The 144,179-nt window shown below is 38.7% G+C and overlaps 2 protein-coding genes, 4 non-coding genes and 1 pseudogene across 6 annotated transcripts; 5 read left to right on the forward strand and 2 right to left on the reverse strand.

Moving 5' to 3' along the window:
• Positions 1 to 32,338: 32,338 nt before the first annotated feature.
• On the reverse strand, positions 32,339 to 32,806 carry LOC109489173 (annotated as a pseudogene).
• A 3,513-nt stretch (positions 32,807 to 36,319) lies between these two features.
• Positions 36,320 to 114,383, forward strand: DNAJC5B (DnaJ heat shock protein family (Hsp40) member C5 beta). The gene is made up of 6 exons (XM_011221201.3): positions 36,320 to 36,380; positions 55,723 to 55,842; positions 62,832 to 62,959; positions 94,479 to 94,692; positions 98,554 to 98,725; positions 113,978 to 114,383. Exons 3-6 carry the CDS (start codon positions 62,841 to 62,843, stop codon positions 114,070 to 114,072), a joined length of 600 nt encoding a protein of 199 aa, XP_011219503.1. The 5' UTR covers positions 36,320 to 36,380; positions 55,723 to 55,842; positions 62,832 to 62,840; the 3' UTR covers positions 114,073 to 114,383.
• Positions 114,384 to 128,674: 14,291 nt separating this feature from the next.
• On the reverse strand, positions 128,675 to 128,747 carry TRNAR-ACG. Its single transcript has one exon. It is a non-coding gene; the product is annotated as a tRNA-Arg (tRNA).
• A 359-nt stretch (positions 128,748 to 129,106) lies between these two features.
• TRNAY-GUA lies at positions 129,107 to 129,199 on the forward strand. The gene is made up of 2 exons: positions 129,107 to 129,143; positions 129,164 to 129,199. It is a non-coding gene; the product is annotated as a tRNA-Tyr (tRNA).
• A 507-nt stretch (positions 129,200 to 129,706) lies between these two features.
• TRNAY-GUA lies at positions 129,707 to 129,796 on the forward strand. The gene is given in 2 exon segments: positions 129,707 to 129,743; positions 129,761 to 129,796. It is a non-coding gene; the product is annotated as a tRNA-Tyr (tRNA).
• A 122-nt stretch (positions 129,797 to 129,918) lies between these two features.
• Positions 129,919 to 129,991, forward strand: TRNAA-AGC. Its single transcript has one exon. It is a non-coding gene; the product is annotated as a tRNA-Ala (tRNA).
• A 3,232-nt stretch (positions 129,992 to 133,223) lies between these two features.
• Positions 133,224 to 140,851, forward strand: LOC117803753 (tripartite motif-containing protein 55-like). Its single transcript, XM_034668135.1, has 5 exons — positions 133,224 to 133,965; positions 138,448 to 138,611; positions 139,628 to 139,860; positions 140,407 to 140,579; positions 140,683 to 140,851. The coding sequence occupies exons 3-5, from the start codon at positions 139,693 to 139,695 to the stop codon at positions 140,786 to 140,788; spliced, it is 447 nt and encodes a 148-aa protein (XP_034524026.1). The 5' UTR covers positions 133,224 to 133,965; positions 138,448 to 138,611; positions 139,628 to 139,692; the 3' UTR covers positions 140,789 to 140,851.
• Positions 140,852 to 144,179: the final 3,328 nt, after the last annotated feature.

Genomic DNA, 144,179 nt, shown 5'->3' on the forward strand with positions numbered 1-144,179 from the left:
GAAATTCAGGTAAATAAGAAGTCTTCAGTTTTATGTCTACTAGTCAATAGCCCATCTGTGCCAGGCCATAGTAACCAATTAAATAAAATGTAGCCTCTAGTTATTAAAGTTGCCATTTAAGAAAATAATCAAAGGAGGTAAGGGAGAGGACTTAAACTTTTTTGTTACTTGTAGGACATCAAAGAAACAATCCCATCTTCCTCCTCTTTTCTCCATCAAACTAAAGAAGGAGAAAGGAAGGAAGGAAGGGGGGGAGGGAGGAAGAGAGAGAGGAAGGAAAGAAAAAAAATGCAAACATTTTCAACAATCAAACCAGGAAAAATTTAACAATGTCTCAAGAATAGGTACTACGTTTCTTAGATGAAAATCTTTAATTTAGCTGAGTATACTAGAAACTAACACTACTCCTCTTTTGGCTCTAAACCCCAATCATGGCATTCTATTGAATCTATATTTCTACACTAATTACTACAATTTTCCTAGAGTAAAACAGTAGTACAACAGTTGTGATGACATTGAAAGCATTCAACTGTGACACACGAATGACCCACATCGTAAGGGAAGTTGGGAAAGAGGATATTTAATGTTTCCAGCTTCTATAGTAGAAGATGACATGAGAAAAAAGAAAGTTGGGAATGGCAACTGGATTAGCCAACCAGGTGAAAGACATAGCTTGTGGGTAGAATGTATAAGACATGTCGGAGGAAGGGCAAGTAGATGACATCCACTGGAGCTGAGTGTAGGTGAGTATTAAGAGATAAGATTAGAGATGATAGCTTGGCACCAGGACTCTGCTTGTCAAATGAAGGAGTTTGGAATTTATCCTTTTAGCAACAGGGACCCACTGGAAATTTGAGTAGAAGAGTGATACGCTTAACAGTGTTTGAGCACCAAAAATCTGGCCAGAGCATTGAATGTATTGAAGGAGGAGGCAAAGAGACCATTGCAGTGGTCCCTCCATGAAGTGGACATGAATGGGAATGGTGGCAGTAGTATGGAATAAAAAGTATGACCATGGAAGAGATCATAAAGTATGGATGGTCAGGACTTGTTGACTAATAGAGGACCAAGAAGAGGAAGCATCAAAGATGATGTTGTAATTTAAGCTTGGATAACTGGGAAGATATGTAATAGAAGTAGGACATTAAGAAGGGAGCTGGTCTTAGGACGAAGATTAGTTCAAGATTAGATGTTGAGTTTGAGGCAGAGACAGCAGACTGTGCAATGGAAACATATACCAGGCAGATAACACACAGCCCACAAGATATTGGACATTAAGAATAATGTCATCTCTGGTGCTGCTCCCCAGGATACATTTGGCATGGGAAGTGTAATGGTATTTCCTCGAGGAGAGTTTGCAGAGTGTTTCAGAGAAAGGCAAATAATTCTCTATATTCTGTACTCAGTACAAGTGAAGCCTGAAAACTTTTTAAGATTAGTAATAATGGCCCTCAAAACAAGAAGTGGACATTTCATGGCAGCAGGATGAAATATTCAGAAGTGTATTCTAAAACCTGGCAGAGGAGAATCCAGGCTGTATAATAGCTGAGACAACTCCCACAGCCACACTAATTGTCATCAACAATTTCTGAGTGAGAAAGAACTAGAGTATTCAGAATCACCTATATTTTTATATCTAAGCTACTTGTTTAGTAAACGTTAGTTCTCTTTCTAAAAGGTGCTGTCATTCCAACAAGACCCTTTGTCAGATCCCTAAGTTAACAAACCACTGCATTAAATTGTCACCAATAGATAACTAATCTGGGTAGAAGGGAACTAACGAATACAGTCAAGATGTTGTGCCAGGGTGGACACACCCAGGACAGACACCTCAGAATGCTTTCTCTGCAAGGCCCCTATTTTGGTCTGCCTGTGCCTCTTGTTGCAGAGCTGATGCTGTCTGAAGCTTGAGTTGAGCTAAAGGTGATCTCCCTGCATGCAGTCATGTGGCTTGAGGTTGAGAGGATTCAGTTAACAGGCAGAGGAGGGGGGCCTGGGTGGCTCAGTCAGTTAAGCGTCTGCCTTCAGCTCCGGTCATGATCCCAGGCTCCTGCAATCGAGACCCACGTTGGGCTCCTTGCTCAGTGGGGAGTCTGCTTCTCCCTCTGCTCTTCCCCCTGTTCATGTTCTCTCTCTCTCTCTCTAATAAATAAATAAAATCTTTTAAAAAAGGTAGAGAAAATAGATGTGTTCATCAAATTTTCTACGTGAAGTAGGATTACCTTTTTACTTAGAAAAAAGTTATTAATAAAAACTTCTGAGTTCCCCAAATTAGAATATTCTTAAAACGTTTTTTTGAAGGAGATAGAACAAGGTGAATGCAATCATCCTTATAATAGTGTAGTTCTGTTAAGTCAGTGTGAGGATCTCAAAATTTCTTCCAGAGTTTTCATCTTCTTAGAGTTTATCTGTACACTGGGTTGCCAAGGCAACCAAGAAACATCCAGTAGGACTCAAACACCTAAACTAATTTTTATGAATGCCTGTTCCAGACTTCTTTTGCTTCATGTTATATAAAGCCAGAGCCCAGCATTCACATTCTACTTCAGTTCATATTTTGAACCCTGTTTTCATTTCATAGATAAGGATGGTTATGAATGTGTATAAGATAATTGTATGTGGATTTACATGATACACTGTTTATATAAAAGATGTAACATATATATATATATATATATATATATATATATATGGGGAAGAAAGTATGTGTGCCTATTTTAAAAATGTAAATGGGGTAAAAGTTACCAAAAAAAAAAAGACCCCAAAGAACAAACAATAACAACAAAAAGTCTTGATTATCCATATATGAATTAAAATTAAAGGCTAAGTTTCCTGGCTTTTTTTTTTTCCTAGAAAAAACAGACTTAAAAAAAGTAAAATTGACCTCAGAGATTTCTTGAAAATGCCATTATTTCGTGCTCTGGCATTTTCTACAGTGAGAGTCCTTGTTAGTCAAGGGCATGGGAGAGGACAGAGAGCTGGGAAAGAAGACACAGACTACTGACAGTGGTGGGCCAAGAGACCTTGAGGGTCCAGAGGACACCAGTGCTAGAAACCAGTTGGGTCCACTGCAGGGAATGAGTCAGGAACTAGGCAATTCAACTTAGCAAACATGCATCAACTCAAACTGTGATAAAAAAAAAATACAATCAAAACCCTGCTTTCATTTTTTCAACTTGTGGTCTAAGCTCAACAGGAAAATTAAGATCTTGGGCTTTGGACCTAACAAAAATGTTTGAAAACTCCTCATGCCAAACCTTGAGTCCTATTAGCAAACAGGCTGTTTCAGCTCCTTTCTTGTGGGTGCCTTTGGCCTTTTTGTTGTTGTTAAGATTTTATTTATTTATTTGACAGAGAGAGAGGAAGAGAGGGAACACAAGCAGGGTGAGTAGGAGAGGGAGAAGTAGGCTTCCTGCTGAGCAGGGAGCCCGATGTGGGGCTCTATTCCAGAATGCTGGGATCATGACCTGAGCTAAAGGTAGGCGCTTAACAACTGAGCCACCCAGGGGCCTCTGCCTTTGGCCTTTTATGTAGTTCTTTTGTAGCTGATTGAAGTACTTGGCTAAGACTCCTGCCTCTTGATACCCAAACCTTTTGTCTGGTGGGTCACTTGACTTTCTGGCCACTACATTTCCTCATCTGATTCTTCCTCTTTCTCCTCTGAGTCTGGAAGTTGTCTGCCCACAGACCTTCCATGATCCTCTCTATTGCTGACTTCTCAGCACTCCCCCATTCCTCTTCCTAGTTGAATCCCCAATCCTGGCTCCTAAGCCTTTCCATATTGTATCATGAAAATTGAGATCTCAAGGAATACAAGCTCTTCAACTCTGCACTTAGCCAAAGCTGGAACATATCTGTGATGGTCACTTCTGCTTGCCCAGCACCTAATATTGCCTACATACGCTTGGCATACAATAGACACAAAAGAAAGAATAAAAATTAAAATAAGTTGGTACTGTAGTATTGACCCCGAATAGGAAAAATTAATATTTTTAATAAGGTTGAAACAAAAAGATGTTCTGTTTAATCAGCAGTTTATTAGAAAAATTTTAAAAGATGAAAAAGTTTATATGCTTATAGTTCATTGAGATTTAAATGCTAGTAAGTATTTCTCCCTGGCCTCCTCACTGCCCCTTAAACACACCAAGTAGCATCCTGTTTTAGGGCTATTGTATTTGATATTCCTTCTGCCAGAAATGTTCTTGCCTTAGTTACTGCATGGCTCATGTGTCCTGCAACGTGTTTTTTCTCAGTTTCTTGAATGGCTCGTATGTTCACTTCCTCCATGTCTCTGCTCAAATGGCACCACAGCAAAGAGGCCTTTCCCTGACTCCCCATCTAAAATAGTAACACCCTATCACTTTCTGGATCTTTTACTTTGCTTCATTTTCTCCCACCTGCCACATCATATGTTCATGGGTCCAATTCTCTCTCCTCCCACTAGAATTTTTAAGCTTCATGCGCGAATACATTTGTTTTCTTCACTACTGTATCCTCACTCACTGGAATGGTGCCTCATATAAGGCAGGTGCATATAACTAACTATTTCTTTGAATGAGTAATTCAAGGTAGGAACATAAATACACACTTTTTAATCTGGTGCTTAAAACTACATTCTTAATCAGTACTGCAGTTCAACTGAGTAATCATTACTGTTGGAACATATAAGAAATCATGAAAGAAAATAGCCTATTGTGTTTAATTCTATTGCATTTAACGACAGACTATGCTTTTATTTATAAACACTGTGACTTGAGGTACATTTCCCTCATTTTTATTTACCCTTTTGAGCCTCATTAACCTATTCTAAAATATGTTACTGCTAACTCAACAATATTTAATCTTCAGGGTAAGACAGAACATCTGTCTCCAAGATTACATATAATAAGTCATAAAAGGACAAATAGTACAGACCCATGTTAGGACTAGCAAAAGCAGACCTCTTTAAAAAACACTCATGTTTAATCTTTAAATGGATTTTCTGTGGGGCTTTTGACAATCTGATAGCCAGCCGTGCATTTATGAACTAACGCTTTTAAAGTCACCCACTACTCATTTGTGGGTAATTCTATTGAAAAAAATTTTTTGTCACATCTAACGGTAAGTCCCAAGCCCACGCCATGGGACAGGATAATTCAAATGTGGGCATTTGTCATGCTATCATATATTAGAGACCAGAACCTAACCTCTGGCTTCCCTGCTACGTCAGAGCACCCTGAAAAGTATACATACCCTTGTCATTCCTAGGAAGTTAATGATCAAAATGGTTGTAAAAGGATTATAAACAAAAATCAGGATAATCGCAGTGCAGAGGGGGCAGGAAGGGGAGGTTACAGCGGTGATTCTGAATGTCCAGAAAATATTGTGTGGGTGATTGAACAGTGGTCAGGTTCGTAGATATTTTTTAAGCCTCCCAAGGGAGATTAAAACTTTATTCATTAGTTATTGAAGCATAAGGCAGAATCGCTTGCCACTCTTTTTCAAGTACAAACTCAGTAAAGTACAAACTATAGGGAACTATTTCTATAGGGAAGCCTTGAGGCCTCTCCCTCCCTTCCAAAAGCTAGATTTAACAAATAAGAAGCCTGGTCTGGAATCAGAAAAACACTTTCCTGGCATTAGGAAAGTTACTTAACTTCTCTGAGCCTCTCCATCTCTTTAGCAGATATAACAATAATGTATATTAGAGGTCACTGTAAATATTAAATGAGATAATATACAGATGTGCTAAACTGGAGACTTGTGATTTAGTAAGCACTCAATAAATTAATATTAATGATTATTTCTTCCACATTCTTTCTATACCCTCACTTTTTCTCTCTGCTCCATTTTCTTTCCCTTTGTTTTTTCCCTCACCACAGAGCCCAACTGTAATTATTATTTGTAAATATTTATTGAGCATCAATTAATTACCACTCAACAATAGTTCAGAAGAGTCAATATGTATGTGAGGATTTACTAAGCAATTACCAGAAGCAACAGGTTGGGAGAGCCTGTGTGTGTGGTCTCTGCCCAGTTAGGTACACAATCACAGCAATGCAATGCTAGCTGTTACTCAGCTTGGGGCAACATTGCTGTTGAATTGATGATGGTGGCTGGCCTGACAGACTGAGAATAAAGACCTGAAATGCTTGGATTTTTAGGAAGCCCGTTCCCATTTGGGAACAAGAAGTTTCTGCATAAGTGCTTCCTGGGGTGGAGAGTGAGAGGGGCTCATTTCCCTGCCTCCTAGTGTCCCTGAGCTCAGAACAGGCTCTGTGAACTCTGGGGCATAACTCTCTCAGGATGTTTCTGAGAGGTAGGCCTATCTAGAAAAAGGCTGTGTCCCATCAGAAACATTTTGCTGAACCATAGCTGGATAGGGAGCTGTGAAAGTTGTTTCATAGAACCCCTCTCTGTGCTTTCCTTGCTCAGACTTTTGTCTTACCTAATCTCTGCTCCTTACTCCTTACTATGCCCTTCACAGAACTATTGCTCCCAGCTTCCAAATTTCTATATCAGCCATTCTGAAATTTTTACAATTTCCTGAAGGAGCTTTGTCTTTTCTCCTTTGTTTATTAAAGAGCTGCTTCCTCTGCCTTTAATGTGCTTCTTGGCCTGTCTCTTACGGTCAAGATCTAGTCCAAGTACACTTCTTTTTTTTTTTTTTAAGATTTTATTTATTTATTTGACAGAGATAGAGACAGCCAGCAAGAGAGGGAACACAAGCAGGGGGAGTGGGAGAGGAAGAAGCAGGCTCATAGCGGAGGAGCCTGATGTGGGGCTCGATCCCATAACGCCGGGATCACGCCCTGAGCCGAAGGCAGATGCCCAACTGCTGTGCCACCCAGGCGCCCCCCAAGTACACTTCTGGGCAGTCTTCCTTCATCCCCGTCTTATAACAAGGTGTCCCTCAATGGGTTCCCATGGTTTCAGTGTTTGTAGCCATGGTGGCTCTCATCGGTCAGTCAGTATGTCACTGTCATGACTATTCATTCTTCTGGAAGTGCCTTCATAGTACAGACCATATTTATTTGTTTAATCTCTGGGTCCTTAGTACATAGTACATACTATGTGTACATAGTACAGTTCCTGATGCTTAGAAAGCGCTTAGTAAATGCTGGTGGAACAAATTAATAAGAATCTGAATTACATTCCTCTACATACTCCAACTAAGTGAGCTGCTGACTGCTAAATAGTTCCAAAAAAATAGTGTTGAAAAAGTGTACATTTTCATCTGTCTCCTCTGGTGTTAACAAGATTAATACCTATTTGGCAACAAAAGTTTAGTGAGGAGCCTTAAGTTCCTTGGAGGAAAGGGGCCCTGCATATTTTAAAATTCAGTAAAAACTCCTATCCATGGTTATTGCTACATTTCTCCTTGTCCTCTGCTTATAGAGAATTCAGGTGCCCCAAACTACTTAAGAAAGTGGTACAATTTTTTAGAAGACTAAAAATGACGATTTATTAGCCCACATTCTTGTGAGATGAAATAAAAGAGATTTTTTTTTAAAGATTTTATTTATTTATTTGACAGAGATAGAGACAGCCAGTGAGAGAGGGAACACAGCAGGGGAGTGGGAGAGGAAGAAGCAGGCTCCTAGCCGAGGAGCCCGATGTGGGACTCGATCCCAGAACGCCAGGATCACGCCCTGAGCTGAAGGCAGTCGCTTTAATGACTGCGCTACCCAGGCGCCCCTAAAAGAGATATTTTAAATGAGCAAACAACAACAACAACGACGACGACGAGGACAACAACAACAACAAAACCCCCAAACAACCATTGATTTCATTCACATACTCTCCACCCTCCCACTGGGGAAAACCAACTGAGGAAGAGTTTGGACTGCCAACTGTTTCTGTTTTCTTTCCTGAGATAATATGTCCAGACATCACATGTCACATTGCCATAGGCAGCAATTAAAGAAGATGGGTAGGACACGGATTCAGAAATGAATTCAGGAAAAATATTCACTGGGCATTGGTGGCTGCTCTACTTGGCTTCTGAGAAATCCCCAGAGATACCCTTGCTGAGCAATAGTGAGGGTTTATTGAACACAAAACCCTGCCCTCCCAAGCATCTAGCTCCACTGTGTCCCTTAACGTCTTTCAAATTAACTCTTCTACCTACCTTTGCTTCAGGGTGTCCTTGGCATTGATGACTGGACTTCCATAAATGATAATGGGTAGAGCTAGGGGATTCCAGCTCTGGTCTACTTTCCAACAATGTCATCACCTAGGGTTTGTAAAATAAATGTACAAGAAAAGGCATTCAAATCGTGAATCTTCTGGGAAAACTTCAAAGATGAGCCTAAAAATATGTAGTGAAAACAGAATGGTTGAAATGCTTCTTGCATCCCTGAGACACCTCCAAAACAATGTCCTAAAAATATCACCATAAAGAGAGACAACATTATCACTATTAGTGAAGAAAGTAAATGTATAAACTTCTAAAGTGTAAGAATAACTTTGACCAGCTAGGCGGTAATGCAGCTGTTGTTAAAAAAAAAAAAAAAGGGCATGGACTTTGTAGTAACAGACGAGGTTCAAACTCTGCTTTCTCAGTCGCTATGTAACACTGGCAAATTACTTAATTTCATGAAATCTACCTTTCTTATTTTTAATTTGGATTCCTAACTATTTTACAAATTTATCGCTCATTCACTCAAGTAACTGATAAATGTTTGATTTTTGAGCAATTACTAGAAACCAGATACCATGCTGGGTGCTAGAGATTCAACAATAGGAGATGAGGTTTCCCTCATGGATTTCATTGTCTAGGAGCAGAGATAGTTGAATAAATAAAATAATTACAATACATTGTGACAACTGTCTTAGTACTTGTAAATTCAAGGTAGTAAAAAAGTGAAAGTGGTTGGGTCCCCTTAGGACAATCAAGGAAGGCTTCAAAGAAGAGATGGAGTTTAAGTATCAGCTAATATTTAACAGATGAGCAGAGATAGGGAATGGAAAGACTTTCAGTGCAAAAACAGCAGATAGCCAGTGGCATGATGTGAAAACTTTAGAAATTTCAAGAATTCAGGAAACATCGAATGGCTCAACTTGTCAATATATTTAAGAAGTAGGAGAGGATTGGTGACCATCTGAATAAAAAGGCTTAGCAAAGAGAAGGATGATACCTAGGTTTCTTTAGTAAGAGACTCAGTTTGAGGTTGATGTCCTTTACTGAGGGACACAGAGGAGGGGTATTAAGAAGAAGGGATGACAGAGATAAAAAGGCAATGTGGGGACAAGTTGACTGTGTGAGGGTTCTATGAAACATCTAAATGAAATGTCTCGTAGGCAGTCCAATGTACTGGTCTGGAGCTTAGGAGAGAGAGCTGACCTGGAGATTCAGGTTCAGAACCCAGCGCATTATATGTAAGACCAGATGAGTACTTGGATCTTTCCTCCACATAGGTTGGCCTCAAGGCAAATGAGGAAGTCTGGGTTGTGGGGGTGGTGTCCAAGGGGAAATCCGCACTTTGGTTCAGAGTCTTTGTGGGGAAGAGTGGTATGCTTGGGAAACCCTGTGGTTGATACTTACACTAGAACTGCCATAAAGGAAAACCTACCATAAGTTAAAAAGTACTGTCAAAATTATATGTTATTTTATTTGCTTACATTTTTAAAAAATTCTGAATGAATACAAAGACCACAGCAATACTTCTTATAAGCCCTGTCTCTTTCTCATTTGCTTCCCTCTCATCACAAACTGCTCCTTCAACCCTCCTACATGTCCTGAAAAGCCTTCCCCCACTCCTAGCCCCCACATCTCCTACTCCCACTTTTGCCTTATCCTACATTACTAAAATCCCCAAAGATGAGTCTGATAAGGCAGGAAGAGGCTTCTTTGGAGTGTGAGGGAGGAGAAGAAATGAAACCTGCAAAGTCAGCATCCTTTTAGAAGCCAGGAAGAGGAGAAAGGTTGGAAGGACTCATGTATTAATAATTGTGTTCTTGTTACAGTAGACTCAAAAGCCAGGCTGATCATCTAAATAAGTCATGCATGCAAAGAAGCCTAGCAGAGAGCAAGGATCCTTGTTCCAGGGAATGGATGGAAACCAAAAAAGAGCAGAAGGTTCTAAGTCATGGGTGAAAGGTGTTTCCTAGAGAAATTCCCTGGGCTTAGGGCAACTGCTGCAGCAAATTGTATATGTTCTAGTGATTTCTGGTACAGGAGAAAGAAGCTATTAAAGTTTCTGCTAAGGCCTGGATATCACTGGAAGAAGATATAGAGTGAGAAGAAAACAAGAGTCAGGACAGAAGCTGAGGAAGCAGGTTGATGGAGAAAGTCAGTGAAGGATTCTGATGAGAATTTGTCAGGAGGTGGAAGAGAACCAGGAATATGTGGTGTCTTGGAAATTAGGGTTCATTTTTGTTCAAGGAGACAGTGTCAAATGTCCCATAATTATCAAATTTGATACAGAATGGAAAGTAATCATTGGATTTGGCAATTGGGAGGTCACTGATAACCTTAGCAAACGCATCTTCAGTGAAATGGTAGAGGCAAAAGGCAAATTATAGTGTGTTCATTATGAAAAATGAAAGACTGGAGACATGAGGACAACCATCCTGAGAAGCCTGTCTGAGCACAGGAGACAACACATTAACTAGAGGAGTTTGTCCCCTGCCTTTCTCCCTATCCCCTCTCTCTTTTTCCTCTCTCCCTTTCTTCCTTCCTGATGGGCAAGACTTGAATCTCTTTAAAGGCTGTTGGGTAGGATCTTGTGAAAAAGAGTCCAGAAAGATTATAGAGAAGGGGGTGGGAAGTACTGGGTTAGGTTGAAGGATTCACTTGGAATAACAGAAGAAGAAATATGCTTTCCTCTGAGAGTAGAGGGAAGGAAAGTTTTAGTAGGAAAGCAGGAGGTCATCAGTCAGGAAGTTGAAAGAGTTTGTGTCTGCTAGCCTTGAGTCCTCTGCCAGGGAGTTGGCAAAGTCATACACTGAGAGTAAGGTATAAGGAGGGAGGAGCTGGGTAGGGAGACACAGGGAGAGGTTTGGAATAGTGACAGTATAGAATGGGAAGGGGGACAAGGTAAATGGCACAAAGGGTTCATATTTTTGAGACCACACGTTGGAAACATCTAGTATATTTGAGGCTCAGGATATTTTTCCCAGCTGCAGCTGCATGAGGTGCAGAGATGCTATCATTGGATATATTCAGGGATGGCCGTTTGAGGCAGGTGAGGCATTCAATAAATACCTGCTTCCCAAGTAAAGAAGTACAGGTTAGTGGTATAGAAAACATGCAGTTGTGACTTTCTAGCAGGAAGAAATGTTTTCATTTAGTGAAGTTTAGTCAAGTGAAGTCTAATTGCGGCATTTAGTCACAGCCATGAAGGTCTTCTAAAATTGTTAGTTTTAACTTTGGGCAGATAAACTGCAAAATATCAGGTGGTGCCACTTGATTACTGGAGCTCAGGTTGTGACTGCTATTATCTTGAGGACACAACAGGAGTAATCAATTCCCTTTTTGCCCTACCCAAGTCAATGGAGACAAAAGAATTCCAACAGGTCTAATTCTCTTGCCCTTGCAGACAACCTGTAACGTACCAGGAAGTAGCCGAACAGTGACTTTGAGGAACACGCTCACAAAGTGTCCACACATATGAGATCATTTCTTACAATCATTGCATAAAGGCAGAAATATTTCTTTCTCAGAAAAGAGATCTGAATTCAGATAAGGCAGAAGCAAATGCAAAAGAGCAAGAACCAGACTCAACCAATTTGTCCTTTTTTATACTGTTAAGAAAGCAAACTTACTCTTCCAGCAGATAGGAGTCAAAGCAGGCAAGAGAGATGGCATGAATCAGAAGGAATTCCCAAGGATTCATGGAGGTCATAGTTATGCTCCCTGAAATTTCAAATGTTTGTGTAATATTTTAGAAAGAAACCTGCACCTGAGTCAGAGCCCATTTTGTGGCATTAATTTTGATATGAACTGGGAACACAGTTCACGTGTGTATGTGTGAATGTGTATAGAACAAAGTTGAAGGAAACTAACATTTGTTGGATCCTTACTATGTGCTAGCAGCTCACTTTTTCTCATTTAATTCACATATCAACCCCGTGCCATAGATATTATTTTCTTTATTTCACAGAGGAAAGAATCTGGGGCTCAGAGTGGTATGAGAACTTGCTCAAATTTGCCTTTAGAGACTGCACACTGCATGGCTCAGACATGAGTCATGGAGACAGTCAGAAAGGGCCTGAGGACTTGGCTTTACCACTAACCACCCCCTGTGACTTGGGAAACTAGTTAAACAAAATAGTACCTGTGATGATCAGTTTTTTGTGTAAACTTGCCTAGGTTACAGTCTCCAATTACTCATTCACTATTCTAGGTGTTGCTAAAGGTGTTTTGCAGGTGTCATTAAAGTCCATAATCAGTTGACTTTAAGTAAGAGAGATTCTCCTGAATAATCTTCGTGGGCCTGAAAGAATTTCAAAGTAGTGCTGGGGCTTCCTTGAAGAAGAAGAAATTCTAGCTGTGGACAGTAGCTTAACTCTGCCCCAAATCCCAGACTACTCTTCTCTACAGATTTTTAGACTTTCCTAATCAGCCCCCACAATCACATAAACCAATTGCAACAAATCTCTTAAAATGTGCCTCCTACTGATTCTGTTTTTTCGAGAGGAATCTTGGCTGATACAGCACCTCCCTCTGGTGGGTTGTGCAGATTAAATGACGTAATCTATGACTGTATGGGAAGTACCTGACATGGTGCCAGAAACACTAAAAAGGGTTGAAAAATGGTAGTTACTATTATGATGACTTTGCAAACACAGTTTGAGTCTTCATCTAGTTGACTTCCAACCTGACTCTTTACCCAACAATTTGGTCAAGAATTGTAGTTACTGGTCTGGGTTTTCTACCTAATTCAACGTGACCTTGAGCAAGCCACAACCACTAAGGGCCTTGGTTTCCTTTCTGTAAAATAAAGAGCTGTACACCAAACGATTTTGGTACAAACTATTCCAGCTCTGATGTTCTCTGGGTCAGTTTTGACCTAATTTATTAGATTTTTATTAGGTCTGGTCTATTTCATCTAGCTACCAGACAAGATCTATTCTATTACAGTTACATTGAGGGCTGTTCCTACACGATAACCCTGTAATTACTGGGTGGTTTATGGCCAGAGAATACAAACTAAGTTTAATATTAACCTGAGCAAAGCATTCTTGTTCATTTAGCCAGTAGTTATAGAGCTCCTGCTCTACCCCAGACTATAGGCTATAGGGAATAATAAAAGAGCATTAAATCTGGTTCCTGCCCTCAAGGAACATAACAAGACATCTAAAAATCAGATACCACTAGGAGGGACTATATATTTAAGTCTAAGCACTATTGGAGTTGAGAAAAAGGGAGAGAATAAGATCATTCTGAGCTGGAATGGTCAGAAAGGCTTAATAGAAGAGGCGAGGATTCAGATAGATGGGATGTCTATGTAAGAGATGAGAAAGAAGTTAAAACTTTCACTCTTACTATGTATCATTTATTCCACAATGGTGGAGTAAACAGGTGAGGTCTGGGCAGGTCTTTACATTGCTTCTTGCCTTTGTTGGCATAGATAATATAAAAGTGGATGCTTCATAACTTCAGGTTTACTCTCCTATTCTACCTGGCATGTTCTGTGCAAGGATGAATAGACAGCAGTTGTACTACCTTGCACACATTTACACATGGATACCTTCAAACACTATGACAACTGCCACCATCCATGCATTAGGGCATTCCCCCCCCCATAGGAGATTAAGTTCCATTAAGATGGGGTCTATGCTTCTCTTTCCTACTATATAAATACTCATGGACTGAATCAATGAAATCATTGCTCACCAGATATGGGAAACATAAAGGGGAAGTTTCCCTAACTGAAACTTTCAATGTGATTAAACCCTTAAAAACAGTGATTCTTATATACTTTGGAAATTCTTTGACTTTCAACGTCAGCCCATTCTGACTCCCTGCTCCCACTCCCTGCATAATGTTGCTTAAGCCGTACTGGCAGGGCTTCTTATCCAAAGAGCCATTGACAGAACTTCTGCCAAAAATTTGCTGGAGCTGAACAAAAAAACTAGTTGCTGTGTGTAGAAGAAAAGTTATGCTTGAATAACAAGCAAACACCAGAAGGATTAATTTTATAAGCTTACCTTTAAGATCAGATAAAGGCAGTTTGACTTTTTAAAGACTATTCATTTTTATCAGTTTAATAAACATCTCTTAGCAATATTGATAGTCATCTTAAATGGGCAGGAAAAAAGAAACCTTATTAAAAGTTAAACTTAAATTGTTCACTAATCTTACTTCAGTTTATTGCCTCTTTCATGATGATCTTTTGCTAAATGAGTCTAAAAAAATATTTCGTGATGTGTGTAAACAAGCCAGAAATTCTCAAGACTCTGGTCTAATGAAAGCAAATAAACAGGGTTTACAAAATAATTCAGAACACTGAAAGAGTGTTCCAGGTATAAATATAGATTTCTAGAAATAAGAAGTGAATAATCATAAGTCAATATCCATAAGGATAACTACAAAGATTGGAAGGGGAAAAATATCCTCTGTATTCAGAAACAGTTCCTAGTCAATTGCAAAATAATTCTGCCCATGGATTATTAACATTTATATTCCAACAAATTTTTGCAAATATTTATTCAGCCCAACTATGTACAATGAATAGTTCTCAAAATATATTGTATCCAATCAATGCAACTTACCAAGGACTGGACTATGAGTAGTCTGGGTAATGTAGTGTACATATGCTATTTTTGTCTGTCAGCCTCTATGTATACCCCTTCTTCTGTTAACAACACCTGAATTATTCCTTTGGGGAGCCACTCTCTCCCATTTCATACTATGTGATTCTATGGGATTGACCTCACCCTGCTAGCTCTAAGGATATGCACGTAATCATGACCTGCTCAGTTGTCCTTTGACCACAGTGACTGTTAGAGATGGGCATAAATATAGATTAAAGTAGAGGTGAGTTTGGTGATAAAACCCAGGCCAATGAGACCTGTGGGGTTTTATTAGAAAAACTTGGACAAGAAAAGCTCTCTTCCCACAGATTGAAAGCTGTAAGACCAACGAGCTGAGACCCTGTTAGAAAGACACCAACACAGAAGATGGAGAGCAAGACCAAGTTTTAATGGTGGTCCTGGCCATTTTCCACTTGCCCCCACATCTCTCTCCTCCTCTCTATTGGCTGACTAAATGGATTCTATCAATTTCTCTTCCCCTCTAGCTTCCAGGTGGGAGTGCTGGGAGGAGATCAGAGACAATAGATTATTTCCCAATCCCTTTCTGTTGGGTTTCTTTAGGCTGGCTGTCTCTCTACTGGAGGCTACAGCTCCTGTTAGGAAACCCTCTCCATATAATCCTCTGTCTTCAGGTTCCAGTAACCACTCTTGCTTTGCTCCTTTAGGTCTAGAGATGACAACAATGTCCCACTATTACTTACTTTGGTACATCAACAACCCTTATAATTTTCCTAAACCCTGTCCCTATCTTTGTAATTAGTCCTCTTTTAAAAACCAATTGAATGGAGCCGCCTATTTCCTGCTAGGACCATGACAGATAAGATGACATTATTGTAGTTCTTAATCCAGACATGCCCAAAGATAGTGATACTCCTAACTTTTCAATTACTTGAGCCAATAAATTCCCTTTTTCCTAAAGGCTATTTGAATTAGATTTTCTGCATCTTACAACAGAGAATCCTAATACAGTTTGTCAGGTTGTTTTGATTGCATAGACTCACATAAAGCACTTAAATAAGAGGGAGAGGACACTGTTACAGACTGAATTGAGCCCCTCAAATTCATATGTTGAAGTCCTAACCACCAATACCTCAGAATGTGATTCTGATTAGGAGATGGGTTCTTTAAAGAGGTAATTAAGTTAAATAAGATCAATAGCTTGGGCCCTAATCCAATCTGACTTGTATCCTTATGAAAAGAGGAGATTAGGACATAGACATGCACAGAAGGAAGATACTATGAAGACATAGGGAGAAGACAGCCATCTATGAGCCAAGGAGAAACCAACCCTGCCAATATCTTGATATCAGACTCTACCCTCCAGAATTGTGGGAAAATAAATTTTTGTTGCTTAAGCCACTTAGACTTTCATACTTTGTTATAGCAGTCCCAGCAAACTGATACAGACACCTATAAACTATAACTGGGAAAGATACTTCTAGAGGCCAACAACTCTCTCCAGATCTCTGAGTCAAAACAGTCTCTTAGCTCATCTGTGTCTCTCTCTAAATTGGTTCTATTTACATGTTTAACTCTCTGGCTAATCCTTCTGTATTTCCCAATCCAAAAGATCCTAAACTAATTGACTTGGCTAACTACCATTGATACTATTGGGGTGAGACTTTGCACTGACCCACCTCATGAGTTTCTAGCCAGCAATGGGTAAGCGCATTTGGATCATTTGCCTTTGTCTGGTTCCACCAGGGGCTACCATGTGTAGTGAACAATTATATGGTGGTTCTCTGCATAGGAAGTGGTGGGAGGGTCAGTTTCAGGGAGAAGAGAGGATGGATACAGCTGGCATTCGGTAAGTCCAGCATTTGGTCTCCTGGGCTAGTGGCATTAATAATTTTATGAAAACATCAACACCAAAACATATTGCTCAGATCTGGCTTTAATTTTTACTGTAGTAGCCAATTCCTCATTTCAGTTACTCAAAAGCCCACTGTCTTGACCTTGAGTCTTACGAGATACCTTAAAATCTTTACAATAACCACACTGCTGTGCTTGACTTAGTTTGATGTGTTTGTTACTTGAAAACAAAAAGGCTTTGATTAAAATAGTTTCAAAAGAGAAAAGCAATTTTTTTCCAGAGAAACGGGATCTGTTTAGGAGTAAATGTGACTTTTATTGATTATTCCTGACAGTGCTATCAACTGTGTGACTATGCTGGTATCCCCTCACCTCTTCATTTATAAGAAATGGAAAGAATACTGAAGAATGTCTTCCAGTTCCTAGTAATGCTTCCAGAAAATCTTTTTTTTAAATATTTTGTTCATTTATTTGATAGAGAGAGAGTATAAAAGTAGGTGGAACAGCAGGGAGAGGGAGAAGCAGGCTTCCTGCTGAGTGGATAGCCCAATGTGGGGCTCGATCCCAGGACCCCGGGATCATGACCTAAGCTGAAGGCAGACACTTAAACAACAGAGCCACCTAGGTGCCCCCACTTCTAGAAAATCTTAAGATGATACTTCAGGAGGTCATATACTCTTATCTCAGGCAGACATTTTTTTCTTTTAGGTTCTGAAACCCCAAAGAAGAGAATTATTTCAAATTTCCTGAAATGTTAATTTTTTTTTCCTGGTCCATGAACTTCTTCCCAGCTCTTTACTTACTACTGCCTGATACCACAGAGACAGGATCAAGTGTGTGTAGTGGGTGAAACTCTTAAGTTTCACCATTTGTGAAACTGACATCATGTGTCCAGCAGTATGATTACATTTCTGTATGCAGTTATCTCTCCCTTTGGGGAGGTCAGGGGTGGCACATAGAGGTACTAGGCTGGGGTAAGCGCAACATTGTGGGGAACTTCAGCTTTCAGGCCTACTCTGCTGTCCACTAGTCCCCTCCAGCAGAATGGCCAGGGCCACTTCACTTGTATCCAAAAGCCTAGAAGTGTGAGTGTTTGAGTGTGTGGGAGAAGCTTGATATTTTAGCAAGACTGAATATTTTGGGACAAGGTGGGGTATACTTGGAAAGCTACTTTTTAGAGGCAAAATGTAAAAACACTGAAAGATTTAAGACAAGAGAACCAGAAGATCAAATTTTCATCCCAGAAAGACCACTCTGAATCACTTTGAATGGAAAGTGGTTTGGAGGTAGGCAGGCTGGAAGTAGAGCCAGGCTCAAAGGGAGGAAGCCAAGCTAGAGGTGATGATTGCCCAAATGAGTTGGAGCCCGTGGGGATATAAAGAGGAAGGCACTGAGAAAAATGGAGGGGTTACAAGTGTGTCTAGAGCCTGCTGTCCAATACCCAGGAGGAGCAGGTGTAAAGGTACGTCTGTCGTGCTAGGATCCTTGGCTTTGGCGTTCAAGAAAGGATGGGATGATCAGGACCACGCCTGAGCAACTCTGCTGTCAGTTCTCTCTGCCTGAAGCCATGAAAGAACTTGGAGACCCATCAGGACATTGTAAATTCCTCAAAAAGACAAAAGGATTAGCTCTGCCATCTGCAGCAGAGGTAGTAGGGTTGGAAACAGAAATCTCTAGATCATTTGGAGCTGGATATAACTGGTGAAGAGCAAAACAGTAGCCCTTGGGGAACACTGAGGAGCATCCAGCCATGGAACTGGAGTCAGATTACTATCTGGGCTGTATCGATGCAGCCCAGCTCTAGCTGGTGTTTTAGGGAAATGAGCTGTTTAAGGGGGAGGAAAAGAGGCTTTGAATTTTAAGTGGCTGCATATTAAACATTTTTTCCCTAACCATATTTGCATCCCTCCTCTTCCTGCTCCCCATACATTTCAGTGACCACCGGAATGATGAACAGCAGAGGCCAGGCCTTTGTCGGGTGAAGAAGACTGTATTATTGTCATATAAGTAATTGCATTTTGTCTCTTCCCTCCATTGACATTAGGTCTGGCTATGTGACTTGATTTGGCCAATAAAATATGAGCAGACACTTAAAATATGCTCCTGTGATTTGGCTTGGACTTCTGTATTCCTGCCCTCTGTCATAGAAAGAGCCCTCTCCTTTAGCCTGGGTCCCAGAGCGAGTACAGAAAAGCATACCTGAACCACCTACAGGCTGGTGCAGAGCCACTGCTGGCAAATCTCAGACCCATGAGCAAGATACCTTTGTTTAATAGCTCATAAAAATGTGTTTTTTTAATTACACAGCATTATCACAACAAAAGCTAACTAATATAGAAATTAGTTCCTAAAAATATGGTGCTGATGTGATAAGAACTTAAAATACTTGTCCTTCCCTTGGGACTGAACAGCAGGCAGCAAGAAAATACTGAAGACTAGAAAGATGATGATTTTGTAGAGCGAGATTATGTAGTAGCAAATATTTGGTAAAACCTGCAATAACTTGAAGACAGAAAATATACCTCATGAATGGGTGGTTTTGGGTGATGAGATTTCAAGAAAAACTGTTATTAGCATGAGTTGGTTGCTGCCTTTGATTAAGGTCTTTCAAGAAAGAACTGATCTGCTTCTAAGCAGGGATTAAAGAGTAAAGAGTGACTCCAGAAATTCCAGGACTTGCAAATATGAAAAAGAGAACTGTTTCTCATCTTCAAAGAGAAAAAGGAAAAACTGAAAAACACTGAAAACCACAAACTGTGATAAGACTAAGTCTCAAGACAAAGATCAAATAAATGGCACTGTCATGCTCTTTGTCAAATGTGTTAATGGTTAGGGTGGTGCCCAGTGAATTCTCTTATCTGGACAAAATGGCTCATAGAAAAGAGATAAGAACTAGGTTCCACTAACTTAATAAGCTCAAACTCTGTAATTAAGCCTAGAGAGAAAGACAGGCATGACTTGAAAATTATTGCAGATATAATTGTCTCATGGATCTAACTTAAATCACACACAAAAAATTAAAAATAGTTTTGGGGGAGAAATAGAACTCCCAAAGCACTATTGCCTGGGTTAAAAGAGATTGTGAAATAAGCAGAGAATGACAATTATCATATGGTTTCACTCATTTGTGGAACATAAGGAATAGCAGGGAGATCAGTAGGAGAAGGAAGGGAAAAATGAAGGGGGGGTAAACAGAGAGGGAAATGAACCACGAGAGACTATGGACTCTGGGAAACAAACTGAGGGTTTTAGAGGGGAGGGGGTGGGGGGAATGGGCTAGCCCAGTGATGGGTATTAAGGAGGGCACGTATTGCGTGGAGCACTAGGTGTTATATGCAAACAATGAATCATGGAACGCTACATCAAAAACTATTGATGTACTGTATGGTGACTAACATATCATAATAATAATAATAAAAAGAGATTGTGACTCCTTGAGCCATGAAAGACCTTAGGATAATAATGTATCAAAATTGGTTCATTAATTTTAACAACTACGCCATACTAACGTAAAATTTTAATAATAGTAAGAGCTAGGTGTTGGGTACATGGAACTCTCTGTACTACCTTAAAATTATTTTCAATTAAAATTTTATGTAAAAAACTGAAAGACTGAAAGTTTTTCCTCTAAGATCAAGAGCAAGACAAGGATGTTGGGTCTTGCCACTTTTATTCAACGTTGTACTGGAAGTCTTAGCAGCAGCAACCAGACAAGAAAAAGAAATAAAGGCATTCAGATTGCTAAGGAAAAAGTAAAACTCGCTATTTACAGATGCCCTGATACTATACAAAGAAAATCCTAAAGACTCCAACAAAAACCCATTAGAACTAACAAATTAATTCAGCAAATTTGCAGGATATGAAATTAATATACAGAAATCCGTTGTGGTTTTATACACTAATAACAAAGTGCAGAAAGAGAAATTAAGAAAACAATCCCATTTACAATTGCATCAAAAAGAAGAAAATATCTAGGAACAAATTTAACCAAGGAAGTGAAAGACCTGTACTCTGAAAACTTTAAGATATTGATGAAAGAATTGAACATGACACAAACAAATGGAAATATACCATGCTCGTGGATTGGAAAAATTATTGTTAAAATATGCATACTACCCAAAGCAATCTACAAATTTAATGCAATTGCTATCAAAATACCAATATTTTCAGAAAAACTAGAAAAAAGAATCCTAAATTCATAGAATCACAAAAGACCCCCCAAATGGCCAAAGCAATCTTGAGAAAGAACAAAGCTGGAGGTATTACACTCCAGAATTGCAAACTATGCTACAAAGTTGTAATCAAAACAGTATGGTATTGGCACAAAAACAAACATATAGATCAATGGACAGGACAGAACAGAGAGCCCATGAATAAATCCTTGCTTATATGGTCAATTAATCTATGACAAAGGAAGCAAGAATATACAATGAGAGAAGGACAGTCTCTTCAATAAATTGTGTTGGGAAAACCAGATAGCTACATGCTATCCAAAACTGGACTGCTTTCTTACATCATATGCAAAAAATACATTCCAATGGATTAAAGACCTAAATGTGATACCTGAAACCATAAAAATTCTAAAAGAAAACATAGGCAGTCATGTCTTGAACATCAGCCTTAGCAACATTTTTCTGGATATGTCTCCTCAGGCAAGGATAACAAAAGTAAAAATAAGTAATGTGACTACACCAAAATAAAAAGCTTTTGTACAGTGAAGGAAACCATCAACAAAATGAAAAGGCAACCTACTGAATGGGAGAGGATATTTGCAAATAATATATCTGATAAGAAGTTAATATGCAAAATATATAAAGAATTATACAACTCCGCAGCAAAAAAAAAACCAGTTGGATTAAAAAATGGCCAGCGGACCTCAAACAGATATTTTTTCAAAGAAGACATACAGATGGCCAACAGATACATGAAAAGATACTCAACATCACTAACCATCAGGGAAACGTAGGTGAAAACTATGATGAGATATTACCTCATACCAGTAAGAATGGCTAGGATAAAAAAGACAAGAAATAATAAGTGTTGGTGAAGATTTGAAGAAAAAAGAACCCTTGTACACTGTTGTTGGGAATGAAAATTGGTGCAGCAACTGTGGGAGAGTAGGGAGGTTCCTTGAAACATGAAAATTGATATACTCTATAATCTAATAATTCCACGACTGGGTATTTATGCAAAGAAAATGAAAATACTAATATGAAAAAATATATGCAATCCTTTGTTTACTGCGTTATTTACAATAGCCAAGATAGGGAAGAAACCCAAGTGCCTATTGATAGATGAATGGGTAAAGAAGATGTGATACACACACACACACACACACACACACACACACACACACACACACAGGGATATTAACTCCAACATAAAAATGAAAGAGATCTTGCCATATGTGACAACATGGATGGACCTAGAGGGTATTTATGCTTGGTGAATAAGTCAGACAGAGAAAAACAAATACCATATGATTTCACTTACAAGTGGAATCTAAAAATCAAAACAAATGAATAAACAAATAAAGAACAACAGAAACAGTTTCATAAATACAGAGAACAAACCATGGTTGCGAGACGGGAGGGGGTTTGGGGGATGGGCGAAATAGGTGAATGAGATTGAGGCTCAAACTTCCAGTTATAAAATAAATAAGTTACAGAGTTGAAAAGCATAGAACTGGGAATACAGTCAATAATGTTGCAATACTGTGCATGGTGACAGATGGTAACTACTCTTATCATGGAGAACATTGTGTCAAGTATAGAATTGTTGAATCATCAGTGTGCTGCACACCTGAAACTAATAAAACACTGTATGTGAACTATACTTCAATAAGAAAAATGAACCATGAAAAATTAAAGACCTTAGGGTCCCCAACATTCTGCAGGTGGGTAGCAGGATGAGACAGCTGCTCGGCTGCCAGGGGGCACATATTTTCCTTCAGAAGTGGCCAAGAAGGATAATGGAAAATTACCTCTGGGAAGGTGGAGCCAAGAGTCATGAGAACAATGAAAAGAAAAGCTATTCCCAGGGAACAGAACTGGAGCCTAATCAAAGAACATTTCCTACCTTCAGGTTGGAGACTTGGCAACATTTGCCCAGTGGGATTTCAGAATTGTTACAAATCGGTGATTGCTTCCTCTTCTGCAATGGGCTATTTATTTTTGCTCTCCTGCCTCTGTCCTGTATGGTATGTTGAGGGGGATACTATTCAGCAAATTATCATTTATGTCTCCCCTTTCTCACTTATATGAAGAATATCCTACCCTCTCTGTTCATGTTGAGCACATGAGCTTTTTTTGGCCAATGAATGTGAGCAGAAGCTCTGAATGTGCTTGCACTGTTTGATTTGACCTCTCTGCCTTTTATGTTCCTACCCTCTACATTAAGAAGAGTTTGCCTAGCAGCCATGGTTCCTTTAACCTCGGTCCTAGAATGAAAGACTCATGGAACATACCTGAACCTGACCTGCAGCTCAGAGCAGGACTGCTGTAGCTGCCCAGTCAACCTGTAAGCAAGATAGAAATGTTTTGTTATTGGAAATCACTGAGAATTTTTGGTACGCAATAAAAGCTGATTAATACATACAGCAAAGGTTCCCAAGGAACTGAGGAATGGCTCTAAATGGGATTTGCACATAATAAAGGTAAGGGAGTAGGTGGAAGAGAAAGTTGTAGGGCGTTTCCAGATAATGATTCGCTCTATCTCCAAAATCAGGGTAGAGTATTCCAAACATAATATTCACAGGAGACACTAGAAGTTACTCAAATGACTAGAGTCCAGCATTTTATATCAAACCTTAATAATTAGTGATACCATTAAAATCCAGATAATAACTATAGTCCCAAACAAGGTCCTATTATATAGAAACTCCTTGGGAATGAGATTGAGAATATAGAATGCTAATGAATATTAGAACCTCTTAGATCATTTTAATGTAGAATACACAAATCTTAATGACACAACCTCAATTGTGTTTTTCTGATAAATGGCTTCAAAGTGATTATTACAATAGACATGTAATGGGAAACTTAGCTGCCATATTTACAGAACAAAATTTAAGAAGTACTTATTCATCTTCTGAGCCATTAGTTTGCACCTGCTAAGATGAACATAGGTAGATTTAAAACTTTTTTTACTGCAAAATTATTTGCCAAAAATGGCTTCATTAATAATAACACTGATATTTATTTTGCTCCGATACAAACTTTATATGTTTAATTTCATGCTAAGCAATATTTGATACAACAAAATACCAACACAACAAAGTAATTCAGACTTACCCATGAAGTTTGTTTTAATGGGACTTGACCTACGTTCACTGACTGCAAACCACTTTAACAGGTTTTACTTGTTTATATAAGAGACATTTTTAAAAAGACATTTATTTTCCATTTTTCCTGGCATTAACTAGGGACAATCTTGCCACAATTCTACTTTACAAAACTACAAGGAAGGAACACTCAATTTGATGTTCATGTGAAATATAATTACCCACTTTTCTTCCTTTACAACATGTACTCCACAGTCAGGATGACAAGCCAAAAAGTACATAATACACTGCCTGTCATTAATAACAAGTATGCTCTTTTGAAATTATTTCACAATAACACTTATTCAAAATATCCTTTACTTGCTTTTTTGGCTATTATACTACAGCACCTCAACAAGTATTGCCTGTTTCAAATCAAAGAGAGAAATGAGAATTTACTGAATAAATGAGTTGACTAGGTGTAATTATAAATAAGTATTGTAAATTTTAACATGTACAAAGTTTCCATCTCTGCCCATGTCTCTTAAGGAGGTTATACTGGTAGGGTGAGGGTCTGTGTGCCAGGATTGTAGAAGATGCAATTCCTACATCTTTCCCTAAATAAGTATCATGCATCCTTCAAGGCTCTTCACAAAGCCCACATACTGAATAAAGTCTTTCTTCAGTCTCGCAAGCATATCTCATCTGTTTTTCCTCTAAGTCCACAGTGTGTAGATTGCCTCTCTATAATAATAACAACAAATCTAGTAAGAGTCAAAATCGTACTGCCTTATCATTGAGAACTTCCAATGTGCTTTGACCGTGTTAAGTATATTATTCACCATCTCATTTCTTCTTTTTTATTTCTTCTTTATTTATTTTTAAATATTATGTATTTTATTTGACAGAGAGAGACAGCGAGAGAGGGAACACAAGCAAGGGGAGTGTGAGAGGGAGAAGCAGGCTTCCCGCCGAGCAGGGAGCCCGATGCGGGCCGATGCGGGGCTCGATGCAGGGCTCGATCCCAGGACCCTGGCCTCATGACCTGAGCCGAAGGTAGATGCTTACTGGCTGAGCCACCCAGGGACCCCTCATTTCTCCTTTGTAGCACTTCTGCAAAGCATGTATCATTATTTCCACTTTATAGATGAGGAAATGGAAAGAATTTGAATTCAGGATTTAACTCCAAAAATGATAGTCTTAATAACTCTGCTGGAAATATAAGTATTTTTTTTATTTCCTAAAATGTTTGTTATTGGCCCTCTATATAACTTTCTGTTCTTCAGAGAGGAGCCACACAGCAAAGGTAGTCCAGTAGGGATGACTTTACAGGATCTGAACTGACAAGTCCCTGAGACTTGAGTTACAATGCAGAATAAACTGTATCTGGTAATAACTTTAGCATGGTATTTTTTGGATCTGTGATTCACTTATTATTTTAACCTTCCAAAGCCAAAAATTTTAAAGCACTCAACTCAAACTATTTTTATTGGGCTGGAAATGTTTTATTGCAGTTTGGCTGACATTTTCTTTCACGAATGTCATTAGCACTGCTTAAAAATGAATTATGTTAGGGTGTACAGTAGTACCTTTGTTTGAAAAAAAATATGATTTTACGAGTACATGAGGTGGGTCTCATGGGAACAAACATTAGCAATATATAGCTTTCTGATTTTCCAGGCATGCTTACACTTCTATTTAGCATAAGGAGCTTGGCTTGGAAAAAGGCATAGATTTAGATTTCTTTTTCTGGGATTATGTTGAATTCTCATAATATCCTTTAAAGGACAGTCCACTAAGACTTAATTAAAATCTTGCACATAGGCTGTTCATATCCCTTCCCTATTTTGTAGCTTTAGCTCTGGTAATTGTTGTTATGCTAACACTGGTGTTCAGAGGGTCACTGAAATCAAATTAATGCATGCATCTGAAAAATCAAGCATCAATTGCGTTCATTTATCAACATTCTCAAATATAAAAGGTACAAAATGAAGGAAAAGTGATGCTATTTATTATTAACCTTGGAGAATCCTGAATAGATGGACATAGATTGCAAGCATTTTAGTGGAAAAATAAAAATTATTTGTGGAAAAAAATCGTAATTAAAGAAAATAAAAACCAAAGTAAGGACAAACTACTTCAACAAATTCTTTTATGAGTCTTTAATAAAAATATGCAAGTTTCAAAATGCATTTCCTAGGTCTCTGGGAATGCCTGTAGACTCTCCCTAGTTTCCTGGCCGAGCACAGGGGTTCTCAAAAGTGTGGTCCCAACCATTTGCTCCATCATCACCTGGGAACTTGTTAAAAATATAAAGTCTTGGGCCTCTCCTAGGCCTCCAGAACCAGAAAGCTGAAGGTGGAGTAAACAACCTGTGTTTTAACAAATCCTCCAGACACTCTGACGTTCTGCTCTGAAGTTTGGGAACCTCTGGCCTATAGCAATTGTTCTCAAACATTTCTGCACAGTAGAATCCCCTGGAGGGTTTGCTTAGCCATGGGCCCCTAATCCAGCCGTTAAGATTCAGTGACAGTAAACCCAGGGACTTACATGGGAATCTGCATTATTTTTTTTTAAATAAAGCAGGTGGTTCTGATTGAGGTGATCTGTAGTCCACAATTTGAAAAATTCTGGCTTGAAGTGGAATTTAAGTGTTGACAAAAGGAGTATTTTTTTCCCCACAAAATCCCCTCCGCAACTGAGCAAAAACCTTTGAACTCTGACTTCCATCTATAATTTATTTAGGCCGAAGAATGCTGCTTACAGAGGTATTCCCTCATTCCCCCACTGTTTGAGGGACCTGAAACCATCGTGGGCTCCATCTCTGAGGCTTTGCTCCCACCTCCCCAGGTGTGGAATGTGTTTTATTACAGAAGCTGACACAGAAGAAGTGGTGTACTCTGTACTTTTAAAGAAGGTAACGTATTAAGTATATGTTCAGACAAGATAAAACACAAGTGAGGATCTAAATTTTTTTCCCTAAGATAACTGGAAGGAGATCAGTTCAAAAAAAGGGAGCTCAATCCTTACATATCCTGCCATGAGAATACTTTGTTCTAAGAAAGGTGACTTTTACACTAAGTTTTGGAAATTATTCATTTAATCCATAGACACTACTAAAAATACTAATGAAAGTAGGGAAATTGTTGGTTCACTTTATGATTCTTCTAATGAATCTCTGTTTGCTCTATAGGTCTTTCCCCCTTGTGTGATAAGAGGAATATGGTGATGTAAAATTTTGGATAATAAATAAATAAATAATAAAAAGAAAGATCTATGCTGTATACTGGTTTCACTACAGAAGCAACACTACAGAGATGTATATATGAATATAAATGTTCCATAGCTCCCTCCAATTTTATCTACTAAATATATATATATATATTTCAAATAGCTTTTTTTCTTAATTTAAGAATATATGACCATTCTAAAATATTTAGAAAAGGTAGACAAGTAAGAAAATTGAATCACAAGTCATCTCCCATTCTGAGGTAACCACTGTTGATATTTTGGTATAGAGCTTTCAAATTTCCCCCAAGATGTTTATTTATTAAAAATGATAACTACTTGGGGCACCTAGGTGGCTTAGTCAGTTAGGTGTCTGTCTTCAGCTCAGAGTGATCCCAGGGTCCTGGGATCAAGCCCTGCATCGAGCCCCACATCCGAGCCTGCTTCTCCCGCCCCCTCTGCTGCTCCCCCTGCTTGTGCTCTCTCTCTCTCTGTCTCCCAAATAAGTAAATAAAATATTTTTAAAAATTGGTACCAACTTTTTTGTCCACTAATATCTGTGGGCATTCTTCCATATCATTAGAATGGAAAATCCTGCATTTCCTAAAGCATGGTATGTAATGTGCCACAATTCATGTATGAGATTTTTTGGTATTGCATGAATACATTTTAAACATTTTCAGTGATTACATTTTTTTGTGAGTAATTGAAAAATACAGGCTATTGAGCCTGTAATTTTGCAGATACTGTTGCTTCTGCAGATATTGTAACAAGGCTAAGGAAGGGAAACACAGTGATAATCAACCTGAAGAAAAATGTGTGGATTATAGTGTGATCCTCAGTTATGCCCATGAATATCTCAGATGACTTCTTGGAATTGAGTGGTGCTCAACCCTGTCAGGCCCAGTGTTTCCTTTTAATGACAATGTTTTATCTCATGTCAAATTCTGAAATGATAGTCATAGATAGCCTGCCTTTGTATATAATTTAATAAATGTCAATATAATGTCCTACCCTGGATAAAAGGAGAAACTAAAGAAAATAATTCGTATAAATGAATACACATTTTAGTAGTTAAATGCTTGAGCTTGATTACGGTGGGAATATAATGGGAGATTTGCTGAGAATATGAAGCTGCCAGTGTAGACAGATACAGGTGAGTTTCAGGGTGACTTTAGGGCACCATGGCTATTGGGTAGGCTGATTTTTCCAAAATTGTGAACAATGATTGGTGAAGTGGTAAAGAAAATAGAGTATGGTCTTGCCTGATACACAAAGCTGCTGCATTTCTGGAAAAAAAAAATCAGTGTATATTAAAACTGTGCAAAAATTTTGCATTTGCATGTTAGAAAGATTAAGGTCTAGCTTAGGTAATTAAAAATTATGAATAATATTTAGGTCTGGCTTGCTAGTTTTTTCACTGACTTGGATATTCTGTGAGACATAAAGTCACTTGGAATTATCAATCAATTCTTGTTCACATGGGAACATGCCTTGCATTGCAGGCTAACATCTCTGGCCCCTGCCTAACACAGCCAGGAGTGCTTCCAACCCCTAATGATTGCAAAAACCAAAAACACAAATTTCTGAAATGCTTTCTAGGCTGTTGCACAGTTCCTGAGGGCGATTAGTGAAAATCACACAGAGGGCTAGTGTGGATTCTTGTATACTGACTGTCCATGCAACAGCTATGCTCTTTTCTGAAGTACATCAAAGGATCACTTCTGGAAGTTAAAAATCATTTAGTATGCCAGGTATGTAGAAATATACATAACCGCCATTCAGAATCAGATATGCACTTCATTTCTTTCCTTCACTGAGCCTATTGTACATTGGTGGTGCAAAAAGATTTCTAATGCAGAAAGATGAAGTTTATGACAGGGTATTAATTGTGATCCGATTAAATTAGTCACATTTTTTTGCTAGGTAGAGGCACCAAAATCAATGCATTAATAGCATTACTTTGTATTCTTTTTTTAAATTGGAGAATAATTTACATACAATATTAAATTAGTTTCAAGTGTACAATATAGTGATTTGGTAGATAAATACATTACGAAATGGTCACAATAGTCTAGTTACCTTCCAACACTATACAAAGTTGTTAACGATATTATTCACTACATTCCCTTTGCTGTACAATAGATCCCTATCTGGAAGACTGTACCTCTTAATTATCCATCCCCTGTCCACCTCCCCACTGGCAACCATCAGCTTGTTCTCTGTGTCTATGATTTTCTGTTTTGTTTGTTCATTTGTTTTCCTTTTTGTATTGTATGTATAAGTGAAATCATACAGTATTTGTCTTTCTCTGACTTATTTCACTTTGTGTAATACCATCTAGGTCTATCCATGTTATCATGAGTAGAAAGATTTAATTCTTTTTTATGGATGAGTAATATTCATATATATATGAATATAATTATATATATTATTTATATATGTTAATATTAAAATAAACAAATTTTATAAGCAATATAAATACATTAACTCTTTCACTCCATGAGCATGGAATGTCTTTCCATTAATTCGTATCGTCTTTAAGTTTTTTCATCAGTGTCTCACAGTCTTTCATCTCCTTGGTTAAACTTATTCCTAGATATTTTCTTCTTTTTGATGCAACTATAAATGGGATTGCTTTCTTAATTTTTCTTTTTGATAGTTCATTATTAGTGTATTAGAAATGCAATGTATTTTTGTGTATTGATTTCATATCCTGCAACTTTACTAAATTCATTTATTAGTTCTAATAGTTTTTTTTCATGGAGTCTTTAGGGTTTTCTACATATAGTATCATGTTATTGCAAATAGTTTTCCTTCTTCCTTTCCAATTTGAATGACTTTTCTTTTCCTTGACAAATTGCTGTGGTTAAGACTTCCAATACTATGTTGAATAAAAGTGGAGGAGTGAGCATCCTTGTCTTGTTCCTGATCTTTGAGGAAAAGCTTTCAGTTTTTCACCACTGAGTATGATGCTAGCTGTGGGTTTTTCATATATGGCCTTTATTGTGTTAAGGTATGTTCCCCCATACCCACTTTGTTGAGAATTTTTATCATTAATGGATGGTTAGTTCTGTCAAATGCACTTTCTGCTTCTATTGAGATGATCATATGATTTTTATCCTTTGTTTTGTAATGTGGAATATCACACTGATTGATTTGCAGATGTTCAACCATCCTTGCATCACTGGAAAAAATCCCACTTGATCACAGTGTATGATCCTTCTAATATATTTTGTGTATCTTTTGTTGAGAATTTTTGCATCTATGTGCATCAGGGATATTGGCTTATAGTTTTCTTATAGTGTCTTTGTCCAGTTTAGGTATCAGGGTAATGCTGGTCTTGTATAATGGGTTTGGAAGCATTCCTTTTTCTTCAATTCTTTGGAATAGTTTGGGAAAGATAGCTATTAACTTTTCTTTAAATATTAGGTAGCTTTCACCAGTGAAGCTATCTGATCCTGGACTTTTGTTTGTCAGGAGGTTTTTAATAACTGATTCAATTTCATTAAGAGTGACTGGTCTGTTTATATTTTCTATTTCTTCCTGATTCAGTCTCAGAAGATTCTGTTTCCTGTGAATATATCCATTTCCTCTAGGCTGTCCAATTTGTTGGCATATAATTGTTTTAGTAGTCTCATGATTTTTCACATATCTGTGGTATCAGTTTAAGTTCTCTGCTTGCATTTCTGAATTCATTTATTTGAGTCCTTTCTCTTTTTCTGTTGACGAATTTGGCTAAACGTTCCTCAAATTTTATTTTTCAAAAACCAGTTTTTAATTTCATTGATCTTATCTATTTTCTTTTCATCTCTACTTCATTTATTTCCACTCTGATCTTTATTATTTCCTTCCTTCTACCAATTTTGGGCTTTGTTTGTTCTTCTTTTTCTAGTTCTTTTTAGGTTTAAGGTTAGATTGTTTATTTGAGACTTTTCTTGTTCTTGAGGTCAGCCTGTATCACTATAAACTTTCCTCTTAGAACTGCTTTTGCATCCCACAGATTTTGGAATGTTGTGTTTTTATTTTCATTAGTCACAGGATTTTTTTTTATTTCCTGATTTCATCATTGATCCATTGTTTTTTTTAGAATAATTTTTTATTATGTTATGTTAGTCACCATACAGATATCCTTAGTTTTTGATGTAATGTTCCATAATTCATTATTTGCGTATAACACCCAGTGCACCATGCAATATGTGCCCTCCTTAATACCCATTACCAGCCTATCCCAATGACCCATTGATTGTTTAGATTGTTGTTTAGTCTCCATGTTTGTTTTCCCAGTTTTCTTCCTGTAATTGATTTCTAATTTCATACTATTGTGATCAGAAAAGATGCTTGATATGATTTCAATCTTGAATCTAATGAGACTTGTTTTATGGCCTGAAATGTAATCTATACTGAAGAATGTTTCATGTGCACCTGAGCAGAATGTGTATTCTTCTGTCTTCGATGGAATGTTCTGTATATATCTAATAAGTCCACCTAGTCTAATATGTCATTTAAGGTCAATGTTTCTTAATTTCCATCTGGATGATCTATCCATTGATGTAAGTGGAGCGTTAAAGTCCCCTATTATTATTGTATTATTGTCAATTTCTTCCTCTGTGTCTGTTAATATTTGCTTTATATATTTAGCTGCTTTTATGTTAGGTGCATAAATATTTATAATTATTATATCTACTTGTTGTATTTCTCCTTTTGTCTCTTCTTACAGCTTTTGTTTTAAAGTCTATTTTGGGGCACCTGGGTAGCTCAGTCTGTTGGTCATTCTGCCTTCTGGCTCGGGTCATAATCCCTGGGTCCTGGGTTGGAGACCTGCCTTGGCCTCCCTGCTCAGCAGGGAGTCTGCTTCTCCCTTTCCCTTTGCTCCTCCCTCTGCTCCTCCCCCTGCTCGTGCATGCGCTCTCTCCCAAATACATAAATAAAATCTTTAAAGATAATAAAAATAAAGTCTATTTTGTCTGATATACATATTGCTACCCCAGCTTTCTTTTTGTTTCTATTTGCATGGAATACCTTCTTCCATCCCTTCACTTTCAGTCTGTGTGTCTTTAGATCTGAAGTAAGATCGAGTCTCTTGTAGGCCTCATATAGATGGGTCATATTTTCTTTTTTTTAATCCATTCACCCACCCTTTCTTTTGATAGAGCATTTAATCCATTTACATTTAAAATAATTATTGGTAGGTATGTATTTATTTCCATTTTATTAATTGTTTTCTGATTGTTTTGTAGTTCTTTTTTTTTGGTATATGAATATTTAATATTGTCATGTTTTCACCATCAAAACTTATGATTTTGGTCTGTCCTTCTTACCTTTGTAAAAGGCCAAAAGAGAGACATTGGCTATTTTGACAACCTTAAAGCAAGTGCCAGGAATGTCACAGACAGTATGACCTTTGTGACCAAATCCAGCAACCAGAGCCTCATCATTTTCCTCAATAAAATTCAAACAACTATGTTGGGTTTCAAAGGCTGTGATTTTTTTTTTTTTTTTTTTTTTTTTTTTTTTTTTTTTTTTTGCTGTTCTTGATCAGCTGGACCTGACATACTCTCTGATGGCAGAATTTGGCTGTTTGGCTTCAATCCCTATTTTTTCCAGCACAACCCCTTTTGCATGGGAATTGCTTCTTCGAAAAGGATTGGCCTTCAGAGCTATGCTCAAATGGGCTTTCTTGTCCTATTTATCATGCCACTTCTCATCTCGTTGGCGGCTATTGAGCTTCCTGGAAGTATGAAGACCATGACACTTGCCCATCCTGCCAGCACCATGGGCCTGATCAAAAGAGCTGTAGTTCTTTCCTTTCCTCTTGTCTCTTCCCTTGTGATTTGACAATTTTCTTAGTGTTATGTTTGGAGTTCTTTCTCTTTATTTTTCTGTGTATCTATTATAGGTTTTTGGCTTATGGTTTTCATGAGGTTCATATATAACCACCTATGTATTTAGTACTCTTTTAAGTTGGTGGTCACTTAAGTTGGAACACATTATAAAAGCACTATTTTTTTATTTCCTTTCCACCATGTTTTATGTTTTTGATGCCACATTTTACATCTTTTTATTTTGTGTATCATTATCGTAAACTTTTTACTACTTTTGTTTTTTAACCTTTACACTAGCTTTGTAAGTAGCTGATCCACTACCTTTACTATATATTCGCCTTATTGGTGAGATTTTTTTCTTTCATATATTTTCTTTCTTAGTTCTAGTTTTGGCTTTTTCTTTTCCAATTAAAGAAGTCCTTTGATTTTTTTTTTTTTTTTATTTTTTGAGAGAGAGAGTGGGGGCAGGGAGAGGTAGGAGAGAAAGAGAATCTTAAGCAGGCTCCACCTTCAGCATGGAGCCCAACACGGGGCTCCATCTCACAACCCTGAGATCATGACCTGAGCTGAAATCAAGAGTCAGATGCTTGACTGAGACACCCAGGCACCCCATCCTTTGATATTTCTTATAATAAAGCCTATTTAGTGGTAATGAACTCCTTTAGGTTTTGCTTAGCTGAGAAACTTTTTATCTCCCTTTCAATTTTGAATGATAACCTTGCCCAGTATTCCTGGTGGTAGGTTTTTCCCCTTTCAGCACTTTGGAAATATCATGTCACTGTTTTTCAGCCTGCAAAGTTTCCACTTGAAAAACCAGCTGTTAGTCTTACAGCAGTTCCCTATACATAACTAATCACTCTTCTCTTGCTGCTTTCAAGATTCTCTGTTTGTCTTTAATTTTTGACATCCTAATTACAATGTATCTTGGTGTTCATCTTGTTTGGGACTCTCTGTGATTCCTGGACCTGGATATCTGTTTCCTTTGTCAAGTTAGGGAAGTTTTCAGCTACTATTTCTTCAAATAAGTCTTCTGCCCCCCCCTTCTCTCTGGGACCCCTAAAATATGAATGTTAGTATGCTTGATGTTGTCCAACAGGTCCCTTTAACTACCTTCATTTTTTTAAAGTTCTTTTTTCTCTTCTATTTGGGTGATTTCTACTACCCTGTCTTCCAGATTGCAGATCCATTATTCTGTATCACTTAATCTGCTGTTTATTCCCTCTAGTGTACTGTTGATTTCTGTTATTATATCCCATAGGTCTGATCGGTACTTTCTTACATTCAGAGTCTTAATTGAAGTTCTCACTGTGCTCATTCAATCTTCTCCTGAGTTCATAAAGTAAATGTCTTTGTGACAATTACTTTGAACTCTATTGGGTTGATTGCTTATCTCTGCTTTGTTCAGTTCTTTTCCTGAGGTTTTGTTTTGTTCTTTCATTTGAAACATACTCCTCACTCTCCTCATTTTGCCTAACTCTGTTTCTATATATTAGATAATTCTACATCTCCCAGTCTTAAAGGAGTGGCCTTATGTGGGGATGTCCTGTGGGGGCCTAGAAGCGCAGTCCCCCTGGTCACCGGAACCAGGTGTTCCAGGGGTGTCCTGTGTGTGGGCTGCATGCACCCTCCTGTTGTGGCAGGGTCGTGACTGCTGCAGGTGTAGTGGTGGGTGGGACTGGCTCAGGGCCTGACTTTGTTATATCTGTTTTTATGGTTATCTGACACTTAAGGTAATTACACTACACTTTTACTTATGTAATGATTTAAAAAAATCACCTTTAAATTCTCTTATTTCAGTAAAGTGTGAGAGAATTTAAAGAAGGTATTAAGTAGATATTAGTGCAGGTGGTGCTATTCCAAAGATAGCACATGAATGATTAAAGTTCTAGAAAACTTCACCTACAACATTATTTGCATGAGTTAAACATAATCCATTTTACCACTTTTCTAATATGGAGCTTCTAATTTGTTTTCTATTATGAACAATGCTTCAAAGAATGAACCTCTTAGAGCTAAATATTATTCATATCCATGATAATTCCCTTAGGAGAATTCACAGACGTGGAATTGTCAGGTGGAAGGGCAATGATTATATTATTTTAAAGTTTGAAATTAGTGTTCACTAACCATTTCTCTAAGTTTTTATTGAGACATGTAGGAGGTTGGTAAAGCAGTATTTATGACCCAGAGGAATACTTTCTTCTTTGTTAATCAAAAGGTTGCCTAATGCAATTGCCTTCAAGTGTGTTCCAGGACCACATGACAATTCCTTCCACCATGGGGAAGCTTGTGGTGGGGAAAATGCTTGGTTGGAAGATCTGGTTTGTAGCTGATGTTACCCTTTCCACTTAATTAGCTTTGTGATATTGTGCAAGTCACAACCTCTCTAAGTTATAATTTTCTCACTCATAAAATTGTACTAAAAATAATATGCTGTTTACCTCACTGAGCTGTGAAGATTAAATGAAATGATATGTGCGAAAATGGCTTGTAAATGCTAAAACATGATGTAAAATGTTAGTTGTTAGTGTTATAAAAGTGTAATATATGTTCCCCTCTTGAGAGATTTTGCAAGTACAAGTCTCTGGCTTCACAGATAACAAGTCATCTCATGAAATGCAGATAATTTTTTAATGTCATATGGGGACAGTATCTAGAAAAAGTGAACGGTATGAAAGAGAGTTAAATTCCAGTGAAAATCTATTTCTTTACTGATAATTCTTTCCCATTCTCTCCTCTGCAAACACTAAAACTTAGTATGGCATTGCAGCCAACACTAATCCTGGGTTGGGCATTCTTCCTTATCATTAAATCTCAGTGAAGACATCAGTTACTCAGAAGTCCCACTACTTGTTAATCTAGAATTGGTCTGGTGGCTCAGAATTTCTGAGTTTGGGGCAGTTAGCTATTTCTGGTACAAGTAGATTGTCAGAAAAACTAATGATCTTCCCCAAGACTCTGTTCTCTTCCCATGATGCATATTATCTGAATGGTTTCTTGTCATGGGTGGGTGGATTCAGGTAAAAATCATCCAATGAGCTGTCTATCAGAGAACAATGATGTTGACAAAATCCAGAGAGTAGAGCCCAGCATGAATGCAGCGTGTTCAGAAGGGCAGGGGGCTAATACTGAGGGCACCTGGGTTTAGATTTAGCTCTGCCACTTAACTACCTGGAATCTGAATTTCTTCATCTGTAAAATAAGGGAGTTAGATTAAAATTAGTCACTAGGTCTCCAAGGTCTCTGCTCATAGTAAGATTCTATGATTCTAAGGCTCAGTTAAGAAATAAAGGGATTAACCTTCCCAACCTCCCACCATGGGCAAGAGAGAAAATGCTGTAGCCAGAGGGTCTCAGCTGGGCCTTTGGGAGTAGCAAGGATTCTATTTTGTGACATCATAATATCCAGCCCAGGCTCAGCCGTGGCTACTGAACATCAGCTATTGATGTATTAGAGGTGGGACGCTACCTGACAGAGCTAGAAGGAATCAGCCAGCCATGACTCCAGTTCAGGTATGTAACAATTGCTAAGCTTAGAACAGAAATTGCTGGTATCTAAAAAAACAGGTGGAGAAGACCATAAGATGAGTGTATCTTCAGGCTTAGGAATAATAGTATAAGCACAGAGACTATGAACTAGATACTTTACAATAAAGTGATCAGAAAAAAGGCCAAAGGTAGTCTCACCAGAAAGAGAGTTGAGGTACATCCTCCCAACTGCCAGACTTCTTTATTGTCATGAAGCCAGATGAGGACATTTCCAAGACAGTTAGCCCCTCACTGTTCTCTCCCCAGCTACCGCAAAAATGAAAAAGAAACAGTTGCCTCAAGAAGTCAGTGTAAAATTACTTTGTAAAGTAGTTTACATTTATTGCCTGATAATGTTTATTCTTTTGATAGCTTCTCCCCACAATGACAGGGAAAAATAAACTAAACAAAAAATTTAACCGAAAGAAGTATTTTAATAGAAGACAGTGTAAAAATAGGAATAAAAGTAATAAAAAGAGGAGAAATAAATTTATTATGGGTTAGCCACCAAGATTAATTCTAAAGTCTGGTTTTGAGATTTCAAGGTTTAAAAGGCAAAAGGTCATCATCTTCTATAAACAGTGAAAGAGAAGGGCCTTATGGTTGAGAAGTAGGTAAAATAGTTCAGCTGGAACCATTTACAGCTCCTCGCCCTCTAAAGAACTCACGCCAGTGAAATCATCGCTGGGGATGCGGACATTTCTGTTTTCTTTACCTTGCCTTGGGGTTTTTGGCTTCTAAAGTATTTGTTTCTTCCTGGAGTCTTGGGGCCCTGAGAGGCCCGAGTGACTGGCAAATAGCTGTTCTGTTTACCAGTAGGGCGGAGCATGGGGTGGGTGCCAGGTCCTGACTCATCTCCATTGGCCTCCCTCCGTGTCTCAGCACACTGCGACCCCAAAGCCGAGCACAGGACTGTTCAGGCAGGCACGCTGAGATTTGCCTGCAAGAGCTAAGTTTATTGCCACATTCCGTCAGTAGAAGCAGTAGTCTAATGTTCTGACAGGTAGATTAGTTGCCCACAGGAGACCCCACCAGCAATAGACAAGGAGAGGGGAGACCCAATCTCTAACCACAGGACACAATTTTAACACTCTCTGGTCTCCAATACATCAGGAATAAATATATCTCAGCAGTAAGACAAACACTGTATACACTATAAAAGTAATAACCTAAAGCATGTCAATAAATACAGAGGTCCACATAAAAAGAAATTAACTCTAATATAGACCCAACTTCCCTCTAGAGAAGCCACTATAATTTCTACAATTATATTATGATCCAACCTTTTAAGTCCTTGAAAATTAAAACTTCATCAGTCCAATTTTTAGAATTCATTCACAGTCAGTGACAACTAAATTGAGGTCTAACCTAAAATAATATCCAAAAAACATAGAATGTCCTAACTTGTCTACACATATTTATTGTCTATAATGTTCTCTGACCATTGTGTTAGTCTCATACCACAGAATTTTAGAGCTGGAAGGGAACTAAGAATCATCCATTCCAATGTCCTCATTTCCAGAAGAAGAAACCAGCATAGAGTGGTTGTGTCTTGACTTAGGTCATTAAGTTAGTGAGTGCTAGCTTGGGGACCATAGCTTAAAGCCTCTTATTTTCAGCCTGGTGGCTTCTTCAATACTCCCTGACCCTAGTCATGCTGAATGAATTTATTGGTTCATATTTCAGCTGTTTTAGAATACCCTAAGAGAGGAAATCCCATTTTACTCCCTTGATGTGGTTATTGGTAAATTCAAGTACTCTATGTAGGTGACACTAATCACCAAAGCTCTCCTAGCCTTTACAACTCCAAATAAAATAAGCTTTGGTCAAGGTCAAGAAAAGGCGCCTAAGACCCCGTTGAACAGGCTAAGATAACAATGAAAATATATCCAGGGAAATCAACACATTACTCTGCCTTGAGGCCTGATTAGAAGTAGCTTGCTGGGGAAAAAAACAAAAACAAAAACAAAAACAACCAAAAAGGCATGTATACCATTAACAGCATTTTTTGCTTTATAATAAATACACAAACTTTCTGTGGCCTTGTCTTTTCCAGTTTAGGCAGATCACTTTGTTCACGTGTATGTGTGTGGATACTCTGTGTGCACTCCATAAATGTATGTATGAGTGGGCACTTCATCTGGCAGGCGTGGCTATTATACCCTCTGTGGTAACTGGCCTATTCTGATTACCTAATATGTCTCCTTTATGAGCCTTTTCTAACTTACCCTGCAAATTAATACTTTATTTGGAGTTACTTTGATAACTTAGGAGTTGCCTTAGATTCATTTGTTTTATGTAGAGCTGTATACGTCTTGCATCTCTAATTAATCTGTAAGTTGAGCCCAGGCACTCCCTGGATACAGATACTCAGAGCTTTTCCCAATTTAATTCATTGCAAATATATTAATATCTGTCTAAAGTCCCCAAATCTGAAAGAAAATGAAATGAAGAATTGCTAAATATAAATATAGATCTCATTTTCATAGTCATCAGTTCCAGAGGTCTGATGAATATTTTCTAGGTCACTGGATTGTTTTCTAACCAACTGAAAAGTATGTGTCCTATAAGGATCTTCCATATATTTCTAGCTATCCACATAGATTATCTTTAAAAAAAGAATTATTAAATGATCACTAATAGAAAAGAACATTCCATCATGGCATAGGGTTTAAACAGGGTTGTGGTAGTATCTCTCAGCTTCCATATTGATTTCAAAGGTTGGGTAATATATTGAGTAATTTCACACATACTATAGCATAAAACTACAGGAGAAAGTTGATTATGAAAAATGGAGGGATAAAAAGAGCTTTAGTTTCAGATTCTTCATTGTGAGTTTTGAATTCTCAAATCTCTCCAGTAAACCGAAACACAGGTGTGCCAAATGAACTTCTGAAATGTTTTCCATCAAATTATCCAAAAAGATGCATCCTGATAAGTCTTATTTAACAGCCTTGGGAGGAAAAAAAAAAAAAGTAAAGAAAGCTACCTCACTAGAGATCAAGACATTTGATTCTTTCTCTTGCTGCCACCACCTGGGGTGCCTTGGCATCTGGCCACACCTGGATCTCTGACATATACAGGACTTTCCTTTATCCCAGCCCAGCCTCCATGCCTATTCTCCTAAGAATTGTGCAATGAGACCTTTGTAACCTGAGGCCTGTGAAGTCTGGAAAGGAATGTGACACAGAGCCAACAGACGTTGCTGCCACCGGGGCAAAGAAGGAGCTTTCCTGCTGTTCACATGGTGCCTGGGGGAATCTCAGAAAGGGAAACGTATGCTCTAAAAGGAGTGGGAATGGAGCCCTGGGCAAGACTGTGAAGCAATCACTCCAGTGTCTTTTTCCCCTTGTCTTTGCCCACCTCCAGAGTCATGTTTCATGCTGTTCCCAAGAGTAATCTCAGATCCATTTTTGAACCACTTCCATTCCTACTCCTAACTGCACCCCTGTTGAAAGCTGTGAGTTGTAAGTCTCATTCTTCCAGCGCCCCTGTACATGCTAAAGGATGATCCTAATGGGGCATTCCATATTAAATAGTGATGTTGATGGTAGACTGACAGGCGCTTCTGGCAAGACAGCTAGAGAGATCTTTGTGATCCGAAGCCTATTGGTACTTATCAGCTAGCAACAAAATCTCTTCTCCCCACTGCCCCCACATATCTTCCTCCTCCATGACAAGTGCACAATCTGACCACTGGCAATATTGAGCTTGTCCCACCTTCATTCCTCTGCCCGGGGAATTATGTAATGAGCTGAGTCATGAGGACCCTTCTTTTAAGTTGCCCAAACATGACAATGACCACACAAGTGGATCTCTAACTAAAAGGAAGAACTAAAAGGAAGTGAAAGACTTAACCCTCAGTCTTGCACTGTTTAGTACAACTAAATATAACTAACTGTAAAGGACAAGTCCTGTATTTTATCAATATTGCTTGTAAGCCAAAGGTGGTGCCTAAAAAACAGACTTTTTAGCCAGTTGAGAAGACAACTTACTTGACAATTAGAATAGCAGTATTCCTCTCCTCCTTTTAACCATGTTTAGAATGCAAAGTCATTATTATTAGAAGAGGGGGAAAGCATTTCTTTTATGTTAGAATAGGTTCTTTTCTATGTTAGGAACTGATACTATCTCACACCTCTAACCAACATATCATCTCTTGATGTACTCTGTCCTTTCAAGGTGGTTACTGTCCTTTCTCCTTTCTTCTCCAAATGAATTCAGTGTCAGTTTCAATCCACTTTGTGTTTTTTGAAAACTTAATGTATGACAATTTAAAAAAACCTACATGTTGGGCATAAATTGGGCTCTTAAGGAATTAGTTAGGGAAACAATATACACACCCATGAAGAGTTCAAAAGCAAAAAAGGAACGGCATAACTATGTGGAAAATGTTTGCATTGTGGACTTCAAAGTGCCCCAGGAGCTGAGTGCAGAGTAGAGGTGAATGTCCTGAGAGTTCAGGTTGCTCCTCACAGCACAGTTGGGACTTGAAGAGAAACAGTAGTGATTGACCCAAGCTTGGAGAGAAAAACAATTTTCTAGTGCAAATTTCAGCCCTGGCACAACAGGTCTTCTCCCACTCACAGACCTTATCTCCACTTTCCCTGTACTTTTACAAATCCTTCTCTGCACGCAAGGCAAACAATTCACATGACTTCGTTGGGGTATGGAAAACAGGAGTCATGGAAACGTGCCACACCAGAAAAGATGAAACCAGCCCTAATAGGTGGTTTCTGTGAAAGGCCTCGCATGTGGTACCCTGGGTTGTGTCTGGTTTTAATAATGGACATGGGCTTCCTGACCTTATACCCAAAAGTCGACACATTCCATACTTACTTCATTATCTTCCTCCAAATGTGCTCTCCTTTTGTGATTCCCATCTCAGCCAATGACCTCACTATATTCCCAGTTACTCTGGCTAGCATTGTGAGTCCTCTCTGATACCTGGGTCTCTCCTCCCCTTCACTTGGTCATCAAGCTCAGGAGGTTATCTCCACATCTCTTTCAAATCCATCACTTCCTGCTAGTTCTGCTTGCTGCTGCCCTGGGGCATGCTCTCATCCTCTTTCCCTAAGATCACCCATCTCCTCAACTTCATTTCTCTGTACTCTGCTGTTCACATTTTTCTAAAGTAAGTACTGGAGGTTATCATTTGCCAGATTAAAAACAGCCGAAGTTTTCCCACTGTTTAAAAAATGAAGATCAGGGGCGCCTGGGTGGCACAGCGGTTAAGCGTCTGCCTTCGGCTCAGGGCATGATCCCGGCGTTATGGGATCGAGCCCCACATCAGGCTCCTCCGCTATGAGCCTGCTTCTTCCTCTCCCACTCCCCCTGCTTGTGTTCCCTCTCTCACTGGCTGTCTCTATCTCTGTCGAATAAATAAATAAAATCTTTAAAAAAAAAAAATGAAGATCAAACTCTATCACGGCTTTCAAGGTCTTTCACCTTCTCTAGCCACTCCCGTCTGCCACCCATTCATTCAGTCCTCCCCACCTTATTCACCAGAGGGACCTCTCTTCTTTGCATTCTCCAGCCTGCCCACTCCTTTCTAGCATCAGTGGTCTTACTCATACAGTTGTTCTCCTCCTCCTCCTCTTCCTCTTCTTCTTTTCTTTTCTTTTTTTTTTAAAGATTTATTTGGGGGTGGGGAGGGGCAGAGGGAGAGGGAGATAGTCTCTTAAGCGGACTCTGCACTGAGCACGGAGTCGGACGCAGGGCTTGACCTCACAACCCTGAGATCACAACCTGAGCCAAAACCAAGAGTCAGATGCTTAACCAACTCACCACCCAGGTGCTCCATACAGATCCCTTCTGATAGCTGAACTCCTACGGGATTCCTCCTCAAATGGGTGACTTTTTCTTCCCCAATTATTTATGGTTTTCTTATGACATTCTTATTTTTATGACCCTTTATGCAAAGGAGTGAGCCAGGTGGGGTTGGAAGACCAGGGAGAAGAGAATAGAAGAGTTTCTTAAGATAGGAAATAGCATGTGCAAAGACTCAGAGGAGAGAATGGTGTCTTCAAGGAACTGAACAGTGGACACTAGTTAGTGGAAATTGAATCTGAGGACGGAGCAAGGAATTGGGGAGAGATGGTACTGGAGAAAGAGGCAGAGGTTAGCCGTGCTAACAAGTTGGGATTTTAGCTTAAGATCAGTGGACAGTTTTTTTTTTTTTAATAAACTTTATTTATTTGTTTTTTAGCAATCTCTACATCCAACATGGGGTTGGAACTCATAATCCCAACATTAACAGTTGTATGCTCTTCCAACTGAGCCAGCCAGCCTCCCCCAGTGGGCAGGTTTAAAAGGTTTAAGCAGGGGAGCTTTAGGATACCATTTGCATTTTAAAACCATGTAGTGTATGGAGAACAGATGGAAGTGGAGAAAAACTGGAGAAAGGACAGTCAGGAGGGCACGGTAAACCAGGAAGATGATGAGTTTGTTTTAGGGTAATGACAGTGGGAAAGAAGAAGACAGTGGACTTGTGGAAGGCCCAGAATGATACCAGTAGTACTAGGTGCAGTATCACTTCCCACTAATGCCCTACGAAGCAGATTAGACATTATCTTGAAGGAAACAAGAGGCAACAAGGATTTCTTGGCTTAGGTAAATTGATATTTTTGAAAGAGAACATTGGAGATGGTGTAGAAGATGGCTGGAAGGGGAAGACTGGTTGCAGTAGGATAGGAAGGCAATGCTGTTGAGGTGGGGTGTTAAATATTGACAGTGCACAGCTGTTCAGAGCAAGTGGGCCCCCCTCAGTACTGGTGATCCTGCCCCAAGCACAGTTTAATGAAAATAGAGTTTTAACTGAAAAGTTATATGTGCATGTAGTAAAATTTAAACAATATAAAACTTTATGCTATGAAAAACAATTCTCCCTCTCATCCCAGTCCCCAGTCCTTTCCCTCCATGAAACTTGAGACAAATTTCACATACTCTCCAGAAATGTTCTATGCATATATGAACACGTCTAAGTATGTATTATGCATATGCTCTCTATGTATACACACATATGGATCCACTTTTTTTATGAAATTACTATACACATACTTTTATGCCTTGTGTTTGTTTTTTTTTTTTAACTGTGAAACTGCATTTTTAACCTGTTAAAGTTCCCAGGTCACCTAGGTATTCAATAAACCTTGGTGAATAGACGTCTGTACTTCTAAGTATTGTTCCTGATAGTCTCTGTACTATTTTTTCCTAAGAATTATTGGGCATTTTATCCTCTATTACTCTTCACAGTATAAATTTTAATTTGATGCTTTCCTTCTCCCCAGCTAAGATTTTAGTTGAAAGTCTTGATTAGAAGACAAGTTTCCTACTTGCCAGGTCACTGATGATCTTCAAAGGCTTCATGGTGTCCCCTTCAGGGAGTCTACCATCTGGTAGCCGAGGTCATCACCAGAAAACCAAATTGTATCTTTTGACACCATCCTGAGATAGCTGTCTGCTTCCTCATTTTTCTTTCTCAAAGTCATGGCCTATACCAGGAAAGATAAAATATCTCCAGGAACCTTATGTACATTATAATATATAATGTATATATATCTTGATACATAGCCACATACATATTGTAATAAGTGCTTGTTTTAGAAGATCAAATACATCTTCTGAATAGCACACAAATAGTGGTATTTAGGCCATTATTGGCATTTCCCCCATCTCTCAAACAAAATTTCAGTTTTACATATAGACAACATTTCTTGCCAAGTTCTGAAATAACAGAAATAGCAATCATAAAAACAACTTTTTGTATTTAGCACCTACTGTATTAGGATATTCCAGAGAAACAGGACAAATAGGATATATCTAGCTATATTTATATCTGTATCCATATCTCTATCAATGACTTATTGTAAGGAATTGGCTCACACAATCATAGAGGCTGACAAGTCCCAAGATCTTCAGTTGGCATGCTAGAGACCCATGACAGTCAATGGTGTAGTTCTAGTCCAAATGTCAGCAGGATAGAGACCCAGGAAATGCCAATGTTCAGTTACAGTCTGAAGGCAGGAAAGAACCAGTGTCCCAGCCCAAGGCTATCTGGCAGGAGGGAATTTCCTCTTACTTGCAGGAGGGTCAGCCTTTTTCTTTTATTCAAGCCTTCAACTGATTGAATGGGGCCCACCCACTTAGGGAGAGTAATCTGCTTTCCTCAGTCTACAGATTCAGATGGTAATCTCATCCAAAAACACCCTCACAGACACACTCAGAATAATGTTTGACCAGATACTAGACACTCCATGGCCCAGTCTAGTTGACACATAAAATCAGCCATCACATCTTTAATGTCACCAGCAGGTTTAGTAATTATCTCATTTAATTGCCACAAAGACCCATGTGGAAAGTAGTGTTATTTCCATTTGCTCAAAAGACATTTATTTAATAAATGTTTGCACATTTTAGAGATGAGGAAACGAGGTTCAGAGAGTTGAAGTAAGTTGTCTGAGGTGGCAGAGCCATGATTCTAACCTAGGTCTAAATGATTTCATCTGGTATTCTTAACCTGTGTGGTAGCTGCCTCCCCACACTGTTGCTACATTCCCCACATGTCCTCAGGTGCCCCCTTTGTAGTGGGACATGTCTGAAGGCATTGGCTGTTGGTCCAAGCTCAGGGGCAGCAGTGGAAAGGGGGGGCTCATTTTTTTTTCCACGTGTCTGAATATATCAAACTTGAGTGCAACTTGGAGCTACTGGGAGGGCTCCACATTCCTCTGCCTTTGAGGTAACCCACAGAACATTAACAGTTGCTACCCTTTATTGAAAGCTACGTGCTTGTGCTTTCCGTGAATAATTTAATGTTTGCAATGACCCCGTGTTCTTCTCACTACTCCACTCTCCCATGGAAGGGAGAGGATGACATGGTCACTGTGGACTGCCAAGTGCAGGGTCTGTGAGATATCCCTCTTAAACCACAGTCTTCAGAGCCACTAAGAGTACCTACATTGCCTTCAAGGTCCCCATGGGCCAGCAAATCCTGTAACACTCCCCAAAATCCGCCCATAAAAACAGCTTACAACATGCATGAATCAATAATTCTACGGGTGTGCGCTGTCTGCTAACTCACCCATGGAACAGGCCTGGGCTTTCCCTTCATTTGGTTTGCTCCTCATGGCCTGCCATGTTGCTGCTCCTGACTTTCCATCTCCTCTAGCACTTTTAGGAAACTGTCCTGTGACAAACTTACTGTAAGTCCCTAAATCAATCTCATTTAAAGGAGACTCCTCTGTCCTCTCTTCCTTCAGTACTTTCTGGGTAGCTCTCCAGAAGGTCTCTTTGCGGTGACAGGCGTACTGTACTGCTGAGTTAACTTCAGCCACAAGCAAACCCCTTGTCTGAGAGAGAAGAATGGAGATCAGGAAGGCATGTGTCTTACCCAAGTTCACAGTTAGAAGCCAAGTCATCCATCTCCCAGTTCAGTGTTTCTGGTGTACCTCATAGATATCAGTTCTGATGGGAGTGGGGTTCAGTCCAATACGGTGGAGGCAGCTGAAGAGTAGCATATCTCCAAGGCAACATGTGAGGGGGAGCCATGAAGGCTGTACCAGATGACAAGGGGGGTCAGCACTTCTTTTGCATGTCTGCCGCTACATACAACAGTGCACAATGACGTAGGTGCAGCATGAACAAAGCACGGTATTGGCAGAAAAACTAGGACAAGTTCGTCCTTTTTTATCAACAGAAGCAAATTCCCTTTGGTTTTCATGCTTCACTGGAAAGCCCAGGAAAGAGCTGAGATTCTTATCTGTCTGGAATTGCAGTAAGTGACTCACTATGGCCCCCATTCCCAATGGAAGTGGCTTTGGCTTGTATCATGTGTTTACAGAAAATCAGCCTGTAAGTCTGCATGGATCCACCCATGATCCACCTTTGTAGGCCAACAGGCAAGCATCTGGGCTCCATGGGATGACATTTCTAGATCAGAGCCCTGGCCTGGCTCTCTCCATCTCATCACTGGTGTTTCCAGAGCTTGTGAACCACATGACAAAAGCTGAGTGTAAACAGACTTGTTTCACCAAAGACTCTGAGAACTCTCTACCAGAAAAACACTAACACAAGGAAATGATCATTGGTGGTAACAACTCACAAAAGAAAGAAAAATAAAACTGTTTTATTTTATTCAAGATCAACCTACTTTTTATTTTTAAACAAAGAGTAAATGAATTTTAGGTGCTTTGAGAGCAATAAAGCGACTGAGAAGGCAGCACGTTCTAGAGGTGGGTAAAGACTGTAGAAGGTACCCAGAGATGAGGGTGCTCGTCCTGGCTGCCAAGGACTCATTGGTGCCCTTGGACAAATCATCTATTTTACTGCTTGATCTGGGATTCTTGGAATTGGGAGACCTGTATTTCCACCCAGGTTCTATTCGTAATTATCTGATGTTGACATGAACATTCTTTGAGCCTCAGTTTCTTGATTTATAAAATGGAAATATAACATATACCCCACCTACCTGTCCAGTTGTTGTGTAGGTTAAATGAACCTATGTAAAAATACGTTGTTAACAACAGAGTGGTCTCTATGTTTTTTCCTGTGATGCAGACATAATGTCTTTTGCTGAAAGTGAAGCAGGAGATTGGAGGAGAGTGGTGGAGCATAGAAAAAAGACTAGGGCACTCTAGGACACAGAGAAGCACGTGGGACCCCAGGATTGCAGCTGGGTTTGGAGACCATGGGCCTATGGTGGCAACATTTGCCTCACCAGTGAATGTACAATTGAATATTGGCTGTAGTGGTGGAATAAATTAGGGGTATTGACAAGAGAATAGTTCCAATGATGATGCCAGGGTCTAAGCTGAACAGGGAGAGGGTTGAAGAAAGGGACACGGCTGATAGATTTGGGGAGTTGGAGGTATTAGTGAAATGTAAATGTGTGCACAGAGGAGTTAGCTGGTGAGGTAGGCAATGACAGGCTTGGAGTGTGAGGTTGGAATTCAAGGTTTGAGAGCTGGAGGATATCCAGGTATCCTGGTAGGGCAAGGATCCATGAGGGAAAGGGTGCTGGTTGGGAAAACCACGTGGGAACTAAAGGGCTCCAAGTCGGTGACAGGGCTTGGGGTGGAGAGAGAGCTGAGTGTCAGAGTCCTGACAGAATATGTGAGGTGTCAGATCTGGGAACGGGTATGGGGAGGACAGGGAACCTATGGATGGTAGACACACCAAAGGTAGGGGGCAGAGTGTGTGGAAGGGCTGGGAGGAGAATGCTGAAGCTATTTCAGGGTGAGGCTCAAGAACAGAATGACCCAGAGGCATGCTTGATTTAAAATTTGATATGATTTATATATAAATCAATCATTTTACATTTTGATAATCAAAAGTTGTAGAGGCATCTTGGCTTCAATATGCAAATATTTAAAGCAAATTATAATGGATAACTCCTTTTAACCAGTGCCATTTTTTATTTTTTTTAAATGATTTTTTATTATATTATGTTAGTCACCATACAGTACATCCCCGGATTCCGATGTAAAGTTCAATGCCATTAGTTGCGTATAACACCCAGTGCACCATGCAATACGTGCCCTCCTTACCACCCATCACCAGTCTATCCCATTCCCCCACCCCCTCCCCTCTGAAGTCCTCAGTTTGTTTCTCATAGTCCATAGTCTCTCATGTTTCATTCCCCCTTCTGATTACCCCCCTTTTCTTTATCCCTTTCTTCCCCTACCGATCCTCCTAGTTCTTATGTTCCATAGATGAGAGAAATCATATGATAATTGTCTTTCTCTGCTTGACTTATTTCACTTAGCATTATCTCCTCCAGTGCCGTCCATGTTGCAGCAAATGTTGAGAATTCGTTCTTTCTGATAGCTGAGTAATATTCCATTGTATATATGGACCACAGCTTCTTAATCCAGTCATCTGTTGAAGGGCATCTCGGCTCCTTCCACGATTTAGCTATTGTGGACAATGCTGCTATGAACATTGGGGTGCATATGGCCCTTCTCTTTACTACGTCTGTATTCTTTGGGGTAAACACCCAGTAGTGCGATGGCTGGGTCATAGGGTAGCTCAATTTTTAACTTTTTAAGGGACCTCCACCCAGTGCCATTTTTTAATATAATAGGACCAGTGGCAAGCTGGAGCCAGTTAGTACCAGTGGATGAGAGCCACACATTGTTAAATTCTCTGGAATTTTGCAAGCCAGATGTCATGTTGGTAGCTTGCAATAGGTCTGGAGGGAATAGTTACATCATGAAAATCTACGAACACTATGAACTAGGGCTTTTCTCCTCTGAAAATCTGGTTGTTAAACACTCCCTAAGACACCACTGAAGAGGCCTAAATACAAACCCCAAATCTGCCCAACTTCATAGTCCTGTTACTGTGGATTTAATTACATCACTAACAGAGATATGTCTATACCCCTGGTACCTGCGATCGTGATTTTATTTGGAAGTAGGTTCTTTGCAGATGTAATTAAGATATAAGTGAAGATGAGGTCTACTGGAGTAGGGTGGGCCCTTAATCCAATTTGACTGATGTCTTTATAAGAAGAGGAGACACAGAGACTGACACACAGAGAGAACATCACGTTAAGATGAAGACACGGAAGAATGCCCTGGCTATGGAAACAGAGACTGAGGTACCTCAAGGATTACCTGCAACTCCAGAAGCTAAGAGGAAGTTGTGACCCAGATTCTCCCTCAGAGCTGCCAAAGGGAACCACACCTGCACCTATTTCAGACTTCTAGTCTCCAGAACTGTGAGAGAATACACTTTGTTGTTCTAAGTCACCCAGTTGATGCTACCCTGTTACAGCAGCGCTTGGAAACTGATATATCTGTTATGCTATCAAGTTTGGGCACAAAGCAAGTAGAAGTTCTCCAGTGTGAACCACAAAGGGAAGATCCCTGGTCCTGGCTCTGGCTCCCAGGGGGATCCTCCCCTCCTACCTCTTCCAGCATGTATTTTCTGTACCATCATCTGGTCCTTCTTGTTAGCTGCCTTGTATCGTGGATTATGCTTTTAAGGGTAGACATGTTGCCTCCTCCTCTTCTAGGTGGTAACCAGAGGTTGTAAACTCATGCCTTGTGGATCAAAGTTGCTAAATGTGATGCTGGGGGAACCATTTCTGGAATGTGTGTCTGCCTTTAAATGAAAACAGCCCATCCTGTTGGCCAAGGAAAACCTGACTAAGATCTGTCATCTGGAGACTTCCACAATGTGCCCAACGGAGAGGGAACGTCTCTTGGCCTTTGCCTTCCCCCAATAGCAGCTAGCAGGCATTTATTCACTGTGAATTTGCTGCCTGGATCTCTTACATCGTCGGTCCTGGTCCAGCCAATGAGTACATGGGTCTGAGACATCAGAAGTTCAACTGCCCTGAAGTTTCTGCCTTCAGACAGAAGCTTCAACACAAATTTTTGTAAGGTTATAATTTAAATCCCCCAACTGACTGCTTGGCATTATTGTAAAACTTCAGCTTCAGAAGAACGCAATAAAAGGGTGATGCCTCTCTAGACATGGCTTGCCCCACCCTGATGCTTCCATGAGTGTTTTTTCATCATTCTTGGAATCTCAGGTGGCTGAGGGAGAGGCATCAGGGATACTGAAAATCAAGGGTGATTTGGGGTGAGGAATATTTCAAAGTTGAAACTCTTGTTTACAGTCCATTTCTTTTTGAACACCAGAGGGCGATACATGTACACAGAACAGCCAGTCTGCCTTGCTTCAGGACTGAAATCCTGGGAACCATTGATTTTTTTTTTTTTTAACGTGAGAACAAATGCTGAATTGAATATTTGTTCATTTGACTATTTTGCTTAGACCTCTGATATCGTTAAGAAGGCTTTTGAGCCACTTACTGGATGTCCAAGCCCTGGGATCTGGGGCAGGGAGACCCCCAGATGGTTGCTGGGCAGGGTTGGGACTTCCCTTGTGGGCAAGCACTTGTCACTCACACCCTCATTCCATCCTTGTCTAGTTCTGGTTAGTTTTATGGGAGGGTCTAGACTGTGTGCCAGGTAAGAGCTACCTTGTATAAAGACCCAGCTTGTCATTTCCAGGGCTAGTCATTTTAAACTGGTTCCATAGGATTGCTCTACTTCGTATCTGGAGGTGAGGTCTGGCCCTGAGACAACGGAGAAGACAGAGAGCAGATGCTATGAGGAGGATCAAGGGAATGCAGAGATCCTAACAGTTATTACCCAGACACTAGTAGGGCTCTGGTGATGGTGGCTAGTGACCAGTTTGTGTCTGTGGTCTTGCACCAGCTCCTTCCAATGCCCTCTGATAGTGAGCACACCCAGCAGAATGTTCGTGGTTTCTGAAGCAACACAGAAAACTGTACAGTTCATTGAAGAGTCTGGAAGGAGCAGGAGTAGAGCAGTTGGGGAGGATGCGAGGCTTGCCTATGGGAGTGGTGGTGAGAGCCCTGGGAAAGGGTGACTGAATCGACATCTAGATAAGGGCTTGGCTTTGGAGCTCTGAGGCCTGAAAGGAGAACTCAATTTGGACAGGTGCCCGCCTAGGTGGCAGGAGGGAGGAGACACGACCAGCATCGTGCTCATCTAACCTTGCATGTCCGGAAGCCATGGATGTGTGTGCAATTGTAGAAAAATCCGCACCCAACTATCTGACTCATTCAGAAAGGGATTTGTTCACTTTCACCCCCTGGGAGAGGCAGCTAAGCTTTAGTCATTCATTTCTGAGCACTTTCCAATGGCACTCAGAAGAGATCAAGACCGTTCTTAGCAATGGCATGTTTTGTCTGGTATGTCATCAGTAGCAAAGCACCATTTACTATATAATACACAAGAAAGTCTTGTAGACCAAAAGTTGTGATAATGGGTTGGTTGCAATTTAGTGAAGAATGTATACCTAAAATAGAAGTCACAAGGTAATTGTCGTTATTCAGATGAATACTGAAATGTACCAATGAGAAGATCCACTTGGGACACTAAAAATTGGTACAAAAGTCTTGGTGCAGTAGACCCAGAAGGCACAGAGAACTGCTCTGCTTCCCATACCTGTGACCACCACGGGGGCTGTCTGGCCATGTACACCAGTAAGAAAAGATTCTTTTTTGTCATTTACAATTACATTGTTCAATACAGCCTTTTAACTTAAGGATATAAAACAACAGAATTTGGAAGCAGGGCACTTAGATTTCACTTCAGTTCCAGCTTTTTGCCCCTCATCACTGACGTTCATGCTTGGGGAAGTCACATGACCACACTTAGCCTGTTGTATCTTTCTAAAAATGACAATTGGGAAAATACTTCGGAAATTACCAAGTGGGATATAAGTGCAGTTACTGGCCTCTAGAGGGCGTCCCTTAGCAACTCCTTCTCTTTCAAATGTAAGTCTGTTCCCTGGGCTGGGTGAGGCTTCACTTGAAACGGAGCGTCATTAGAGTTAAGATAAAGATACGCCTGAAGGTCAGTACTATTATTAAACCACCGCTTAAATGCTAAACAAATAGGAATGAAAACTATCTTGCTTTCCAAGTACGGTTTTCATAGGCTGTTTAGCTACATTCAGACGACAATTTGCAGAACAATCACTTTGTATTGGAAACCCCGTTGAAAAGGACTCTTGCCTTGAGCAAAAGTTTTTGCCTCCTACCTTTTTCTAGCTAGTTAACATTAGAAACATCTTGGGCTACTGTGAACAGGAAGCAACTATTGGTAAAAACAAGGATCAAGGGTCTGCTCACAGACATTTTGTCAAAGAAACACTCTGAAGCCCCTTGGTTATTACAGCCATGGCTTACTGCAAGTAAGTGACAAGGTGTTTAAATTTCACACCTGTAAAATACATATTGCATTTCCTGATCAGGGGACAAGACTTGATCAATTTTTTTTTTATAGTAACACAGTTGTCGGATTCAGAGCTTTAACCAGATACTGTCTTTGACACCGAACTACAAGGTAGAGCTCATTAATAAATGTGCTCATGGTAGTTCCTTGTTTGTCATTACTCCAACAATTTTTTTTTTTCTTGAGCTTTAACAAATACACCATCTGGCTCAGTCACAGATTGATAAGCAAGGGAATATCGCAGGCAGCAGTCCCCTGCAATTAGACTGTAAGCTTCCGAAGCAAAACTCTAAAGTGAGTTAAGAACTTAGACTATGGAACAGCCAGCTGGTTTCAAAGCCTGGGTCTACTGCTTATTGGTTGGCAACCTTGGGCAATTCATTTAACCTCTCCTCTCTAAAATAATTTTACACTCCTCCTCTGTAAAATAAGGATATAAAAGCACCACCTTATACTTTTGAAGGATTTCAGCGAGATAATCTAGTTACAGTGTTAGTTACTATCATCATCACCACCACCACCACCTCTGAACCTCACAACCTCCACTATAGTGCTCTGCACTGTGTGACAACAGGCTAGCAATTTCCCTTTGTTGTACAGCTGACTCCACCTACTGATGAATTACAGATTTCAGATGAAATCTACCAGGATTGCCCGTTCAAATTCTTAAAGCACTTCCAGTGTACTCTGTTCTTATTTTAGGGGGCAGGAAGAGAGTACCTTCTTTTTTTTTTAAGATTTTATTTATTTATTTGACAGATTGAGAGACAGGCAGCGAGAGAGGGAACACAAGCAGAGGGAGTGGGAGAGGAAGAAGCAGGCTCCCAGCAGAGAAGCCTGATGGGGGGCTCGATCCCAGGACCCTGGGATCACGCCCTGAGCCGAAGGCAGACACTTAACGACTGAGCCACCCAGGCGCCCCAACAATTTGTTCTTCCAAAACATAAACACTTGATTTTACAAAAAATGCCAGGACTGTTCTGTAGTTATCTCTGAGATACCACTGGTGTGGTACCCAATGGCCTCTTCATTTTACACAATCAAGCAATCACCTTTTTCCTTTCTAAATCTGCTTAACAGAATGGATGAGGGAACAGAAGGCAAGCTGAGGACAAAGCAGAAACTGACGCCCTGCAAACCGCACCCCCCCACCATGGGATGTGTGTGACATTCCTCAGGCACTCCTGGCTGCCCTAAAGGACAAAGAAATAGTTAACCTATAGATACCACAATCCTGCAAGACTTAAGTCTCCTTCAGTTTACAAATGTCTTAGCAGTTTACAAGAACAAAGCATTTCTATCACTAACCTAGCTTCCCCAAGGGAATGTAGATACAATTAAATGTCCTTATAATCTGCAGGCTCCAGGAAATTCCCAGCCATCTTAATGTTAATGCCTTGCTAGAGGGAAAAACAACCTTAATTTGACAAAGGCAAGGCCTCGGGTATCTTGTGAATCTTCTTTAACATATGAAAGTATTTTCTCAACCTCCCTTTTTCCTTACCTCCCCCAACCCCATGTTATATAATCAGCCACCCCTCACAACCCCGGTGCAGCAGCTCTTTCTGCCCACGGGTCCTGTCCCCGTGCTTTAATAAACCACCAATTTTGCACCAAAGACGCCGCAAGAATTCTTTCTTGGTTGTCGGCTCCGGACTCCACCCCACTGAACCTCACAAGTATTCCGTGTCCTCATCAGAATGAAGCCTGCCCAAAAGACTCTTCCCTTTGAAATTTACAGAATGATCCCTGAATTCCAAACATTGTAAGAACACACCGTAGAGAGGTAATAAAAAAGTAACAACTATTTGTTGGTGCTACATGCCCTTGCACATTGAATGTTCAAAAGTGAATGCTAGCTGCACCTGCCAAGATATGAAATTTAAATGAGACTGTTTACTCTAATTTTCATGACTGATTATTTTGGTTGAATATCAGAATTCATCTGGTACGTGCTGCAGATTCTGTGCTGATGTACTAGTTGTTTCTTATAATAACCCTAAACCTATGCAGTAACAGAGAGAGGTACCTAAAAGGTCTCTAGGAGTACCTAAAGGAATGGTGAAGACCTCATAAATAGAATACACAGGGTAAACTGGCATGTAAACTACTCCCTCCTCACCACACATGATTCTCCAATTTTCTACCTCCCAGAAAGGTCACTTTTGTTCAATCTTGGAATCTCTTCTAAATTCTCTTTAAACTTGAATGATTGAATTGGCAATGCTTTTACAATACACTTAGTGCATTTTGTATCAAGGAATTATTTGTGTGCCTGCCATTACTGATTTCCTTTTACAAACATCACTTTAAATAACTGCTTCTAGAAAGTCTCACCTGGTTAAGTGGCATATGATCCCATTAATCTCTGGCTATATCTTTAGATTATAGATCAGAAGCCATATACGTATAGACATGTGCTGATATCCTATGTATGAGCACTCATCTGCATATTTATTTTATTTCTCCAATTTAAGCACCCAGGGATAGTTATGTTCAATGGAACATACTCTTCCAAATGCTCAGAATATATTTTGCTTTTACCAACAACCCCTTCATCTTGTTCTTTTTAGATCTCTGATTGGTTATTTTTGTTCAGGGAAGCTTTCTCTGATCTGTTACACTGATTTACATGGTCTTGTAACATCTCTCCGAAGTCTCATTTATATACTTATTTGAGTGAGATTTGATTAATACCTGCCTTTCTTAGTAGGCTGCAACTCTGTCATCACAAACCCAGAGTTTACATTTGATTTTGTTTACCAGTATATTTCTAGCATTTAGTCCAGTGCTGGGACCTAGTAGGTGACTAACTGCTCAATGACTAGATGAATAAGAAACTGTGTTTTCTCTTTGAGACACAGGTACAGTTCTACTTCACATATGAGTTTTGCAATACTTAAACAATTTTCGAACTCATGGCTTATGTAGTACTTTAAAAGATTAAAAAGTAATAAGATTTAAGTGGTTGTCTTTCTCTGACTTACTTCACTCAACATAATACTCTATAGGTCCACCTATGTTGTCATGAATGGCTAGATTTCATAATTTTCTATGGCTGAGTAATACTCCATTCATATCTTCCTTATCCATTCATCTACTGATGAACACATAGGTTGCTTCTGTATCTTGGTTATTGTAAATAATGCTGCAGTAAACATGGGGTGTATCTTTTTGAACTAGTGTTTTCATTTTCTTTGAGTAAATACCCAAAAGTAGAATAACAGGATTGTATTTCTGTTTTTAATTTTTTGAGGAAACTCTGTACTGTTTTCCATAGTGACTGCACCAATTTGCATTCCCACCAACAGTGTACAAGGGTTCCCTTCTTTCTATATCCTCATCAACACTTTTTATTTCTGCGTATTTTCTTATTTGGCAGTTCTGATGGACACCTGGAGGCAGTTCCACAGTAGCATTTGGTTGATTCAAGCACCAGTTGACTAATGATCAACAGTAAATGCAGCATGTAGTTTGGTATCACCTGGTGCCTTGTAATGGCAACCTTTACTATCATGCATCTTTCATTTTCTCTTTGTTATGTTTTCCAGAGGGATAACGAATTCGCTGATAGAATAACAAATGAAAAGTAATCTGACACCGCTGACCTGCTTAACCGTGGATGAGAACAATGGAAAGGAGTAGCCTTTTGCTTTGAAACAGTGGAACAGGTAAGAATTGCTCCTTTCATTGTTGCCTTGCTTTATTTCTTTTGCACATCTATTTCCAGACCAGTTAAAAACAGCAAGTTGCTCCTGTTTTGAGAACCCTGAATCGGAGTTAAAGGAACAGGTACTTTGGGGTTATTTGTAACATTTCCAAGTTTTCCCATCTTCAAGTTGCTATTTATATAAGTACCAATGCAATTAAAAGATAATTATTTTTCTATGAGTAATTATGCTCGGGGGAACTATTACTTTTAAACATAGGATTAGCATTTTGGATGTGTGCTAAGTTTTAAGATACAATGCTATTTGAATAAGGAAATTTTGCTTCACTAAATAGATTTCAATGGAGGAATCACAGAAGTAATAATAAAATGGTAAATCATGTTGGTTTTCCCCATGAGAGCCATTGAAAGTGTTTTTTGCTGTGTTTAATGATCTATTTTCCGTTGCCCACATTCATTTTCTGAGTCTTGAAGAAACCCTTTCAAGAAAGGTATAGTTTGATTTTTTTTTCATTTTTGAGAATTCACATAATAGTTATAAGTGAAACTTTTTTTTTTTGCTTTGAAAGGAACACTTTATGTCAACATGAAAAATTTAAAACAGTGTTTGTAAGAGTCCTGGAATTAGAATCTTTAAAATAAGTGTTTATTTTGGGGGGCACCTGGGTAGCGCAATCGTTAGGCATCTGCCTTCGGCTCAGGGTGTGATCCTGGGCGTTGTGGGATCGAGCCCTACATCAGGCTCCTCTGCTATGAGCCTGCTTCTTCCTCTCCCACTCCCCCTGCTTGTGTTCCCTCTCTCGCTGGATGTCTCTCTCTGACAAATAAATAAATAAATAAATAAATCTTTAAAAAAAAATAAAAATAAAATAAGTGTTTATTTTGAATTGGATGCCCATCATCATAGGACTACTGAACCTTCTTTCAATTATATCTATTATCAAAAGGCAGGTGAGCTATAGGTGTTTTAGTAGTGACTGTATAGTTGTCAGTGTTGTAAGGAATTATGATATTAATGGCATGGTAATGTACCAACAAGTAATTTAAGTTCAGAAGATTAAGTATGTACTGGATGATCAAAATTAAATTACTTCATAATTTTACACGACAACATTTTTTTTCTCCATTGGATGGCTTCTAGATGAGGTACTATGAATAAATAATAAAGACTTAAATTTTACATAGTAATATTAGAATTCAAAAGGCTACAGAAAAAATTCATAAAAATTATATTTTATATAAAGAATTAAAAAGAATATCCCCCATTATTTAGTATTTAGTTTAAGGTTATTTAAGGAGAGTTTTTAGAAGACATTTTGACTATTACTCTGTAATTAGTATGTTCTCGGGGCACATATCTATTTTTATATATTAAAACAATTAAAAGTTTCAATGTATTACACCACTGAATTTGAAACTAAATGCCATCTACATCAATAATGTATGAAGAGTCTCGTTTCTGTATCAGTAGGGGGACAGAAAAGGAAGCATATTGTTGCTATTTGAGATACATAGAGCAATTCTGCAGTTTTTTGGTCCCTTTATGTTTCAGTCTGTAGAATCAGCCAACAAATAACCACACTGACCCAACTATTGACCAAGTATCTTTATCTTGTGTTCCAGTGGTGATATAAAAGGGCTTTTTTTTTTTTAAGTACCTTAACAGACTTTATCTGTTTGAAAGTAAATCTTTTGCGAATAGAGCAAAGAAGGTGAAACATAGTAATTTCCAAATTCTTTATAACAACTCCATCTACATATTGTTCAATCCACACCATAAAGCAAGTCAGCTACCGGATTTTATTCAGCAGGAATGGATTAGTGTGATTGGATTCCTAAAAGAGACGATTTGAAAAAATACATAAACCAAAGTAATAGCAAGCTACCTACCATGTTTTCCTGGGTGTGAGTTTCTATGTATGAAACTATTTGAGAGATAGAATCCGCCTTCCTTTTTTCCATCAGGAAGAGGAATGTGTAGAGGGTTGGCCATGGGGTAGGGAAGATAAATCCTAGGCTGTTACCATGACTATTCTGTGGAAAGGATTGAGGGTAGCCCCCCAACTGACCCCATCTCTCTCATTTTATACCTGGGATAACTTTGAAGGGGGGGTGCCTTGGGGGGAAAAAGTGTTCCAGTCACAATGTAAGAATGTCCTCCCTTCCTCTTTCAGTCCCCAAACCCAGAAGTCCTCTTTTCTTTTGATTTATGCAAATAAATGATCAGGGGAGTCACTAGCTACCACATCTATGCAGATCCAAAGTTAGGCTTAGATACGAGGGCTGTAAAAGAAATATGTGCGAAGTTCTACAGAAATAAGTGGTTGTATTATTATCAGCCCAGATTTCAACTTTTTTGGTGAAGTTCTCCCTAACATTTCCATTCAAGTTAACCACTCAGTTTTTTTTTTTTTTAAAGATTTTATTTATTTATTCAACAGAGATAGAGACAGCCAGGGAGAGAGGGAACACAAGCAGGGGGAGTGGGAGAGGAAGAAGCAGGTCCACAGCAGAGGAGCCTGATGTGGGGCTAGATCCCATAACGCCGGGATCACGCCCTGAGCCGAAGGCAGACGCTTAACCTCTGTGCCACCCAGGTGCCCCTAACCACTCAGTTTTGATTTAATTACCCAACAGACATATATCACATACCTAATACACCTCAGGCACAATGTTGGGCCTCTGGTGGCACAAAACAGAATCCTTATCCTCCAGAAAATTCTTTCTTGCTCTGTCCTCGGTACTTGTTTAATCTCTAAACACTAGTTTCATTATTGGCTTATAGTTTTATATCTCATATTAGTCTGAAATCTCCCAGAAGACTTGGCCTGCATTGCAGGCTTTGAATAAATAATAATGCTGTGGGTATTACCATAATCTGTTTAGCAGATTATCTTCAGTAATGTGTAAGTCCTTTTCCTGGATTAGTGACAGCAAGATCCAAGTAGGAAGGAATCAAAGCTGGTCATGGAGCATGATGGTCACAACTGTGGAAATTGTGCAAGTCTGTGTCTTGTTGAGATTGATTTAGGACATCTGTTGATTTATGGGAGCCATGACATCTCTTATTTCATGAAATAGATGAAGACTGAATACATTTTTTTTAAGATTTTATTTATTTGACAGAGTGACAGCCAGTGAGAGAGGGAACACAAACGGGGAGTGGGAGAGGAAGAAGCAGGCTCCTAGCGGAGAAGCCTGATGTGGGGCTCGATTCCAGAACGCTGGGATCACGCCCTGAGCCCTTGAGCCGAAGGCAGACACTTAACAACTGTGCCACCCAGGTGCCCTGAAGACTGAATACATTTTTTCCCTCAAATGAAACTGTTTCTTTGGAATGCTGAATATAGAGATAAATAGATAAAACAAAGATAACTATTTGCCATACTTTTGTTTCTTCTTAGTTTTCCTCCATAGCTCTCCATAAACTTTCATTATGAAAGTGTCTTAACCAGATTTATCACTGCTCCTTTTATCTGTACTGGTAATGTCTACACAATACATCTGAATGAATCTATTTGAATTTCTTAGTATACCATTTGTTACTTCCCCCAAGTATTCACTTCCAAGTACCAGGAAGCCACATTCAAGATGAAGGATGAGTAGATGCAAGAATTTAAGATTAGCTTGGCTTGAAAGTGCTTGGGAAACCACTGGTGGTGTTTAATTGAGAGTACATGACACTTAGGAGTTTTGGTTAACAGTGACCAAAACCTAGCTAAAATATGCTCATAAGAAAAAACATGTGTGTAAATTTGTGTATGGGGAATTTATTGGTTAAATCCAAGGAAAAGTTGATTGACAAGCTGTGGGAGGGGGAAAGCTGCAAGTGCATTCTGAAACAGCTGGAACCAGGAGACTGAACTCTGTTGGGTCTCTCCATCTTTCAGCCACTGGTCCTCTTCTGTGGATCAGTTTCAATTTCTTTGATTTAGGCCAGCCAATAATACCTTAATTTTACGGGGTTTTACCATCTTCAAGATTGTTCTATATATTTTTTAAAAATGCTAGGGAAGGACTCTTATTAAGTCTGCCTTGGTACCTACTCTTCCTCTACTCAACTGAGATCAGGTAAGACTGAAGCAAGTGTCAGGAAAGGCATATGATGCAGTGGGAACCTGAGCATTCCCCAGAAAAAGGAGAGCTAATAGGCTAATAGTAAACTTGTCTGTTATAATGATCTGTGTCCCAAATTTCCCAAAGGGCATTTGCTAAGTTAGCTTATATGACCCCTAACTCCATATCTTACAGACCTAAATTTTAAATCATTATGCTGATATATTTTTAGTTTGTGACTCTGGGGATCTTGCTAACCAGTGACATCTTAAAAATCTCAGAGAGACTGTGGCCCTATTCATTGTCCACAAAGCCACACCGAAATCCCTATCTTCCAAACTCTGCTCATTCGTGGCATTTAGTATGACTTGTGAGAAACTGGCTGGTTGCCTCCATTCCTGGGAACCATAGGTGGATGTATGGTGCACAGCATCAGTACCTGGAGCATTTGTGTCTGTGGTGGCAGTAGCACAGAGGGGACAGAGAAGGTAGTAGGGAGGGTGTTAGTTATTCAGGCACTTCTTCCTTCAATTGTGAATAATCACCTGGGCTGTGGTTCCAAGACAGGCTATAGGACTGGAACACAGAGATGGATGACATACCCCAAGCCTTGAATTGCTTACTCCCAAAGGAAGTTGTGATGGGGAGGCAAGAAAGGTAAGGTAGCACAGTAATGAAGTAAGTGCCACAATTTACTGAAAGGCTGCTGGTCAGTATGGACATTAGATTTTGTTTTGTGGTAGGCAAAATCAGATTCCTTCTTCTCTTATCCTTCCGTGAAGCAGGAATTTGGGACTGGGGTCCTTCTGGCCTCCAGGGACACTACTTTCATAGGCTGATTAAGGAAGAGATAATACAGCCATGTCACAAAATAAGCCCTTGTCTTTGGTGCCTTTAGGAAAGATTTTTGCCCTGGTCTGACTTTTTTCAGTATTCATCAAAGCTTTGCTTTTCTTCCCCCAAGAAGATAAAGGCTCACAAAAATATTTTGGAATTCTTCATACTGTTGTTGTTCATTGAATTCCTTGGAAGCACAGACACTCACAGTACCGTACTATGGCCTCAGGGACCTCTAAGGCCATCCTGACTCACCAATTGACATCTAGGGGCTCTGCTCTTGCCTTTGTTGGTTTGGTCATTAGCTTGGTGAGAACAGAGTTGGGAGGTTAGCTCCATTTGACCCCATCCACCACTGGGATGTGCCTATCCAGTTCAGCAACCGCCACTGTCACCAGGGATTCCCTGTGTTGAACGTGAGTGTCTCCATAGTCCTAAAACCATCTCCCGAGTCCTGGTATATTCATTCATTCACTCTTACAGTACTTGTGTACAAGGCCCAAAGCCAAGAAATGGACAGTGATTTTCAAGGAACTTCCAGCCCTTGCAATCTAAGGAGCTGGCAATCTAAGTAAATTTTTTCCCCTTGTTTTGTTTTTGTGGAAAAATTTAACATTTACTCTTTGAACTATTTTTAAGGGTACAATTAAGTGATAACAAGTACATTCACAGTGTTTTCTAGTCATCACCACTATTCACAGAACTTTGTCATCATTCCAAAGAGAAACTATATGCCCACTAAATAATAATTCCTCACTCCCCATGCCCCCAGCCCCTGATAACTTCTATTCTACTTTTTGTCTTTACAAATTTACTTATTCAAGACATCTCGTATAAGAGGAATTATACAATATTTGTCCTTTTGTGACTAGTTTCTTTCAGTTAGCATAATGTTAAGGTTCATTTGTACTGTAGCTTGTATCAAAATTCCATTTCTTTTTATGGCTGAATAATATTCCATTGTATGTACATACCACTTTTTCATTCGTCTGTTGATGGACATTCAGGTTGTTTCTACCTTTTGGCTGTTATAAATAATGGTGAACACTGGTGTGTGAACACTGGTGTATGTTTTTTTGTTTTTTAATATAAGAATACATATAATTCTTATAACAGCTCCATGATTTTAGGCACGTTTCTGTCTCTAGTTCACAGATAGGGAAGGTCATGCAGCTGGTCATGGCAAGGCCAATATTCTGAGAAATTGCAACTACAGCGCAATCTCTGAATTTCATACTGTGCTGCCTTTAATAAAAATAGTTATCTTTTTCTTTGAATCCATTATGTCCTGGGCATAGTATATACATTATTTCTAAATCCTTAAAATATCCTTGTGGTATGGGTTTTATTATCCTTTTATTATAAATGAAGACCTTAAGGCTTAGAGAGTTTGAGTGGTGGATGCAGGAATGCCCCGAGGTATGCTTGCTTCTCTTTGCCTACCCTAGAGCCAGACCATAGCAGGCAGATGGTATCTGGGTCTTAGGGATAGCCCAATCCCTTCTGGAGAGACCACAGGGAAAGGATCTATCTCAGGTGCAAAACCCATGAGCACTGTGGGGGACTTTGGCATCCTACAACTGCAGAGAAGTTCTAACCTGGCACCCAGATGATTTTTTTTCCCCCTGATACTTCAAGAAGTTGTCCTTTATTTCTTTTTAAAACTCTTGCTCTAACAAGGGCTAGGCCAATAGAATCAAAGTAAAATGGAAGATTATTTCCACTGCTAGCTAAATTTGGAAAATAGTAAAGGAGCTGTTAAAATTCTGGCAAAAAAGAATCTACATATTATGACCTGTGAGGATTTATTTTCAACAATTCTGAATTAGCTGGGTATTTAGATAACATTTCACTTCTATTTAACCATGTGGACAAAGCCATATACCATTTATGTGACTGCCTGTAGCCTTTAACACCCTGACTTGAAGCTCTGCTTTTGGTTCTCCTAACCCTTTTCTCCTCTCCTTTTGTGCCGGCACAAAAATGTACTTCAGATTGTCATTTTACAAAAGGTTAAAGATAAACTGTCTTTCTCTTTAGAGACTAGGAGCCAGTATGCATAACCTTCATGGCTATTTCCCCTCTTTGCTTTTGCAGCCTGAGAAAATGGCATGTAACATAACTAACCAAAGACAGCAGACTTTGTCTACATCTGGAGAAGCTCTATATGAAATTCTTGGTCTGCAAAAGGGAGCATCAAATGAAGACATTAAGAAAACCTACAGGTACAGAGAAAGCTCAATGATGACATTCTTGTATTACTAGTGATAGTTATTTTGTGATAGGCAAGTGCCCCCAATTAAAGACATAAACTTCATGCCAAGACCAAGTAATCAGAGTTTTGAACCTCGTGTTTCCTGTTCTACAACATAGGCAGTTAGGAATAGACAAGTATGACACTTTTTAAAAGAATGCTCTCGTGATTTTGGACCTTACGAAAAGGAAGCCTGGGTTCTAGGCCTGTAGCGTCAGAGAAAGACAGAAGTCACTGAGAGTGACCAGGAGTTTTAATTTACCTTCAGTGATATAGCATCATGGAATCTGGTAGAGGGATTTAAAAAAAGCGGGAGGAGTTTGTCACAATTGCTATATTATACGCCATGACTTTCAAGTCTTCAATTTTGATTTTTCATATCTGATCTAGTTCCAAGTTAGCTATTTTTGGGAAAAACTCAAATACCTTTTTCTTTAGAGCTCCAAGGAATTAAAAAAAATATTGAGCAGAAAATAACTTACTTATTGTAGGAAATTTGGAAATTGCTCAAAATGAAGACAATAACATTTATCCATAATTCTATCTCCAGCAGTAATTATTGATATTTTGTTTTCTTCTAGTCTTTTTTTCTGTCTAGATAAGACATTTTAAAATCAAATTGGATTCGTCTCTACCCTCTATCTTTTTAACGAGGTTCTATCATGAAAATATTCTGGTATTATTTAATATTGATTTTTTTTGTGACTATAGCTTACGGCTATTCTGTAATACAATCACTTTATGAGCTACTTTTGAAGTTTAAGTTCTTTTCATTTTCCTCTATACTTAATATTCCTGTATGCAAATCATGATGCATGTTTCCAAGTATTTCATTATTTTCTTTTTAAAGATTATTTATTTATTTAGAGTGTGCAAGTAGGGGTGGGGGGGAGGAGCTGAGGGAGAGGGAGAGTGAGAATCCCAAGTAGACTTCCTGCTGACCGCAGAGCCCCGCACAGGGTATCTCACAACCCTGAGATCATGACCTAAGCCAAAATCAAAAGTTGGGACATTCAACTGACTGAGCCACCCAGGAGCCCCTCATTTTCTTATTGAGGAATAAAGCTGTGCCTTTACAGGAAAAATTAATCAAAGTATAAATGAAACTTTCAGTTTTTAATTGTTTATTTCTTGATTTGACCTTGAATTAGGTTTTTAAAATTTACAGTCTATGTATATTTTTGACATATGGCAGTTTAGAATTAAGAAGACAAATTTGTTAGTAATCTCCTTTATGGATTTTGTTTTACTGTCATGTTTAAAAAGCTACTCTTGATTCAGTATTATAAAAATATTAACCCATATCTTCTTCTAGTACATTTATAACTTATTTTTATGTTAAATCTTTGATTCATTTGGAGTTTATTTTGACATAAGTAATAAAGGAAGGATTCTAGATTTATTCTTTCCCAAATCACTAGCCCACAAATATTTATTGATGTCCCCATTTCTATCTACTGATGGGAAATTCTTTGGCTTTGAATTGGAATCTTCACCAAGTGGTAAACTGTGGGACCTGAAATGCCTTCAAGAAGCATGTGAAGAATAACTGGCAGAGGTGAAAATTGCCATCTGGATCCAAATAGTTCTGTGAAAATGGTCAAGGAGCTTGATCCAAAGTCACTATCAGTCTTTCAGTTTATATTTCACTTCAGGTGTTGGGGACAGAAAGTCTTTGCTGTTTCACTGCTCCCCAGAGTTATTTAGGAGTATGTCTGGGAACTGTTCAACTTCCTGTGGGTAGATACCCTTGGCTGAAAGTTACTAAACCTGACTCTTAACGCTTCAGGCTGAGACACTGTGCTGAAAGTGGGAGTTTGGAATCAAAGTAATTGCACTGCAAGCTTACTACTTATAAAGATGCTCCCCGAAATGAGACAAAAAGTAGTAGTTACCTTGTAAGCTTTAAAACCCACTTTACTTTACAAATGTGACTTTTAATTGCCTCAATTAATTTTGTAAGCTAAAATTGCAGGTCATATCCTAATTAAGGCGCTAATTATGCTGAGTTGTTTGCAAGTTTAATAATTACAACCTAAAATCTTTTCATGTAATCAGTGTCTTGCTATTAATTTTGTTTTAATGTCAAACAAATATCATTTTTTCAGCTGATTAGGGTGCTAGTATGCTGCCAAAAGCATCTACTTCTATCTAAATTACACATTTGTATTCTGCAAGTTATTCAAAATGTATGAGCAGGCTGAAAATCCACTGAGAACATTATTCTTATATTCAGAGATCAGTGAAATTTAATAAAATTACAAACTGTTGAATCCATACTCTGCTTGATCAACGTTGCAATCCTTGGCTGTGGTCTTGAAAACAAGGCTGAATTAGATTTTTTTCTTCTCTTACATTTTATTTTTATTTTTGAACAGATAATATATTCACCTGATTAAAATGAGAACACGCAAACACATATACAAAAAAGAAGTTTCCCTCCTGCCTCCTGTTCCCCAGGTTCCCTCTTCAGGGAAGGCAATTCTTTGTGTACCTTCTAGAGAGATTTTAGGCCTATATAAGCTTATATAGAGACCTTCTGATCTGACCAAATGATGCAGACTTGTTTCTCTCTACTCCTTCCTGTCAAGCATGACTAAAAGCCTTGTAAATAACACAAGAGACAACTTAAGAAGAACCCTAAAATGTAGAATGAGGAAGATGAATTAGTTAGGGACCAGAGGACCAAGGGAACTACACAGTGGCAGGGCACGTTAGGATTCTCCATCCAAGAGAATGTAACCCAGGCCCAGCCTTTCCTGACACCCAATCTAGCAAGAGAAGGCAGCCAGATAGCTTTATTCTTCCTCTGAACTGAGCAAGAGTCCTGCCAACAACTCTAGACAAGCCCAGAAGAAATAGCAGGGAGAACCAACTGAATGTTCCCCTAACAGTAACCTACCAGAGAACTTTCCCACAAGTCTGAGACTTCCCTCTCCCACCCAGAGACTCCACCTGACAGGGGAGATTAGCAAGTAGGATTCTTCCACAACAAGCACCCAGCTCCAGAAAGTCCTTTTTTTCTCTGCAGCCTGGAGATTCCCTTCCTCCACATAATGGCACAAAGCCACTCAGCCTGGGAAGCTCCTTTCACTTTCTCAGCTAGTACCAACAAGTACCAGTGGGGCCTCAGAGGCAGGAGACAAAAGAAGACAAACACAGTACCATCAAGGCTCTGAAAATTAGACTGTCATTGGAGCCACGGCCCACAAAAGTAGGCTATGACCAACATGCTTAATCTAAACAGAGTAGATGCCTCTTAAAATAAAAAATTTAAGTAGGACCCAGAGTCTCCTAACATAATAGCCAAAATGTCCAGATACAATTAAAATCACTTTTTATACAAAAAACCAAAAAACAAGAAAATTGCAACTTGAATGAGAAATCCATGCCCAGACACATCATAATTATACTTCTGAAAACTAAAGACAAAGAAAGTATCTTGAAAGCAGCCAGAGAGAAACAAAACATTATCTATAGAGGGATACCAATTCAAAAGGAAACAGATTTCTCATATGAAACAACAGAGGCCAGAAGAAGATGCACACCATTTTCAAGAAAGAAAAGAATGAAAATTACTGTCAATTGCAAATTCTATACCTGATGAAACTATACCTAGAGAATTAAGGGGAAATAAAAAAATTCCCACATGAAGGAAAACTGAAAGATTTTGTCACTTAGCCAGATTTACTCTTAAAGAATGGCTAAAGGACATACTACAAAAGAAATAATAAAGGAAGGAAGGAAGGACGGATGGACAGGCAATGGAAAATGCAGAAATACGGGTGAATACAACATACTATCATCTTCATGAATTTTCTAAATTATATATGACAATTGGCACAAAAATTCTAACAGCATCTGATACTTGAGACAAAGATATTTAAAAGTGGGGAGGACAAGAACACCTAAATGAAAAATTTCTGTACTTAGATTGGTAAAACACTGATATCAGTAACTGTGATAAATTATATATACATACTCAACCACTAAGAAAACTATACAAGGTAATACACTCCAAAAACTACAATTAGGCTCTTCAGTCCTGGGAGATTTATGGGAGGCCCTAGCTACCAAACTTCCAAGTATACCATGATGTGCCCAAACTCCTAGCCCTGAACAGTAGACTGTGATGGCTCAAAGATGAATGCATCCCTATCATAGCCCTACAACAAAGCTACCTAATTCTGTGTCCTCCTTGGTAACTTGAATTAGGCAAATATAGTTCACCAAGCAATTTAGGTGTGTCTTCTTTTCTTGATACTGACTGGCACATAAAAATCCTTTACTCCAAACCCAGTAGATTGTTGATCTATACCTCATACTGCTGCCTAATTACAATGAAGCCAGGAAGGCTGTTCAGGGCATGCAGTAGGTCTAGAGTCTCTTAGAATCCTAATGGTTTTATAACAACAAGTCTAGTTCATTATTCAACAAATATTTATTGAGTACTGTTTTGGGCCCTGAGAAAATTGCATTGAACAGAGCTGAAATCCCTACATTCCTGAAGCCTATATTCTGGGCTGGGGGAGCAGGGAGGCTTAACAATAAATAAAATATACAGTCTATCAGATATTGGTAAGTGCTGTGGAGAAAACCAAAGCAGGTAGGAGGTTAGGGAGTGCTATGCGCTAGAAGTTACATATTCTCTTTAAGGTGCTCCATGTTGATTTTAACACTAAAATCCCTCAGTTGCAGTGAATTTTTTAAGTCTAAAGTAGCAGCATTTAAGAGTAGAGGGTATGAAGTTAGAAAGACCTGGATTCAAACCTCTTCTCTTAGCCTCATTTTCTTCATAAGTAAAATACAGAAAACAGTAGTGACTTCAGAGGGTTGCTAAGGATTGAAAGAAATGATACATGTAAAGTGTTTAGCCAAGTTCTGGCACACAGTTACTGGGTACCACAAAGAATACATATGGCAGAGAAAGAGGCCTATAGAATGGCATTCTTCAAAGTTGTCTGGGGCATGGATGTAAGAAGACTCTCCAAGAAATGTGTGTGTGTATGCATGCCTGCACGTGTATGTGTGAGAGTGAGTGTGTATGTGTGACTGTGTGTGTAGATTTTGTGACATTCAAATTCTGTTGAATACATTTAAAAGAGTGTTACAACTGTTTTATTTTAACATGCCAATGTCTTTAATATGCTGAAAATTATACCCTTTGCATCTGTCTTATCTTACACAAAAATTAGATATCAAGTTAAAAATGCTGAGAGGACAATTTCTCAAATTTATTTTAAGGAGCATATAAGCAAAAAATTAGAATCTAGAGGCACCTGGGTGGCTCAGACATTAAGCATCTGCTTTTGGCTCAGGTCCTGATCCCAGGGTCCTGGGATTGAGCCCCGCATTGGGCTCCCTGCTCAGCAGGAAGTCTGCTCCTCCCTCTCCCACTCCCCTGCTTGTGTTCCCTCTCTCGCTGTGTTTCTCTCTGTCAAATAAATAAAACCTTTTAAAAAAAATTAGAATCTAATTGAGGGAGGGAGGGAAAAAGAGAGAGAGAGAAGGAAACCTAAACATCATACCCAAAATGATCACAAGGAGCCATTTAGGTTGATTTGGGAGAGAAGGCCTGTGGGGGCCTTCCCTACAGCCCTTTGTATGTTCCATAACTCATTGTGCTGTTCAATCAGAGCATGAAATCCTCACAGCTTGTAATTCACTCTTCTTTTCTGCCTTTCCCATTCCATCACTTCCCTCAGGGCAGGCATTATGTTTTGTCTTCCACTGTACTTCCATTAGTCCTAGCTAATATTTACCAAATTCAAAAATGAATTGGTCAACAAATAGGTTTTGCCTGTGGGTATATGTCTGTTTCTCCATACTTACATTCTCAGCTTCTTCAGGACATTTTCTCAAATGTTTGGTCACTTAGCTAAACAGGGAATCATTCACTGACCCAGGAAAGAGAGGGACAGCTCAGCAAGGGAAGACCATAGTTTCAGATTGGGATATGGTGCATTTTTTATGACTGTGAGACCTTCAAATAAAACGCAGTTAGGGGATAAGGAAGGGAAAACTCTGAGAAAATACAGCCAGTTATGTAATATAGAAAATGTGAGTATCAAGTATTCAAAATCTCATATGCAACTTAAATGTTAGTTTTTATTTAAAATGATGTGTAAATTTTTGAATTTAGATAGAAACAAAATTAAGATGCCAAAAGGGAAGCCAACTGGTTTTCCTAGTATTTTGGGTACAAGAACCTAACAAAATGTTAGCCTACTGGATGAGAAATGAGACAAAGATCTAGCCCGCCCTTAGCTCCTCAGAAAACCACAAAATCAGAGAGAACTAGTTTTGTACATTAGCAGCTCGGTTTCTGTGCCTCATGAATGAGCTTGTTGATGAGGTACCAATGGTTCACAGGGCATCAGGGACTCAATTTTTCTATTTCATTCAATTTTACATGGAACTTTCTGGAAATCATCCTCCATCTCTGAAGAGGTGAGTTTGCTCATAGTAGACCAACATGAGGCAAATGCTATTTTCACAAGAAGCAGGAAAGAGTGTCATTTCCATAGTGATCTGTGGCAACCCCAATCTGTGGTGCTTTTACCCATCTTTATTAGCAATTATAGGTCATAACAGAGGCTGCTTATGAATAAAGTGTAAATGTCAGGGGAATGCATAGCTAATAGAAGAATTGTAAATATTTACAAGGCAAAGTGATGATTCAAGCTCACAAGATAAATTGAAATTAATCTCTATCAGTACTAATTTGTTTCCTGAATTCTAAAACCTTCCACTAAAAAGAAGAGTATATGAGGCTATGTCAGTTATCTTTCAGGTCAGTGGCATAACCTCCCTTGTCCCATGGCAAATCTACTTGTTCCTCTTAGTTCTTCACACAACTTCATTTGTTCCAGGGCACTAGAATCATTATGATCAATGACTTTTTCTCCCATTCACTCATTCACTCAATGCCTATTTAGTTTTGGATACTTATTTATATTATACTGTGAGAAATGAATATATGTATCTATCTATGTATATACATGTAATTTGTACCACTTAAAGAGCTCACCTTATAAAGAGTTAGATTTAGTAAGGTTGAAAGATACATACAGAAAGACAAGCAAAATAAGGGAGATAGTGGTGAGTGGAATAGATTGACTTGAGCATAGAATTCATATTAATCATTTACATGAAAGTGAATACGTCATTCCATCACTCATTCCTGTCCTAGGAACTATCCTAGTTTCTATAAAGAAATCAGTTCTGACATTATCTGGGAATCTAGAAGCTACTTAACCTTCCCACAGCTGTACACACACTCAGGAAAGACCTGAGAAAGCCGTAAGTTCTCAATTCTGGCTGACCTTGTATATCTGTGCAACAGGAAGTAAAGGCTAAGGCAGAGTTGTAAACTGCCTGGCTTAGCATTGAAGATGTGTCCTAACACACATACAAAGCCCATCTGTGAAGGCTGGGAGATTTTTTGGTTCTAGGTGTGTAAGAAAATCTCTGTCTAATCTTTAGCTGTTAAGCTAATGGAGCAGAGACTTCAGTGGTCACACACGACTAAGAATACAGATGTTACAAAATTAGGTCAGAAAAGTCACTGAATAAACAATTACAACAATCAAAAATCATAGGGACAGGGGAGAGTCTAATTTGTAAAGCTGCCAAATTATAATATTCAAAATGTCCCGTTTTCAAAAAAATATATAAGGCATGCAAAGAAACAAGAAAGTAAAATCTATATTGGGGAGAGGAGGAATCTATAGAAACTGTCCTTGAGAATGCTTCAATTTGGACATGCTAGACAAAGACTTTAAATAAGCTAAGTATGTTTAAAGGCTAAAGGAAACCATGTCTAAAGAACTGATGGGAAGGTTGAGAATGATACCTCACTAAATACAGAATATCAATTAAAAAATGAATTTATATAAAGGAACCAAAATAGAAATTCTGGAGTTGAAAAGTATAGTAACTGAAATGAAAAATTTACTGGAGGAGTTCAATAGGCAATTTGAACAGGCAAAAGAAAGAATCAGTGAAATTGAAAATAGGTCAATTAAGATTATACAGTCTGAGTAACAGAGAAATAAAAGAATGAAGAAAAACGAATAGAGCCCAAGAGACCTGAGTATACCATCATATATATAAAACAGGAGTCTCAGAGAATGGAAAGAGAAAGGGGCAGAAAGAATATCTGATGAAATAATGGCTGAAAACTTTCCAGTGTAATGAAAAATATTAATCTACACATCCAAGAAGTTCCATGAACTCCAAGTAGAATAAACTCATGAAAATCTTCACTGAGATACATCATAATTAACTGTTCAAAGTTAAAAAGTATATTGCAAGTAGCAAGAAAGAAGGAATTCATCATGTATAAGAGAGCCTCAATAAGATTAACAACTGATTTCTCATTAGAAATCATGAGTCCAGAAGACAATGGGACGATATAGTCAAAGCATTGAAAGAAAAAATGTCAACCAAAAATTCTATATGTAGCAAAATTATGTATCTAAAATGAAGGAGATATTCATTTATTTTTAGATAAATGAGTAACTGAATCATTGGCCGACCTTTCCTATAAGAAATGCCAAAAGGAATCCTTCAGAGGGAAATGAGCATTAGACCACAATTTGAATCCACAAGAAAAATTAGAGAATACCAGTAAAAGTAACTTCACACATAAATATGTTTGTAGATCCTCTTTTTTGCTATCTGATTTAAAAAACAACTGCATAAGCAATAGTTATATATCTATGTTGAATGGCACATAATGTCTTAGGATGTAATTTGCAGCAATAGCAGCATTAATGGGGAGGTGGAACTATACAGAAGTTTTTGTATACTTTTGACAGCACGTTATATTAATGTGAACTAGATATTTAAAATTTAAGATGTTAATTCCAATCCCAAGGGTAACCACATACACACAAAAAGCCTTAAAAATATATAAAAGAAATGATATAGGAATTATATCATTAATTCCTAGTAATGGAGAGAAGCTAGTAATAGTAATAGGAGAATCAAACAAAAAAGATATAAGAATACAAATAGAAGGGTGCCTGGGTGGCTCAGTCGGTTAAGCATTCAACTCTTGATTTCGGCTTAGGTCTTGATCTCAGGGTTGTGAGTTAAAGCCCTGCATTGGGATCCATGCTGGACATGGAGCCGACTTAAAAAAAAAAAAAAAGATAGAAATAGAAAAATGGCAAAAGTCCTTCCTTATCAGGAATTACTTTAAATATAAATGGATTAACTCTCAAAATAAAAGACAGAGATTGGCAAGTGGATTTTTAAAAAAAGATCCAACTCTATGCTGTCTCTAAAAACACTCACCTTAGATTCAAAGACAAGCAGGATGAAAGTGAACGTATGGAAAAAAATATATGGAAGTAGTAATTCAAAGAGAGCTGGAGTGGCTATACTAGTATCAGACAAAATAAACTTTAAGATAAATATCAGAAACAAAAAAAGACATTTATTATTTTTTAAGTCAATCCTTGAAGAATATATAGCAATTAGAAACATATATGTGCCTAACAACAGAGCCCCAAAATAAATGCAGAAAAAAACTGATGGAATTGAAGGGAGGGACAGATGGTTCAACAGTAGTAATTGGAGACTTCAATACCTCATTTTCAATAGTGAACAGAACAACTAGACATGAGATCAACAGGGAAACAGACTTGTACAATACCATAAACCAACTAGAACTACTGGACATCTATAGAGCAGTCTACTCATTAACTCAAGTGCATATGGAACATCCTCCATGTTAAACCATAAGTTTGGCCACAAACAAGTATCAGTAAATTTGGAAACATTTAAATCAAACAAGTATATTCTCTGGCAACAATGGAATGAAATTTCAAACCAATAACAAAAGGAAATTTGGAAAATTCAGAAACATGTAGAAATGAAACAACACACTCTTAAATAACTAATGCACCAAAAAAGAAATCACAATGGAAACTGGAAAATACTTTGAGATCAATGAAAGCAAAAACACACCATACCAAAATTTATGGGATGCAGTGAAAGTAATTTTCAGAAGGGAATTTAGAATGGCAAATGCCTACATTAAAAAGGAAGAAAGATCTCAAATAACCTAAACTTCCACTTTAAGAAATTAGAAAAAGACTCACAAACTAGACCAAAAGCATGAGGGAAAAAAGAATAGTGAAGATTAGAGTGAAAATAAATGAAATAGAGAATAAAAGAATGAGAAAATCCACAAAACCAAAAGCTGGTTATTTGAAAACACCAACAAGACTGACAAATTTTTACCTAAACTGACCAAGAAAGAGAGAAAACTCAAATTACTAAAATAAAGAATAAAAGCACAGGGGCATTACAACTGACCTTACAAGAAAAACAAATTATAAAAGAAAACTATGAACAGTTGCTTACTAATAAAATTAGACAACCTAGATAAAATGAGCAAATTCTTAGAAACACACAAACTAACAAATTCACTAGAAATAGAAAATCTAAGTAGATCTATAAAATGTAAAGATTGAGTCCATATTAAAAAAAAAAAAATCCAACAATGAAAAGTCCCAATTGGGATGGCTTCACTGGTGAATTCTACGAAGGAGAAGGAGGAGGTGGAAAAATAACAGTAATCCTTTCCCAAGTTCATAAAAAAAAAGTAGGGGAGAGGACACGCCCTAACTTCTTCTATAAAGCTAGGGTTACCCTGATATTAAAGTTAAAGACATCACCAGAAAACTACAGAACAATCAATCTTACGAATATGGATGAAGAAATCCTCAACAAAATACTAGCAAACTGAATTCAACAACATATTAAAAAGATGATACACCATGACAAGTATCATTTATTCTAAGAATATAAAGTTGGGTCAATATATGCAAATCAATGTATTTTACCATATTAATAGAATAGAGACTGGGGCACCTGGGGGCTCAGTCCATTAAGCATCTGACTCCTGATTTCAGCTCAGGTCAAGATATCAGGGTCCTGGGATTCAGCCCCACATCAGGCTACATGATCAGTGGGGAGTCTATTGGAGATTCTCTCTCTCCCTTTCCCTTTGCCCCTCCCCCTGCTCACTCCCTTTCTCCTTAAATAAATAAATCTTTAAAAAAAAAAGAATCGAGAAAAAAATGGCATATTCATCTTGATAGATGCAGAAAAGCCTTTCGACAAAACCCAATACCCGTTCATGATAAAAGTACTCAACAAACTAGCAACAGAAGGGAATTTTCTCAATTTGGTAAGGGGCATTTATAAAAAAAACCATAGCTATCATCATATTTAAGACTTAAACACTGAAAATTTTCCCCCTAAGATCTGGACCAAGATAGGAATGTCTTCTCTCACTACTTCCTTCAACAGTGTATTGGAATTTATACTAAGGCAATTCAGCAAGAATAAGAAACAAAAGGAGTCCAGATAGGAAAGAAAGAAAACCATCTCTATTCACAGATGACATGATCTTATACATAGAAAAACATACTGAATACATAACCAGTGTGCACATACACACACAATTAGAGCTAACAAATGAGTTCAGCAAAGTGTTGGGATTTAAGTTCAGTATACAAAAATCTATATGCTAGCACAATCCAAAAATAAAATTAAGAAAAGAATTCCATTCACAATAACATCTAAAAGAATACAAAACTTAGGGAAAAAATTAACCAAGGAAGTAAAAGACTTAACACTGAAAACTACAAAACATTGTTGAAAGAAATTAAAGGCCTAAGTACATGGAAAGATATCCCACGTTCACAGATTGTAAGACTAAATATTATTAGGATGAATCTACATATTTGATGCAATTTTATCAAAATTCCAACTACCTCTTTTTCAGGACTGGATAAGCTGATCCTAAAATTCATGTGGAAATGAAATGCAAAGAACCCAGCATAACAAAACAGAATCTTGAAAAATATGGATAAAATTGCAGGACTCAATACTCCCTGATTTCAAAACTTATTACAAAGTTGCAGTAATCAAAACAGTGTGGTACTGGCATAAAGACAGAAACATAAATCAATGGAATAGAATTAAAAGTTCAGAAATTAACCCATACATCTATAGTCAAGTGAATCTCAATAAGCATGCCAAAACCATTCAATGAGAAAAAGAAAAATCTTTTCAACAAATAGTGCTGGGACAACAGGATATCTACATGCAAAAGAATGAATTTGGTCTTCTACCTCAAACCTTATATGAAATTTACTCAAAATGCATCAAAGACCTAAAACTACAAAAATCAGAAGGAAACATAGGTACAAATCTTTAAGACCTTGGATTAAGCAACTGTTTTTTAAAATATGATACAAAAGAAAAAATAGATCAACTGGACTTCATCAAAATTAAAAACTGTTGTATACCAAAGGACACTATCAGGAAAATAAAGACAGCTCATAGAGCTGTAGAAAACATTCAAATCAGACATCTTGTAAGTGTTTAATATCCAGAATATATAAATACTTAAAACTCAATAATAAAAAGACCAAGTCAATTAAAAAATGGACAAAGTGTTTGAATAGACATTTTTCCAAATAGTCTAGCTTTAACTTTTCTCAAAAAGTTAAAGATAGAGTTATCATATAACCCAATTGTGTGCCTAAGTATATTCCCAAGAGAATTGAAAACATATTCACACAAAACCTTGTACGTGAACATTTATAACAGTATTATTCATAATAGCGAGAAATGAAAACAACCCAAATGTCCATTAACTGATGGATGGATAAACAATGGATAAACAAAATGTGGTACATCCATATAATAGAATATTATTCAGTCATATAAAGAAATGAAGTACTGATAACTTATTATGACATGGAGGAACTGTGGAAACATGCTAAATAAGAGAAACCAGATATAAAAGGCCACATACTGTATGATTCATATGACATGTCCATACAGCAAGTCCATAGAAACAGAAAGTAGATTATTGGCTGTTACAGAATAGGGATATGCAGGAATTAGGAGGCAAAGAGTTTCTTTTTAGGGTGATGAAAATAATCTGGAATTAGGTTGTGATGTTTGCACACCATTGTGAATGTACTAATGTACTAAAACCACTGATAATACATTTTAAAGTAGTCAGAATAGTTAAAATTTGCATGATATAGTTGTTTATGTTATATGAATTTTATCTCAATTAGAACTTGCTAGTTTATTGGATGAATGTTTGTTTCTGATCATGATCTTAGAACAAATTAAGTGTATTACCTTGATTAGAATATTTACTCAATTTAAAAAGCCATCCATGGGGCATGTGGGTGGCTCAGTTGGTTAGCATCTAACGTGGGCTCAGGTCATGATCTCAGGGTCTTGGGATCCAGCCCTGCATCAGGCTCCATGCTCAGCAGGGAATCTGCTTGTCCCTCCTCCTCTGCCCCTCCCCATCCTCCTGCCTGTGCTCCATCTCTCAAATAAATAAATAAAATCTGTTAAAAAAGCCATTCATATAACAATGCTGTTCAATGTGCATTATTTATTTATTTTATTCCTGAGTAAGGCACACAACTCAAAAAATTGTGAATTGTCAGCCAGAGTCAGAATTAGCATTCTGTAGCAGAGAAAACTAAGATGTCTAATGCTAGATCTAAATAGATACTCTTATTAACTCTGTTTGGGGTGGGGAAACAATGGAAGCTTGTTGGAGATTTTGCTCGTTTAGTTCAGATAATTCCAGGACTTAGGGAATATGAAATCTTCCTGAAGCAAAAGACATGATTTTTTTTCCCTCTTCAGCACATCTCAAAAGGAAACTGAGGGTATTGCAGAAACGATGCTAAGTTGTTTTCCTAGTTCACTTATTTATTCATTTATTCCATAAATATTTCATAAGTATTTACTTTTGGCAGGCTTATCCTAAGCTTAGAGCTGCAAAAGACTAAAACATGCCTTCATTAGGAAGGTATAAAACATAATATAGTACAATCAAGATAGAAAAATAGAAGAAAATGCAATGGGAAAAGACAAGAGGTTCAGGGTAGGTCTTACCATAGGAGTTAATGCTTTGAGCTGATAATTCAAGCATAAGTAAAGATGAATAGTTGGACAAAAAAGTATAGAAGTTGGGGAAAGAATGTAAGGTCAGCAAAGATAGGTATGCAAAGCAGAGATAACAGACTAAGCAAAGATGGGGAACAAAAGCCATGGGGGTATCTTGGGAAAATCTACCGATAATGTGGCCATGTCAGTGCATAATATACAAGCTGTGTGTGGAGGACATGAGACAAAAGGTAACCGGGGATATGATTATAGGAGTTTTGTAACCATGTTGACAAGCATAGACTTGCATGGGGAGGTGGGTCAATGTGTTTCAGATTTGAATAACATGTCATTAAACCCTACAGAAAAGAAAACAACTCTCAATATTAGTTTAAAATAGCTTTATGTTACAAATCCAAATTTGAAGATAAACTCTGAGTGCAAACATAAAACAAGCCAAATTTAATGAAGGATAAAAATCATATGATCACCTCAACAGATGCAGAAAAAGCATTTGACAAAATTCCTCCATTTATGATAAAAACTCAACAAAATGGGTGTAGAGGGGATGTAATACAACATAATAAGGGCCATACAAGACAAGCCCACCGCTAATGTCATACTCAATGGTGAAAAGGTAAAAGCTTTTCTTTTAAGATCAGGAACAAGGCAAAGATGCCCACTCTCACCACTTTTACTCAACATAGTATTGGAAGCCCTAGCCAGGGCAGTTAGGCGGGGAAAGCATCCAAATTGGAAAGGAAGAAACAAAACTGTCACTATTTGCAGATGACACATTATATAGGGAAAACCCTACAGACTCCACCAAAAGACTGTTAGAACTAATAAACAAGTTCAGTAAGTTTCAGGAAACAAAAATCAACATAGAAAAATTAGTCATGTTTCTATACATTAAAAATGAACTAGTAGAAAGAGAAATTAAGAAAACAATCCTACTTAAAACTGCATCAAAAAGAAGAAAACACATAGGAATAAATTGAACCAATGAAGTAAAAGACCTATGCACTGAAAATTGTAAGATATTGATGAAAGAAATTAAAGACAACAGAAGTAAATGGAAAGTTATTCCACGCTTATAGATTGGAAGATTTATTATTTTTATTTTTTTTTTTAAAGATTTATTTATTTATTTGACAGAGAGAGAGAGAGACAGCCAGTGAGAGAGGGAACACAAGCATGGGGAGTGGGAGAGGAAGAAGCAGGCTCCCAGTGGAGGAGCCTGATGCGGGGCTTGATCCCAGAACATCAGGATCACACCCTGAGCCAAAGGCTGATGCTTAACGACTGAGCCACCCAAGCACCCCAGATTAGAAGATTTAATACTACTAAAGTGTTCATACTATCCAACATAATCTACAGATTTAATGCTATCAAAATTCTAATAGCATTTTTCACATAAATAGAACAAAGAATCCTCAAATTTGTATGGAACCACAAGAAACACAGAATAGCCACAGCAATCCTGAGAAAGAACAAAGCTGGAGATATGCTTCCTGATTTATTTTTATTTTTAAAAAATTTTTTTTAGATTTTATTTATTTATTTGACAGACAGCCAGTGAGAGAGGGAACACAAGCAGGGGGAGTGGGAGAGGAAGAAGCAGGCTCCAAGCAGAGAAGCCCAATGTGGGGCTCGATCCCAGAACACCGGGATCACACCCTGAGCCAAAGGCAGACGCTTAATGACTGCGCCACCCAGGCACCCCTCATGCTTCCTGATTTTAAACCATATTATGAAGCTATAATAATTAAAATAGTATGGTATTTGCATAAAAAACAGACACAGATTCATGGAACACAATAGAGAGCTCAGAAATAAATCCAGGTAGGGGTGCCTGGGTGGCTCAGTCAGTTAAATATCTGACTCTTGATTTTGGCTCAGGTCATAATGTCAGGGTTGTGAGATCAGGTCCCATGTCAAGCTCTGTGCTGGGAGTGGAACCTACTTGAGATTATCTTTCTCTCTCTCTCTCTGCCACCCTCCCCCTCCCATGTGCTGGTCATGCATGCTCTCTCTCTAAAATCAATCAACCAATTGATTGATTGATCCAGGCATATATGGCCAATTTGTAAGTTATGACAAAAGAAGCAAGTGTATACAATGGGGAAAGGACAGTCTCTTCAACAAATGGTGAATGGTGCTGGGGAAACTACACAGCTACATGCAAAAGAATGAAACTTGACAACTATCTTACACCATATACAAAAATCACCTCAAACTGGATTAAAGATTTGAATGTAAGACTTAAAGTCATAAAATGCCTAGAAGGAAACTTAGGTGGTAAACTTTTAGACATGGATCTTGGTGATGTTTTCTGGATTTGTCAACAAAAGCAAAAGCAACTAGAGCAAAAATAAACAAGTGGGATACATCTAACTAAAAAGCTTTTGTACAGCAAGGGAAACCATCAACAAATTGAAAAGGCAACTTACCTAAAGAGAGAAAATATTTGCAAATATCCACTAAGGGATTAATATCCAAAATATATAAAGAAAACATAAAACTCAATAGCAAAACAAACAAACAATTTAATTTAAAAATGGGCAGGGATTCTGATTAGACCATTTTCCAAAGAAGGCATACAGATGACCAACAGGTGTAGGAAAAGATGCTCATCACTAATCATTGCGAAAATGCAAATCAAAACCACAGTGATACATCAATAACAAAGTAGCAGAAAGAGAAATTAAGAAAACAATCCCATTTAAAATAGCACCAAAAAGCCCCCCAAAATCCAGTAATAAACCTAACCAAGGAGATGAAAGATCTGTACTTCAAAAATGATAAAACACTGATGAAAAAAATTAAACATGACACAAACAAATGGAAACATATACCATATTCATGGGGGGCCACCTGGGGCTCAGTCAGTCAGGTGTCCAATTCTTGATTTCCATTCAGGGCTTGATCTCACAACCCTGATCAAGCCCCATGTTGGACTCCAGGCTGCATGTGGAGCCTACTTAAAGAACAAAACGATATACCATGTTAATGGATTGGAAGAATTAAAATTGTTAAAATGGCCATACTACCCAAAGCTATCTACAGATTGAGTGCAATCCCTATCAAAATGCTAACAGAAGTTTTTATGGAATCGGAACAAATAATACTAAAATTTATATGAACTGCAGAAGACCCCCCCAATAGCCAAACCAATTTTGAGAAAGAACAACAGAGCTGGAGATACCATGATCCCAGATTTCAAGATACACACAAAGCTGTAGTAATCAAAACAGTATGGTATTGGCACAAAAATAAGACACATAGATCAAGAGAACAGAATAGAGAGCCCAGAAATAACCCACGCTTATATGGTCAATTAATCTATGACAAGGGAGGCAAAAATATACAATGGGGAAGATAGTCTCTTCAATAAGTAGTTCTGGGAAAACTGGACAGCTCATGCAAAAGAATGAAACTTGACCACTTTCTCAAGCCGTGTACAAAAATTAATTCAAAGTGAATTAAAGACCTAAATATAAGACATGAAATCATAAAACTCCTAAAAGAAAACATGGACAGTAATCTTTTTGATGTGGACCTTAGAAACATTTTTCCACATATGTCTCCTCAGGCATGGGAAGCAAAAGCAAAAATTAACTACTAAGACTATAGCAAAATAAGAAGGTTTTGATTAGGGAAGGAAAACATCAACAGAATGAAAGGACAACCTACTGAATGGGAGAAGATACTCACAAATGACATATTGGATAAGGGGTTAATATCCCAAATATATAAATACTTATATAACACCACACCAAAAACCAAATAATTCAATTAAAAACAGGCAGAGGACCTAAACAGACATTTTTCCAAAGAAGACATACAAATGGCCAACAGACTCATGAAAAGACACTCATCATCACTAATCATCAGGGAAATGCAAATCAAAACCACGATGAGTTATCACCTAACACCTGTCAGAATGGCTAGAACACAAAAGACAAGAAATAGCAAGTATTGGTGAGGATATGGAAAAAAGAAAACCCTTATGCACTATTGGTGGGAATGTAAATTGGTGCAGCTAGTGTGGAAAACACTATGGAGGTTCCTCAAGAAATTAAAAATAGAAATACCATATGATCCAACAATTCTACTACTGGGTATTTATTCAAAGAACATGAAAACAATAATTTGAAAAGCTATGCACCTCTATTTATTATAGTTATTTACAATAGGCAAGATATGGAAACAACCCAAGTAATCATCAATAGATGAATGGATAAAGAAGATATGGAGTGTGTGTGGGTGTGTGTGTGTGTGTGTGTGTAGAGTGGTATATGTGCATGTATTATATAATGTATATATGTATATGTAATACTATAATGGAATATTAGCCATAAGAAAGAATGAGATCTTGCCATTTGCAGCAACATGGATGGACCTAAAGGGTATTATGCTTAGTGAAATAAGTTAAACAGAGAAAGATAAATACTGTGATTTCACTTATATGTGAAATCTAAAAAACAAAACCAAGCAACAAACAAAAAACCAAAAGGAGAAACAGACCCATAAATACAGAAAACAAACTGATGGCTGCTGGGGGTGGTAGAGGAGCAGAATAGGCAAAATGGGTGAAGGGGAGAGTACAGGCTTCCAGTTATGGAATGAATAAATCGTGGGGATGAAAGGTATACCATAGGGAAATAGTCCATGATATTGTAATAGCACAGCAGCTACACTTGGGGTGAGCATAGCATAACATATCTAGTTGTCAAACCACTATCTTGTACACCTGAAACTAATATAATATTGTGTGTCAAACAGACCTCAATAAAACATTTTTAAACCACAAAGAGTTATCACCTCATGCCTGTCATAATGGCTAGTATCAAAAAGACAAAAAGATAAGTGTTGGAGATGATATGGAGAAAAGGGAACCCTTATGCACTATTGGTGGAAATGTAAATTGGTACAGTCACTATGGAATACATTATAGAGGGTCCTCAAAAAAATAAAAAAATAAAACTACTAAAACTACTACATGATCCAGCAATTCCACTTCTGGGTATTTATCTGAAGGAAATGAAGAAATCATCTGGAAAAGATATATGTACCTCTTTATTCATTGCAGCACTATTTGCAATAGCCAAGACACGCAAAAAACCTAACTGTCCATTGAAGGATGAATGGATAAAGAAAATGTGGCATATATACAATGGAATATTACCGAGCCATAAAAAAGAAGGAAATCCTATAATTTACAACAATATGGAGAAACTTGAGGGCATTATCCTAAGTGAAATAAGTCACACAGAGAAAGACAAATACCTTATGATCTCACTTACATGTGGAATCTAAAAAAAACCAGAAAAAAATCATAGATACAAAGAACAGATTGGTGGTTGCCAGAGGCAAAGGGTGGGAGTAAAATGGATGAAGGGGGGTCAAAAGATACAAACTTTCAGTTATAAAATAAATAACCCCTGTATAAAAATAGAAAACAAAAGGAGCAGGCTACACACGTTTTAATAAAGATCAAACTGCCACAACATGGTATGTGTACACAATGCTTTACCATAAATATTATGCAACATTTAAACTACCACAGGGAAAAAAGCATCAAAAAATTAATAGCATTCCAAAAAAGTTGTTAAGAAAGTGTTAAATACCTTGGAAGTTGGCAATTCAGTAGTATATTTTAAAAAACAAAAAACAAAACAGAAAAAAAAACAAAAAATTCTATCTACATAGTCAAATTCATAGAAACAAAGTTAGAATTGTGGTTTCCCGGGGTTGAGAGTGGAGAGGAGGAGATGGGAAGTTGTTCAACAGAGTTTCAGCTTCAGCTTTGCAAGTTAAAAAAGTTCTAGAGCCGTGTTGCACAGTAGGGTGAATATAGCTAATGCTACTGATCTGTACTCTTTAAAATGATGTAAATTTTATGTTATTTTTTTTTACCACAATTAAAAAAGGAACAAAGAAAGAGGAAGGAAGGAAGGAAGGAAGGAAGAAAGGGAGGGAGGAAAGAAGGAAGGGAGAGAGAGAGAGGAGGGAGGAAGGGAGGGAAAAGGAAAGGAAAAAGGAAAGGGAAAAAGAAAGGGAAAGAGAAAGGCAAAGGAAAGGAGAGGGAAAGATGTGTTAAATAGAATAACAGTAAAACTTCAAAACCAGACTTTGGTACACAGCCAAATCAACTGTGGAGCTTCTGCAAGCATACAAATGTCCCAGACCTACAGAATTAGAACCTCTAATAGTAGAGCCATGACACATGAGTTTTTAAAAACATCTCATTCACAGATGATTCTGAGCATCAGATGTTGAAAACTACTGATTTAACTGGTGAGCACGAGAAATGATAAACATAGGTGACTGTAGCAATATAGGTTGTCTATTCTGTTCCTGGTCCTTTTTATGAGAAATGACCCTCTTTGGGTTCATGGAAAGTTAATAAAATCCTGTATCTGAGATGTCCACTTTACTCTCAAGTTCTTGCTCCTGGCTTCCCAGTTCTTTGTCTGCCCTATCTTTACTTGATGTTTGAATACTCGCTTGCTTTTGATGCACTGGTCCCTTTGGATAATAACTCCTGCCAACCTTGGCCCCAAGAGACCCACATATGTCTGTACTGCCTTGTCTAGCCTCCTAGTCAGGACAGGGCAAGAATCAGGAAGACATCCTGGAAGCCAAGGGAAAAGAAGGTGTGGTCAACAAAGCTTATAGAAAGGTCAAACAGAATGAGGGCTGAAAATAGGCCATTGATTTTTTCAGTTAGGATGATGGAATGGAGAGCAAGTAGAGAACTAGATATCAGATTACAGTGGGTTGAAGAGTGAATAGACACTGAGGATGGAAACTTTTTGTGAAAGCTATGCTTTGAAGAAGTGTATGAAGAAGGGAAGGAGGAGATAATTCAATAATTTGAAGAGCAGGCGAGGACATAGAGTTTTCATTTTTAAAAAAATGATGGGGTATGTTTGCTTGCTGAAGACAAACAGAGATTATTGAAGATACTGGAGTTGGGGGGTAGGGACTGATGACTCATGGACCAGAATTTGGGAAGATGCACAGGTAGATCCTAGAAAATACCGGCAAGGTTCATCTTAAAGAGAAAAGGTTCTTCCTTCCAAATAAAAAGAAGAGGGAAAGATGGCACAATCAAGCAGAATTATTTCCTTCTAACAAAGTAGGAAATTAGGTTTCTTGTTGAGAGGAGTGAAGGAATGAGGAAGAGGAATCAAAGAGAAGTTGTAAAAGCTGGAATAACTACCACAGGAGACTTGAGAGGGAACTTACTGAGGCCAAGCAAAAGGACTGGCAAGCAGCATAGCAGACCAGCTGAGGTAGAAAACTGTAGGTCTTTATTGGCCCCAGTTTGCATGGTTGTGCAATCTTCTCCAGCAGTGTTGGCCATCCCAGAAATGGGAGGGGAAGCAGCGGAAAACTAATTTCCTTGGGGGGATGACAGGAAATCCAAACGTTTATAGAACTGAATCATTTGATTTGAGTGGCACTCAAGTGCATGACCACAAGGTTCAGACTGTGTTGTTAAGGAAATTAAGTCAGTGAGGCTGGCAGTCCAGAAGAATAGGTCCTGGTAAGTTTAAAAAATGGTTTTGGGGAGAACAAGAAAGTGAGCACTTAACACAAAGATGTATCAGGGAGTTATGCTATATATTTTTGCACTGAGAAACCTAGAAGATAAAGACACTGGGGACCCTACAAGAACTGCCAGCCTGGACCACCAATGGTAATTGCCAGGAACTGTTTGCAGCCTTGACACAATTCACTATCACCGGCACTTGAGCTGTCAGACAGCAGGTGGAAGGCCCAGATAGCAAGCGCCTGCTAAGGGCTTTGACTAGAACCAGTGGTGGGCACTGCTGTTGGAAGTAGGAGACAGAATTCATATGGCCATTTCTTCTACGTCTCAGTCTTCTCCCTTGATGTCAGAGTTCAGTAAAGATTGCTAGCTTTAAAAAAAACAAGAATGCAAAATTTTCCCCAAGAAACATAATAAGGTTAGAGGTCCGGAAACTTTTGTTGGAAACCTGAGCCAAATACAGAGATCTTAAGTTGTATACAGCTTTCAGATTCTGGGCAAACTACAGGCTGGTGAGAAAAAAACATTTAAAAAAATGTAACACACGGAGATCTTAGTAGCCTACTAAAGGCTTGAAGGTTTGCGGTGGCCTACTTCTGTCAGAACATCAGGTCCTTATTCCTTAAAGCACTACTTTTATGATTGGTGTAGACAAATACTTCTAATATTGGACACATTTTATCTACTGTGTTTGCACAAATATTCTAGTCTATTCTACCTTATTAGGGAGGGTAAAGGGTTGGCTCTTAAAATTAGCCTTAGAAAATAATTGTGACCAGAAAACTAAGACAAAGATTTATCAATTGGCACTTAAACTTTTCAAAAGTTTAAGTATTTTTAACTCTCATATTTAAAAAATACTCAAGGATAATGCCTCATAAAGTCAAGTTATTATATAGTCTAGTAAAAACATGGTAAGATTGTTTGCTGTAAAATGGTATCACCGCCTCGACTGCCACTAGAGGTCAGCACTTGACTCTCCATCTGGTTTTATATGGTGGGGGAAGAAAATCAATTCTCTAAAACAGACCATTTATGGTTCCTATTGTTATCTCATGCCATCTGTCTTGAATCACAAATGTGACTATGGATCACGGAGAACTAGAGAACACCCTGACAATTGCTGGGGTGAGCTGTTCTGATATTCCATCTGCAAATGTGAGGAAATCATAGGACTGTGCAATGTGGCCTTCAGAGGGCCTGGGTGCCTTGGTGGTCAAAATACTTGAATCATATACTATGGCAGCAGGTGTTTCAGAAATAATTACATGGCAGGGGAGTATTGGCATCATTCTTTGCAATCTGAAGCTAAATGGTGCCCTGAATTTGCTATTCTGTCTCTTTTGTGGGACTCTGTACTAATCCTCACCCAGTGGCTCCTCTTCCTTGAGCCCCACTAACACTCTTGTTCTTGCTTCTTTCAGCAGCAGACTGTATTAAGTTTCTTGTGGGGAAGGAAAATGTACTGGGTACAAATGCATGAAGTGTTTGTAAAGGGTTTAAGGGATTTGGGGGCTGATCAAGGGAAAAGATATGACCATGAGAGGCAGAAACACATGACAAGCTTTATTGGATGGGCACAACAGAATTGATTGAGAGGGGAAGACCCTCACAGCGTGAGACCATCCAGAGGCTTACAGCTTGGGAATTACCCCCAGAAGGGGAGGGGACAAGGGAACTCAGAGAGGAGGGGAGGCAAGAATGTTGGAAAGGGGTCTTACAAGTCTAAGTGATGTCACTCAAGAGCACAGTGGGAAGTCTCTGAGTCAGACAGCTCCAGAGGTCCATAGCAGCTTGGAGACTTAGAACCACAAGACTCCATCTTATCAATAGCCAGCACATGTAGGGTGAGGTCTTATAGGTATATAAAGTGAGTAGGCTCTAAATGGCTGATAATCTGCTCCTTGGGCTATTTTAAAAATAATTATACATGTAAAAATTTGAGATTCATACTGGCGATCTTTTGAGCTAATGGGTCTCAGCTTGCAGTAGAGAAATAAACAATACACAGAGGCAATCTCTGGGCCATTAATATAATGGTACAAAGCTGTTTATGCAATTAACATCTACAGTTGACCCTTGAACAACATGGGTTTGAACTGTGCTGGTCCACTTTTGTGTGGATTTTTTTTCTTTTTTAGGTAAATACAGCCCAGTACTGTAAATGTATCTTTCTTAATAACATTTTTTTTCTCTAATTTACTTTATTATAAAAATACAGTATATAAGTTAATTTACTGTTTATGTTATCAGTAAGGCTTCTGGTCAACAGTAGGCTGTTAGTACTTAAATCTTGGGGGAATCAAAGTTATACATGGATTTTTGAATGTGTGGGAGGTCAGCACCCCTAACCCTTGGATTGTTCAAAGGGGGTTATATACTCGACTATACTTGAAAGAGGAGATGGAGACATAAAAGATAACCAGGAGTTTCTGGTTATCACTGACAAGGTAATTTTGATCAGTTCTCCCTTCCACTGAGAGAAACTAGAAAAATTGGAAAAAAAATATTTTTATATGTACTTCTTAAAAGCATTTGAGATTAAAGAATAACTGCTGACTAGGTCATAAGGAAGAAGAGAAGCTGAGAGGCTGAGCAGGACTCTATGGAGAAAGGAGAAAAATCTGGGACCCTGTCTAAACAGTCCTACAATTCTGTTTCAACTCTAAAGTGCTACACCTCAGGACAAGGGGCAAAATGGAAGTAAATCATCTGTGGTTCACAATCACTTTTGTGGTCCTCCATAAACCATATTCCCTGGCAATCATGTCCTTGTATAGCCCTCTTCAATCTGGGCTGGCTTTCTGACCTAATTTAACCAACAGAATGTGACAGGAGTGATGGTGTATCTAAATCCTAAAAAGGCCCAGCAGCTTCTGCTTTTCAGTCTGGTTTAAGCTAGCCACCTCTTAAGAAATATGACTATCCTGAGATTATCATACATTGGGGCTCCTCACCTAGTCATGTGGAGAAGCCACATGGAGAACAGAGTTCCCAACCAACAGCCCTAGCTGAGCTTTCAGCCACAGCCAGCACCAATTTACTAGCAGGTCAGTGAGGCCATCTTGGAAGCAAATCCTTCAGCTCCAATTGAGCAGTTCCAGCCAAAGCCAAACAGAATACAGAAAAACTGTCCCCCCAAGTTCTGCCCAATTATAACATTATAGGCAAATTAATAAAATATTTGTTGTTTTAAATTATTAAATTTCACCATAGCTTGTTACACAGAAATAGATAATGGAAAACACCAGTCTTTTATGGACTCTAACTGAACTTTGAGCCCTCAGGGTGACTGAAAAAAAAAATCTCAATACCTAATATTGGATTGTGATGACCCCCATTTTGTAAGTGCCTCCAGACGTCTGAAAGTAGACTGGTGATGGATAGTTAAGGAGGGCACGTATTGCATGGTGCACTGGGTGTTAAACACAACTAAGGAATCATCGAACTTTACATCAGAAACCAGGGATGTACTGTATGGTGACATAATATAATAAAAAANGTAGTTAAGGAGGGCACGTATTGCATGGTGCACTGGGTGTTATACGCAACTAAGGAATCATCGAACTTTACATCAGAAACCAGGGATGTACTGTATGGTGACATAATATAATAAAAAAACTTTAAAATAAAAAAATGCTCTCCGGGATGAGACAACATTTTCTTAGTAGCCCAATTATTTCTTTAAATTTTTTTCATTTTATTGGGAAATAATTGACGTACATCACTGTGTAAGTTTAAGGTATACAGCGTGGTGATCTGATTTACATACAGTGTGAAATGATTGTTGCAATAGGCTCAACTAACATTCATCATGTCCTACAGATACAAAAGAAGAGAAAAAATTCATGCTTGTGATAAGAACTCTTAGGATTTACTCTTTCACAACTTTCATATATATCATATTCTTTTAAAATGTTTTAAAATACAATGTCTGGCCACAGGGATAAGCATAGAAGGCAAGACAGTATGAGCAAGAATCAACAGAAATGAGACAACAGATACAGAACCACGGACAGCCTCAGATATTAGAATTATCAGATACAAATTTTAAAGTATCTATGATCAAGAAATAAAATACAAGATTCAAAATCTTCACAGAACACTAAAAATAATAAAAAGGGACGTTTCAAATTTTTTAAATGAACACATACATTTTACAACTAAAAAATACAGCAACCAAACTAAAGAATTCAAAGGTAGGTTTTAGCAGGTTAGAGAGCTGAATGGAAGATAGTCCGGAATAAAACAGCAAGAAAAAATTACAAAAGGACAGGAAACAATGCAAGAAGATAAAATACATGGAAGATCCATTAAGAAGGTCTTAGAAAAATGCAACTGGAATCTGAAAAGGAGAGTAGTAGGGGAATGAGAGGAAAGCTATTTGAAAACAATGTATGTGAATTTTCCAGGTTCGTGGACAATATCAATCCATATATACCAGAAGCCCAATAAAAGCCAAGCAGAACAAATAGAAAGAAATCTGTATCAAAGCACATCACAGGAAAACTGCTGAAAACCAGTGATGTTAAAGCCTTTATGGCAACTAGAAAAAAATTAAGAATTTCTGTTCGTCAAAAGATTCCAGAAAGAAACTAACAAGTTCCCAGAAAAGGAGAAATTTTTGCAATACATATAAATGACAAAGGAGTCATATATAGAAAACGTATAAAAATACTACAATTAAAACCTCAAACTAAAAACAGGCAAAAGACTATGCACTTAAATAGATGATATCCAAATAGCATGAATATGTATATATATGTTAGCCTCATTAGTAATTAGGAAAATGCAAATTAAACCACAAAGGGATATGGATATAAACACACACACACACATACATACATACATACCATCAGACTGTCAAACATTTAATGTCTACTAATACCAAATGACATGAAGATGTGCATTGGAACTCCTATATTGGTTTATTATGTTTTCACTTGTATGTTGACTTAGTCCAAGAGAGCACAGGAGTTCCACTGAATTTCCAGTATTATGACAACTATCAAGTTCTATTATTGCAACACTTGCCATCATCGGAGGTTGCTAATTTAGGGTTTGTTTTCACCTTCAAACTCTGGTTTATAGCAGTTCATTTTCCTATTTACCACCAGTGTCCTTCCCATTATAGACATTTTTTTTCTAGAATGAATAGTCTATGAGCTCAGATTTTGTTTTCTTTTGCTACCTGAGCTTTTTCAAGCTCAGATTTTGCTTTTTTCCCCCCTATCTTTGCAGTAGATGCTGACTCTGTCACAAAGGCAGTTTTAAGGGTTCTAGGATATGGGAAGAAATCACTCTTCCTTTTCTATTCTTTCTTCTTAGGCAGCAGGTGGTTTCTTCTGGGACAATGGAAGGGCAATAAATTTTGTGGCCGAGAGAGTTTAGCAGAAAGTCACACTGCAATGGATAATTTTTTTTTTTTAAGAGAAGGAGGTGGGTGGGAGGGGGAGAGGGAGAGAGAGAATCTTAAGCAGGCTCATGGGGCTCCATCTCACGACCCTGAGATCATGACCTGAGCCTAAGTCATGAGTCGGACGCTTAACCAACTAAGCCACCCAGGTGCCCCTGTAATGGAGAAATTTTGAAATAGTAAACAACAGGTGGTCATTGGAGAAAGCAGCTGAAAATGTGTGAAGTGGGGAAAGGCAACTTACAGACACAGCCATGCCAGGATGGAACTTAGTTCCTGGAAGCTTAGATACCACCTTTCCCAAACAAGGTTTCCTGTGACATTTCAACCCCATGGAGATAGATCTGGCCTCGAGGTAGGGCAACATGGTCAGAATTGGGTCTTAGCCTGGTAGAGAGTAGAAAGTAGATCTGATGTTAAGGGGATTCGATGTTAAGAGGAAGAGAACTGGGCAGAACACTGTAACTCTTGTTAGAATTATGCTACTCCTCAGAATAGGGGCATTAAGTAATTACAACTATACATCCCACGTTTATCTTATCTGCCACTCATTGAATTCCCTATGCATTTCAGCTGACAGTTGTCATTGGATTTTGAAGTAGAACTTAGAGGGCTTGATGTTATTATTCTATTTTTTTTTCTTTTTTTAAAGATTTTATTTATTTATTCGACAGAGATAGAGACAGACAGTGAGAGACAGAACACAAGCAGGGGGAATGGGAGAGGAAGAAGCAGGCTCATAGCAGAGGAGCCTGATGTGGGGCTCGATCCCACAACGCCGGGATCACGCCCTGAGCTGAAGGCAGACGCTTAACCGCTGTGCCACCCAGGCGCCCCTGATGTTATTATTCTAACATTAGTTATAGCCATACCAGATTAATAGGTGACTAAGTATAGAGAGATTTAGAATAAAAGGCACACATTCTGGTTGAGTATTATGCCACTTTTAAGCATAAAATGAGAAATTATAAGAAAGATCTTTAAAATGAATTAGGTGAGTTTTATATTTAAATGTAATCTAAGCACTTCCTTTCACCCTAAATTCCATACGCGGTTCCTTGCTCTATAGGCAGTTCCCAAGGATGGGTCATTGACCAACCACTTCCTGAGCAGTTGTGTAATTTTGGCAGCTGCCTCTGCTGCTGCCATATTTCCCAAGGATTCCTCAGAGCCAAGAGTATCTGCCAAGAGGAGTCAAAATGCTGCTGACGACCAGGAATTGGATTTGTTACAAATGGAGATGGTCCAGCCCTCTGAATTTGCCAACGCTATTGTTAGAGGAGTGTGATAAATGGTTGAGTGCATCTGCCCTTGTGCGCTGACAAAGATCTGAGCAGCTTAAAATATGACAGGAAGCCAGGCTTTTCTGGCTAAGTCTTGGGCAGTGTATATCAGTCTACAACTGAAACCTAAAAACAAGGAAATGTATGCAAAGAGGCACTTTCCAGGGGTTTCTTTTTTCAAGGCAGAAGTAATAGCTCTTGTATTTGATTGGCCTGAAATGATTTCTGGAACTAGTAGGGGAAAATGCTGCAATTGTATCCCAGAACACAGTGTGAGAATTCCAGGAATATCATGCCATTAAAATTAATGTGTTTAAAGAATCCACTTGACGTTTTTTGATGATGATCATTGTATCACTGAAGTTAGAGGACTTCTTCCTTCTTCCTTTCTTCCTTTTTTACCCCTTCTAATTTGGCAGTAGGTCATTTAAGAGAACAAACTAAACTTTCAGCTATTAAAAGAGAACAACATTTATAATGAGCTTAAAAATGCTTACAAAAGGAAACTATACAAGTAATCTGTATTTTTTTTGTAACAAGAAAAAGCAAAATAAAGAATCACCTATAATCCTAATGTGTAGCTAAAAGCACTGGTAATTGTGGTTATAACCTTCCATGTTTTTCTTTCTTTTCTAATTATTTTTCTGCTTTATTTTTCCTTATATAAAGACATATATACTATTGTCTATGTGTATGTGTGTGTACGTGTGTGTGTGTGTGTCAAAGTCACCGAAGATTTCTATATCACTAAGCCCAGTGATCAATTCTTAGTCCTTATCATATATGACCTGTTAATGGCATTTGACACAAATGACCACTCTCTTCCTTGAAATACTCTGTTCACTTAGATCCCAAGACCACCATATTCTCCAGATTTTTCCTTCTGCATCACTGGCCTTTCTTTTTTCATCTCGTCTGCTTGTTCTTTCTTCCCATAGCCCAGTTTTTGAACTTCTCTTGGACCCACTCCTTTGGGAATCTTTTTCCAGTTCCATGGCTCTAAACACCATCTACCTGCTGAGAACCCTCAAACATACATCTCCCACTGTAATTCTTGCGTAAACTCCAGGCTCCTATCTCTTTACCTCCATCTCCACCTGGAAGTCCAATAGGTACCTCAAACGTGTCTAAAATACAACTCTAAATCTTAGCAAACCATTCCCTACTGGAAAAAAAAAAAAATCTCTTGCCAACTCATTAAATAGTAACTACAAAATTCTATTTGCTCAGGCCAAAACTCTGGTGCCATCTCTGATTTTTCTCATTCTTTTGTATCCCACATCCAATCCATCAGCTTCCCTCAAAATATATCCAAAATCCAGCCACTTCTCATTATATCTTCCACTACCACACTGACCAGAACCACCATGAACTTTTCCTAAAGAGTGTCCCTGCTTTGACCTTTGTCCTCTCCAAGAGTTAGTAATCCTTTTAAAACTAAAGTCAGATCATACCACTCTTTTTCTCAAAACACCCTAATGGTTTCCCACATCACATAACCAAAAGCCAAAGTCCTTACACAAGCCTACTGACATTCTGTGTGCCTTACTTTTTTAATTTAAAAATTAGAAAAAGGCAGCATAGTGGTGATTAAGAGCATGTGCTCAGGGTCAGATTGACCATATTCAAAGCCTGGCTCTAATTATTAGCTGTATGATATTGGGCAAGTTACTTAGCTTTCTGGTGGCTAAATTTCCTCACCTGTAAAATGGGATCATTATAATACCAATTTCATACAGTTGTAGTGAATATTAATGAATTAATAGTCATAACATGCTTATAATAGTGCTGGCATATAGTAAACATTATAAAAGAGTTTTAAATGACAAATAGGCATTTTGTGCTATTAACATGATTTCACCATGAATTCTGCACATAACAAACATCTTCAATGGTCCCATTTATAAGAATTTATAGATAACTCAAATGTCTCTCAAAAAGCATGAAATGTTTTGGTTAAACAAATTTAAAATGGACTATCATTGCTTAATTCTTTTTGTTTATTCTGCGTTCAGAGTTGAAATGGATTTTACACCATGATTTATACTTTTAAGTATTTTGGTACTTTTGAAGCATGCTGATGCTGAGCTGCTTAATCACCTACTTCCTAACCAGCAATACTTTAATGCCTTAAGGAGGCGTGATTTTTTTTCCTCTTTATTGTGTAGATTGACTTATAATGTATACTTTACTTTTCTGCTCTATTTATGGCCTTTTTATTATTGCATTAAAATGAAACAGTTTAATCCAAACCAAAACAAAAGCTTAAGGTTTATTCCTACATATAGCTATGTTAGGCACAGTAGAGAGAACAGGTCATATAAAATTTCCAGTACAAAGTCATAAAATTCATTGACTTTGTAGTGGAAAAATTACTATAGGCTCAATTTTTGAACATGGCTTTAATCATTATTTAAATCTGTCTGTAGAGGGAAGTGAAGGAAATGGCCACCAGCCAGACCCTGACTATCATTCTTACATTCATTTCACAGGTTTTTTTTTTATACTTGAGTATAACTGAAGAAAAAATAACCCCCAAATATCTCCCCCCCCACACACACACACACACTACAACATAACACATACACATACCCTTCAGGAACTGATTTATGATCCACAGAGAAGAGAGGACATTTTACTCACAAGTAAACTTCTACAGAGTACTTGAAGTGGAAAGACCTATTTGAAAAGAAGTCAAATATACATTTGGAAACAAGGAAAGTCATGGTAGCTGCTCATAAAAACAAAAGGGAGTAAGGATTTGTGGAAGATTCGCGAAAAAGGTCATACTATTTTTTCAAGGGAATATGAACCAGATTTTTTGTGTGTGACAGTTGAGTTTAACTTTTTGAATATGTGGTGTGAATTTTGTTAATTCTAGAAACTTGTTCCAGTTCTAAATAGAATTTTGGTATAAACTGACCCTACTGCACAAACTCTTGAAGGCCTCTGCGTATTGAGGTGTGCCACTGACCAGCTCCCAGGTAAAAATAAACTTCACATATTTGCCAGCAGCAAAAACCGACTCCTCCACTAGGCAGCAGTTGAGAATTCCTCTGAAGACATGAGGAGAGAAACCATACTGTTACTACTGGGCCTGCACATTAGAAACAAGAGACAACATCTGATGAGAACTTGCTTAGTTACGCCAACATTTTTGTGAAACTTATCACTTCATAGTAATTGCATGTAAAAACGATGTATAAATAGTGCCCCTCCTAAAATGTCACTGCAATTCTTTCCAGATGACACTTTTCCTCACTTTTTTTTTTTAAAGAAAATTGGCCCTGAAACACCATCCAGACAAGAATCCAGATGATCCAGCTGCTGCTGACAAGTTTAAAGAAATCAACAACGCCCACACAATACTTACCGACATGTCAAAGAGAAACATATATGACAAGTATGGATCGCTGGGACTCTATGTGGCGGAGCAATTTGGAGATGAAAATGTTAATACCTACTTCATGCTGTCAAGCTGGTGGGCAAAGGTAAATCAATTTTTTCTTTAAAAACAATCTCCTAGAAAAATCATGGTATTATTCACTCTTCTTGACTCCATCTCAGAGAAACCTAACCTTACCATATTATTAAACTCTTGTAAGTAAAAGGAGATATCACTTCGACTGAAAGCTGTTATTTCAGGATCTTTTTTTTTTTTTTTTTGCTTTAGCTCATCAAATAATTATAAAATACAGCATGACTTAAAATACCTCTAGACATTAATTATAATTGAATTTGAGGCTTCAGGTTAATTCTGACTGCCCTCCCTTTCTCCCCATAATGACTAATTAAGAACTGACTCATTGCTCAAAAACAAAAATAATTTATTAGTGTGACAAGTGCTTAGTAAATTATTATAGGACAAATTTAGTCATGTACTTTACTATCTATAGCATCAGCTACCTGAGCAGACATAGTACTTGGGAGAATGCGTGGTAGTTATGTCATAGGCTCACATGGGGCCTGACTTCAAGTAGTGGATAAGGAAATGAGGGGGAAAAAGTGAGAATTAAGTAGTTCTGGACAGGGTGTTGAAGAGACACAGAGGGAGAAATAAAAAAAAAAAAAGGATATCTGGTCAAGAAGAAGGCAAAGTTTTTAAGGACTGAGTGCAATCAATTGACTTTTGACAGAAAATTTTGTGTGGTTTCCTAGGAATACCTAGCATATGAGTGTTTGATGATGGTTATATATTTATGAGTTTTAATATCTTAACTTCTGATAAAAGCATATTTACATGTGAACCATACATACGGTCCATCAGCATATTTTTTGGACAATTCATACATTTTGTGAAATCATATGAACTCACATTCATATAGGTGGTAATTAATAATTTAAAATACTGGGGCACCTGGGTGGCGCAGTCATTAAGCGTCTGCCTTCGGCTCAGGGCGTGATCCCAGCGTTCTGGGATCGAGCCCCATGTCGGGCTCCTCAGCTGGGAGCCTGCTTCTTCCTCTCCCACTCCCCCTGCTTGTGTTCCCTCTCTTGCTGGCTGTCTCTGTCAAATAAATAAATAAAATTTAAAAAAAAATTTTAAATACTACAGATCTCCAAAAAGAGGGGTTGTTATTTTCTTCCACTAAAATAAATCTTGTTAAATTTAAGAGTTTTATATATGCAAGAGGAGAGAGAATATATTTTTATACATAAGCATGGAGAGTCTGCAACCTGAAGTCTCACTTGTTTTCTGCAGTCTCCAAAATTTCTCTTCCTAGAGATAACTGGGATTCCCACTGAAACCTCCTTTCTCTATTGTTGAAGATCTGGGAGGCAGACAAGTTCCCACTGAGTGGATTAGGACCTTGGAATGAGAGTGTACATAATGACAATGTCATTTATAATAGATTGAGTGTTCATATAACAATGTGGGCTTGCCTGTGAATCTAACCTCCAGATATGACATTCTCTCCATGGGGAGGTATATCTAGCATTTTAGATAATTTACACACTAGCACCTGGTTGCATATTGGGGCTGGCCTGCATAAAAACGAGAATAGGCCTCTTTGCTGAGGAAGTTGATAAAACTGTTCAAAATTCATATAGAAAAGCAGAAGCTTTCCAGCAGTATAAGAGATATGTAAAATAATTCCTATACGGCTCTTTAAAAATAAGGTTACAACAAATCTACCGTCTTCTGCTTCTGTCAAAAACCTAATTGCGCAGTGCCCATGAGAGTGGGCTGGCACCTAGTGATCACATATTAAGTATGCGCTGCAAGAATGACTTATTGCACCACTGAAAATATGTATTTCAAAATATTGGACTCCTACTTATGCTTAGTAGTGTGCTAAGCACTGTTAAGTATATAAGGCAAGGTTATTTTGCAACAGGCAAACAATCTAGTTGGAATATTTAGAGAACAAAACAGTATATGAATTAAAGGAAATTTCTGGAGAAGAGAAAAATATGGGAATTGCATGGTAAGGACAAAAAAGGACAAAGGCAGATAAAGGAGAAGCTGGTTGGGGCGGTAGCTAAGGAATACTGCACAGGAGGATTTTGGAGGCAGTTGGTGAGGAGAAGGGCGTTGTGGTTTTGTTTTCGGAGTAATTTACTTAAGTCTGTGAAAATGTAGAGTATACATGGCAAAAAGATTATCAGCATGAGAGTGTGACTAAAGCTACCTCACTCCAAGCCACTGTAGGCTCCACCCCATAATGGGGGCCAGAGTCAGAGATGGGGTGCTAGGCTAGGAAGCAGGTGAGGTTCATCGACGTTAAAGATTTCTGTCTTAAGTTACTGAAGAGCTACATACACACAAGGTGATCTTTATCCTCTTTCTCTTTTTAGATAAAATCTGCATTCTGATTCAAAGATGTATAAAACACTTCCTATATCAAATAACATATTTTTTTAAATCAAATTTATTTTGCTCTATTAACAAAAGTTGGCATATTTTAACTTAAGTTGGAGGTTGGGAAAGTTCCTTTTCATTTTTAGTTATGGCAGACTTAGTAAGCAAACCTTTTATCTTTTCCCTTTTTAAAAGTATTTTTATTTATTTATTTTTGAGAGACAGAGAGAAAACAAGCAGGGGGGTGGGGTAAAGAGAAAAGCAGGCTCCCTGATGAGCAGGAAGCCCAATTCGGGACTTGATCTCAGGACCCTGGGATCATGATCTGAGCTGCAGGTAGACGCTTAACCAACTGAGCCACCCAGGTGCCCCTAAGCAAACCTTTTATATGCTTGTGGGGAAACCCTGGTGCTGGCTGTTCACTAGGAGGAACAAATAATTTGTTCATCTATTAATTACTTCATAATTCATTAATTCAATACGTATTTATTGTCTTCCGCATGCCAGGTACTAAATCCTTAGGTTGGGAGGGACTGAACATACAGTTCCAGCCTTCAAGAAGCTCAGTCTAATGTGAGACAGACGTATAAACTGATCAATGTCTTAGTGTCAACAACAACAAAAAAACCATGGTAGAAATTTATATGGAGTACAGCTAGGGCACAAAGGAGGGAGAAACTGTTTTGGGGGGAGGATCAGGAAAGATGTCAGACAGAGGATCTTTGAGATGTATCTTAAACACAGAGTGGGCATTTTTCAGATGGCTGGGGAATGGGACGGGGCCCCCTGGGCAGATGAATCCACTGGGAGAGCAAAGCTATGGCAGGTATGGCAGGAACAGGGCTGTGCTAATTCACAGGTTTGAAGCCAGATGACTATTAATAAGGAGCTCGAGCCTTTCCTGAGAGGCAGGATAGTTGCTATATAAGTTCCAGAGAACAAGTATTTCAGAAAGCTCCAATAATGTGCAGACTAGGAGGCAAGAGTAGAGGCAGGGAGGCTAGTTAGGAAGCTACTGAAGTGTTAAAGGCAGAGATAATGAGATAAAATCCTACTGGTCAGGATAGAGACAAGGAGGAGGGTGTAAGAGATCTTGAAGAGAGCAGGACTTGGTGACTAAGAGAAATGCAGAGGTGGGAAGGAGAGCTATCAAAAGCTCTTCTTGGGTGAGAACGATTCAATCCCCTTGGTTAGCTCATTTGGTCTGTAGAAGTGTTTGTTGTTTTGTTTGCTCTGCTCTTAATAATGACCACCATGGCTTATGAATAAAGAAGAAAACATCACACTTCATTACTTAGGCTACAAGTCACTTCCTGTGAACTTGTTAGGCAAAACTTTATAAGGAATTTGTTTCCAAGGAAACTAAAAAGCTAGTTCTTGTACGGATTAGTCCATCATCTTGTACAGATGAGGGCAAATGTATGGTCTGCAGGGTGAACTGCATTATCTTCAGGTCTCTGAAGATACATGGATGCACACTTCATTTCTGGGGTTCTCCCACACCCCACCACCCCTCACCCCTATTTTGCTTTGCCTCTGTTTCCCCTAGACCCTGTTTGTCATCATTGGCCTCTTGACTGGCTGTTATTTTTGCTGCTGCCTATGTTGCTGTTGCAACTGCTGCTGTGGACGCTGCCGGCCCAAATCATCGGCGCCAGAAGAGGACTTTTATGTGTCCCCAGAAGATCTTGAGGAGCAGATCAAGACCGACATGGAAAAAGGTGGAGTAAGATGAGAGCAGAGCTAGTGCGTGTCCCTTCACAGGTCTCACCAAGCACGCGGTCCCTATGATGGTTATCACTAAAGAACCTGACGTCATTAAAAAGAAATCATGAAATATGCTGATCACAAAGCAAAGCTAGTATAACTCATCATCTTGTTATAAGAGCATGAGTTCTAGGTTCAGGGAGGTTTGGGTGGGAATGCTCAGACATACAAGAACCAAGCCTGTTTACCTTAGGATCTCTATTTATATAGAAGGGAGTAGACATCACAAAAAGTCAACAACCCTTGACTTTTCTTCTTTCTAATTACCTGATAATGAGTTTTGGGTAGAACTGGGGAAGGGTGATCTTTCTCCCCTGAAAATGTAGCTTCCTTTCAAATCCACATATTCAGAGCTAGCCTCAACCAACATCAAGAATGTTGTCCTATGTAAATGGGACTATTTGCTTTGCTAAATCACCTCCACATGTTTGTCTATGCATATACACGACCATGAAATATCACTTGATTCTTCAAGCTCATTCCACCCAGAAACAATAAAAAAAAAAGGGATACAAAGAACGATAAAACTTCACAGAATTCACAACACCAGGAATACTTCATATGCTCTGGGAAATGCCTTTGTGTAAACAAGCTGGAGTCAAACCTGCCATTCTCCTCTTTGTCTTGCAGCCACAATCCTACTATCATTTTCTCCTATAGAATGCATCATTATCCTGCATTACAGACTTCATCACTACATCACAAAGAACCCTGGACAGCCAAATAAAAGAATTACTTGATAATTCAGACAGTGGCCCATTGTTGTCAGAATTGCTAAAATTAGGAATGGTACACTTCTCTGGACTTGACTGGTCTCTGATTCTTTTTATCACAATGAAATAGAATTTCTATGACATCAAGCAGCAGAGACTATTTAAAGGCTTCCATATACCTTTTATTCCCTATCAACCGTGATGCTAAGTAATAGTGTTATTACCCACCCTGACTCCAGCTCGAAGGAAGAAATCTTCAGTTATGTGAATCGTACTTAGTCCAGACCATTTTAGGATTGGGAGTCAGAAAAGACAGAGGGATTTTCCTGCAACCTGTGACCCCTTTCTATGGGGACCACTGGTGGTCATTCTGGCAAACAGGGGGGTTATGCTAACAATTTTTTATTACTGCCCCCGGAGAAAAATTGTGGGCCCATGGTGAAATACAATTACAATTGCCTTTTGCCTTATTTGAGATATAAAAGGACAATTAATCTTTTAATGAGGACATACATACCAAAAAGAGCAAGAAGCAGTACTACTTAAAAATGGGTTAAAAAGAAATATATATATATAAATATATATATATATACTCCTCTCCATGGAAGGGCCAGTGACCTTGCATAACTTAAGAATGGTGATCCCAGTACATTAATCCCATCTGCCTTTGCAAGGGAGGTAAATTGTTATAAGATCATATTAGCTGGCTCTGTTGTCTACAGGATCTCCCATAACATCCATCAATCCAGTACAGTATTCAATTACTAACAGAGGATAGGGAGGGACAGTGGGATAGGAAAGTATTGTCATCATCATCCACTGTGTCAACCTTATCTTAATTTTCCTGTATGGTGCAGAAACCACAACTAGGTGAATTGAACCTAGATATCCCAAATCCATTGTTTCACACTTCTCTGAAAAACCTCAAAGTTTTTCCTCTTTTAAATTAGATAAAAGCTCTACCAGGTCATTTCAGCAGACCTCCTTTGCAGTTTTTTTCTGGAACAGAAATTTATACTCGGTGCCAAATTCCACCCAGGTTTCCTTCCCGCAGGATGACTGGTGATAAATCTGTGTGCCTCTCACTGTTCTCAGTTCTGACACCCCAGAGTTACCAATTCCGTTGCAGAGGTCGTATTCTAGACTAAGTAGAGCATGATTTCACTTGAGTGTATTACTAAGAATCCTTAAGCAAAAGGAAAAGCTTTATTCTATGCCCAAATACTTAAAAGCTCTATGCAGAGTTGATCCAAGTTTTATAGGGCCTGACACTTAAAACAACTTGGGCAGTGCTTTTTAAGAAAAAAAAAGCACAAAGTTACAAATACAAAATTAGGTCTGAAAGCAAATATTTATTTGTAATGAGAAAAGAAATCACAACAAATTGTAGAGCTTAAAAACTGAAATTACCATAAATATCCAAAAGTCTAGAAAAATAGCACTAGTTTAATTAACTGCCTGGCACACCTCTGTAATACTTTCCCCCTGTGTTTTCTGGATGCACTATTCTTTGACTGCCTCTTCACTTAACAATAATTCTGGAATACCATTTTCTAGCCCGGTGATGGGTATTAAGGAGAGCACGTATTGAAATGAGCACTGTTACATGCCAATAATGAATCATGGAACACTACAACAAAAACTAATGAAATACTACTGTATGGTGACTAACATAACAAAATAATAATAAAAAAAGGAAGAACAGAAAAATAATCCTGTTTTTCCCTTAGTGGGTTGGATCAAAATTTGTTTTCTCTCATGGTTTTATAACTCATTATTGATAATGTCTAAATTTTTAGTGATAGCTGTTAAATTTGGAAGACTAGTCTATTTCATGTATAAGTTGTAAGATTTAAAGAATTTTTCATACACCACTTTTTAAGTCTGTACATTTCCAACTTTGTTGCCCCTACATCACCTAATGCTTCCAATATAGGAGCCCCCGGGCACATTCATATAGGGTGACATCACCTCTGATGTGGATCTTCCTATCTTCTCAGCAAGTGAACTGGCATAGGGAGCTATAGGAGTATTCCTCAAGCCATTCCTATGCCAGTATGGCTAGCCATAATTAATGCACAGATTCACTGCAAACCACAAAAACATATGCCACTGAACTCAAATGAAACTTATCCCCTAATTCTATTTCCCCTTAACTGAATCCCCAAAATATTTATAGCCTCTCTGTTGCCACTCATCAAGAAGACAAGAGTGATGGAGGGAAAACCAAAGTGGAAAGAGACACTGTTTTTGCTGATTATAATTAAAATATCTTACTTTTGCAAATCTACGAAAATATAAGCACATTGCTAGGGCCCTAAAAGGCCCTCAGAAAGATCTGCACAGATAGAGGTCCCTGAAGCTTAAATTTCATGAATCTTATAGTAAATTCACCACTGCTCTTCAGTCTAACATTTCATTATGAAAATTTAGGCCTTATTTGCAGTGAGGTGCACTGGTTTCAGATTTTTACTCCACCAATTCAGAGAATTAATGTAGTTTACAGATAAAATTAATAAGTTAGAGCTTATCAAGATGAAGAAGCAGATTCCATGTGAAGACTACGCTTTCTAGACTATGATCCAATAAATGAAATGTGGTCTCCTCTGTTCTACAAAAGAAGGGGACACACTTAAAGTTGTTTAAGAAAATACACTTGAGGAGTGCCTGGGTGGTACAGTTGGTTGAGCGTTTGACTCTTGGTTTCAGCTCAGGTCATGATCTCAGGGTCCTGAGACTGAGCCCCAAGTTGGGGCTCGGTGGGGAATCTGCTTGATATTCTCTCCCTCTGCCCCTCCCCCTGCTCATGCATGCTCTCTAAAATAAATTTTAAGAAAACAGAAAATATACTTGAAAAGGGCTACTAATCATTCAGATATCAAGCTACTCACGACAAATGATAAGCAGCATACATCAAGATTTGAGTCATTAGAAGGCACTGGTGAGCCCCAGGGCTTTAAGATTTTTTTTCAATGATTCTGAAATTAAATAAAATATGCCAAAACTTTTTCTCACTTAGGGAGTTTTTAATTATCTTACATTGAATCTAATCATAAAATCCTAGGATTTTAAAGTTGAAAGAAATCTGAGTAGTCAACCCTCACCTCCCCACAACTTTTCTAGCAGATTGCTGCCTAACCTCATTTGAAAGCTGCCAATGGTGGGGAGGGTTGGGACCTTGTATGAAAGTAAGAGATATTCATAAAAATTCAACAACTACAGAAGGATACAGAGTATAAAGCAAGACTAAACCAACCTCCTGGTACCAGCTCCCCAAGGATAACAACACTTTTAAAAATCTTTGTGTAAATATTTATGGGGTTTTGTTTTACAAAACCGTTACCATATCTACATATATATTTTTGCTGCTTCTTTGCAAAGCAAAAATTTTTATGTAAAAGATGTCAATTTTTTTTTTAAGATTTTATTTATTTATTTGACAGAGATAGAGACAGCCAGCAAGAGAGGGAACACAAGCAGGGGGAGTGGGAGAGGACGAAGCAGGCTCCTAGCAGAGAAGCCTGATATGGGGCTCGATCCCATAATGCGGGGATCACGCCCCGAGCCAAAGGCAGACGCTTAACGACTGAGCCACCCAGGCACAAATCCTATTTTAAGCTTGACACTCACTGGTAAGGAATAGAACAAAATGCCTCTAAAGTGTAATGCCCTGCTTTTAGGGAAGACTGAAGCTGAGATGATAAGGTGTGGTGGGGAGAAGTAGGTGGAGCAAGGATTTTATATTAATTATCAATCTAAATGCTATGCTACAGATTATACTGTGCTTGGAGACCTGGCCAGTATATAAAGATTATAACCAAAAACTTATTTTTCATATGTGAGTATTAATTTCCAAAAAAGTATGGTTAGCATTTCTTATATTATTCTGAATATAATTTCCAGAAATGCCAAGATAAAAAGTACAATACAATTAATATGAGATTATCCTCTCTCCAGAATAAAAGTTACAGCTGCATAATACTTTTTGCCTCTTTATGCCTAACTAGACTAACAAAGAAGAAGAAAGAACAGGAGTTAACCAGAGGAATATGTTTCTGATTTGAATTCACTGACTAAACACCTCAAACTCTGCTTTTAAGGACACATTATAGAACATCATACATATCTCTTAATTTATGAAAATCCAAATTTAAAATATCAAACTCTTTTTTTAACCGACTTATTTTAAAAAGCATTAGAAATGTTTTTCACCTACCTTGAGATATTTAATAATTCTAATTTTATATCGAAAGTCTATAATTTTTCTTGAATTTTTTAAAATTAAGTGCATATTTCAAACATGCCTATTCCTCAACATTGGCCAAAGCCTAAGATATCTTTTGGTGCTGTAAAATAGTACGAGTTTCTGTTTGAGAATAGTGGTATAGGGTAGGATTTGGTAGTAGAAAGGAAAGATTGGCTTTCAACTATGTTAAAGGGTATAATCCAGCTTCTACCCTTACAAAATAAAGGGGAAAGTTCAGTGGAATCTTCAATATTCGCTGGAAATTATAGAACTTATAAATGGATATCCATCTCTTTCCCAAAATAAAGATTTACTCCCAGTGGGATCCTAGTAACACAGGGAAATGCTATTATTCTTATGAATCGATCAGGATCAAGTAGAAGAAAGAAAGTATCTAGGGGGAGACCTTCACCCCCTTTTTTTATCTCAGAAAATTTGAAACTTGAAAGGTAAAGGTAATGGACACCAGGTGATTTCCCTTCCTTTCAGCTGTTCACAAATTAGAAGTTCCACTTTGTGAATTTTTGAGTGGTATATTTAACACAATCTCAATTAGACCCTATACTCCCTGTTTGCTGAAGACCACAATGAAATCAGAATACTACTAGCCAAGACAACTTTGCAGACCATCTTGAGGTACTGTTTCCTAGGACTTTGTATCTACGTGTGTGTGTGTGTGTGTGTGTGTGTGTGTGTGTGTGTGTGAGAGAGAGAGAGAGAGAGAGAGAGAGAGAGAGAGAGAGACAGCGAGAGACAGCGAGAGAGAGAAACAAGATACAGAAGCAAGAGCATAAATGAGAACTAGTTATCTCTAAATACCCTGGCAAAACAAACCAGGAATACAACAGCTAAATTCAGGGTCTGTTTGTTTGTTTCCATACTGTAGGCAACGGACTGAAAACTCCCAGTTAAATCCTAAAGATGTTTTGTGCAATCATGATTTCCCCATTTTTTTGGAAGGACAGGGAATAAGATATCTAAAGAGAAGAATTAATAGTGTTGACCTTGGATCCAAAAAATATGAAATTCAGTGATAGAAGAATCTATTGATTGCTTAACTCTTCTTGATACTCACCTGGATAAAACCCAAATAAATTCATAGCCACTGAGTTGAAGAGGCCATATGGCTTGTAATTAGACTCTTGCTCTCAGCCAAGATATTGAGACATTTATTACATTTGCTCTTTAGCATTCCTCACATGTTGCTGCCCAGGAAAAGGTCACAAGGAAGAGATTAAATTCACCTTCCCTCATTTCATCAACCCCCACTCAATCTCCTTCCTACCTCCTTCCCTCCAACCAAAACGAACCTATTTTTAAAATTAGTTCAAGGAAAAAAATTCTTGCAACTAATCCAAAGTCCTTTGCTTCTACTTTATGTGAATATATCAAGCAAGCATCACCAAGGCTCTGGGCCAGGGGATGGGGGCAAGTGAGTCTGCCCAGAATGCTACCATAAAAGCGGTTCAAAGTGGATCCAAGTTTTCCTCAATTTTTGCTACCAAGGTTCAGTGAGCAAATTTACTAGACAGGTTTATCAAGATAGTTTTTCCACAGCAAACATTGACTGAGCACTTAATGTTTGTTAGACACTGCAGTAGGAGCTAGAAAAAAAGAAATACATGGCTCCTGCTATCTTGGATTTTACAATCTAGCAGAGGACATGGGGAGACAAATGTCAAATAATGACACGAAGAGCTAGTTAATTTACAAATATAATAAGCACACCAAAGAAGAGGCACAGGGGCTGTGATAACAAACACGCAGGGGCCTGACTTCTGAGATAGTGTGACAAGGAACAGAAGCAAGAGCATAAATAGGAACCAGTTTCTCTGAACACCCTGGCAAAGCAAACCAAAGGATGCAGGTAAAGATAGCTTCCCTGAAGAAGTGACATTTAAAGCTGAAGACATAAAGAATGAGGAGTTAAGGGGTAGGAGATGATGCAGATGGAGAACTCTAAAAGGGATGAATCTTGATACCAGCAAAACGTTTGGCACAATATCTCCCTACAACGTACGGATAAGATGGAAAATGATGTTCTCCATGCCAGGCAAAGCGGTTACGGTCATATTGGGCTTTTCTACTGAATAGTTGTATCAAGGAATTGAATGAAGCAGAAATTGTGCAGAGATCATATTTGCAAATAACCTCAAATGGGGTATGTTCAGACAGGGGCTCATACCATCAAAGTGAAATATGATGGCGGAAAAGCAGCTGGAATCCTGGGCAGTTAGCTAAAAAAAAAAAAAAAAAAAAAAAAAAAAAAAAAAAAAAAAGAGGAGGAGCAGTAAGATTTAAGTAGATAAAGGGGGAAATGTGAAAAGGTACAATCCAGCTTATATAGCTATGTATATATTATATAGGTATAAGCCAGCTATAGCCCAGGAGGCTCTGAGAGAAAAGTACAAAAAAGTAGAGGAGAGGTGAAAATTTATTCAGCCATAAAAAGTAATGAAATACTGAACCATGCTACACTGTGGATGAACCCGGAAACATTATGCCGAATGAAAGAAGCCAGACACAAAAGAACAAATATTTCATGATACCACTTATACGAAATAACCAGAGCAGATAAATCCATTGAGGCAGAAAGTAGATTGATGGTTGCCAGGGTCTGGGGAAGGGAGGAACAGGGAGCGACTGCCTAATGGGTCTGCGTTTCCTTTGGGGGAAATGTTTTGAAATTAGATAAAAGTGGTGAATTATACTAAGTTGTTCACTTTAAAATGATTAATTTTGTGTGAATCTTACCTCAATTAAAAAATACGTACCATAGGGGAGAAGGGTAGACCAAGATCTAACTAGAGAAAGAAACTAAATACCCTTCCTTCAGAAAAGGAGAAGGTTTTTTGTTCTCCACAAATTCACCCATGGTAGAGAGTGGAGGATACCACAGGCCTAAGCAAGGCATCGAGTTCACAAAGTGAGGGGAGATAGGAAAGTTATCAGCCACTTATGCCAGCCAGCTACTTTGAGACCAGATACTGCTAGAGGCCACAACCAAGGGCTGTGGAGTCAGACAATTTCATTTATCCTCCAACTTGCTTTTTTCACTCAACATCATATTTCTGAGATCCATTCACATTGTGGCTGCTTTTCGTTCACTTTCACTTCTGTATAATGATCTTCTATGAGAACATACCATCGATTTATTTATCCGTCCTACTGCTAACAGATATTTGGGTAGTTTCCACTTTTTTGCTGTTACAAACAATACTGCTATGAATGTCCTTGTACATGTCTTCTGCTGCATGAGTGCTAGAAGCGAATACCTTAGTCAAAGTGTTTGTACAGGGGCACCTGGGTGGCTCAGTTGGTTAAGCGTCTGCCTTTAGCTCAGATCATGATCCCAGAGTCCTGGGGTCAAGGCCCATGTGGGGCCTCCCTCAGTGGGGAGTCTGTTTCTCCCTCTCTCTCTGCCTCTCCCTCTCCTCAAGCTCTCATTCTCTTAAATAAATAAAATCTTTTTTAAAAAAGCATTTGTACATCTATACCTTATTAGATGATGCCAAGTTGTTCTGCAAAATTGTTGCACTAACTTCCATTCCTACTAACCGTTAATAAGAGTTGCTCCTGTTCCTCCACATCCTTGCCAACACTTGACATCACCAAACTAATTGTGTGCCAAACCGGTGGGTGGGAAATGGTATACACTGTGGTCCTAATTTTTGTCTTCTTGATTACCAGTAAAGTTGAACATCTTTTCATATGCTTATTATTCATTTGAGTTTCACCTTCTATGAATTGCCTATTCAAATCTTTTGCAGGTTTTTAATTATATCACCTATCTTTTTCTGATTTTTTATATTCAAGTTTTAACTCTTCGTTGATTATTTTTTGTTTTTCTTTTTAAAAATTTATTTATTTATTTATTTGAGAGAGAGAGAGAGAGAGACAGCAAGAGAGGGAACACAACTAGGGGAAGTGGGAGAGGGAGAAGCAGACTTACTGTAGAGCAGGGAGCCAGATGTGGGGCTCCATCCCAGGACCCTGGGATCATGACTGGAGCCCAAGGCAGACGTCCAAAGTCTGAGCCACCCACGCACCCCTGATTGCGTGTGTGTGTTTTTTTTTTAATTTATTCTCCCAGTTTATGTCTTGGTGTTTTTCACTCTATGGTGTTTTTTGATACACCAAAGTTCTTAGTTTAACGTAATAAAATGTCAAACTTTGCCTTTATGTTCAGTGATTTTTGTGTTTCCCTATCCCAAGGGCTCTTCCATATGGTCCTCTCAAGGTTTATAGTTTTGCTTTTCACGTTTACATGTTTAATCATCTGGATTGATTTTTACATGTGGTATGATGTATGGTTCCAATTTCATTTCTTTTCCACATAGAAAGCCAATTGTCACAGCATAGTGATTTCTAGTCTTGGTTTTAGCATACCTTAAGATTCAATAGATGGATAGAGGAATTTCTGGGCTTTCTTTTCTGGCTCACTGCTGATTTTGTCTATCTGTATACAACACCAGGCCCACTTATAAAAATTCCTAGTACTGTTTAGGCAAGTCTTCCTGCCCTGTTTTCCAGGGCAGTCTTACATATCCTTGGACTTTTGCTTTTCCATATAAATTTTAGAATCAGCTTTGTCAAGTTTTTGAACAAAAGGTATTTAAATAAAACCTTTGAGATCTTGTTTAGAATTGCAGTGACTCTGTAGATCAATTACATAGTATTGACATTTTTAAAAATGTGTCTTCCATGATATATCTCTTCATTTATTTAGGTCTTCTTTACTGGCTTTTGCTAAAGATAGATCTTATATATCTTTGGGTACATTTATTCCTGAATACTTTATCCATTTTTATGCAGTTATAAATAAATAAGCTTTCTACTTGTTTTTCAGTATATAGAAATGTACTTTTTTTAAACATTGATTTTGAATTAAAGAAACTAGTTAAACTATTTCCAATTATTTATCTATAAACTCTTCAGGGTTTCTATATAACTTTCTATCATTTGTGAATAGTGATAGTTTTGATTCTTCCTTCCGATCCTTATGATTTTTTTTCTTCTTTCTTTTTTAAAGATCTTACTTATTTGTCAGAGAGAGAGTGCACGTGCCCAAGCAGGGGGGGAGCGCAGGCAGAGGGAGAAGGAGGCTCCCCACTGAGCAAAGAGCCCAATGTGGGACTTGATCCCAAGGTCCTGGGATCATGACCTGGGCTGAAGGCAGACACCTAACCAAGTGAGCCACCCAGGAGTCCCTTTCTTCTTTCTTGCCTTTCTGTGCTTGCTGAGACTACCCGTAAAATGTTGAAGAGAAGATGCTTTCAAACTTGCATCCTGATTATGAGGCTTGCTGTAGGTTTTTGATCGGGTTAAGAAAATAGTCTTCTATTCCTTTTTTGTTAGAACTTTATCATGAGTGTGAAATTTTATCAAATATTTTTTCTTCACCAATTGAGATGGTCATGATTTTTCTCCCTTAACCTGTTAATATGAAGAATTATATAAATTGTTTTCCCAATATTAAAACAATCTTGTATTCTTGAGATATACCCAATGTAGTCATAATGTATTAACTATTTTATTTTTTGATGAAATGTGTTTGCTGATATTTTTGTTTTAGATGTTTGTATTTATGTTAATGATTGAGACTGGTCTATAATTTTCCTTTCTCAAATTTTCCTTACAGGGTTCTATACCAAGATTACGCCTCATGAACTAAATCAGAAACTATTCCTGCTTTTTAAACTTTTCTCAAAGAGTTTGTGTATTATTGGATTTATTTCTTTCTACAGGATTTTGTAGGACTTTCTGGGCTAATGTGTGATTGTACAAATTTTAAATTACTGATTCAATGTAGTTAATGTTCATAGGCCATTTAGATTCGCTATTAAAAAATTAGTTCTTCAAAATTCCCTCTTATTACCTTTCATGCATCTATAGGATTTGCATTACTGTCCATTTTTCATTCTTTATATTGGTTATTTCTGCTTCTTTTTTTTAGCAATTCTATCAGATATTTGAAATTTTAATTGGTCTTCTCAAATAAATAACTTTTAGGTTTGTTTCTCCTGTATATTTGTTTCTTTTTAATTTTTATTCTTTATTATTTCTCTTAATTTATTGTTAATTTTCTAACTTAATTTTTATACTTTCTAATTTTCAATGCTTCTTTTATGATATTAAGCATTTAAGGCTATAAATTTTCCTGTAAGTACCATTTTAGTGTCACACACGTTTTTATATTGTTCTTATGATCTGAGTTCTAAATATTTTCTAATTTCTCTTATAATTTTTTCTTTGATCTGTAAGTTAGGCCTATACGTGTATTAATTTGTAAACCTGTGGGGATTTTTCAGGTTCTTTATTATTGTTTGTGTCTGGCTTAACTGCACTGTGATCAGAAAGTATGGAAAGCATGACGCAATAGTTCAAAATATCTTGGGGCTTGCTTTACATTCTAGAACTTAATTTTTAAAAATGTTCCACGTTGCTTCAAAAAAATACATTCTGCATTTTTTAGGCTTATTGTTCCATATAGGACTATTAAATAAATCTACTTTATTATACGTACTAGTTTGCTAGGGCTGCTGTTAACCAAGTACTCCAGACAGGGTGGTCTGAACAAAAGAAATTAATTCTCCCACAATTCTCAAGGTAAGAAGTCAAAGTTTAAGGTGTCACAGGGTTGACTCCCTCTGAGGCCTCTCTTCTTGGCACACAGATGGCCATTTTCTCCTTATGTCTTCACATGGTCTTCCCTCTGTGTATCTGTGTCCTAATATCCTCGTCTCATAATGACATCAGTTATATTGAATGAATGCCCACCCTGAGGACCTCATTTTAACTTAATTACCTCTTTAAGGACCCTCTCTCCAAATATGATTCGCATTAGAGGTACTGGGGGTTAGAACTTCAACATACTAGCTGGAGCGGGAAGTGGTGTGTGCGACACAATTTTGTCCACAACATTGTACTTTTCAAATGTTTTATATCCTTAAAGATTTTTTTGTTTGCTTCATCAGTCATTTACAGAAAGAAGCATTCAAATATTCCACCATGATGATGGATTTCTCTATTTTTCTATAAAGTTCTGTCAATTTTGCTTCATGTATTTTGAAGCTATCTTATTAGTGTATATAAGTTTAGAATTTTAATAGCTATTTGGTGAATTGAAAATTATATAGTTACTCTTTAGCTCTATCAATGCTTTTTGTCTTTTATTTTGTCTGTTAAAATATAGTTACATTAGCTTTCTTTTTTAGCAGTGTTCGCGTGGTAAAGATGTTTACATCTTTTTACTCTTTTTTTGCCCTTATATTTTTGTTGTGTATTTTATGAACAACATATGGTTGGGGGGTGGGATTTATTCAGTTTGAGAACATTTTTCTTCTAAATAAGGTATTAAGACCATTTGTATTTATTATAATGATATATTTTGATTTTTTTCCTACTTACTCTTTCATGAGAGCTCGTATAGCACAGTTTTTTAAGAGAACAGACTTAAGAAATACTGCCTAGGTTTGAATACCAGCTCTATTACTGACTACCTGAGTAACTAGGGCTAGACACTTATAATTAGTTATATTTAGTTATTACTTTATTATTTTCTTAAATTTCACTTTAAATTGACATTTTTTCTGTTTCTTTTTTTTCTTTTTAATAATAGATTTTTTTTTCATATTACATATCTTTCCCTCCACCAGTTTGGAAATTATATTCTCTGCCCTGTTCTTTTAGGGTTATCCTAAACATTTATCAAGCATACTCAAGTTATCAAAGTTTAAAATTAATTCTTATCTTTACCTCCTCCTAAACAAGAACTCTGTAATGTTTTAACTCTGATCACTTCCTTATTGATTTATACACTATTCTTTAGTCTAGTTTTATCTTAATTTTAAGTCTCCTAAATTATTATTCCTGTATATANGTTATCCTAAACATTTATCAAGCATACTCAAGTTATCAAAGTTTAAAATTAATTCTTATCTTTACCTCCTCCTAAACAAGAACTCTGTAATGTTTTAACTCTGATCACTTCCTTATTTATACACTATTCTTTAGTCTAGTTTTATCTTAATTTTAAGTCTCCTAAATTATTATTCCTGTATATAGTCAATAATCCCTTATTTTTATTCATGTATCTACCATTTTCTTTACTAATCATTCTTTTTTTACAGCAAAATTTTCCATCTACTAACACTTACTCTGTGTCTGAATTACATTTTTTTAAACTGAGTCTGTTGGTGGCACAATTTCCATTTTTATTGTCTGAAAATGCCTTTGTATCATGGTTTAAAAAAAGTAACAGGAAGACAATTTGTAAGCAAACTTAGGTTGTTATCTTCTTTTGGCATATTAAAATTATAATTCCATAGTTTTGGGGCTTCCATATTTGCTATTGAGAAATAAGATTGCTGTTAAAACCATTGTCTTTGAGGTGTGTCAGTTAAGCATCCAACTCTTTTTTTTTTTTTTTAAAGATTTTATTTATTTATTTGACAGAGATAGAGACAGCCAGCGAGAGAGGGAACACAAGCAGGGGGAGTGGGAGAGGAAGAAGCAGGCTCATAGCGGAAGAGCCTGATGTGGGGCTCGATCCCATAACGCCGGGATCACACCCTGAGCCAAAGGCAGACACTTAACCGCTGTGCCACCCAGGCGCCCCAAGCATCCAACTCTTGATTTCGGCTCACAGATTTCGACTCAGGTCATGATCTCAGGGTTGTAAGAGAGAGCCCCCTGTGGAGCCCCACGGTGAGCCCCACATCAGGTTCTGTGCTGGGCATAGAGCCTGCTTAAGGTTCTCTCTCTTTCTCTCTCTCCCCCTCTGCTCCTCCCCCACCCCTTTCTTAAAAAAAAATGTCTTTAGTGTTTTTCAAAGTCCTTAAGATGTTTTAAATATTAGTTTCTCTTTCATTTATCCTGTCTGGTTCTTGAATCTGTGGATCGATATCTTTCTAGAAAATTCTCAGCCATTAAATCCTTCAAATATTGCCTCTAAACTTTTACTTTCTTTATGAAAGTTTTATCAGATACGTTAGACTTTATCATTCTATTCTTCATGTCTTTTAACCTCTTTCATATTTATTTTTGTGTTGCTCTGTGTGACATTCTGATTAACCTCCTCAGATCTGTCTTCTACTTCATTAATTCTCTTTAGCTGTTAAACGCATTCATCAGGTTTTAACATTTTCAGATATTTTGATCTCAAGTTCTTTTGTTATTAGTTTCAAAATCCACTTGATCACTTAAACACATCTATTTTTTTTTTAATTCTGTGTCTTAAAATGCAGGATTTCAAGCCTTTCTGGGTCTGATTTGGCCTTCTACTGCTTCAACTAGCTCTCAGTGTGCATTGTTTTTGTGTGTAATCTTTCACTCTTTCCTTCTCAATATTTCGATCTCTCTGTTTTTTACTGAGTTCATGTTTCTTACAACTTTTTTGTTATTTTTTGAGGGTCTCTATTTCTCTACCTCTATCTCCCCTATTTCTCTATTCATTTTTACCTTGAGTTCACGTGTTTAAGCAATATTTTAGTGATTCTTTGAGGTCTGGGTTGAAGATGGGGCCATTCTCTTCTGGTAGGTGCTTGGGGGCACATCTTGTACTGGACCATTTTAAACTAAACTATCAGCTTGCAGTTTCTTAGAACATATAGACATTTAAATTTGGTCTGCCAATATGTGTGTTCATTGGCTTACCATTAAATATTTGTAGGGGAGCTCTTTCCTCTTTTATCTCAGCACCAAAACTCAAGACTAACCAAATTCCTTGTAGACTTAGGGGTATGATGATTTAGAGAGGGCATAACCATTTTTGATACTAGCTTTATGTGGGGAGCTTCCTATTAGACTTCATCTAAGCACACTCTGGGCTTTGACCTCTCTCCCAACCAGGGCCATATATGTAATTATACACTGAACAACTTTAGGGGGCATTTTTAATACAGATATACACTAGGGTCTATATGACACATGTGGTGGACCTGTCCTCATCCCCACAAGATGGTGAAAACTAAAGCTCAAGTTCACCAGGTTCAGCAATTGCCTCAGGTTGAAAGCTGGGTTCATTGCTTTAGTTTTATAATTCTATAACTGATGGAACTTAACTGAAGAGTAAAGACAATGTCTCCTCCCTTTTGAAGTCCTTTAAAGGGCAGGCATCCTCAATATCTTATGAAATGAATTGGTTTGCCAATCATCATTTCAATAAAAATATCCACCACTTGCCCCATTAAAGGAAATGTAACATGATCAGAGGGTGTTTATTGCTTTGCTTTGTTTATTTTTAGATGTGGACTTTCCAGTTGTTCTCCAGCCTACAAATGCAAATGAGAAAACACAGCTAATCAGAGAAGGACCTCGAAGTTATTGCACTGACTCTTAATATTGAGACCATTGAGGGTCCACAGTACCCCCTCTTGGTTCAGCCATGTCTCCAGGTGGTCATGGGTGGGGCAGGGTAGGGGGCATGAAATGCTGTGAACTTTTCCACATTCGTATTTTATTTTTTAGGTTAGGGAAAGATGATTGCTACATAATTTTCTCAGTATGCAGTCTCACTCTTTGAGTAGAATTCCTAATGAAACACATTCCATTTTGATGAATAAAAGCCTGAAGAGTTGTTTTATGCTCCTTGCATGAAGTAAGATGGTGGCACTGGACAGGCTTTATGAGTCTGCTCTTTATGTGACACAGATCTAATTCCTTGCAGACTAAAGTAGCGTTCCAAACAGAAGCCACTTTTCATCTATTTAACTGAATGGAATATTCCTATCTGCCATAAATATCGTCAGCAAAATATACGTGGAAACTTAAGAGAAATTTTTTTGTGTGTGTGGAGAGTTTTCTCTGTCAATATTTAATGTGGCTACAGAAATATTTCAAGAGGCAGGAAGAAATTATTAGGTAAAAAAGACAAATCACTTACTTTTAAAGTATATCTTTGAAAGATTAAAAGTTGTCCTTTATTGAAAACTGATGAGTAAAACCAGGAAAAAACAGGTTTTGCATACTTTCAGACTGGCATAAAAAAACAAAAACAAAATTTCAACCTGGTCAAATGTTATAAATGATCCAGAAAATCATACTGAGCCCAAACCAGCCCTCCAAAATATGTTGATCATTTTTAAGTAAAAACAATTTTTGTACAACTGACCTAGATTAGACAGAGTAAGGAAAAGAAACATATAGGGTAAAAGGTTGAATTCTGAACTCTACAGCCTAACTTTAGATTTAAAGGCATATCATTTACCCCGGTTTTGGTGGGAACAATTACACTGACCAGAAAATGCTCAGCTCTGCGCATGTTGAACAATTAAGCTCAAAGGTCATGTCTGCATTTACCGTTTGATCCTTACGTTTGTTATGTGGTTAAAGCCATGTCCTAAAACCATGTTCTAAAATAGTACAGAAAGTGTTTGTTTTTTCCGAGCTCTTTATATAATATTGCAGTTTTCAAGATCTTGTTATGTTTTTATATAATATTGCATGAAATGCCATTTTCTTTTTTGTTTTTATTCCCACCACCACCAAATTATAGTCAAATGAGCCTAAAATATACATTGTAAATGAAAATTGGTGTTACAGCTCTGACAGTTCTGAAGTCATTAAAACTCTGCTTTAACTCTTGAGTTATTGGAATTTTTTTAAATCGACAATCAACTAGGAAAAGCCCTGGTTGGAAAGTTAGGAAATCTGGTTCTAATCTAAACTCTCACTACCTAGCCCTGTGACCAAGTGAGAGGAGAATTATATGGCTAATTGCTCTATGACTCCATTTTCCTATTTGCTCTGACCACCTTCCAAGTTGCTATGAGACAAGATGAAATAGCTGAGGTAAAATTACAAAGTCAAGTGTTTGACAAATATGAGGTGGTTTTACATGAATTTGTTATGTTTATACACAAATATAATGTGACTCCTTATGTGGGTGAACTCTTACCAACAAAGCCCATGAAGATACCTAGTACAAACAGTGACCAGAAAGTGCCTGGAACTCTGTATTCAACAAACAAGTGCTACTTTCCATTTGAAGGGAATGTAAGATAAATAGCCCTGTCTATGGATAATTTGAGCCACTACATTTCCTTCCTGGAGTCTTTTTAAGCAAAAAGGTCAGGCCTATTTTTGAACTGCAACCTGTAAATCACAAAGTTCCTTTTTCTCTCCCAGACCTCATTTTTCTTGCATGGAATTTTTTACTTCTACTCCCAGCTTGTCCAGAGAGCTGGTACAAGAGTAGAAAGATGAGAACAGGGCATGAATCAGAATCAGATGGTGGAATTAAGTCCATAAGGGGGTCCTTGTTAATGTTCCCCACAAAGGGCTAATTACTGGTTACAGTGATGTGTGGGAAATGTTAAGGACATGAATGTGTATGAATGAGGAAATGAATATACAGAATGCCCCTTAGCTACATAGAAACAAGGATCAACTCTTCATCTGAGGAGAGGCCACTCAGGCATCATGTGGGGGTCAACAGAAGCTGCCATCCAGAGTCACCTGTGGTTATTCTGGATCCATAAGCATCCTAGCAGAGAAGCACCAAGAAGAAACATGCTCACCATGAACCAGCACTTCAATGGCTTACCACCTAGTCCTAGGCTTCAGGTTATCAGAGCAAGGGATTTTGTATAAGGTTTCAAAGTCATCCATTAATTTTTTGCTGTTTTACATAGGAACATAATAAAAAAATGTACGCATTTTTCTTTACCAAAATACACAGGGTAATTCTTTGAGAATAAATGACATTCTTATTTCTACATTTTAAATGGTATGGATGCTGAAACACATTTGATGTTTCCTAACCTGGAAATACACACCCACCTGGTAGTGCACTGCTTGATTTTTTTTATCTACACAGAGGGTTCCAATTAGGGCTACATAATCTTTGTGGCTGGCACAATGATGCCCCCTCTAAGATTTATTTATTCTAATTCCCAGAACCAGTGACCATATCATCTTTTGTGGCAAAAAGCACTTTGCAGATTGTTAAGGATTCTGAGATAGGGAGATTATCCTGGATTATCCAAGTGGGCATGATCTAATCACATGGCTCCTCAAAAATGGAGAACGTTTCCTGGCTCTGAGAGAGATGTGACCATAGAAGAATGGCCAGAGATATGCTTTGAAGTTAAAGGAGGAAAGGGGCCATAAACCAAGGTATGCCGGCAACCTCTAAAGGCTGGAAAACTTAAATGGATTCTGCTCTAGAGCCTCCAAAAAAGGAAATGCAGCCCTGCCACCACCTTGATTTTTGCCCGGTGACGCCCATGTCAAACTTGTGACCTTCAGATTGTACGAGTTTAATAGTGAGTCAGTGCACCTCACTTGTTTATTGCCCTCACTCCTTATTCTAGATTTGGTTTTTTTTCATTCCTTTATCCTGAGCATCTAACTTCATTTTCTCCTCTGTCTCTTCCTTTCCCTGTTTCTCAGTACTCCATCTCCTTCCTTGTTCTCCCTTCTCCCACTCCTACCTTTCTTCCAGTTGACCCTCACCCCTCTGTTTTAGAGTCCTAATCTCTCTGCTGGCCACTATCAACTCCATCTCCACACTTACTGGTCTTTTACATAAACTGAACTATTGTAAATCTACCCCCAACGAGTGGGGCAAGGAGAGTGAGCAAATCCAGGTAACAATATTCTTAAAGGAAATTCAAGAACAAATAATCATGATGCTAATAGGCCAAAGGGGAACAGATGTATTTTTCAAACAATTCTGAGTGTATTAACAAACAGAAATAATTCAAATTGACCACATTCATTATTTGAATGCATGGCAAGGTAATTCAAGACATTAATTTTGTTTTGACCTTAGTCAGACTCAAAGGAATGAGGGCTCTCCTTCTGAGATTCATCTTTAAAAGGTCACTTCCCTGTTACCATGACCTTGGAGGATAAAAACAAAGGTAGACATCTGGGAAACCACCACCCAGGCTTTTGTTTGGGTGCTTGGGCTGTTAGAAGGGCTGTTAGAAAGATATATGCTGAAACTTGAGGAAGAGAAGTAGCCCCATCATGAGGGACCTCTAGATTAAAGATGGGTTTGGGAGTTTTGGGGGGAATTCCCAGAGTACCCCAGACTTGGGTCTCTGTTAGAGTAGGTGGTTAGTTAGATTCTAACAGGATTTCTGAAGCCCAGCAATGAGGCAGCCATGGCCAGCTATCAAGAAAGTCAGAGGCCTGTCCTGGCAGCATTTCACAAGAAACCAGATCAAACCATACAGGCCCAAGGTAGTGGGTGCCATGACAGGAAACTCCTGATCAAATAAGGAAGAAAAGGCCAAAACACTGCTTCCAAGAAATCCCTGCCCCAAGTAAGGAATATTCATTCCACTCCCTAGTTTGCAACCGTTAATAAGAGATAGAAACCCAAACCCCAGGGTGTGAAGCTCTCTCTTCAGGTCACCTGCTCTAACACCTGGAGAATATACTTGAGCTTTAATAAACTTTCCAACTTGTGTCACTCATCCACTGTGTTGTGTCTGTCCTTGAATTCTTTCTCATGAGGAGACCAAGAATCTTCAGCATCACCTTTGTGATGGGCTGGGTCAAGACCTCATGGCCCAGGGTCTCCCCAGTTCACTGGCAACATGCCCACAGGGGAGAGCCCCTCTGATGGGGTAGCACTTGAATGCCCGGGTGACAAAATTAAATCTTGGCTCCTTGCCATAACAAAAGATTCCTGTACCCACACCTGGCCCCTCAAAGGAACCGTGTAGGGTTGGACACAGAGCAACCAAGAGCTGGAGTAAGATGAGGGGCTGGAAACGTACTTGGAGGAGGAAGACAGAAACCCTGAGAACCCCATACATCCTTAGGAAGTGGGGGGAAGGGGTGACTCTCAAAAGGTGGCTGAGGTGAAATTTCTCACTACCATGTTAAACTTCAGCTCTGAGTCGGGATTAAATTAATTTAGAACATATAATGTATTTAGACCATGAAGAGACTTCACCAAGACCTTTTCTCAAATATCACTTCTTCATAGGCTTTTCTAGACCATCCTGCCTAGAACTGTATCCCACCCCAAGCTTCCTATTCTATACTTTTTTCCTTAGTACCTTTCACTAACCTATTTTTTAATCTTATTGTCTGTCTCCCACACCATGAAGGCAAAGATTTTTAGCTGTTTTTGTGTCCTGCTGAATCCCTAGTGCTTAAAATAATGCCTGACACATGACAGACAGCCTGGGAATATTTGTTAAGTGAGTAAATGTTTAGCCTGTGTCACAGAATAGAGAAATTCCTACCTGCTAGAAATGCAAAGGCTGCTGGAATCTTTAGTTTTTAGGGAGGTTTAGTATATTAATTTTTTGCATATTAATATGAACAATTTAATATAAAAGTAATGGTAGCTTGGCACCCAATTAATCCTCTGACCCAATTATAGAGTTATCTTCTTAACAAATTTCAGCACCTGCCCTCCCTTACTCCTCATTGATAGGAAGGCAAATCCACTTCCAGAGCAGCAGTCCTCCTTCAATGAAGAAAAACCTTTATTTGAGAAACAGAGTCCTCCTCTCCAAAACCCCTCTTTTTCCAGCCTGCACTCCTCCTAAGAACCTAAATAACATTTACCTGTTTATTAGTTCTGAGCAGTTCTAGACTACAAAGGGCCAGAAATTTAGATTAAATCATGTATAACCAGTTTCTGTATAATAAAGCCATTTCCAAACTGTAGAGGGCTCAAATTAGCAGTGCTTTGCCCAATGACATCTTAGAGTCAGAGTTTACAACTGTATTTTGCGCAGCGCTAAAAACAAAGTAGGAACTAATAAATACCTGTTGATTAATTGATTCATTCTTACAACATATGCCATTTCTGAGAAAAGCCTTTCTCCAAGAAGAGACCTAAACATGCTCAGTGTCGAATGAATGGGAGTGATACAACTTTCTGGAATTTTCACGCTGTTCAGGGCTGTCCCCAAGAAGCAAAACTAAATTCCCAGAATCAAATCAATAGTAACAGTACAGCTGTTAACACATTCTGCTCCTTGCTGGGGCTGCCACCCCAGCTTTCTAATAGCTGCAAATCTTATTATCAACTTCTTCAATGCCTGAGAGCCCCTCAGGCACATCCTTGTTCCCAGGCCCAGGAAGAGGGGATCTTACCTGGCGAAGGTTTTATCCTTCTCAGTAAGCTGCTCTAGTACCCAAATAATCTCCACGCCTGAAACGTTGTCCAGATTCATCTTTTCTCAGAGAGCTACAATGCACTTCCTTTTCTGGTGAAAAATAATTGGGGGAAAATTTTTAGCGCAGATTTCCACTTTGGGAATGAAATTCCAAAATTTTCTTTAATTTTTTTTTTTTTTAGAATGATCTATTCAGGCATGTATACATTAGCTATTTACTGAACTGGCATTTTTCAGGATTATTTATTATAATTGCAGAAAGCAATATTTCAAAGCTAACCTAGGTTTAAAAGAAACAGATGAAAGCTCTCAGGAACTGAAACATATAATCAATATATAGATTAACTTAGTAGCATAACAGTTTTATATAAAATGCCTTCATTTCAAAAATTTCTTTATTGTATTTAGCATGAAATTTATTTTTTAAAGATTTTTGTATTTATTCATTTGAGAGAGAGAGAGCACCTACTTGTAGGGGGGAGGGTCAGAGGGAGAGGGAGAAGCAGACTCCCCACTGAGTAGGGCACCTGACATGGGGCTTGATTCCAGGATCCACCCCCCCAATCATGACCTGGGCCGAAGGCAGCCACTTAACTGAGCCACCCAGGCACCCCTGGGATTTATTTTTTAAGCACAATATATAGCATACTCAGAAAGTAAAATTTTAGCTACCAAAACCTGAAAGATACAGGTTATTCTGAATAAGAGGGTAAAGTTTCAATAGAAAATACAAATGATTCACTTCGCAGCTTGTCTTCTACTTTTCTTTGTTCTCTCTTCTCTAGCACATCCCTCCCCCAGACTAAAGGATTCAAAAGGAAGTGGGAAGTGATGGTTTTTAGGATCATAGGAGCATTTGTATTTGAACAAGATTATTTTTTCATGAATTAAAAATAAATCTGTCAAATGAACAGTAATAACCAATAGTCCTAGTGCTTAGTACCTGGCACTGCCTGAAGAGCTTATTAGCTTTATATATTTTATATGTATATATTCACTTAATATACTATCTGTGGGACAAGTACTATCAGCATTATCACTCCCCGTTTCCACACTAACAAACTAAACCACAGAAAGTTTAAATAACTCAGCCAAGATCACCCAGCTACTAAGGGGTAGAGCAGGCCAGTCTTCAAATCCATGGTATTAATAGCAGCACTATTATTGCCTCTCCATGGTGATCTTATATTTCCAACTACATTTGTCCTTCCTGAAAACTAACCCTCTCCACATCCCTGCACAACTCCTTCCCAGAGTTCTCTTATTTTCAAAATACTCACTCCATTTATTATATACCTTTTCTCTTTAGCTGCCCTTTGTAGCTTAAGATTCCTCTAGGTAATCACCCTTTAATTCTCAGTGCCTTCTTCAAAAGCAAATCCTCAAAGACTCAAAACGCCCAGATTTGAAAGAGCAAATTCCCAAACACTTCCTCTGTCTCTGCTTCCTCTTCCCTCCCCCTCCTCCCTGCAACATTTCTTTACCTGAGAAGCCTGTGTGGCCTTTGTAGCTGTCTGCCACCTTCCCTTATCTGACCAATGAATAACTGCAACATTAATCAAATGAGTGAAAAGCTGGATTTTCATTTTCATTTTAAAAGTGATTCTAGAATAGTTGATATTAGTAAACAATCTTGACTAAAAATTCTGGTAAAGTTTCTGCCATAATTTTCCAGGATTGTAGACAGTGCTAAGAAAACTTTTAATATATTTTTAAATAGCAAACATATATAGGACACTTACTATGTGCCAGACACTATTCTAAGGGCTTAATATAGATTACTTCATTTAAGCCTCACAGCAAACCTATGAAGTTGGTACTATTATTTCTCATTTCACAGATGGGAAAATTGGAGCCGTTAATTAACCTGTAACTTTAATAACATGACAACCAGCATTTGGATTTAGGTAGTCCAGCTCTAGGGTCTGTCTGCTTAATTACTACACGACCCTGGCACCGTAAGACATTTGAATTCTGTAAAGTTAGATACAACTACTTATTTAATATCAAAACAGGGCTTATACTCAATATACTTGAATTTGTCCCTCCCCCACTAAAAGTGAATACCATAGGCCTATAAATCCAAGTTAATACATTCTACTCCATTATTCTGATTCCATAAGGTTGGGATGAGAACATTTGCTATTATATATAAAAATAAGGCATTTCAATATCACTCATACCATAGGATGTATAACCTTTTCATGACTTTATCTATTCATAATAAAAGTGAAATTATACTCAATTTCTCCATTCTACAAAATAAGGTACAAGTTGTGAAGTTTCTATTAGTAAAAATACACCATTATTTTTGTCAGATGTCTAAATTAGCAATCCTTTGTTATTTCTTCATAGGAAATACAACTTGGCAAACAAATATTTCCTAAAGGAACTGGAACTTTGTCTCCCACCATTTAAAATAAATGCGTGTCCGTGTGTTTTGCAGCAATTTGTTTCTGGGAGTCTATGTCAATTTGCCATTGTGAAAAGCACAGTACCCTCCACACTCTGGATATTTTTTCCTTTGGCATCACCACTGTTGAGCCTACTATATATATATCATTTATTGTCAATTTACTGTCTGTCTGTCCTTCAAAATGTGTGTTCCATTAGAGTAGAAATTTGTGGATTTTTTGCTTATTGCTGCATCCCCAGCACTAGAACATATGTACCTGGCACATAGTAGAGACTCAATAAATGTTTAGTAAAGGAATAAAGATGAATCTCTGAAGAAAATCTCCCTGCAACATCTTTTCCCAGCCCCAGCCATTGCCCCCCCCCCAAACCATAACTTTGGGAAAGATACCATATGAACAACATGACAGTTCTACTTTTCCTGAGTGGGAAAGACTGCAGATGAACTTGAGGTCTTATGGAGCCCTGGGAATTGGATGGGTCAGTCTTGCAATCTCCCTGTAGTACAAATGGTTCCTATTAACCTCCTTAATGGAGGTAGGGGGCTGAGGGCTAGTCTCATTAAGATCTTTTGACATAGTGATTCTTCATATAATTCAAGATTTAGTTTGGCCTGATAATACTATTAATCCTCATTATTCACAGATTCCATATTTTGCAAATTTCCCTACTTGCTAAAATTTATTTCATGGTCATTAACCAATAATATATCTTAAATAAGGTATCTACACAGTAACCCATAAAACACATACTGATCACTTAAGAAAAATGTTGTGAACGGAGGCCCACAGGAACTTAACCTTGGATTTCCCCTAGGAGCAACGGTTCAGTCTTCACTAAACCACTGTTTATGGTGACTGTATAGAACCTAACTAGCACAAAGGACACAAATCCACTGCATCTCCCCCAGAGTTCTCCAGAATGGTTCCCTTTCTGACCTTGGAAATGTTATCTTTGCGGTTTCTTGCAACAAGCAAATGTTCTCATTCCAATCTCGTGGAATCCTTCTTGGAGACGGTACACGTTTACAGAAGGCCGTGGATGAGCACTGAGTAAACCTGAGTTCAGCCCTGCTCCTCCAATCTGGAGAATTATCCTGAAGAAATTATTTAACACTTCTTGGTAGAGCTTCCTGACCTGTGGAATGGTTTCCACATCTGAAAGGAAGAACTTGAAAGTTCTTTCATGTGCATATGTGTAAAGTATTTTCAAGTTGAACAATGTTTTCTTCCTTCAGATCTCAGGATAGTGTGAATAACTTTTACGGAGTACCACTATAGTTAACAAATCTTAGGAATTTGATCTTTGAATTCTAGAGATAAGAAGAGAGTTCTCTTTAATAAATGGAACACTGCTACTCCCAGAATGTCCTGGTCATTGCCTAACTTCAGAAACGGACTTTTGACCTCCTTCCTCCTAGGAAGCAGTCCAGGAGTCCAGTCTCTCTAGCTCAGCTGTCCAACTGAGGACAGGAAGACCAACTAGTGCTAAGGAGAATCCTAGCTGGTGATTTAGGAGATCTGAGATCTCATCTGCCATTACTCAACTCTGTTCCTGAAAGTAAGTCATTTCACATCTTTGGTTATCAGTTCCTTCACTTCTAAGCAATTTTTATTAGATGACAATTACGAAACTGTCTGCCCACACGTTATATAAAATTACTTGCATACAGTTAAACAAAAATGCAAATACCAAAGAATGCAGAAAAGAAAGCAAATTTCTTTTTCCTCACCAATCCTGTATTAGTTTCCTAGGGCTGCCTCAAAAAATACCATAGACTGCATGTCTTAAACAACAGAAATGTATTTTCTCACAGTTGTGGAGGCTAGAAGTCCAAGATCAAGGTTTCAGCAGGTTTGATTACTTCTGAGGCCTCTCTCCTTGACTTACAGATGGCCACCTTCTTGCTGTGTATTCACATGGTTGTCTCTCCATGCATGCACATGTCTGGTGTTTCCCTCTGTGTCCTAGTCTCTTATAAGAACAGTAGTCATATTGGATAAGGGCCCACCCTAATGACCTCATTTAAATCTAATTACCTTTTTAAAGGTCCCTATGTCCAGATACAGTCACATTCTGAGGTACTGGGGGTTAGGGCTTCAGTAATAGAATTTGGAGAGGGGTAGTAGGGGAAAATTAGTCCATAATATATGCCATCAACCTCTCAAAATTGTACCACATTTTAGTTTGCTTTATATTTGGACCATGAATTCTTTACAAAGCTCTTCGTATTTTTTTTTTCAGAAATTTCTAATTATCTTTGGCTTGCAAAAGTGACATGCTTTACAGTATCTCTAAAGTCTTTCTGGTCCTTAATAACTTAACTATTGTGAAAGAATCAACCTTCTTCTTGAAAGGTCATCTTCTTAGAGCTCCCTGACCCTTTTGGTTTTTTCCTAATTTGTCCTGATTGCTTTTTTGCCTGCTGCATCACTGCCAACCTGGGATTTGAGTTCCTTGCTTGGTTCCCTTTTTTCTTAAATCCTATGTTCTCCTCTTTCTTGTATTCTCCCCCCGCCCTTTGTTGTTGTTGTTGCTGCTGCCCGGAAGTACATCTGTGGCAGACAGAGATTTGCTGCTAGATTGCCGTTCAAGAAAGAACTGCCCAGCTTCAAAGAGGATAGTTAACTGAGAGCCTCCAGGTGTTAACTCCTTTAGGGTCCACCTTAACCTTCCCGGGAAGGTTTTCAGCCTTTGGCCAAAGACTGAGCAAAGTGATTGTATGAAAACCGAGTCATTCCTACCCAACTCAGGACTCCTCTAAAGGGAAATCTTTGCTCTGCAGGTACCAAGGCAGAGACTATCAGGTTTGCATTGCTGTGTCTTCATACTACCTAATACTGTGTCCTCCCCTTTTCCATTCACAAGACATTACTCCCCACTATAATTTTGTACTCTGTGTCAGCTTTTGCTTCCTACAGAACACCCAGTATAACATCTTCAAGTAATGTTTATCTTCTGTCTCAGAAAAGAATCATAGGATTTAAATTTTATGACATCTCACAAGTGTGACCTATTTGTTCTCATAGATGATTGTTACCTTGATTGATTATACAATTCTGGATTCAAAATATTTCCCCACAGAACTTCAAGGGTCTTGCTCTACTGTGTTCTAGCATCCATCATTGCTGAGAAGCCTGATTATAATCTGATTCTCGTTCCTTTGTAGCTAGCCTGTTTGTTGTCCCCATCTGCTCTAGCATCCATATCATTGCTGAGAAGCCTGATTATAATCTGATTCTCGTTCCTTTGTAGCTAGCCTGTTTGTTGTCCCCATCTCTGAAAGCCTTTAGGGTTTCATCTTTATCCTCAAAGATTTTACATTTCACTAGGCTGTCCAGGCATGGTTGTTTTTCATTCATTACATTTGGATGGCATTTTTGATCTGATAACTAATGTCTTTCTTCCACTCCTTCCCATGCGTTTTCTCTACTTTCTCTTTCTGGAACTCAAAAGCCTTGTGTCTTCCGGGCCTATCCCCCATGCTTTTATATTTTCTGCTCTCTATATTTTTGTTTCCTGGCAGGTGTTTTCCATTCTATCTTCTATATCTCCAAATTTGATCTTTAGCCCTGACCAATATGTTATTTTGCACTTTGGCAAACTCTTTTAGTTTTCAAGAACTCAACTATTTTCTCATTGCTCCTTTTTTAATATCACCTTCTACTGGTTTTTATTACTGTAATAGCCTCTTAGATGTCCCTAAGGATATCGATTAGCAATTCAAAAAACAGTTCTGTACTATTCCTTGCATTATCTGTTTCCTCTTGAATCAGTTGTGGTGTATTTATCTTGGATTTTCTTTTTTAAGTTGTTTCCTCTCAAATGTCTGGTAGACATTTGTTCATATTCATGAATAAAGGACTACACTGATTTGTGTCTGTAAAATGGTTGGTCCTACGGACATGCAGGCTTTTACATTAATGGCGCACGAGGGGAAATAGCCACGCTGCCCTCAGATCCCCCAAACTACTAACTCAAGGAGAGTTGCACTCTGAGAAGTTGCACTCTGGGGTGGGGTGGGGTGGCTTTTCTTTCTCTCCATGTCAATTATTGTTAGGCTCTACTCTGCCACTCTCCCCAGCCCTATCTACTCTGCTTAAGCAGTTCTCCAGGCAGCTCCACCTGGGACAAATACACCAGTGGCTGCAAAATGTTGTGGGCCTTTTGTCCTTCGAACAGTTACCTTTGTGCCTGGAGCTTCTTGAGAGCTCCACGGGGAGAATAGTTCTGTCTGCTAGCTTCTAGAATGTGTACTCTGAGCTGTGTGTTTCTCCATCCTGGGTTATGTGTCTACATAACCTCTTTTGCATTCTACATCCCAGAAATTATTTAAAATCTCAGGTTTGTTCATTGTAACTACTGTTGTCTTTCATGCTGCGTTGACTTTTTTCTTTTTATCTTTATTAGCTTTTTACTGGAATCTCAGGAAGAAGGAGTGCAATATGTGCCCAACTATATGCTTATAGGTGAGCCAGCCTTGATGGCTGCATGTAATCCTGACCCCTGGACACAGTTCGGGGATTAAGGGTGAGCATCTAACTGAGGCCAGAACAACGAACGGTTTTGCAGTCAGGATTGAGAAAGAGAAATGAAGTCTCTGGTTGATAGACATCTTAGTCTATTTAAGCTGCTGTAACAACATACCCCAGATTGGGTAGCTTATAAAAAATAGATAATTTTGTTTCTCACAGTTTTGGAGGCTGGAAATCCAAGACCAGGATGCCAGCATGATCAGGTTCTGGTGAAGACCCTCTTCCAAGGTTGCAGACTGCTGAACTTCTATCTCACTGCACCCACACAGGGGAGGGGAGGAGGGATTTCTCAGATGCCTCTTTTTTAAGGGCACTCTCCACCTCCTTGTCCTAATTACCCCTCACATGCCCCACCTGCTGATACCATCACCTTAGACATTAGGTTTTCAACATGAATTTGGCTGTGTGGCAGGGAAAGATACAAACATTTGATCTACAGCAATAGATTGTGAAGGAAAACCATCAGGAATTTGGGGGGGGGGTAGCACCATGTTGCCAACTGTGAGCACTAGAGAAATACAGAGAGGCACTGAGAGAAAAACCTTAGGGAAGCCCAGTTACATTTCCTTCTTGGTTTCCCATCATAATAATTGTCTCTCTGATTTACATTAGCTCTGTGTGAATTTCTGTCACAGTAAGAGAGCCAGAAATCACACACCATCTTGGTCCTCTTGGAGGGTGTTACTTTGGCTGGCTGCTGGGGAAAAAGCACAAGAAGGAGATATACCAGGAAGCCCGAGTTTCTCCCACAGTGCGATGATGGCCATGTCCTTAACCTCTGCAAATAATAAACCCCTTGTAAAGTGAGGAGAAAGTAGGAATAAGATGGAGGCTCTTTCCTTGGAGCCTAATTTTAAAGGTTCTGTCAACAAACTTGGGGGAAGGGGTGCAATATATGTCCCCAACTTCCCACAGAGGTAATTTAATTCTAAAGAAACACTATGTAACTTTAAACATGTATCAGCTTGCTATGTTCAAAAATGGCAAAATGTTCACTGGGAAACAAAAATAAAACCCACTATCATTTTGTTCAAGCGGTCTGTACTTGTGTCCCCCGGCCCCCCAATTTTTAGCTTCTTTAACCGTTTGTATAGCCTTAAGGAAGCCGCTTTCCCACCTAAAGACTAGTCCTTTCCCCCAACTCCACTTTTTCTCTTCCCTAATTTATCTCTTGCCCTATTTCACATTTTATTAAAGCTTTTACTTTTGGGAATTGCTGTCTTACCTTTAAGAGATTTAAGAAATAATTCTAAACTACTCCGCACAAAAAAGTTCAATAACTTCAAAATAAAAACTCAATTTGTTCAAACCTACATTACACCCTCTTGGTTAAAAGACCCTTGAGGGCAGAACCCAAGTCACTAGATGGTTTTTACCCTGTGCTTACAACCGAGGAGGGGCTCAGAACCCCTAAGATGAAATGTAAAACAGGAACAGGATCAAAAAGACATTGTAAATAACCTTAACTTTCTTTCCTCTGCCATGTCGGGGATGTGCATGGGCACTTTCTCTAGTGACTCAGTGACTTTAGTCTTCAACTATCTTCAGAGACCCGAAGAAGGAAGCAGCAGCAGAAGCAGCCTTGGGATTTCAACCAGCTTCATCACGGGGACTGCAGGCCTCACTTCCCGGCTCCCTCACCTGGCTTCCCACCTGGAGCCTCTGAGCCGCTCACCCTCCAGCTTTCCCCAGCCGGGGCCGCAACGCTCTCGGGGGCGGCCAGGCCCACGGCCCCCGCAGCGTCTCGTTAATGCTCGCGAGTTCGAAGGGGTGGTACTGGTAACGACACGCAACAGCTTTCTGAGCTCAAAGTGCGATAAAATACTTCTGGCATTTGTGATTTGATGAACCCTTAAGAAGTAATAATCTTTGGTTTTTAAAATCTATTGTGACAAAAATCCGAGCCAGGCAGGAGTCGAACCTACAATCTTCTGATCCGTAGTCAGACGCGTTATCCATTGCGCCACTGGCCCTCCACATGAGGAGAAACTGAGGGGATGTACAAATTAGAGTGGTAAGAGGCCACACTCGACAGTCACCCCCGACGCAGGGTAGTACAGGAAAAGCAAAGGAACGTGGCGTCGGATTCTCTGAGCCTCAGCACCCCCAGCCCTAGACACACGAGAAAGGGGCCTCTTTCCCCAGTGGGTCAGGGTTCCATGAGGTGGAGCCGGGTTGTCTTTCTGCGCACGCGTGAAACAATACACAGGCTTTCGCTCCCTTCCCCGCCCCGTTCCTCAATTACGCATGCTCTATTCGACTCCTAACGAGCGGCTGTACTTGCTCGGGTTCCTGAGTTTGAATCTCAAGGGGCACGAAAAGTTCGCCCGTCCCTTCGATAGCTCAGCTGGTAGAGCGGAGGACTGTAGCTGACTTCCTGGTAAGAGACATCCTTAGGTCGCTGGTTCGATTCCGGCTCGAAGGAGACAACGTGCTCTTTTGGTTTTGTTTTTTTAATACCAACTTTGTATGATTTACGGCCCGTTCCACGGGTCCCCTTCCCTAATACACATAACATTCCAACGAACAGTTGGAAATGCTTGCACTTTCGCTACAGTTTGGGCCTACGGCAGTATCCCCCGTGTGAAATCTTTTGTGAATCACCCTAACCTGCGGCCGAAGTGAGTCTGCGCTCGGCGGGGCGGCTGCTGGGCCACACGGCCTTCTGCTTGTCCCTAAGCCGTCTTCGGCGTTTCGCGAGTCCCCTGGGCACAGAGAAAAGCTCCGAGCCAGCCGCTGGCCCTTTTCCTCAGAGCTCTGGAGAGCGGGCACCGCGAGCGCTCGTTCCAGCTGTCGTGAGGAAACGGGGTTTCGCTAGAAGGATACCTTATGGTCAACAAACCTGGGAGTCACAAAAGGAACGCGGTGGAAACCACACAAACCTTAGAAAGTAAAAATTATGAAGGAAAGTCGACACACTGTTATCCCACTTCCTTCGATAGCTCAGCTGGTAGAGCGGAGGACTGTAGGCGCTGTGCCCGTGGCCATCCTTAGGTCGCTGGTTCGATTCCGGCTCGAAGGAGAGAGGTGGTTTATTTTGCTACTTTGGCTTTAGCTGTAAGGTTTGATCAAGAAAAATAGTTTCCGTTTCTAAATGCTCTGACCTCTCTCTAGTGGAAGAGATAACGGGCTGTGCCCAGCGGTGGGGGATTAGCTCAAATGGTAGAGCGCTCGCTTAGCATGCGAGAGGTAGCGGGATCGATGCCCGCATCCTCCAGTTCTTTTCTCTTCCCCTGTGGTAGTTTTTCTTTTGATTCTCATTCAACTCGAAGTAGAACTTGAAGTCAGCCATCGGACAAGCGAGAGGTGGGACGAGCTTGAGGTTACAGCTCCCTAAAACTTCCCAGACAAGGGATAACGGGTGCTGACAGTTTATTCTCACAACTTAAAAATCTTAGACCCATTTACTTTGGGAAGTTCACGAAGCTGGTTCTTTTTCTGTCCAAAAACGGCTACAGATTGCAGTTAACATCTGTGCCACTCTCTGTGATTTGTGATTCTTCGCTGCACTTCCAGAGACCCATCTGATACTAAACTGCCCATATTTAGGGGGAACTGACAGAAAAACAAAACAGCACAAAAAAACATAGAACTTGGGAAAAGGACGCTGGCTGCCTTAAACTTACGTTGAGCCGAGGAAGTGAGAACCATTCTGCTTCATCTCAACTGAGCTCAGTGGAGTGTCCAGCTATTAGGATAGGATAAAGCAATGGGGGTAGGGGAAGAGAGGTGAGGAAATGGAGGGCGGCCTTAAACCCAGAGGCTTGCTACTTAAGGAGAGTTCTAATGCCATTTTCCTCCCGCGAAGTAATTGTGGAGAATTGGAGACCAGCACTGAAGAGGAATTAAAAAAAAAATCTATTTATTGAGCATAGTCTATTTTGTTAAAGACAAGACAAAAAATAAATACACACACACTCACCAAAAGATTCAGAAATTGAGCAGAATACACACAAAGGCTTTTCTGGTAATAAATTCTAACTATTCTAATTTATTAGAATATAGCCATTGAAAAGCTGTTGAAACGTTATGCAGTTATTAACACAAAACATACATTTTCAGAGACAAAGACAACAGTAGAAATATTACCTTTTTTGAGGATTACAAATAATAAGTGACAATTCTTTTATCTCATTTACCTTTTAGTGTTCTAGGCAAACTGCACGTTNTGACAATTCTTTTATTTCATTTACCTTTTAGTGTTCTAGGCAAACTGCACGTTTTTGTTACCAATGTGTACAACCTGCCACATTTTATTGGTATATCTTTCCTTTTCTAGGATAGTCTCCATTTTTATCTCATTTTACTTATTTCAATAAAGTATTTAAATTGAGTGTATAGTGATTGATTTAAAATATATCATTATTTTCATGAAAATAAATTTACAAAGTAGGAAAAGGAATACTTTTATCAGATGATATGTCCCAGTTTTAGTTGAGATTATGAGTGCTCTGACTGACTGGAGGAGCTAGCAGTAAAATTATAAGTGACTGTAAGAGCAAGAAATGGATAATAAAGTGGAAGTAATACCCCCAAAATCCAGGTGGAGAGCACATGTTCAGGGCCAGTGAGCTGGGCAAGAACTCAAACAACATCTCAGGATTAGCAACTCAGGTGTGGAATGGAATTCATATCAAAAGTCTAAAGGTATAAGCTGAGAGGCAATGTTGCACATAGTCATGTGGGCTGTGAAATCTGATGGCCTTTCTTGGCTTTCACATTCCCTAGCCAAGTGACATTAGGCAAGTTGCTTGATATCTTGGTGCTTCAGTTTCCTTGTTTGTTAAATAGGGGTGATAAAATGGTACCTACTTTTAATTGAGATGTAACATGTAAAGCCCATATTACAGGGCCTGGTACATAGTAAACATACTATAAACATTAACTGTTATTAGTGTACATGATCAGTACCATAAAGGGAAGGCCTGGAGGGAATATTCTGAGGGTTTGCATGTGTGTTTATACAAATATATATGGAAGTGCAGGAAAGAGATGTTTGGATCTACTGTGGAGGGAAAGTAGAACAATCCTAAAAATGCAAAATGATAGTTACATAAATTATGGTATGACTATTTAATGGAGTATATACAACCATTGAAATTATACTTATTAAGAAATATTGACATGGGGGGCGCCTGGGTGGCACCGCGGTTAAGTGTCTGCCTTCGGCTCAGGGCGTGATCCCGGCGTTGTGGGATCGAGCCCCACATCAGGCTCCTGTGCTGTGAGCCTGCTTCTTCCTCTCCCACTCTCCCTGCTTGTGTTCCCTCTCTCACTGGCTGTCTCTATCTCTGTCAAGTAAATAAATAAAATCTTTAAAAAAAAAACAAAAAANGGTATATACAACCATTGAAATTATACTTATTAAGAAATATTGACATGGGAAATGTTAATCAAATGCTAATTTAATAAATTGGGTACCAGACAATATAAACAAGCATTATCTATTGAAAAGACTGAAGAATGCATTAGAATATTAACAGCAGTGATCTTTAGATAATAACATTACTGTGATTTTTTTCTTCTTTAAAATTATAAAATATTGTCTAATTTCTGTAATAAACATTTATAAGTTTTATTTGATAATATAAGATGCATTTTTAAAAAATAACAGCTAACAGCACTTCCTATAAGCCAAGGACAGTTCTAGTTACTTTACATGTATTAACTCATATGAATGTTTTTTCAAAAAGAAAACACCAGGCCCAGATGGCTTCTGTGGTGAATTCTACCAAACAATTAAGGAAGAAATAATACCAAGTATACACAGACTTTCAGAAAATTGAAGAAGACGGAATGCTGTCCAACTTAATCTATGAAACCAACATTATCCTGATCCCAAAGCCACACAAAGACATTATGAAAAAAGAAAACTACAGACCAGTATCCTTCATGAAAATAGATGCAAAAATCTTAAACAAAATTTTAGCCAGTTAAATCCAACAATTCATAAAAAGGAAAATACATCATGACCAAATGGAATTTATTCCAAGAATACAAGGCTAGTTCAACATTCAAAAACCAACATAGCTCTCATAGTAAACAGGCTAAAGAAAAGTAACCACATGATCATTTCAGTAGAAGCAGAAAAAGCATTTGAGAGATTCCATATCCATTCCTGAGTTTGAAAACTATCAGCAAACTTGGAAGGGAAAGGAACTTCTTCAACCTGATAAAGGCTTCATTGAAAAACACACACTTAATATTAATAATATGAATGCTTTTCTCCTAAGAACAGGAACAAAGCAAGGATGTTCGTTTTGAGGTTTTTAGCCAGTACAATAAGGTAAGAAAGAAAAGTAAAAGACCTCCAGATTGGAAAGGAAGAAGTAAAACCATCTCTATTCACGGATATCTCATTTTTTAAAATATTGATTACATGTTGAAATAATAGTTTATATTTTGGGGGTGTTAAACAAAATCTTTTAATAACAATAATATCATTTGTTTCTGTTTTTTAATGTGGCTACTAGAAATGTAAAGTTATACATATGTCTTATACTTGTCACTCACATCTTATTTCTACTGGACAGATAGGTCAGGGAGGTAGGTAGGAGCCAGATCATGTCAGGCCTTAGAGACCACAGTGAGGATTAATGTTTTTTATCCCACGGGTAATAGGACCATTAGTGAGATTTAAATAGGGAGTGACATATGAGAAACAGATTGCAGAAAGCAAGAGTGAATTCAGAAAAATCAGTCGAGACTGAGGTGGAGGGAAGGTGAGGCAGGTTGTGTGTGCTGAGACTGGAGTCAAGAAGGGCCAGGGGTTCAGTCATGACAATTGGAAAGGCCTCAGGCTAAAGTATTTGCTACTAGTTGGGACAGTCACTGTTCATTTCTGGCATGTGAATTATGCCAAGAAATGTTCAGAGAAAAGTAAAATGTTTTAATTTTCTAACATATCCTCAGAGATACTTATGATGAATTAAAATGCATAAACAACAGATTTGGAGGAGTAATTATCAAGAAGAAAACCTTACAGCCAGAAGTTTGCAAACTATCTCATGAAAGAAATGCCATAGTGTTAGCCTTTGTAAAGTACTTTTCAAGTTGATTCATTTCTCTTTGATTTTAGATTTTGTAAAATGTTCCTTTTCATTAAAAATTTTTAAAATCACATATCCAAGTTGCCTATTGCCAGACAGACAGCTAAATTGAAGAGACTGACAACGGAGACAGAAGAAAAATGTTAAGTATTTTGTAGATATCATGAGTTGAGTCCTTGGTGTAAAAAGATTGCAAGAATCCTTTTACTGGAAAGAGAGTTCTGGGTTATATTTTTTTCAAGTAACTTGTAAAGTTGGTTAGAAAATGCTTTTCTAACTCACACCCTGAGCCCCAGAATACCAAAATAACATACTGTACATATGTCTTCTGTGGTCAGATGGGTTATATCTAGCAGCACTGATCAACAGAGCCTGGCTCTTAGAACATCAGCTCATCTAAATCCTGGATGAAGTGCTGCCTTCTCCCACTGGTCACGTATTAGTGTTCTCACTAACTGAGGGAGGGAGCGAGAGTGGGAGGGAGGGAGGGAGGGATGGAGGGAGGGATGGATGGATGGATGGATGGATGGATGGAACAGTTGGATATGGCAGGGAAGAATTAATAACCTCACTGTTTTAGTGTAAGAGGACCTGGTCAGCACAATATTAAGCATTGGTCTTTGTTCTGGCATGGAATTAAAGTGATTTTCAAGAGATGTAACTGGGTCTGGAGTTGACCTGAAAGTCCCGATTCACTCATGCCCTCGTGTTCCAGGCTAACTAAACCTCCTTTTTAAGCGGTTCCTAATTCTCTGCCTCCACATCCACACCATCTGGCGTTCTTTCCCTGTTTTAATGTCTTAGCCACCAACTTTCTCATTTCCAGTGGATACAAGAAGGAAGAATTCTCCTTCCTCTCTACCTTAGATGTTGAGCCAGAAGCAAGATCAGCATTCTAGTGCCTTTTGTTTTCTCTTCCTTCCAGCAGGGCTGCTCTCTCTCTGCCTCACTGCTTTGCTTCAAACCGTATCGATTTTTTTTACTTCTTTTTAGCCCACCTTCCATTTGACCTTAAGTCTGCTACTCTGTTTGATGAATGACCAGCTCCGTGAGCTAAGCCTTGATTATTTTCAAGTACCTGTATTTGCAATTACCTATGCTAAAGAGACAAAGAGAACGTGGGTAAATGAAATGCTAAGAACATTCTGGTTCCCTGGCTCTCTTCTAATGACTCCAACTCCCAGAATGGTCTTTCTTGTTTTGCAAGTTAGGATGAAGAGTTGATGTTGCTCTTGTAATTGTTCTGGGGTTAGAAGTTCATACCACTCTGCCCAGGAAGTATAAAATCCACTAAAAGAAGGAGACCCTGTTCCTGTTAGAGAATCCTGTAAATACACTCCAATTTTCTCCCAAGATTTTTTTTATATCACATATTCTAGAGCTGGTTGTTCAGTATGGTAACCACTAGCCACCTATGGCTGTTTAAACATAAGTTTGAATTACATAAAATTTAAAACTCAGATCCCAAGTTGCATTATACACATTTCAAGTACTCAATAGTCACCTGTGTCTAGAAGTTACATAGTACAGATAGAGAACATTTACATCATTACAGAAAATTCTAATGGAGAGTGTGCTGTAGAGCATGGGTGTGGTATAGCTTAGTGGGTGAGGTCATGGGATTTGTAGTCAAAAGATGTTCCTCCGAATCTGCTTCACAACTAGCAGCCATTTGACTAGGCAACTAATTGGCTGAGTTACAGTCGGCTCAATGGAAATTATAATACCTATTATAGAGAGCTATTATAAGAAATGATTAGTACTCTGTACATTTTTATTATGTTTGTTGTGGCAGTACACAGTTGACCTTTGAACAACGTGGAGGTAAGAGTGCTGACCCCCCAAGCAGATGAAAATCTGCATATAATTTTTAACTGCTCCCAAATTTAACTACTAATATCCTACTGTTTAAATATTAACTACTAATATTCTACGGCTGACCAGAAGCCTTACTGATAACATAAACAGTCAATTAACATATATTTTGTATATTACATGTATTATATACTATATTCTTACAATAAAGTACTGGAGGTCCGCACTCCTCCACAGTGTTTGTTATGGTTTTAACCAGTTTTTGGAGGTTTAATGTCAGATCTGTCATTCCCCAGGCAAAATGAGAAAAGAAAATGTTATTAAGAAAATTATAAGGAAGAGAAAGTACACTTACAGTACTGCACTGTACAAAAAAAATCCATATATAAGTTATTGTTCAAGGATCAAACACAGTCCTAAAACTAACAGATTTTAGAACCCCCTTTTTTCCTTCCCAAGATGAACACACCAAAACCCACATTTCACTCCTGTGCTATGTCTCCTGAAGTCTGGGCCCACTTGGCCTGGTAGCTAGAGGTTGAAAGAGGTCAAAAGTCTTCTCTTTCTGTTTTCATGACTTAATGCCAAGTCTGCTGTTGGGCATGTAGTCAGGTTCCTACGGACTCATCTTGCTTCCTCTGACTTATCTGGGGAATTGGGAAACTGCTGGTCCTCCAGGAGGTGAGAGCAGTGGAGGTTTGGCTTCAGCTTCTCAATGTGTATAAACATAACCCTGTCCTAGTTTGGTAGGACTTGGGAATGAGGGGCAACTGGGGCCTCCAACTAAACCAACTCCCTGGGTAATTGCCCCCAGTTGGTTTCAACCCTCTCTCCTGGTTGTGGTGGGTGGGGGTTTGGGAAAGGGAGAAGGCTGTGCATCACTCCTATACAGGCCAGGACACCTTCAGGAGACTGAGCTGGTTGTCATGACTCTGTGGAGACACAGATCCACTCTAAAACCCAGAGCCTTGAAATGGGATTCAGTTTCAGAATTTTCCCTATCTTTTAAACTCTGTGAATGATTTGGGAGCAGACTAAAATTTTCCCTAGAGCAGAGTGCTACTCCCATGTACCACTCTCAATTCACATGCCTACCTCATGCCCTGCTGGTCTCTGAGAGTGGGAAGGAGCAAAGAATGGAGAAAAGAGGTGAAGAGGGGAAAGTGGTAATTACCCATCAACTTGACTTTTAAGCCTATGGGATTCTTGCTAGTTTGCTGGGTCGCCTCCTAGAGGCCGTTCTAAGAAAAAGTACAAGGCAAGAAACAAAAACAGAGAGGAAAGGGATCAACTTTACATCAAATAATTGAATTGAAGATTCTTAATGTCGAAATTAATATTGTTTCAAAGGTTCCCCTCCCCCCACAAATACTGTTAAGCTAGGTTATGAACACCACTCACTTACAGATAAAAGAACTGAAATTCAGCTAAGTGAGGTCAGTTTCCCAAGACCACAAAGTGAGGTAGACATGGAAGCTGGATTGGAAGGACTGTCTCCTGACTCACTGTGCACCTCTCACTGCATCATCGCTGGTTGCTCAGACTCAGAGCACCTGAGTCAGCCCTGTGGATCCTAATTTCATAGCCTCAGAGTCCCTTTCCTCCTTTCCTTCCCCACTGCCATCGCCCAGTGCCAGGGCATCATGACCTCTCACCTAGGCTATTGGCGACAACCTCCCATCTGCTCTTTATCTAGGTCACCTTCACCCTAATCTATCCCAACCACCACTGTGAGACTAATCTAAGTAATGCACAGCTCTCGCGGAAATGTTTCTGCGAGAAACTTTCAACAACTTCCTGTTGCCTAATTTCTTAAGTGTTAAAAACTCTTTAGCCCAGTATTTGTGGCCTGCTAATATGCCAGCAGCATGCTCTGCACTGGGCCCAAAGCACCGTGCGCTCTGAGCATTCCCTGCACTCCTGTGCCTTGCTGTCTTTGCTTCTGTGCCTTGCCCTGGAAAGCCCCAACTATGCCCCACCTGACTATACACCCATTCACCTAAGTTCTCAGAGGATCAACCCACCCATGAAGCCCTTCTGATGAATCCAACTCTGAAAGTTTGTGTCTCTTTATCACATTTTGTTTCGTACTATGTTTCTGTATATAAGTGTCTTATTTCCACTGTTAGACTGAGCTCCTTGAGGACAATCACCTGCGTCTTGTTTGTTTTTCCATCCACGGAGCTGAGCACAATGGGGACACATGATAAACACTCAGTGAATATTGTTTGAAAGAATGAATTCCTCTAATAAGGATAGTCTTGGCTATATTGTACCTTACTAGTTCAAGTGCTTTTCCTTAGATTGAAGAGTCTTTTACTGTAGAAACTTTATCTTTCCTAGAAAAGAACTCACATATTGCGTTCAGACCTCCATAGCCCATGTAATGATAATACAGTTAACTGCCTAGGCTGGGTGAACTGAATTAACTCAGTAAAAACAATGTCACCAATTCCCTTCTTTCCTGGACTTGCTAAAATATACTGAAAGGAATCACAAAATTCTCCTAAGATGCCTGAAATGTTTATGAATACATGTAACTTATTATTAGCTAATCGAGCTTCTTAGATTCTCAATAAGCTTTCAGTGCCCACAGCAATAAGACCATAAATAACCAGCCACACTGACCTACTCTTTACTTGTGATTAAGCACATACTGGCAATATATTGATAAAATGTGTTCACTGTTTGAATTTTAAATCAAGGAGAAATTAACCTGCAAATTCATCACATATAAATAAGATACGTATCTCTTTTTCATTTTTGATCTGATTTTTAATTTTTAAATAATTATATATTGATGGAACAGTTCTTTCACAAAATCCTGGCAAACAACATGATCGCTGTTTATGACTCAAGAGCACACCAAGAACATCAGAAATGACCAGGAAGACTGTCATTTAAAAAATCAACTTGGAGGAGGAGGCCAATGCAAAGAGGTGTAGGAGGGATTTCAGACCAGAGAAAATCCAGGTATGGAAGCAGGACTCTATTTTTACTTCAGTTGGCAGCAGCACTTGTATCTGTTCCCTGCTTTACGGAAAGATGAAATAATGGGTCTCCTACCCCATATGCCAGTTACTACCACATTATTGATTATTGCTGCAAACTAAATTTAAATTTTAAAAGATTGCCAAGTTTTCTTTGTGTTTTTGGTGTGTGTAAGGAGGGGGTTGTAGGCATACAGGATGAAAGAGGGGTTTAGGGAGGAAGGAGACCAATGCGGAAGAAAAAAGAACTTACCAGAATTTTATTCACAACTTTTTTAAAAAATGGGACATCGACTGGTGTTTGGATTTTTTTTCATAGATACTTTCATGGTGAAAAGGATTGAAATCAGTTTTTGAATCAGAATTTTTCCCGGACCACAACTCTCACAAAGATGAAAAAAAAAATCAACATTTAGCATGTCTTTAGATGACTGCCTTTGTAAAGCCAGGAGAATGAATTTCGAGACATGTTTTGTGCGTTTTCATTTAAGACAGTATGATCGTGCTACTCTTGGAGACTCGCTTCCTGAACTCCCAAGGCCGAAATAGCATTTGTTATACAGTTAGACTCTTGGACTGCATTCTCCCCAGTCCTGGAGCAAGCCGTCACCACTGTCTTATTGAGTGTTCACAGAGGGTGTGGCTCAGTGACTAGGCATGCACATTTGCATTTGTTGTTGACAACTGTCTGCTTCAACCTCCCTCTCCTCACCACCCTGTCTAAATGGGGTTTGTAATCCTTCTTCCCACCCACTCTCTTCACTCCCTGGGGCAGGAATGTTGGCTTCTGTCCTCTGTCACCTGTCAGAATCCATCCTCCTGACACTGGCTTATATGGACAAGTCAGCCCACTGTCACGTGACACCCCCCCCCCCCCCCCCCGCCCCGCTGCTAAAAACAGATCCGGACACCTCCTCTGAACCTGGGCCTGAAACAATGTCTGCCACCGAGAAAACCATAAAGGACACTTGATCACCCAATCCTTGGAATTCTTTCCAGGAAACACTTGCAGAAACCATTCGGAGCACCCTTTCCCTGGCAGTGCACAGAAGATCGGCTAGGAGATGAGCGCATCTTTGAATTATAAGTCTTTTTCCAAAGAGCAGCAGACCATGGATAACTTGGAGAAGCAACTCATCTGTCCTATCTGCTTAGAGATGTTCACAAAACCCGTGGTTATTCTCCCCTGTCAGCATAACCTGTGTAGGAAATGTGCCAGTGATATTTTCCAGGTAGGTTTGTTTGGAATTTAGAGGGGTAAAAAGAGTCTCTTTTCTCAGAATCAAGTGCTTAACTTTTAGGCGAATTCTTTTAGAAAACTTTTTAAGGCAGCATTCGTTTTAAGAAAAACATTTTTTTTAATGATTTGCTTTGTGCTTTGCTGTCTGCCTCCTCCTTACTCCCAAATCTAGTTTTACTTAAATACTAAGAATCATATTTGTTTAAAAAAAAAAAAAAACTCAAAACATTGAATCTGTTTCAAAATTGTAAATGAATTGCTGCCCAAGATGTTAACGTTGGAGTTTCTGGCTGGAAGTTTTGGTTATGAAAACATTGGATGGAAAGTGCCTCATGCTGAACGTGGTACGTGGTCATTGACTGTGGGTGAGTGCTGGCCCTGTGTTTTAGGACCACTTGCTGAGAATGCCCTAAGGGATTATCTCATGGCCAGCTTAAAGTAGAAGTTGATGTTGTTTGTAGTAACAGAGTGAAAAGAAGTCTCAGAAAAACTACGTGTGGCATTACTCAATTCCTCTTTTCTCGCTTGGCAAGAACAGGCCTCTAACCCGTATTTGCCCACAAGAGGGGGTACCACTGTGGCATCAGGGGGCCGGTTTCGCTGCCCGTCCTGTAGACACGAAGTGGTTCTGGACAGACATGGGATATATGGCCTTCAGAGGAACCTACTGGTGGAAAATATCATTGACATCTACAAGCAGGAGTCCACCAGGTATGGTTCCTCCGTGTCTCAACCCCATTTGAAGCTTGTTGTTGTCTATTTGTTTGTTTGTTCTAACAGATCAATACACCAAATGCTTGTTTGCCAATCACAGACATTGTTTTCTCAGAAAATCTTTCTCCAAGGGAGTCCTTCCCAATGTGAGAATTGCTCATGGAAGGAGAAGGCAGCTGGTGCCCAAGGCCTTCGTATCGATTTAAGAATGAAGTAATTCATTGGCACTAATCCATTCGGTAATACGGAAAGAGGCATACTGCGGCCCACCCAAGCCTTGTATGACGTACGTTTGAGACGTCTCTGCACTTCGCAGGTCCTTTGTGGCTCCAGAGTCGACACAGCAGAAAATTTATAGTACAAAACCTCAAGGAAAACAAATAGAAATGGCATTTTCCAAAATAGTCCCGGTCCTAGTTTAGACAGTCTCATCTGAAAATTGCCTAGATGATCATAATAAAAACAAAGTTCTCTAACATTGTTAGTTATGGTACGGACTCTGGGAAGTTGCAAAGCAATGCACAGTCCTGTCCTTTAGCAAGTTAAAGTTTAGAGACATGGGTGGGGGGGATGGCATTCAGGTTATGCTTCTCTAGTCTCTAGAGTGTATTTCCCTCTCTAGTCTCTTAGCATTCACCTGTTGATTGATACTCAGTAGATGCATCCATTCATTTAAAAAACAAACAAACAAAAGCTTCTTCCTCATCAAATCACATTGGCTATAGAGTTCCTTTCCTAGAGACAACGCAGGAGTTCATTCCTAGAAGGCAGGGTGTGAAGGGCCCTTTTTCAATTGTACACAGGTCAGTCGGGTCCACAAAGCTTGATAGCAATATTGAGACCATCTGGAAATGAACTCATTGTGATTCTTATTAGGAGACATGTATTTATGGAACATCTGCAGGGCTCTAAGAGCCTTGCACTCTTAGAAGGAAAGCTGTTCTATAAATCTAACATATAATTATTATAATCATTATGGCTATTAGTTTCTGCTTAAGATTCAAGCTAAATTAGATAGTGCCAGAATATAGATGGGATTGGGGAAGAAGAGTAATTGCTGATGACATACTGCAGAGACACGGAGTCAGCTATTTCCATTGCTTCCAGAGTCTCCGGAGAAGGAAAGTGCTATTGTTGCTGCTGTTGCTTCACAGATCTGATCTGATTGTGTTACGTTACTTTAAAATGCAAACACACACACTTTTAAAAAAAATAACCAATTAGTAACCCAGACAATTATTAGTGGTGTTTATATATAACAGCTGATTCAGTGCCTAGTACAGTGTCTTGCACAGAATGGTTACTTTGTAAGTGCCCACTGAGGAAGCAACACCACAAAGCTTCTTCCANCCCACTGAGGAAGCAACACCACAAAGCTTCTTCCATGTTCTATTGCATTTTGCTACTTGCTACAGTGAGAGCTTGAAATATGGGAAATAACAGCATTAATGTTATGAAATGCAGAGCAGAAGAAATATTTAAACTCGCAGCATTAGCAAAACCCCAAGATACATCCTTACTTTAACCATAAAGTCTACACGTGCATTTGCCAAAAAAGTGCCCAGGTGAGCAGACTGTATAAAAGTAACGAACCAAATTTCCAACCATGACGCTCATAACTGCATGCACTAGTGTTTTTCTGATTATCAAGTTCTACTTACGCTGTTATTTCTTGAACTTGAGACCTGCCTTTGGGACGTTTTTACTCGGTGGTAAAACCACAAGTTGCAAAGAGGGCCCAGGTGTTTCTGTTTGGGCATAAACCCAGGTGTTCCCTGGAGGCGGGCGGCCTTGCCAGCCCAGAAGTTTGAGCCTCAGAGTCCATTAGGCAACCTTAGAATAACCTTGGCTATACAGAGTGAGATGAACCCGTCTCTGGCTCACAGTAATTGGGGTGGGGACACAAAGGAGAGGGGCTGGTCAACTCTGACCTCCCACAGAAAGACTGGAGACTGTAGATCTCGACAACACCTGGCCTTCTTACCTAGACTTCTGCAGGAACCAGCCACAGTTTGGGAGGTGACAAGAGCAGGAATTTATTTCGCTAATATTAATCATGAAAGTTATAATAATTAATTTATAGTAAGTAAAACTAATACATGCCGAGTACTTCAACTTTACACATGAATCGTGTATAATTCTCTAATTCTCACAACAATGCTGTGAGATTGTGATTATTATTATTACCTTGTTAAAATTTCTGAATATTTCACTGAAGCTAACTCATATACATAATTTAAACACTGAAATAGTACAAGACCTCTAGGGAGGCCTCCACTCTCACCTCACTCTCTCTCCACCCCCAAGTCTCACTCCCCAGAGTCAACCACTTGTTTTAGTTTTTCTCTTATCACCCAGTGACATCTGTATACTACAACTATACACCCATTTCTTGATTTTTTGATGTACACATTCTCTATCGACTTTTCACTACACATGATCAGGACAGTGTCCCCACATGGCTGGGCTTTGCCTACGTGTACCCCTCCCTGGGTTGAATCCTTGTTTCCTAAAACCTATGTTTCTTTTGCTGGTTTATTCTGCTGTTTGTGTGGAGAACATCATCAGGTAATCTCCCAAAATATGCAGAAAGTTCTCCACTTTGCAGCTTCCCACACACGCCTGCCTTCAGAGTACCTGGCTTCCGAAGTTCCAGAGCCTTTCCCGGGTTCCGCAGCTCAGGTCAGCTTGCTCCTTGCAGCCTTCTCCCCTGCAGGCCCTTAGCAGAAATAAGATGCAACTCAAGCAGGTCACTTCCTTTCATCCAGATGTTCTCAATTGCCAACATTTGGTCGACATCTCTCATCTGCTGTCATCTTGCTTGTTTTTTGTCCTTATTGATTTCTACTAGACTGTGATTTTTAAGATTTCCTCGCTCTCATTTTAGTGGGATTTCCACAGGAAACACAAATAAAAGAGGCATAGGTTCACTCTGCCATATTTAATTAGAAGACCCTCAGGCCAATTTTCAGATACGAATGAAAGCGGAATCTGAAACAGGTTAAGTAACTTGCCCGAGGCCACACAGCTGCCACATGGGGAAGCCGAGCTGGAATTAAACTTGGAGATCAGTTTGACTGTAAGGGCACCACCTGCCATGCCTCACCAAGACCAGATGCCCACCCTTCGGGAAGCTCCACGATGGTCCCAGCAACCTGAGGCCAGAGAGGCTACAGACTCCTTGAGGCTGGCCGGCACTGAATGGCGAGGGGCCACTGCCCGCCTCGGAGCTGAGCCCTGAGTCACAACTGCAGCTCAGGCCCTCATGAAAGTGCATTTACATCATATTTATGCCATGTTTGACCCAAGTCTGTTATATGTTTTAAGCCGTCTAAAGGTTTCTATTACATACCCACTTATAAGTGGGGGATGTCTCTGAGCCTGTGCTGCCACCTAAACAAGAAAAATCTGGCAAGGAACATGGGCAGTAGTTCTCAGCCTATATCACATTATGGAAAAATAATCACAATCAAAACTAAACATACAGCCTTATGGCTATTGACACATTTTTAGTGTTTCTGTATACTCTGTATATAATTGTACTATATAGATTGTAGATGTGGTCTCTGGTCAGAGCTGTTGACATCAGAATAGCAC

The sequence above is a fragment of the Ailuropoda melanoleuca genome, chromosome 9 (genome assembly GCF_002007445.2).
Source record: "Ailuropoda melanoleuca isolate Jingjing chromosome 9, ASM200744v2, whole genome shotgun sequence".
Lineage (NCBI taxonomy): Eukaryota > Metazoa > Chordata > Mammalia > Carnivora > Ursidae > Ailuropoda > Ailuropoda melanoleuca.

Bases quoted from the DNA above. Each gene is read 5' to 3' on its own strand.
- LOC117803753 (XM_034668135.1), top strand. From the start codon at position 139,693: ATGAGCGCATCTTTGAATTATAAGTCTTTTTCCAAAGAGCAGCAGACC. The intron at 139,861-140,406 runs GTAGGTTTGTTT...TGGCAAGAACAG, and splicing joins GTGCCAGTGATATTTTCCAG to GCCTCTAACCCGTATTTGCC. The intron at 140,580-140,682 runs GTATGGTTCCTC...TGCCAATCACAG, and splicing joins TACAAGCAGGAGTCCACCAG to ACATTGTTTTCTCAGAAAAT.
- DNAJC5B (XM_011221201.3), top strand. From the start codon at position 62,841: ATGGCATGTAACATAACTAACCAAAGACAGCAGACTTTGTCTACATCT. The intron at 62,960-94,478 runs GTACAGAGAAAG...TTTTTTTTAAAG, and splicing joins GACATTAAGAAAACCTACAG to AAAATTGGCCCTGAAACACC. The intron at 98,726-113,977 runs GTGGAGTAAGAT...GTTTATTTTTAG, and splicing joins CAAGACCGACATGGAAAAAG to ATGTGGACTTTCCAGTTGTT.